General features: G+C 40.6%; 1 protein-coding gene across 1 annotated transcript; it reads left to right on the top strand.

Moving 5' to 3' along the window:
- Positions 1–11,422: 11,422 nt before the first annotated feature.
- Positions 11,423–96,635, top strand: LOC139380380 (nck-associated protein 5-like). Its single transcript, XM_071123010.1, has 11 exons — positions 11,423–11,508; positions 36,825–36,915; positions 38,575–38,736; positions 43,946–44,014; positions 57,928–57,966; positions 58,957–59,076; positions 80,915–81,088; positions 81,248–84,156; positions 91,016–91,133; positions 92,749–92,830; positions 96,157–96,635. The coding sequence occupies exons 1-11, from the start codon at positions 11,480–11,482 to the stop codon at positions 96,633–96,635; spliced, it is 4,272 nt and encodes a 1,423-aa protein (XP_070979111.1). The 5' UTR covers positions 11,423–11,479.
- The last annotated feature ends 24,183 nt before the right edge of the window (positions 96,636–120,818 follow it).

Here is a 120,818-nt window from a genome sequence, read left to right as displayed (position 1 = left end):
GGTTCTAACTGCTGCCAGAGACCCGGAATTTTACATGGGTTGTGTGTGCAGGGTACATTAGAGGGAAGACTGATTTTCAGGATGTCTCCTGGTCTGACAAACCTACCACAGCAGATGAGGAAGGCCGACATCAGTGTATGCGGCCGATATGAAAAATTAAATAAAATAAAAACCATCTCTAGCTTAATCAGTATTATGTTAATTAGACTGACACACTACTGTGTCAATTGACTCTATAGGTTTTTCTTATGCTACACAAAGATGAATAACATACATTTTTCTAAACTAATCCAATCATTTAGTTTTTTTTTCATCCGTTACTGAAATGTTTGCTCCAGTTTAAATGCCTTCGGTAGTCTCCTCACAATGTTCCTAACCCTGACACTAATTCTGAATGCACGTTGCAGGTGAATAAAAATTCCAGCTGTTGAATATCCTGACTCTGGATGGATTCCAATAGGAATTACACATCAGTTAGCAAAGTAAGCATTTCACTGTAAGGTCCACACCTGTTGAATTCGACGCATGTGACAAATAAAAGTTGGTTTGATTTCCCAAAATTCCCAGGTTTTCCACAAATCCTGCTTGGAATTTTCCTGGAAACTGAAGCAGGAAATCTGAAATCCTTCAACCAGCATTTTTAGAAAATCTGGGCATTTTGAGAAAGTCACTGGATTTTGCAACCCTACTTGCAGGCCTGATGTGGTTGAGATATGAACCGGGGTACAATTATGCACTAATAGCTAAAGGTAGCAAATAGCAAAATGCCCAGATTTTCTGTAAATGCTGGTTGAAGGAAGTGTTGTGATTGGTCAAAATACCAATTACTGAAAAAAATATCAGAATTGGGCTGCCTGTCTCAACATTGCAGTACTGTGTTAAATTCATTTTTTTTATGACTACATATTCAGTTAGCATCTCACTTGGTGAAGTCCATAGGACCCAAAAATGGATGAATGCAACAATGATGTCTCTGTTAATAACAGATACAGTCATGGGTGGTAAAGTCTACAATTTACTCGAAAGGCACTCTGGGAAATATTTGAATAAGGCTTTACACTAAGCAGTGTGTTAATTTAACACTGTTCCGGTGTGTATATGGGTCCACAGACTCCACACATTCAGTGTTGATTTAACACACAGTGTTAATTCTTATTTTTTATGTTGGATCATTTGGTGTGTATTAATCCACTATGACCATTGGCTACAATGTTATGCTCTACCCGGGTCACCATACAGTAGATGTTTTATTTATCTGAGCATATGAGGGCCTATCAAGGTTGTCCTCACAGTAAATCCCAACAGTGGGTGAATCATTTGACTTGGTAATGTAATTATGCAACAAACAAACCACAGTACAGCAGCACTCGTACAGCCCTTTTGTAACAATTCTCCCCCGTCTGAGGAAGAGTAGTCAAGATCGGACCAATACGCAGCGTGGTAAGTGTCCATGAGAATATTTTAATATAACAGAACACAAAACAAAAATAACACAGAGAATGTAAGAAACAAAACAGTCATGTCAGGTGAAACAACACAAAACAGAAAACAACTACCCACAAACACAGGTGGGAACCATACCATACCTAAGTATGGTTCTCAATCAGAGACAACGATTAACAGCTGCCCCTGATTGGGAACCATACCAGGCCAAACACATATAAGTACAAAACCTAGAACAAAACATAGAATGCCCACCCCAACTCACGCCCTGACCAAACAAAATAGAGACATAAAAAAGGAACTTAGGTCAGGACGTGTGACGACCCTCCCACTCTGTCTGCTGTATTCTCTCTTTGTTCTTGTTTCCTTATTAGGATGCCGGTGGGCGGAGTTGGAAGGGTCATCAGCTACATGGGAAACACCTGGGCCAGGTGTGTCCCAGGATAAATAGACCTCTTCCACATTCATGGAGGAGACTCTCTCCATGCAGACACTTTTCTAGATTTTGTTGTGTTTCTTGGTGGCGTTTTGGTTGTTTGCTTTGGCACCTTTCAACACCCTGCATTATCACATTCATACATGCAAAACACTCACTTACTCTACTGATTACACACACCATTGTATACTATACTTAGTTACTTTTTTAAATAAATATGTATTTTGTTACTCCTCATCTCCACGTTGTCTCCCTTTTTGTTACGGGCTTTGAGCCGGTTCGTGACAAGTGGGGGCTCATCCGGGATCTTTGAACTATTGGTTTGGGAGACCGTGGAGGTACGTGTTTAGTTTGCATATTTTGTTTGAGTTTGATAGGCCCAGTATTGGTTGCTTTTGTTTGGTTTGTGTGCTGCATTGGAGAGAGTATAATGGTTAGTTTCCAGGCCCTGCCTAGCCTTGGAACTCTTGTTCTACTTTCTGTTGGGACATCAGTCTGAGGTGAGTAATTGGCTGTGTACCTCGGTGGGAGATTTGGGTAGGGTAGTGGAACTTGATACACGGAGCTATAGCCTTTTTCCCCTGATAGGCTTAGTGATGTGTTTCATTTTTTGGAATATGTTGGGCATGGTTAATGTTTATTTTTTTGTGTGGTGTCTGTGGACTGAGCAGTTGTCTCGGGGGCACATCCGTGGCTTGGTGGAACTTGCCAGCATGCTGGGGAGTGTTTTCCTTGCCAGCGGGCTACAGTGCATAAATTCCCACCGCAAATCCGCACGAAGACTAGGGTTGAGTTACAGAGCTTCCCCAAAACCTACAGTATCTCATCTCTCCTGTGGTGCTCAGGGTGATTGTAAATTCTCGGGTTGTGGTCTGGTGTGCTCAGCAGAGGGGAAGAGTGAGATTTTTTTTTTTGTGACTATGTAGAGTTCATTCGGAATTGTTAGATTTAGGTACTAAAGAACAGCTGAAGGTCGCTGAACACTACAAGGTTGAAATTAGTGATAAATGTTTAAAGAATTATATTAGGTTGATATTGAAGGCCAATCTGATGGAGAGATTGGTGGTATTCTTGAAGTTACCACTGGGCCAGTCTCTGCTGAGGACTTGTCTTCTCCCCATAATGTTACAATGGCCATTCCATTGTTTAGTCCTTAGTAGCCTTTTTGAACAGCAGAAAGAACTGCTTCTGTTACAGCTAGAGCATGATCGGCAGCATGATCGTGAGAAGCTAGAGCATGATCGTGTAAAGTTCGAAAAGGAATTGGCATTTAAACAAGATATGGAGCGTGCTAAAATCAAGTTGCAACAAGAAAGTGTAGAGTTGGTTAGGGAAGGAAAGATCTCAGGGGAGCATTTGTTCTGGGAAGGTGACCCAGATTTACCTAGGGGTAGTTCCTCTTTTGGTCGTGCCCCAGAGATATTTGATATTGTTGGGAACTTTTTAATGAAAAAGACCCTGAGACATTATTTTTGTTGTTTGAGCGTGTTTCTGCCTCTGCAGTTGTGACTTTCCAAGGGCTGTGTGATCTGATTATGTTAGAGCAATTTAAGGACACAATTCCTGATCGTATTGCCACGTATATTAACGAACGGAAAGTAAAGAATGTCGCTGAAGCTGCGGTTTTGGCAGACGAGTATGTGTTGACTCACAAGTGTCTTTGCAGAGCCCCATATTCGGAAAGAGTGGGGGCGTTCGGATAGATTTGGGCTTTGCTCACCGAGATACTTTGGTTCACAGGCAGTTCTATTCAACTAGGGTTGAGCCTAACTCTCATGGAAAAGCTGACTTTGGGCAGGAGTGTCACTACTGTCAAGGTTCAGGTCATTGGAAAAACAAATGTCCACTTCTCAAGTCCGCAAAATCTAAGCCTACCGCGTTAGCTGCACCTGTTCCACATCAGTTCACTCATGACTCATTTCCTTAGGCCCAGGAGAATGTGAAAGTCCATATTGATCCAGACTATTTACCTTTCATTACGGAAGGTTTTGTGTCTGTTAGGAAGTAAAGACCTAGTGCCAGTGAAGATCCTGAGACACAGGTGCCTCTGAATCATTTGTGTTGGAGTCTGTGTTACCCTTTACTGCTGAGACTGATTCTGGGAATAGTGTTCTAATTAGGGGAATAGGTTTGAATACTCTGTCAATTCCATTGCATAAACTGATGTTGGATTGTGAGCTGGTGAAGTTGTTGTGGGGGTGCGCCCTTCCTTGCCTATTGAGGGTATCGACGTTATCCTTGGGAATAACTTGGCTGGTGAGCGTGTATGGCCTGTCGTATTTCCATCTCTAGTGGTTTCCACTAAGCCGTCATTTGTTGGGATTTCCGATGAGTGTACAGAGTTTCCCAGAGGTGTTCTCTGCGTGTGCAGTGACACGTTCTATGAGCCGTGGTGAACTGGTCACTGCGCCGACTAATGATGATAATACAAAGAAGTGTCACTTTTTTCCCTGTTATCCCGTTATCTGTAACCCGCTCAGATCTGATCAATGCGCAACGGGATAACCCCATGTTAGAAGAGTTGCGTGACCAAATTGTGCATGTAGAACAGTTGGGAGATGTCGCCCATGGCTATTTTCTTCAAGAGGATGTCCTGATGAGAAAGTGGGTGTCTCATGATAGTTGTTTTCTGGGGGTGGCAATTAGTCAGGTTGTTGTACCAGTTAAGCTTCGTGAGTTGGCGTTGGAAACTTCTCACAGTGACATTGCTGGTCATATGGGGGTGAGGAAAACCTACAATCGCACATTAAGACATTTCTTTTAGCCTAGATTAAAGAGGGATGTTTCTGATTTTATTAACTTGTCACACCTGTTAATTAACTGGTAAGCCTAATCAAGCTAAGCCGGTACCCTTGTTTCCTATTCCTGTACTCAGCCAACCTTTTGAGTATCTGATTATTGACTGTGTGGGTCCTCTGCCTCGTTCTAAAAAGGGTAACAGTTACCTGTTCACTGTGATGTGTCAGACCACTAGGTTTCCTGCTGCCTATCCTCTCCGATCTATCACGACTAAGTCTGTGGTAAAAGCTTTGACTCAGTTTCTCTCATTGTTTGGAATCCCTAAGGTCATTCAGTGATCAAGGATCTAATTTCACCTCTAATCGGTTTAGTCAGGTTCTTCAACAACTCCATGTTAAACACAATTTGTCTAGCGCCTATCATGCGCTAAGTCAAGAAGCACTGGAACGTTTCCATCAAACACAAGTCTTTGTTGAGAGCTTATTGTACTAGATGGATAAGGATTGGGAGGAGGGGTTGCCTGGGTTACTGTTAGCCGCTAGGGAAGTTTCACAGGAGAGCACGGGTTTCAGTCTAAATGACCTTGTATTTGGACATAGGGTGCGTGGACTTTTATCTGTTCTCCAAGATGACTGGAAGTCTCCCGAGCCTCCTCAGTCCCTGTTATCGTATGTGTGTGATTTCCAGCGACGCCTGTACGCCGCTGGTGAAATGGCTAAAGAGAAGTTATCATCTTCACAGGAGAGGATGAAGGGCATATTTGATCGCCGAACTGAGCCTCGTCACTTTAGTCCGGGTGACCAGGTTCTTGCGCTGCTGCCAATTGTTGGTTCTACTTTTCAAGCCAAGTTTCAAGGTCCATATACAGTGGTGCGCCAGTACACTGAGCAAAATTATCTAGTTGCCACTCCAGAACAGAGGAAAGCACACCAGCTGTGCCATGTAAATCTGTTAAAACCCTATTATGCACGTTCCTCAGACAGAACAGTGGGAGTCTAAAGAGGATGGTAAAACCTGTTCTTTTGGCTGATACCGTTGTTTCCTTGGGTTCTTGTCGTGCTAGATCTGTGCATGAGGAGGAAGATGTTCCTGGTCCTGACGATTGTATATTGCAGGGTAGACTGAAATTCAGAAACACAGGATATTTTAGACAGTCTTCTCCCTCACCTACCTGTTGATGGGCGGAAAGTGATGGTTGGTCTGATACAGATTTCCAGGTTTGTTTTCTGATACACCTACGCATACGAACTTAATAGAACATGATATTGACATTGGAGATGCTGACCCCATTCGTCAGCGGTTCTATAGAGTTTCTTCAGAGAAACTACGTTGTCTGGATGCTGAGGTCAAGTACATGCTGGCATGCTGGAGAGTAAGATAGCAGAGCCTTCTTTCTCCAGTTGGGCTTCTCCCTGTCAGTAAATCGGATGAAACAAACCGATTTTGTACGACTACCGTAAGGTAAACAGTGTCACAAAGCCAGATTCATTTCCTCTTTCTCGAATGGAGGACTGTTGATGAAGTCGGTGCAGCTAAGTTTGTGAGCAAATTTGACTGACGACTAGGGCACGTGGAATCACTGCCTTTATTGCACCCTTTGGTCTGTACTCGTATTCGGTTTCGGTCTGCGTAATGCACCTGCAACTTCAGCGACTTATGAACAAGGGTTGTCGCCGGTCTGACCGGGTGCGCTGTTTATTTGGACGATGTAGTTATATATGCAGATACTTGGGAAGAACATTTGTCCCGTATTCAATCCTTGTTCGAACGTCTGGCTGATTGTGAGGCGACCCGCAATCTGGCTAAATGTGAGTTTGCTCAGGCGACCGTTACATACCTTGGAAAAGTGGTTGGGCAGGGTGAAGTGTGTCCTGTTCGGGCTAAAGTGGTGGCTATTGATGCTTCTCCACCACCAACTACTAAAAAGGAACTGATGCGTTTCTTGTGCATGATTGGTTATTACCGTAGTTTTTGTAATAACTTCTCTACTGTGGTCGCTCCCTTGACAGATATGCTGAAAGCTAAGGCTGTTTACATTTGGTCTACTCGTTGTCAACACGCTTTTGAAAATGCAAAGAGGTAGCTTACCTCAACTCCGGTGCAGGCTGCTCCTTGTGTGGATTTGTAATTTACCTTGCAGGTGGATGCTTGTCATGTGGGGGCAGGTGCTGTTTCTTTTCTAAGAAGTTTAACGATTATCAGTTGAACTATTCGGTTATTGAAAAGGAAGCGCTAGCACTCATTTGGGCGCTACAACACTTCGAAGTGTATGTCGGGGGTAGGACCTATTGTTGTCTTCACCGACCATAACCCCCTCACTTTTTTGAGGTCCATGATGTGTCCAAACCAGAGGGTAATGCGATGGTGTTTATTTTTACAATCATTCCATCTCGATGTGCGGCACATCCGGGGGATTGAAAACGTGATTGCTGATGCGCCCTGTTCCTAAATGTTTACGTGACTGACAATTATTTCGTATTGTCATGTTCTCTCTGTCCTGTCTGCCCCCTCCTGGTCTTGTTTTCTACTTTCCTCTTAAATGTTGCTTCCTGTGCGAAGGTTGTTGAGGTCTGGGGAGGAGGTTGGCTGTGTCAATTTGGGACGCAGGGGCTGTGTCAATTTGGGACGCAGGGGCTGTGTCAATTTGGGACGCAGGGGCCCTTGTTGGTCCCCGGTTTTATGGGGGGGAATGTGACGAACCTCCCACTCTGTCTGCCATATTCTCTTTGTTCTTGTTTCCTTATTAGGATGCCGGTGGGCGGAGTTGGGAGGGTCGTCAGCTACATGGCAAACACCTGGGCCAGGTGTGTCCCAGGATAAATAGACCTCTTCCACATTCATGGAGACTCTCTCCATGCAGACACCTTTCTAGATAGTTGTTTCTTGGTGGCTTTCAACACCCTGCATTATCACATTCATGCATGCAAAACACTCACTTACACTACTGATTACTGATTACACACACCATTGTATATTATACTTAATTACTTTTTTAATAAATATATATTTTGTTACTCCTTATCTCCACGTTGTCTCCCTTTTGTTACGGGCTTTGAGCCGGTTTGTGACAGGACGTGACACCTTTAACATCCTAGCGTGACATTCCTAGGTCACTTGTCCTGAATTCCAGCAGATCCTAATTCAGTGAACTCTCACACAAATCAAGGATCTTAATTTATTTTGTGGAATAAGATTATCTTATTGTAGCCTCTGAGCTTTCACAATCTCTTTCATCGATATCGCCTACTGTATTTTAAATGCAGAGTCTGCATTAAAAAAAAGATAAATTAACTGATATCAAGCTAGGTATAATGCTTTCTTAGAACGGTCTTGGTGTTATGATTATGAACCATCTCCATGGATCCATAATCCACAAGCTATAAAATGATGGCATTGTAACCGTGTGCAGATACACATGGTGTGCTGCCATCCTGTTAGAAGGTAACAGATTGTAATAAAATAATGGTTCAATTGGATTTTCATTGTGTTCAATGGTGTTATTTGCCCCCTAGTGGATGTTTCTGGTACTTAGAAAGACTACGCAAACAGGAAGTAGAGAATTTGTTCTGCACGCATAGAAGCAGCTACAAACGCTACGATGCAGGTCTTTCAATGTAGTTATTTCTTGTCACGCTTCAGCCTTGGAAAATGTTTGTAAGTTCAATTCAAGCATTTAGCTAATGATCATTTTGTTATTGATAGCGTTGCTTACATATCAATGTTGGTTGCATTTACTCACAAATTGCAATGCTTTTCATGTATGTCGTTAGCTGTATTACTTTGCTCGTGCGTCATGCAAACGAATTGTAAAATATACAATACTGTAGTTGTTACTGTTCCTAGTGTAATATGCTTTGATATTCTACATAAATGGTTGTGCATTATTAGAGTAATGAAAGGAGCCAATTACCATATGAGTAACAATTAGCTATATGGTTTGGCATCATGCCAGATGCATGGTACCTTAGCGCGTGCTTTGTATTTATGCAACTTCAAATGTATAATGTACAGCTACAGTGTTTCGGTGTGAATTGAATACTAAAGTATATTCTTTTCTGTATTTTGCAGTTTCACAACATAAACGTTTTCAATATATTCATTCAAGAAAAGTCACGCCTTGGGAGTTTTATTGAAGACTTAGTTGTTAGCTATCTGTCTAGTTTTGCATGGGAACGCAACTCAAGGGCAGAATACATGGCACTTATCAACTAAGGCATTTAAAAAAAAAAAGAGAATCCCCATTAGTCGACATCAATGGCGACAGCTAGTCTTACTCGGATCCGACAGAACTAAAGACATACAGACAAAAGACTTTACAATTTGCATGCATTCAAAAACATTAACATCTAGTGTGTGTGTGCATCTATTAGTTACTCGTACATGTCAGTACATACACACAAGTAGGTCACATGGGGGAGAGGCATTGTGCCGTGAGGTGTTGCTTTATTCGTTTTTTGTAACCAGTTTTGCTATTCACTTGTATTATATAAGATGGGAGTTCCATGCACTCATGCCTCAGTAATACTTTATTTTTCCTTGAATTTGTTGTGGACATGGGACATAAAAAGGTAAATTCCAGGTCATTCATAATTGCATGTCAAAAGTTCATGCGCTTGGACTGAGCGCTCCCTCTGCAGGGGATAATAGAGCAAAAAGATAATTGATAATGTTATGAGGCAACCTGTTATATAATGCCTTTATATATATTTCCAATACACAGAACATCCATAACAGTGACAAACACAGACATAATGCTAATACAAGAAGAAACATGCTGGGATTAAATCAAACGTGTCACATGACATGGAGCCCTGAGGGTCTAGTAACTGATGGTGTTCACCACTAGATGGGAGTGGTGACCCAAGTTACAGTCAATATTGCCAGGCACCTGATCTTGGCAACGCAGAGACAGAAATTATACAAAATTGACATTCAAATGAATGTCTCGCACATTTGTAGTTAAACTGTAAAATGTTTTGGTAGATACTTCCAGAGATTAAATTGGTTCCTATCCAACAAAATTAAATCATTGCATAATTTTAAATTGCATACAGGTATAATGAAAATCTTTCACTCTGGGAACGATTGAGTCAATGAACCAACATTTTACTGCAGTTAGCTCATACATACTATCACAGAGCTGACATTGTCTGGAACACACTAGGTTGTTACATGTGACTCATTGGTTTTGGATCTTTACAATTACAATTCTGTGATTGTTACATCCATTTTTGGACTTTTCATTTAATGCTATATACCCATTTATTCTTGAAGAATATAACTTTTGAGGCCAGTTGAGAACAAGTCCTCATTTACATCTGCGACCTGGCCAAGATAAAGCAAAGCAAAGCAAAGCAGTGCAACACAAACAACAACACAGAGTTACACATGGAATAAACAAACGTACAGTCAACACAATAGCCACTTTAAACAATGCCAATTTATATAATGTTTACATACTCTACATTTATCATCTCATATGTATATATTGTACTCTATACCATCTACTGCATTCATATATTTTTTATGTACATATTCTTATTCATTCCTTTACATTTAAGGTAGTTGTTGTGAAATTGTTAGGTTAGATTACTTGTTAGATATTACTGCACAAGCATTTTGCTACACTCGTATTACATCTGCTAACCATATGTATGTGACAAATAAAATGTGATTTGATTTGACAATAGAAAAGTCTATATACAGTGTGTGCAACTGAGGTAAGATTAGGGAGATAAGGCAATAAATAGGCCATAGTTGCGAAATAATTACAATTTAGCAATTAAACACGAGTGATAGATGTGCAGAAGATGAACGTGCAAGTAGAGATACTGGGGTGCAAAGGAGCAAAAAAATAAAATAACGATATGGGGATGAGGTAGTTGGATTGGTTATTTACAGATGGGCTATGTACAGGTGTAAGCTGCTCTGACAGCTGAAGCTTAAAGTTAGTAAGGGAGATATGAGTGATTTTTGAAATTTGTTCCAGTCATTTGCAGCAGAGAACTGAAAGGAAAGGCGACCAATGGAGGAATTGGCTTTGGGGGTGACCAGTGAAATATAACTGCTGGAGCGAGTGCTACAGGTGGGTGCTGCTATGGCGACCAGTGAGCTGAGATAAGGTGGAGCTTTACCTAGCAAAGACTTACAGATGACCTGGAGCCAGTGGGTTTGACAATGAATATGAAGCGAGGGCCAGCCAACGAGAGCATGCAGGTCGCAGTGGTGGGTAGTATATGGGGCTTTGGTGACAAAACGGATGGCACTGTGATAGACTGCATCCAATTTGCTGAGTAGAGTGTTGGGGGCTATTTTGTAAATGACATCACCGAAGTCAAGGAACGGTATGATAGTCAGTTTTACGAGGGTTTGTTTGGCAGCATGAGTGAAGGATGCTTTGTTGCGAAACAGGAAGCCGATTCTAGATTTAATTTTGGATTGGAGATGCTTAATGTGAGTCTGGAAGGAGAGTTTACTGTCTAACCAGTCACCTAGGTATTTGTAGTTGTCCACATATTCTAAGTCAGAACCGTCCAGAGTAGTGATGCTAGACGGGCGGGCAGGTGCGGGCAGCGATCGGTTGAAGAGCATGCTTTTAGTTTTACTTGTCATACCTTCAACCTGTAAACTATGGGGCTTTTACACATTTTTGTGGAGTTCATCTACAGTATCAACAGTTATTTTCTCATGTTGATGAAAAAAGTCAACATATGTAGCCTACTATATTTTTTCATTGTATTAAATTATTATACTATTCATTCCTCTTACAGCCTGAGCGATCCGAAAGTCTAGCCGGAGAACAAACAACATCTGGGCGTGGGGAGAGAGGACAGGGACGAGGCTCAGCAAGGATATTAGCAGATGGTGTCACTACAACAACACTTTGTCAGGTACTGTAACGCAACTTCATATCCACCCACTCCACCTTAGGGAGCCATGCAGCATATATGTAAAGCAGTTAAATGATTTCCCTTCCCTTATGTGTGAGGGAATTACGCCTGTAACTTATAGATGGTAATATGGCAACTCAAACCACACCTCACCAACCCCCAAAACACCATGACAACCCACAACAAACTTACATCCATGACATTTACTGGTATGTTTGAGGAATTTCAGGCTGCCATATTACGGGCTCCTAACCAATTGTGTTATTTTGTGTTTTTTTTCCGCATTTATTTTGTACATTATGTTGATGCTACCGCCTCTTATGAATGTAAAGAGCTTCTGGATATCAGAACAGCGATTACTCACCTAACTGGCCGAATTGTTTTCTTTAATGAGTCTGACGCAAAGGATAAAGATTTCTTTTTTTTTAAGCTCGGCATTTAAGAAATAAATTGTGATGCATTTGTGACATGCAACAGGCTGGCAGGAGCACTCAGCATCTCAACAACACATCAACAACAGCATTTCAACAACATGTCTATACATTTCTTATTTAGGCTGTATAAAATTATCTGTAAAAAAATATGACTTACAATTAAGTAATTTTGAAACGAAAAATGCCTTATTAGGCTGTACAGTCATTCTACATTGCCTTTGGTTTAAGGATCATGCGGTGAGCTATGCATGCCTAGTTTGTTAATTTAGCCTAGAAGACGCCTTTACAGTATATTCCTATGCCCTAATCACAGTCAACACAAATCTATTTTGTATCAACAATAGCATGGAATCAATCAATCAATCAATCAATCAAATGTATTTATAATGCCCTTCTTACATCAGCTGATGTCATAAAGTGCTGTACAGAAACCCGGCCTAAATCCCAAAACAGCAAGCAATGCAGGTGTAGAAGCACTGTGGCTAGGAAAAACTCCCTAGAAAGGCCAGAGCCTAGGAAGAAACCTAGAGAGGAACCAGGCTATGAGGAGGTGGAGATTATAACAGAACATGGCCAAGATGTTCAAATGTTCATAGATAACCAGCAGGGTCAAATAATAATAATCACAGTGGTTGTCGAGGGTGCAATAGGTCAGCACCTCAGGAGTAAATGTCAGTTGACTTTTCATAGCCAATCATTCAGAGTATCTCTACCGCTCCTGCTGTCTCCAGAGAGTTGAAAACAGCAGGTCTGGGATAGGTAGCATGTCCGGTGAACAGGTCAGGGTTCCAGAGCCACAGGCAGAACAGTTGAAACTGGAGCAGCAGCACAGCCAGGTGGACTGGGGACAGCAAGGAGTCATCAGGCCAGGTAGTCCTGAGGCATGGTCCTTAGGGCTCAGGTCCTCTGAGAGAGAAAGAAAGAACGAAAGAGAGAATGAGAGAAAGAAAGAGAAAAGGAGAGAAAGAGAGAGAGATAATTAGAGAGAGCATACTTAAATTCACACAGGACACCGGATAAGACCGGAAAAATTCTCCAGATATAACAGAATGGCCCTAGCCCCTCGACACAAACTACTGCAGCATAAATACTGGAGGCTGAGACAGGAGGGGTCAGGAGACACTGTGGCCCCGTCCGACGATACCCCAGGACAGGCCCAAACAGGCAGGACATATCCCCACCCACTTTGCCAAAGCACAGCCCCCAATAAAATAGAATAAATTAGAAAATTATAGTTTTCCAAATGAAAAAAAGTTATAAATGCGTACAGGCCTCATGATGATATGCAACTGCAATGTTAAAAAACAAATGGCCTTTTCTCTAAATTCATGTGTGATACTTCAGTTGGTTCTGTTGCGCTCTATTTTTACAGTCAATACACAACTTTAGCACTGTTTCAAACTTAGACTATGTATAGAAATAAAAATATATACGGTGCTGCAGCATGCAACCATTCGTTGTCATGCTCTGTTGTGGTATTAAAAAAATATATTCTGCTTGTCTCCAGTCATGTAAAATGCATAAAATGTGTTTATAAAAAACATGTAGTTTCTCAGACCGCAAATAAGGTGATAGATTCATGAGGTGCTTTTATTATAATGGAGATCTTTTCATGTCTACCCTTGTCCGGGGTGGTCTGCGAATCCACAAACTTCTGACTACTTTGCCATGTAAATGCTTACGAAACAATGAACAGTTTCTGAAACTGCATAGGCCTATATAAGGCTCTGGTCTGTCCTAGGAGTGAGGGTAAATGGTAGGCATGTTCTCTGCTATCGACTTTGTGTTTTAATTATTACTTTGGGTCTAGAGAACGGTCGCTTGTTTTTTTCAAGGGTTCAGGGAGGGTCGGGTAAAATGATATTTTATTGAAGGGAGGGCCATCCATTTTGATTTCAGAGGTCCGATTTTCTCCTGGTATCAGTCAGTATAAATAACGTAAGCTACAACACATGCGAAAATGAAAAACAAAAATCTGAGTTTGCAAGTTTTTTGATAATTGACTTTAAAGGTAAAAAATAACCGAATTTGTATGATTATTTTTTGTTGTTGTTCACGTTTACATTTTAGCAGACCATCTTATCCAGAGGAGCAATTAGGGTTAAGTGTCTTGCTCAATGGCATATTGGCAGATTGTTAATTAGTCAGCTCAGGGAATCTAACCAGCAACATATTGGTTACCGGCGCAATGCTCTTAAACCTCTAGGCTACTTGCCATCCTAATACTAATACTCAAGAAATAATTCAGTATTTTGACAACCCTGCTTATAAATTATATCAAACTCAACCGTTTATCTTTTCCAGTGACGAAGACATGGATGTCTCACAGCAGGGTGTGGTATGTAGAATGGATCAACTGTGAACATACAAACATATAAATGTTTTGACATTCAGGTCCAAAAGGTAACTTTATGACCACTTCTATAAGAAAATATGTAGTTTAATTCAAATTAAAAAGGGGTGCGGACAATAAGTTATGGAAATCAAATGGAACAATCCCATGGCAACCTATACAGACTTCAGACAAGGTAACCCAACCCAAACACTGTCATAACCTATTCAACATATCACTTTTTTTTTTTACTTGGCAAGTCAGTTAAGAACAAGTTCTTATTTTCAATGACAGCCTAGGAACAGTGGGTTAACTGCCTTGTTCAGGTGCAGAACAACAGATTTTTACCTTGTCAGCTTGGGGATTCGATCTTGCAAACTTTCGGTTAAAAATCCAACGCTCTAACCACTAGGCTACCTGCCACCCCATCCTGCTGATAATCCACCTTAATATCAAACTGTCTATCACCACAATAAATCTCTATGAAGCCACCCGCTGGGCACACACTGGTTGAATCAACGATGTTTCCAAGTAATTTCAATGAAATTATGTTGAATCAACGTGGACTAGACATTTTTCAATGAACAACAAAGCCAGGTGTGAACACTTTTCTCCAAAACGTAATATGAAGTGTTAACCATTTGCAAAAAGCCGGCACTGCATTTATTTTATATCGTTCGCCTTCTCAGTGCATTAGAAAGGAAAATTTGACTGCTGTTGCTGCATTCTGTCCTACCAACTATTAGACCAGTGACAAGCATGCATGCTCCAAGGGTCCGATCCCATCTATGTGTGCGAGGTGTGAGATTAGGCTCAAATGATTTATGTCTATAAGTTAACTCACCCTGTTGAGCTCAAGATATTACACACATCACTCAGAAGCTTGCCACTGAGTAAAACCAAGCTAATTGGAAAAAATATTATTATTATCACATATTATTCTGTCATTGTAAGTAGTAGAGGAAAGTGGAACGATGTGTAGGCCTACAATGTAAACTGACATTAATTGTATGACCTATCAGTGACAAGCATATCATCAGGTGGATGTGGAGAATTAAAAAGTAGCCTTAGTATTTTAGATAGGCTAAATGGGTATTATACGCTCTATAGGGCCAAGTGACACATGATTTTAACTGGCTTTGAATGGACAACTTCAACATAAGGGGGTAACATAATTATATTGTAAATTGTATTTCTTCACACAATAGTGTTTATTGAGTAATTCTTCCCAAATTGCATAACATTTCTCAGATGGTGTATGATACTCCACAGTAGAGCTTGCCGGTTTGTGCAATGTTGGTGATTTCAAAGCATGGAAAATGTAATATTTTATAAAGCACATCCAATCAACACATTCACTATTTCACATTCACTATCTTCATGACACTTGCTCCTCTGAACATGAACATCATATGGTGTGTGTGAGAGAGATGTTTATGCTCCTTTTTAAATGATTTAATTTGGATTCATTGTTACGATTGTAGAGTACTAACGATTCAAGTATTTTAAATGGAGTGTGTAGAAATTCCAGGGAAATTAAAGTTCCATCCATAATTGTATTTCTCTAAAAAAAAAATACAGCAAATTTAAAAACTGATCCGGAAAAAAATTCAGAATAACATTTGGGATGTTGTAAAGCACTGTTACACTCCCACTGACATTAAACAATAAATATTATGACAGAACCAGAAAATCTATTACAGCAAATGCATTATGAGGTTGTGCTAATGAACATTGGGCCATATGTCATCAGTCAGATGGAAGTGAAACTCATTTAGCTATGAACAGTGGAGAAAATCTGTTGCGTTTGAGTTTTAGAACACCCACTCATTCAAGGGTTTTTCTTTATTTGTACTATTTTCTACATTGTGGAATAATAGTGAAGACATCAAAATTAAGAAATAACACATGGAATCATGTAGTAACCAAAAAAGTGTTAAACAAATCAAAATATATTTTATATTTGAGATTCTTCAAAAAGCCACCCTTTAACTTGATAACAGCTTTGCACAATCTTGGCATTCTCTCAACCAGCTTCATGAGGTAGTCACCTGGAATGCATTTCAATTAACAGGTGTGCCTTCTTAAAAGTTGATTTGTGGAATTTCTGTCCTTCTTAATAAGGCTAGGCGTCCCACTAAGCAGGACACCTGTCGACTACATCCGGTGAAATTCAAATTCAAATAAATAATCGTAATATTAAACATTTATGAACATACAAGTATCTTATATTGTTTACAAGCTTAAATTCTTGTTAATCTAACTGCATTGTCCGATTTACAATAGGCTTTACAGCAAAAGCATCCCATGTGATTGTTTGAGAACGGCGCCCCACATCAACACATTTTTCAACAAGCACAGGCTTCATAAAATCACAAATAGCGATTAAATAAATCGCTTAACTTTTGAAAATCTTCCTCTGTTTGCAATCACAAGGGTCCCAGCTACAACATGAATGGTCGTTTTATTATATAAAATCCTTCTTTAAAAAATCCACTCATTCAACGTGCAGACAAAGGAGCCCAAAAAGCTACCGCTAAAACTTCGTTCAAATTATGTTTCTACCCAATCCGCAGGTATCCTAAAATGTAAATGAACTACAATATTTCATACGGAAAGAAGTATGTTCAATAGAAAAGTAAAATTATTAAGCGCATCCTCTTCATCGCGCACCTACAGACTGATATTGTACCGGGATTCTTTGTACAAAAACTATAACTTCTTGCTCATTTTTGAAGAAACAAGCCTGAAACAATGAACAAAGGCTGTTGACATCTAGTGGAATTGCAACATGGGAGCTGGAATTACAAAGAACCCATAGCCCATTTCCATTATAAGAGCCTGGGAGCTAAAAACAAACAAATTCTGGACGGTTTTTCTTTAGATTTTCGCCTGCCATATCAATTGTTTCATAGTCTCATACATTATTTTAACATTTCTACAAACGTCAAAATGTTTTCTATCCAATGCTACCAATGATGTGCTTATCCTGGCTTCTGGGCCTGAGTAACAGGCAGTTTACTTTGGGTCAGTCAGGCGGAAATTCTGAAAAAAGGACTCTAGTCCTTTTTTAAGAAGTTCTTAATGCATTTGAGCCAATCAGTTGTGTTGTGACAAGGTAGGGTGGGGTATACAGAAGATAGCCCTATTTGGTAAAAGACGAAGTCCATATTATGGCAAGAACAGCTCAAATAAGCAAAGAGAAATGACAGTCCAACCTTACTTTAATTAAGACATGGTCAGTCAATATGGAACATTTCAAGAACTTTGAAAGTTTCTTCAAGTGCAGTCACAAAAACCATCAAGCTCTATGATGAAACTGGCTGTCATATGAGGACCACCAGAGGAATAGAAGACCCAGAGTTACTTTTGCTGCAGAGGATACGTTCATTAGAGTTACCAGCCTCAGAACTTGCAGCCCAAATAAATGCTTCACAGAGTTCAAGTAACGGACACGTCTCAATATCAACTGTTCATAGGAGACTGTGTGAATCAGGCCTTCGTGGTTGAATTGCTGCAAAGTAACCACTATTAAAGGACATCAATAATAAGAAGAGACTTGCTTGGGACAAGAAACACAAGCAATGGACAATAGACTGGTGGAAATTTGTCCTTTGGTTTGAGTCCAAATTTGCGATTTTTGGTTCCAACTGCCTTGTCTTTGTGTGGGTGAATGGATGATCACCGCATGTGTATTTCCCACTGTAAAGCATGGAGCAGGAGGTGTTATGGTGTGGGGGTGCTTTGCTGATGACACTGTCTGTGATTTATTTAGAAATCAAGGCACACTTAACCAGCATGGTTACCACAGCATTTTGCAGCGATACACCATCCCATCTGGTTTGCGCTTGGTGGGACTATCATTTGTTTTTCAACAGGTCAATGACCCAAAAAACACATCCAGGCTGTGTAAGGACTATTTGACAAAGAAGGAGAGTGATGGAGTGCTGCATCAGATGACCTGGCCTCCACAATCCCCAAACCTCAACCAAGTTGAGATGGTTTGGGATGAGTCGGACCGCAGAGTGAAGGAGAAGCAGCCAACAAGTGCTCAACATATGTGTGAACTCCTTCAAGACTGTTGGAAAAGCATACCAGGTGAAGCTGGTTGAGAGAATGCCCTTTTTTGGTTACTACGTAATTCCATATGTGTTAATTCATAGTTTGATGTCTTCACTATTATTCCACAATGTAGCAAATAGTAAAAATAAAGAAAAACCCTTGAATGAGCAGGTGTTCTAAAAGTAGTGTAGTGTACCTCTCCCTTAGGCTCAATGCCATTGGGCATTGAGCCTAAGCGAGAGGTGCGAGTAGTATGCACCAGATCTCCAGTGCTCTCACCCACAGCTCGGTTCAACCTGTGCCTGCACTCTGGATGGTTCAGGCTAAAGTGGTCAATTGTCTTCAATAACTTACTTTAACAACTGAAGAACAAGTTCACTTTTATCTCAAATGACACAATAATTCACAAGGTAGTGTGGGCATTGAGCCTAAGGTAGTAGATATAGAATTATGTTATTATAGCCTGAAAAAAAAGGTCTGCTTTTTGTTAGAGTTCCTTAATTGGGTCCCAACTCTGGTTTGAGGACAGACAGAGATAGCTGTAGCGGTAATGCTATTTTTTAGTCATTTAAAAATCGGACATTTTACAACTATGAACAGGAATAAACCCAGTTTAACAGGCACACAAAGGATTGCTCCCCCACAAAAGTAAATGAGGTGTTGGCCTACAGAAAGTTTGTTTGGCCTATCGAGGCGGATCCAAACAACTAAACTGCAAACAACTTTACAGACCTAAACTACAAACGCACTTTTGCAAAATTAACTAACACTATCACAATTTAAGTTACAGTACATGTTACAAAATCAGCTAACTTTGTCAAAATATAATATTTAATCATCAAATTAGAAGGCAATCTCACCACTCATTAGATAATGGCTAAAACAAATACTAACTATAACCATCAATAGGCCAACTTTTTCTGTGGAAAAGAGTAAATGGAATAAGATGGTAATGAAACATTTAATAGAAGTGAGACTATTCTTAATCCCTGAATAAAGATCCAATATTTCCCAAATAGTTTCCTTCACAGTGTTCAAGTAATCGAGAAAACTGTAAGTGCTTACATAACCATTAGACTTTTCCAATTTAATGAGGGGAATCCGTGTCTGTTGTGTGGGTGGCACAGCACCCACCATCGACCATGTACCATTTAAGGTGAAGATTTCACGTTCTGACCTTAGTTACTTTGTTATGTATTTGTGTTAGGTTGGTCAGGGCGTGAGTTGGGGTGGGCAGTCTATGTTCCTTTTTCTAGGTTGTTATATTTCTATGTGTTTGGCCTAGTATGGTTCTCAATCAGAGGCAGGTGTCATTCGTTGTCTCTGATTGAGAATCATACTTAGGTAGGCTGTTTTCCCCATTTTGGTTGTGGGTGTTTAATTTCTGTTTAGTGTCTGTTCACCTGGCAGAACTGTTTTGTTTTCTCTTCGTTATTATTTTGTGTAGTGTTCAGTTTGTTCAATTAAAACACGACGAACACTTACCATGCTGTACTTTTGTCCTCCTATCCTTCCACCAACGAGAAGTGTTACAGAAGAACTTATTAAACTTCTGTGATTTAATCTTATCCATGCATTTTGGATTTTCCTCATGAGCTACTGCCCATGTGTGTAAGTGATCTTATGACTTCACAATAGACTCATTATGTGAAAGCCAGGGTAGATAGAGCTCACCAAAAGGCCAACAATGAAAACACAGTTAAAGCACTGTGTGACCAGGCTGTGTTTTTGAATCTTGGTCAAGATAAGGCATGAGGTCGACCTGCGTGACCCCAATTCATGAAGAAACAAGCACCTGATTGTTTTCCTGTCTCTAAGGTGATTTGTAGCTGTCATGTTTTGATGCTGTCATGCATATAACAGTAATGGAGTAAAACCTTTTAATAATAATTGAACAGGGTGCTGTACTAGGACCATGCAAGCCAGGTATGTTACTACCTGCCTCCTATCCTATATGTGTGACAGTAGGCCAGCTATATGTCTGTGTGAATTTGTTTGTGCTTTTACACGTGTACATTGTCTCTCTGGCAGTCCCCCAATCCCTTTGCCTTCCATCTGCCTGCCTGACTGCCTGTCTGAACTGTCCATCTGCCTGGAAAGATGACATATCATATAGCCTAGTTTCATGTACTCAATGAAAACAAAGCAATTGTTGTAATGATAACTGTGATTAGGTGGTATCTTAGCAACATTTCTATAGTGTGTCATGCATGCTTGTTAAAAGCAGTGAGCAGTTCTGATATTTTTTAACTGTAAGAAATGTAAGTCCTGTATGAGGAAAATAATAACATAGTTAGGGTAAGAGGCCGACGACCCATTTTTTCGAAATGCCCACTCATACACACGAAATACAAACTGACTCCCAGATACAATATGGATCTGAGGAATCTGTGCACCATGTTTGTAGCGTTATTTAGAGGGAACAACAACGTCCCTGAAATTGGATTGGAAAAACAGCATGGGGTGAGTGGTTGAATGTGTGTGAGAAGAAGAGTCTAAAGCAAGGTTTTATTTATGTTAAAGATAAAGAATAGTTTGGTTTAAGAATATGCCATTTTATATGAATTGCAATGAATGAAGTGAGACAGAGCTGAAATGTAATGAGATGGCGATATAATGAATGAGACATTGCTTTGATGTTCTGAGGATCATACTATATGTGTTTGAATAACGGGGCTGAGATGTAGTGAGACAAAGCTGTGATAAATGCAGCATTAGAAGAAAGGACATCTTCAAATATAAGAAACTGGAACACAAAAGTAGTAAAAAGTCCAAAGTTGGGTTGGCACAGTAAGGATAAAAACACAGCAAACAGAGGACATAGAAGGCACGGTTTGTGGGGCAAGTATGGTTGTGGTGGAATTTTGTGCAGATATGGGATATACATTTTAAAATAAATTACAAATATAGTCTATTGTCCTATCACGATGGAACCGTCCCCAACCCAATACCCTAAACACCGAACCTTAGTGACCCACACACTAAGGAGAAGTCCTTCACTGTTTTATAGGCCTACTGAAAGTATCCTATAGACAACCAAGACAGAAAGATAAATTGCGTTCAGAGACCCACTAAAGCAGCACCGTCCCCGCAAGAGTTTGAGGTTGCCTCATCAAAGCCCCCGGGTGAATGAGCATAATTGTCAAGGAATTTCTCAAAGCTGCTTAATGAGAACCTTGACAACCTTTTACTTAAGTGGTGGGAATTCCAGTGGAGACCTCATCCCAGGTAATGGCAGTGCTGGCAACACTAGCTGCAGTAACACTTGGGGAGAGGGTCAAACTCGGACAATCAGAGAGGGAGCAAATTATTGTGGCCCGGTCGGCACAAAATAATCAAAAGGTTTGACTGCCCAGAGATGCTTGGGAAAATGGTCACAACGGGGGACCAGCGTGTGTGTGTTTCAGGGGAAAGGGGTGTTTCTGTGCTCCTTCAGCTAGGACTTGACATTGGTTAACTTGTAATGGCTGCAATCACCCTATCGGGATAAGTGTCATCAACAACCTCTGAATAGCATAGTGTAGCAATATATAGCAATAGCATAGCAATATTCAATAAATATTACTACAAATATTTATATTCATGAAATCACAAGTGCAATATAGGAAAACACAGCTTAGCCTTTTCTTAATCCACCTGTCGTGTCAGATTTTGAAATTATGCTTTACAGCGAAAGCAATCCAAGCGTTTGTGTAAGTTTATCGATTACACGACAAAACATTAAGTACACTTAGCATCAGGAAGCTTAGTCACGAAAATCAGAAAAGCAATCAAATTAATCCTTTACCTTTGATGATCTTCGGATGTTTTCACTCACGAGACTCCCAGTTACACAACAAAAGTTCCTTTTGTTCCATAAAGATTATTTTTATATCCAAAATACCTCCCGTTATGTTCAGAAATCTACAGGAAAGAGCGGTCACGACAACGCAGACGAAAATTCCAAATAGTTTCCATAATGTCCACAGAAACATGTCAAACGTTTTTTATAATCAATCCTCAGGTTGTTTTTAAAATATATAATCGATAATATATCAACCGCAAATGTCTTTCACAGTAGGAGAGGGAAAAGCAATGGCTGCCCAAACTCTGTTGCGTGAGCAAAACTAATGTGACCACTTGAAGCGATGTTATCGTTCTGGCTCATTTTTCAAAATAAAAGCCTGAAACTATGTCTGAAGACTGTTGACACCTTGAGGAAGCGATAGGAAAAGGAATCTGGTTCATATCCCTTTAAATCCAGCAAAGGGAGGCTATGGAACATGGAGTTTTCAAAATAGAAGCCACTTCCTGTTTTGATTTTCCTCAGGGTTTCGCATGCAATATCAGTTCTGTTATACTCACAGACAATATTTTGACATTTTTGGAAACATTAGTGTTTTCTTTCCTATAATAATATGCATATATTAGCAACTGAGACTGAGGAGCTGGCCGTTTACAATGGGCACCTTTTCATCCAAGCTACTCAATACTGCCCCTGCAGCCATATGAAGTTAAGCAAATCTCCCCATTCTTGCTAAATTTTGCATGCCTCCTCAAACAGCTACAACTGTATATGCATTTGCGCATCAAGTATTTTCTTGAGTTTGGCTCGGAGATGGAACAACTGTTGAACATCTGAGCTTGTGGTTGTTTGAGGGGGAACGGTGGGGAGAGTGTGTGTATGTATCCCACATCTGTTGCTAAGGGGTAATGATGTTAGGGAAAGTATAGGATGAATTACAATAACTGTTTCACAAAATATTAATTGCTTGCCAAACAGTTGTTTTTGTAATGCCGGTCCTAATTATAGGTAACAATCCTTTGTATGAAGTGCCTACATTATTACGCATATTATTAGTTAGTTGTGGATATGTTTTATTATTACTGTTATTCGTTTTTTTACCTTTATTTAACTAGGCAAGTCAGTTAGGAACAAATTCTTATTTTCAATGACGGCCTAGAAACAGTGGGTTAACTGCCTTGTTCAGGGGCAGAAAGACATATATTTTTTACCTTTTCAGCTCGAGGATTCAATCTTGTAACCTTTCAGTTACTAGTCCAATGCTCTAACCACTAGGCTACCTGCCGCCCCAACAATTGAATTAAGATGTGCAATATATACAGTGGGGCGAAAAAGTATTTAGTCAGCCACCAATTGTGCAAGTTCTCCCACTTAAAAAGATGAGAGATGCCTGTAATTTTCATCATATGTACACTTCAACGATGACAGACAAAATGAGAAAAAAAAATCCAGAAAATCACATTGTAGGATTTTTAATGAATTTATTTGCAAATTATGGTGGAAAATAAATATTTGGTCAATAACAAAAGTTTATCTCAATACTTTGTTATATACCCTTTGTTGGCAATGACAGAGGTCAAACATTTTCTGTAAGTCTTCACAAGTCTTCACACACTGTTGCTAGTATTTTGGCCCATTCCTCCATGCAGATCTCCTCTAGAGCAGTGATGTTTTGGGGCTGTTGCTGGGCAACATGGACTTTCAACTCCCTCCAAAGATTTTCTATGGGGTTGAGATCTGGAGACTGGCTAGGCCACTCCAGGACCTTGAAATGCTTCTTACGAAGCCACTCCGTTGCCCGGGCAGTGTGTTTGGGATCATTGTCATGCTGAAAGACCCAGCCACGTTTCATCTTCAATGCCCTTGCTGATGGAAGGAGGTTTTCACTCAAAATCTCACGATACACGGCCCCATTCATTCTTTCCTTTACACGGATCAGTCGTCCTGGTCCCTTTGCAGAAAAACAGCCCCAAAGCATGATGTTTCCACCCCCATGCTTCACAGTAGGTATGGTGTTCTTTGGATGCAACTCAGCATTCTTTGTCCTCCAAACACGACGAGTTGAGTTTTTACCAAAAAGTTATATTTTGGTTTCATCTGACCATATGACATTCTCCCAATCTTCTTCTGGATCATCCAAATGCTCTCTAGCACACTTCAGACGGGCCTGAACATGTACTGGCTTAAGCAGGGGGACACGTCGGGCACTGCAGGATTTGAGTCCTTGGCGGCGTAGTGTGTTACTGATGGTAGGCTTTGTTACTTTGGTCCCAGCTCTCTGCAGGTCATTCACTAGGTGTGGTTCTGGGATTTTTGCTCACTGTTCTTGTGATCATTTTGACCCCACAGGGTGAGATCTTGCGTGGAGCCCCAGATCGAGGGAGATTATCAGTGGTCTTGTATGTCTTCCATTTCCTAATTATTGCTCCCACAGTTGATTTCTTCAAACCAAGCTGCTTACCTATTGCAGATTCAGTCTTCCCAGCCTGGTGCAGGTCTACAATTTTGTTTCTGGTGTCCTTTGACAGCTCTTTGGTCTTGGCCATAGTGGAGTTTGGAGTGTGGCTGTTTGAGGTTGTGGACAGGTGTCTTTTATACTGATAACAAGTTCAAACAGGTGCCATTAATACAGGTAAGTGGGGTGGAGGACAGAGGAGCCTCTTAAAGAAGGTCTGTGAGAGCCAGAAATCTTGCTTGTTTGTAGGTGACCAAATACTTATTTTCCATCATAATTTGCAAATAAATTCATTAAAAGTCATACAATGTGATTTATTTATTTATTTTTCTCATTTTGTCTGTCATAGTTGAAGTGTACCTATGATGAAAATTACAGACCTCTCATCTTTTTAAGTGGGAGAACTTGCACAATTGGTGGCTGCCTAAATACTTTTTTGCCCCACTGTATATATAAATATGCTTTTTGGTGTTAATCTGCATTTGTTCTGTCGGTGGCACTGTGTGCTCTTTTTAAAGGATGGGTCTCAGTCTCTCAAAGGCCCAAGGATCCAGGTGGACAGGGGTGGACTGCCAGTCACTAGGATGACATCCCAACTTGGGATGGGGGAAGGTTTTAGTGGGTGGAATAGTGAGAACAGTTTACTCAGTAGCAGTGCAAATATCATGATACAGCTGTATGGACACTCAATCATCATGGTACTTAAAAAAAAAAAATAACAAACATATATTACGATAAATATATTTGAAACTTGTATCTCATTATGGTAAATGGAGAATAAGTGTAGCCAGTTATAATTGTAATGGCTTAGCAGACAATAAGAAAAGATGATCAGTATTTACCTCGCTAAAAGAGAAGGAATTAAATATCTATTGTTTACAGTAAACTCATTCAACAATTTTAGATGGAGTTGTATGGGAAAAGGACTTGGGGAGGGGGGGGGGGGGGGGTGATATATAATTCTCCCATGGGCAAAGAAACTCAAAAGGTGTGATGCTATTAATTAACAATAATTTATCCGAATGTGCAAATACTCCAAACAGATCGACAAGGTAGATTGGATCTTTTGAATATGTTATTAGACCATAAACAGATTTGGCTCATTAATCTGTACGGTCCAAATAATGATGATCCATGTTTCTTTGAAAACATATATAATAACTTATCAAGCCTACAATCAATACAAGACTCTACTATTATGGTGGGAGATTATAATACAGTTTTAAATACCTCAATGGGTGGTAACGGAAATCACATTACAAACTACAGTATCACCCTCATGCATTTAAGGAAATCATGAATATCATGGATATATTGGAACTAGTGGATATATGGAGGCTTAAATATCCTGACCTAGTGAGATATACATGAGGGAGGCTCAGTCAAGCTAGTCGTCTTAACTACTTTCTTATGTCATTCTCGCTGGCACCAAAAGTTTTAAAAAGTGTTGATACGGGACTAAATGCGCTAGGACCATCCAATAATTTATATATACATTACTCGGACAGAATTGCCACGTGGACGAGGATGTTGGAAATTGAATCAAAGCCTATTGGATGACAACTTGTTATTGACCAGGACAGACGCATTTATAACTGACCTTTTCCAACATGACATAGGTACAGCAGATCACCTTATTCTATGGGAGCTTTTATATGTGCCTTTAGAGGCCAATGCAATACTCATCTTTTAAACCAAAGCAATTTAGGTCAAAAGAGTTCATATTAACAAAGGAAATAGAGAGACTAACAGTACAGATAGCAATAAAAACTGTACCATAGAGGCAGTGAATAACTTATAGGAAAAACAAAAAGAATGGGAGGAACTTATTCAAGAAAGATCAAGTGTAATATATTATAAAAAAATAAAGTGAACTGGATGGAATTTTTGAAAAAATGCACCAAATTCTTTTTAATCTTCAACATAGAAATGCTATCAAAAATAATTTACTATAACCTGTTACAAATGATGGAGTCACCCATGATTCACCAACCATATTTTGAAAGAGGAAGCAAAGTACTTTAAATGTAGGTTCTCATTACAGTTTACTCCATCTCCACTAACCAAAGTTAATTGTAAAGATTTGTTTTCTATTCATAATGTAAAATGAACAGCTGTACAGAAAGACTCATGTGAACGCCAAATTACAGGTGAGGAACTTGATACAATTAAAACCTTTAAGGCTGGGGAAAACTCCAGGGCTGGATGGCATACCAGTGGAAGTATACCAAACTCCAGGGCTGGATGGCATACCAGTGGAAGTATACCAAACTCCAGGGCTGGATGGCATACCAGTGGAAGTATATCAAACCTTTTTTCATGTACTCAGAGGACCATTATTAAGTTTTAACCACTCCTATAAAAATGGTAGATTATCCAATACTCAACAAGAAGGTCTGATATTCCCACCCCCCCCAAAAAATTGGAGGCTCCTTACACTTAGTGCATAGAATTATAAAGCTACTGTACGATATTTTTCATCCTAATCAGAAAGCTTTTTTACATGGATGATACATTGGAGAGAATATAAAACAAGTAGTGGAAACACTAGAACACTATGAAAAATCTGGTAAACCAGGATTAGTAGACAAAGCTGTCGTTGAAAAGGCTTTTGATGAAGTATGCCTGGACTTTAAATATAAATGCCTGGAATATTTCCATTTTGGAGAATCTATTATACAATGGGTTAAAGTTATGTATAGAAACCCCCCGCTCCGGCAGGTATATTTCACTGGTCATCCCCAAAGCCATATTTATTATGGCCATCGAAACGTTAGCTATTAAAATCAGAACAATAATATCAAGGAGCTAGAAATCCAGGGTTTAAAAACAAAGGTGTCATTGTATGCTGATGTTTTCTTTTAAATCGACAATTTGGATCCCTCCAAAGCCTCGTAGAGGATCTAGATAATTGTTCTAAACTCTCTGAATTACAACCAAATGGTGTTTACTATACTGTACTGTATTACATGTTGGATCATTACCATGTAGTTTACCAATAAAATGGTCTGATGGTGAAGTGGACTTGGTATTCATATCCCAAAAGAAAAAAATGGTCTCACTACAATACATTTTAATAGAAAGTTAGCAGAAATAGATCTTGCTACCAAGGAAAGGAAAATACCTATTTGTGGAAAAATCACCCTAATTTAACGCTTTAGTCATATCCCAGTTTATCTATTTGCTTATGGCCCTGCCAACACCTAATTACTTGTTTTTAAAATTATACTGAACAAAAATATAAATTCAACATGCAACAATTTCAACGATTTTGCTGAGTTACTCTTCATATAAGGAAATAAGTCAATTGAAATAAATTCATTAGGCCCTAATCTATGGATTTCACATGACTGGGCAGGGGCACAGCCATTTTTTTCACCTTTATTTAACCAGGTAGGCTAGTTGAGAACAAGTTCTCATTTACAACTGCGACCTGGCCAAGATAATGCATAGCAGTGTGAACAGACAACAACACAGAGTTACACATGGAGTAAACAATAAACAAGTCAATAACACAGTAGAAAAAAAAGAAAGAGTCTATATACATTGTGTGCAAAAGGCAGGAGGAGGTAGGCGAATAATTACAGTTTAGCAGATTAAACACTGGAGTGATAAATGATCAGATGGTCATGTGCAGGTAGAGATACTGGTGTGCAAAAGAGCAGAAAAGTAAATAAATAAAAACAGTATGGGGATGAGGTAGGTAAATTGGGTGGGTTATTTACAGATGGAATATGTACAGCTGCAGCGATCGGTTAGCTGCTCAGATAGCAGATGTTTAAAGTTGGTGAGGGAGATAAAAGTCTCCAACTTCAGCGATTTTTGCAATTCGTTCCAGTCACAGGCAGCAGAGAACTGGAAGGAAAGGCGACCAAATTAGGTGTTGGCTTTGGGGATGATCAGTGAGATACACCTGCTGGAGCGCGTGCTACGGGTGGGTGTTGCCATCGTGACCAGTAAACTGAGATAAGGATGACTTGGAGCCAGTGGGTCTGGCGACTAATATGTAGCGAGGATAGGGTCGATGAAGAGCCATGAGTGGACCTGGGAGGGCATAGGCCCACCCACTGGGGAGCCAGGCCCAGCCAATCAGAATGAGTTGTTCCTCACAAAAGGGCTTTATTACAGACAGAAATACTAATCAGTTTAATCAGCTGTTCGGGCAACTGGTCTCAGATGATCCTGCAGCTGAATAAGCCAGATGTGGAGGTCCTGGGGTGGAGGGGTTACACGTGGTCTGCGGTTGTGAGGTTGGTTGGACACACTGCCAAATTCTGTAATATGACGTTGCAGGAGGTTTATGGTAGAGAAATTAACATTTGCGTTTTTGGTGTACATTCCTGCAGTCAGCATGCTAATTGCATCCTGCCTCAAAACTTGAGACATCTGTGGCATTTTTTTGTGAGACATGACATTTACATTGTAGTCATTTAGCAGACGCTCTTATCCAGAGCGGCTTACAGTAGCGAGTAGATACATCTTTGTACTTTTTCTGGTACTGGTCCCCTGTGGGAATCGAACCCACAACCCTGGCGTTGCAAGTGCTATGCTGTACCAACTGAGTCACTGAGCCAAAACTGCACATTTTAGAGTGGCCTTGTGTTGTCCCCAGCACAAGGTGCACCTGTGTAATTACCACACTGTTTAATGATATGCCACAACTGTCAGGTGGATGGATTATCTTGGAAAAGGAGAAATGCTCACTAACAGGGATGTAAACAAATTTGTGCACACATTTTGAGATAAATAAGCTTTTTGTGCATATGGAAAATATCTGTGATATTTTATTTCAGCTCATGAAACATTGGACCAATACTTTGTTTACATGTTGCGTTTATATTTTTGTTCAGTGTATATGAGCAAAACATATTCTATTTTATTTGGAATGGTAAGCCAGACAAAATTAAACTGGCCTATTTATATAATGAATATGAATTCGGAGGGCAGAAATGATTAAATATTAAAGCATTAGTGAAGACATCACAACTCACTAAAGGCTTCAGTCATACAAAAGCTATACTTAAATCCGAACTGGTTCTCTAGCAAATAAGTAAGAATGGCTCACCCCATGCTCAATAATGACCCTTTCCCTTATTCAGATTGCTGCAACCATTTATTTTGGTTATTTGAAAATGAAATAATCTCCAAAATATAGCCATTTTTAAAACAAGCCATAGAAAACTGGTTGCAATTTCAGTTTAATCCACCAATAAAGATAGAACAAATATTACAATAAATATTATGGTTAAACTCAAATATACTAATTGATCAAATAAACTATTTTTGGAAAAACTGTTTTAAAAACGGTATAATCTTTGTAAATGAAATCATAAACACGACGGGTGGAGTTATGTCACACATGCAGTGAACAAAAATATATGGACATGTCTACTCTATCCAAAATTACAACCAACTAATTACAGCATTACTGCAAAAATGGAAGAGGCAAGTGGAAGGGGGGGAAAGTAAGGAACTTGTCTGTCTTCCCTGTGTTAAAGACTGAAATGGTTAAAGAAAATTGTGACAGATAAAAAGGAAAGCAGTTTAATTTAAGGACAAAAAAATACAGATTTGCAATAGAGATTGCTAAATAGTTGGGAAGAGATTTTCAACGTACCGATTCCATGGCGCATGATTTATGAACTGATACACAAAACAACGCTGGATTCAAGTCTTAGTTTTTCAAATTAAATTATTATACAAAATTCTTGCAACAAATAGAATGTTTTATATATTGGGGATACAAGCATCCCAGCTCTGCAGAATTTGCTATGAAGAGACCCGAATCATTAGATAATTTATTTTGGTACTGTCCAAGCTTGTTTTTGGTCTCAGGTTCAGGAATGGCTGAAGAATTGCAACATTTACCTGGAGTTAACTCTACAAAGAACACTGCTGGGTGATCTGAAAAGTCATAGTCAATCGATAAACATTTTTTGCTAAGAGTATTATTATATTATTTATCTTTAATGTAAAAACCTACAGAAACTATGAGAATAGAAAGGTTCAGAACTTTTCTGAAACATCAAAGCTCAGTTGAAAAATATATGGCAAATTGAAATCAAAACTGGATGGTCTTCAGAGACAGATAGCTGAAGGACGGGACTAAAAACAAACAAAAGATAACTCATGTAAAATATACTGTGTCTGTAAAATGTATATAGTATGTACTGTATAAGCTGGAAGGAGACGCATATGTGTTGTCCAATAGTTTACCCCTTTAGGGGAGGGGTGATAGGGTTCAGGACAAATAAAGTAAAATATATTCTAAAAAAAGATATACAGTACCAGTCAAAAGTTTGGACACACCTACTCATTCAAGGGTTTTTCTTTCTTTTTACTTTTTTCTACATTGTATAATATTAGTGAAGACATCAAAACTATGAAATAACACATATGGAATCATGCAGTAAACAAAAAAGTTTTTGTATTTTATATTTGAGATTCTTCGAAGTAGCCACCCTTTAACTTGATGACAGCTTTGCACACTCTTGGCATTCGCTCAACCACCTTCACCTGGAATGCTTTTCCCACAGTCTTGAAGGAGTTTCCATGTATGCTGAGCACTTCTTTTCCTTCACTGCGGTCCAACTCATCCCAAACCATCTCAATTGGGTTGAGGTCAGGTGATTGTGGAGGCCAGGCCATCTGATGCAGCACTCCATCACTCTCCTTCTTGGTCAAATAGCCCTTACACAGCCTAGAGGTGTGTTGGGTCATTGTCTTGTTGAAAAATAAATGATAGTCCCACTAAGCGCAAACCAGATGGGATGTTGTATCGCAGCAAAATACTGTGGTTACCATGCTGGTTAAGTGTGCCTTGGATTCTAAAAAAATTGACAATGTCATCAGCAAAGCACCCCCACACCATAACACCTCCTCCTCCATACTTCATGGTGGGAACCACACATGCAGAGATCGTCCGTTCACCTTCTCTGCGTCTCACAAAGACACGGCGGTTGGAACCAAAAATCTCAAATTTGAACTCATCAGACGAAAGGTCAGATTTCCACTGGTCTAATGCCCATTGCTCGTATTTCTTGGTGCAAGCAAGTTTATTTTTCTTATTGGTGTCCTTCAGTAGTGGCTTCTTTGCAGCAATTCGACCATGAAGGTCTGATTCACGCCGTCTCTGAACAGTTGATGTTGAGATGTGTATGTTAATTGATCTCTGTGAAGCATTTATTTGGGCTGCAATTTCTGAGGCTGGTAACTCTAATGAACTTAAACTCTGGGTCTTCCTTTCCTGTGGCGGTCCTCATGAGAGCCAGTTTCATCATAGCGCTTGATGGTTTTTGCAACTACATTTGAAGAAACTTTCAAAGTTCTTGAAATGTTCCTGATTGACTGACCTTCATGTAATGATGGACTGTTGTTTCTCTTATTTGAGCTGTTCTTACCATAATATGGACTTGGACTTTCACCAAATAGGGCTATCTTCTGTATACCACCCCTACCTTGTCACAACACAACTGATTGGCTCAAACACATTAAGAAGGAAAGAAATTCTGCAAATTAACTTTTAAGAAGGCACACCTGTTAATTGAAATGCATTCCAGGTGACTACCTGTGCAAAGCTGTCATCAAGGCAAAGGGTGGCTACTTTGAAGCATCTCCAATATAAAATATATTTTGAATTGTTTAACACTTTTTTGGTAACTACATGATTCCATGTGTTATTTCATAGTTTTGCTGTTTCTTCACAATTATTCTACTATGTAGAAAATAGTAAAAATAAAGAAAAACCCTTGAAGGAGTGGGTGTGTCCAAACTTTTGACTGGTACAGTATATTTATAAAAAAATATATATGTGGGATTGGAAATAATGCAGACAATTACATTGATAGAAGCCACAATCTATTTGCACTATTAAAGCTGATCCACCCCAAAAAACTAAAACGCTGTGGAATAGCACTGAGATGGGGATATGAATGATATTCTGAATGAGACATAGCTGATGTAGTGAAACTGGTATGGAATACATTGATTGAAACAGTGATATCTGTGAATGAAACAGTGATGTGAAACTTTGTGACACAAAGCACCAGGCTGCCATAGGTTAGCCCGAGTGTCAAGGTCAGTCAGTGTGACAAGTGAATGGAGAGCAGGGAAAGGGGGGATGGAGTGTCCAGTATGATGGTTAGACAAGCTCTGAGAAGAGGGGCTCCCTCAGCAGGGTTGAGAAGAGGTTATGGCTAAACGTCATGGTAAGAAATCAATGAGGGAGAGCAGTGTGAAAATTATTTTAGTAAAGTACAGTATTATGTAAACCTTTGATACAGCTCAGCAATTTCTATGCTTATGTAACCACAAAATATCACACAGTGAATCTGTTGTTCTTAATACTTTTCTCTAATAAATACATAGAATTAAATGTATCTATTAGGATAAAGTACTATGAAACTACAACTGTGTAGCATTGTTGCATTAATGAATTTCGTTACTTTCCTTTTGTTTTATTTATTTCAATCCTTCATTTCTTTCTAGCTAAAATTCATGTAATTTGTTTGTAATTTCCTCCTAGTCAAGCATACTGTTAGTGGCCTCACTCCTCCTTTTCATTTGCTGGGTGGGTTTCAGGTCTTTGACAGTGTTAATTTCCAATATCCAAGACCCTCTCTGAAAGTGTTGCCTAGCAAGACTGTCAAAGGCCTGGTCACAGTTAGCTGGGTTGGACTAATATCCGTGCCACATGCATTAAGCAGAGAAGGGTTGCTATGGAAATGACTGGGCAAAATGTCACTGAGTACAGCGTTATGGGAAACGCGGTCAGTGTCTCTCAAACATCCATTGTTCTAAGGGAAAGCAATTATAAATCAGTAAACAAGGATCTGCCAGTTTAATGAGGAGTAAGAGTGCAAATGTCAGCTAGCATGATGGTTGTTTGCAAAGGTTACTAACTGATGGGCAAAGCATTCACCAGTAGAGAAATTTAAAGCATGGATACAATGGGCGACTGATGGCCCCTTTGTAGGCTACTTGTTGTTAGTTAGGAGGTTTTGATAATGTGGTTACACTATGCATTCATAATTCTTATATGATGGCTAAGTCAGCTGGGAAATAGTCATGCGTTATGTGTCCCTTAGAATAAAGTGTTACTTTGTTGTGTTGGTTGACACACTATCCTGGGTGTCGATCTGAAACGCAGCCAATATCAGCCTCATGACTTGTGCTATTATGCATTTCTCCCTCTATTGATAAACTACAGGGATGTTTCTGCCATTGCAATCATTGGTCAGGCTGCCTAAGCCTTTCTTTGGGTCACCTTAGTCCAAACAATGTTTAAAGAATATACACTACAATTCAAAAGTTTGGGGTCACTTAGAAATGTCTTTATTATCCAAGTAAACATACATGAAATAAGTTGCAAAATTAATAGGAAATATAGTCAAGACGTTGACAACGTTATAAATAATGATTTTTAATTGAAATAATAATTGTGTCCTTCAAACTTTGCTTTACTCAAATAATCCTCAATTTGCAGCAATTCCAGCCTTGCAGGCCTTTGGCATTCTAGTTGTCAATTTGTTGAGATAATCTGAAGAGGTTTCACCCCATGCTTCCTGAAGCACCTCCCACAAATTGGATTTGCTTGATGTGCACTTCTTATGTACCATACTGTCAAGCTGCTCCCACAACAGCTCAATAGGGTTGAGATCCGGTGACTGTGCTGGCCAGCTGACGGCTTCTTCCCTAAATAGTTCTTGCACTGTTTGGAGCTGTGCTTTGGGTCCTTGTGCTGTTGTAGGAGGAAATTGGCTTCAATTAAGCGCCATCCACAGTGTATGGCATGGCATTGCAAAATGGAATGATAGCCTCTCTTCTTCAAAATCCCTTTTACCCTGTTCAAATCTCCCACTTTACCACCACCAAAACCCCTCCAGACCATCACATTGGCTCCAACATGCTTGACAGATGGCGTCAAGCACTGCTCCAGCACGAATGTTCTTCTTTGTGATCCGAACACCTCAAACTTAGATTTTTCTGTCCATAACACTTTTTCCCGATCTTCCTCTGTCCAGTGTCTGTGTTCTTTTGCCCATCTTACTTTGTGAGGACTTGTGAGGTGTCTGTTTCTCAAACTAGACGCTCTAATGTACTCTTGCAACTGGCTCTAATGTCCTCTTGCTCAGTTGTGCACCAGGGCCTCCCACTCCTCTTTCTATTCTGGTTAGAGCCAGTTTGTGCTGTTCTGTGAAGGGAGTAGTATACAGTGTTGTACAAGATCTTCAGTTTCTTGGCAATTTCTCACATGGAATAGCCTTAATTTCTCAGAACATGAATAGACTGATGCGTTTCAGACGAAAGTTCTTTGTTTCTGGACATTTTGAGCCTGTAATGAACCCACACATGCTGATGCTCCAGATACTCAACTAGTCTAAAGAAGGACAGTTTTATTGCTTCTTTAGTCAGGACTACAGTTTTCAGTTGTGCTAACATAATTGCAAAAGAGTTTTCTAAATTATCGATTAGCTTTTTAAAATGATAAACTTGGATTTGCTAAAACAACGTCCCATTGAACACAAGAGTGATTGTTGCTGATAATGGGCCTCTGTACGCCTACGTAGATATTCCATAAAAAATGTGCCGTTTCCAGCTGCAATAGTAATTTACAACACTGTATTTATGATCAATTTTATTTTAATGGACAAAAAATGTGCTTTTCTTTAAAAAACAAGGACATTTCTAAGCGACCTACTTTTGATTGGTAGTGTAAATACAAATAAATTATATATATACAGTACCAGTCAAAAGTTTGGACACACCTACTCATCAATAGTCTTCCTTTATTTTATTTATATTTTCTACATTGTAGAATAATAGTGAAGACATCAAGCTATGAAATAACACATATGGAATCATGTAGTAACCAAAAAAGGGTTAAACAAATCAAAATACATTTGAGATTTTAGATTTTTCAAAGTAGTCATTCTCCCAACCAGCTTCATGAGGTAGTCACCTGGAATGCATTTCAATTAACAAGTGTGCCTTCTTAAAAGTTAATTTGTGTAATTTCTTTCCTTCTGAATGCGTTTCAGCCAATCAGTTGTGTTGTGACAATGTAGGGCTGGTATACAGAAGATAGCCCTATTTGGTAAAAATCCAAGTCCAAATTATGGCAAGAACAGCTCAAATAAGCAAAGAGAAACACAATTATTACCGTAAGACAGGTCAGTCAATGCGGAACATTTCAAGAACATTGAACGTTTCTTCAAGTGCAGTCGCAAAAATCATCAAGCGCTATTATAAAACTGGCTCTCATGAGGACCGCCACAGGGAAGGAAGATCCAGAGCTACCTCTGCTGCAGAGAATACGTTCATTAGAGTTAACTGCACCTCAGATTACAGCCCAAATAAATACTTCACCGAGTTCAAGTAACAGACACATCAACTGTTCAGAGGAGACTGCTTAAGATCAGGCCTTCATGGTCAAATTGCTGCAAAGAAACCACTACTAAAGGACACCAATATGAATAGATGACTTGCTTGTGCCAAGAAACACAAGCAATGGACATTAGACTGGTGGAAATCTGACCTTTCGTCTCATGAGTCCAAATTTGAGATTTTTTGTTCCAACTGCCTTGTCTTTGTGAGATGCAGAGTAGGTGAACTGATTATCTCTGCATGTGTGGTTCCCACCGTGAAGCATGGAGGTGTGATGTGTGGGCGTGCTTTGCTGGTGACACCGTCTGTGATTTATTTAGAATTCAAGGCACACTTAACCAGAATGGCTACCACAGCATTCTGCAGCGATACACCATCCCACCTGGTTTGCGCTTAGTGGGACTATCATTTGTTTTTCAACAGGACAATGACCCAAAAAACACCTCCAGGCTGTGTAAGGGCTATTTGACCAAGAAGGAGAGTGATGGAGTGCTGCATCAGATGACCTGGCATCCACATTCACCCGACCTCAACCCAAGATGGTTTGGGTTAGACCGCAGAGTGAAGGAAAAGAAACCAACAAGTGCTCAGCAATTCAGAGAAATTCAGTCTCGTTGACGGGTCGATCGCTCCCATTGCCACACCCCCTGCCATGCCCACCACCTAATCCCCTTTTTGATCCAGAAAAATACCTGAACTAGCCTATTGCTCCTATATTGGAACCTGGATTGTGTTCATTAGGCACCAAACAGAATGAAAACTGACTGAAACGGATGAACTAACCATTTTCTGTTGCATGCCTTCCAGGCTTGTTTATTGCATGGTCTATGTTCTGATTGGTCCCAATGCTCTGTGTTGCTGCAGTATGGAGGAGACTGTGAGGAGCCTGCTACAGAACCAGGACACACTGGAGGGCCCCAGCGTGGATCCACTGGACCTTATGAAAGCCTACAAGGTAGAACATTGACCATATTTGTTCTTACTTGATTTCTGTTTATTTGATTAAATAAACAAAATATTTTATTATGCAAGTATGCAACCCTTGATAAATCATCCTACAGGTTCCTTTATAAACAGTGTTAGATTAAAGGCTGTGAACAATCCATAAAAAATATATGTCCAATCATTGGCAATCCCCTGAAATGTTGTACTGTACACAGTAGCATGGTGATAGGGCATTCAGAAGAGATAGAGGGAAGAGTGGCAACCCTTAGGTTAGATGCTATCAAATCTCCTGACGACTGTCATACAGCATCTTAGGCCTGTCATACATTCTGACACGAATGCAGCTACCACCAGGAGTAAGTACCACCACTGGTGGTATTTGAACCTTGGTCACCTGGCCCCAAGGTGAGTATGCTAACCACAGTCCCAAATAAGTTAAATAGCTGGGGAGTGCTGGTTCAAAAGGCCAGGTTCATTAAAATACAATGCGGTGACATCTTACACATTTGTGTAAGATTAACCCAATGTGAGGTCTCCAGCAAATATTCAGGTTTTAAGTACCTGTAACATATTCTTAATCAGGATTAATGAGAAAATGGTTCCATTATAGTGCACGATTATGTAAAACATTGACATTATACATTTTAGCAGACACTCTTATGCAGAGCAACTTACAGTACTGAATGCAAGCATTGTTATACTTTTTCATACGGTTCCCCTGTGGGAAACGAACCCACCACCCTGCCGGTGCAAGCACCATGCCCTACCAACTGAACCACACAGGACTACACTGCATTTCATTACTACACTGCAAGTCATTATGAGCCAACTATGCTTGCCTGGAGGCCTTACTAATTGTCTACTGGATGGTTGCTTGGTTCTGAGAAAGTTGCAATGTGATGAACTCTAAATCGATTTGAGGCCATGACGTTTTGAAGACTAGACGGCACACTATGCACCCACACGCCTCTATCTTTTCGATTAGTCCTCACCTTTAGCACTTGTGAGATGCAATTGATTGGTGTAGGTAGCGAGGGTCAAGGTGCTTGACATAAAAACCAACGAAGCGTATTACAAATGCAAATAAGTCTCATAATTCACAATGCATTTTTAAACAGCAGTTCACAAGACTTCATGGATTGATGCAAGGAAGGAGATCTTCGTAAATGTTGATGTTTTTGTAACATCTGGGGTCCCATTTTTCATAATGTTAGAAAAATTGGGATGAATTATCTCTATGGTTCAATCAATAAATATTGGGAGGTCAACCAAAGACACCCATATGAGTTCAGGTGGAAAACCAGTCAAATGAGCAGCCAGAAAAATAAGAAGTAACCTACAGTATTAGTGGTGGCTATCAAACTAACTATAATTGTGAAGAGGCAGCTACAGAATATAAATATAACATCAAACATATCCTGTGATTGATTTTCTTGGAAGGAGTCAAAATACAATGAATTGGAAGTCTAATACAGAATAGCTGTTCACCTACTGTACATGATTAAATAAAATCCACAAATGATGGCCAAATTCAAGATCTTTCCATTAATACTGTGTATCTTGTAGGTTGGAGAAAATTGACGAGGCACATACCCCGTTAGTTCCAATAGGCAATGCAACTGTTTCAACAGTTCTGTGTTTCTCTCCAACCTCTCTTTCAATGGTTTAGAACAAACTCCTGGAGGAGATGTGGAAACAGCAGAACAGTCTGGAAGGCCCAACACCCCCTTTGATAGATAGGAGGCCCAACTCTCCAGGATGCAGCAGTAGGGGACATGAGGAGGACTCCCACGAGGCCAAGCCCCTTCTAGAGCGACTACGGGCCCTGGAGGTAAGCTCAGGCACGGTAGGGTCTCTTCTCCACTTAGTACCTCTCTCCATCCTCAATTATGGATAATTATTACTTCAGAGGGTGATTTACCATGGTTTATTTTTTTGCTGTAATACCATATACAGTGCCTTGCGAAAGTATTCGGCCCCCTTGAACTTTGCGACCTTTTGCCACATTTCAGGCTTCAAACATAAAGATATAAAACTGTATTTTTTTGTGAAGAATCAACAACAAGTGGGACACAATCATGAAGTGGAACGACATTTATTGGATATTTCAAACTTTTTTAACAAATCAAAAACTGAAAAATTGGGCGTGCAAAATTATTCAGCCCCTTTACTTTCAGTGCAGCAAACTCTCTCCAGAAGTTCAGTGAGGATCTCTGAATGATCCAATGTTGACCTAAATGACTAATGATGATAAATACAATCCACCTGTGTGTAATCAAGTCTCCGTATAAATGCACCTGCACTGTGATAGTCTCAGAGGTCCGTTAAAAGCGCAGAGAGCATCATGAAGAACAAGGAACACACCAGGCAGGTCCGAGATACTGTTGTGAAGAAGTTTAAAGCCGGATTTGGATACAAAAAGATTTCCCAAGCTTTAAACATCCCAAGGAGCACTGTGCAAGCGATAATATTGAAATGGAAGGAGTATCAGACCACTGCAAATCTACCAAGACCTGGCCGTCCCTCTAAACTTTCAGCTCATACAAGGAGAAGACTGATCAGAGATGCAGCCAAGAGGCCCATGATCACTCTGGATGAACTGCAGAGATCTACAGCTGAGGTGGGAGACTCTGTCCATAGGACAACAATCAGTCGTATATTGCACAAATCTGGCCTTTATGGAAGAGTGGCAAGAAGAAAGCCATTTCTTAAAGATATCCATAAAAAGTGTTGTTTAAAGTTTGCCACAAGCCACCTGGGAGACACACCAAACATGTGGAAGAAGGTGCTCTGGTCAGATGAAACCAAAATTGAACTTTTTGGCAACAATGCAAAACGTTATGTTTGGCGTAAAAGCAACACAGCTCATCACCCTGAACACACCATGCCCACTGTCAAACATGGTGGTGGCAGCATCATGGTTTGGGCCTGCTTTTCTTCAGCAGGGACAGGGAAGATGGTTAAAATTGATGGGAAGATGGATGGAGCCAAATACAGGACCATTCTGGATGAAAACCTGATGGAGTCTGCAAAAGACCTGAGACTGGGACGGAGATTTGTCTTCCAACAAGACAATGATCCAAAACATAAAGCAAAATCTACAATGGAATGGTTCAAAAATAAACATATCCAGGTGTTAGAATGGCCAAGTCAAAGTCCAGACCTGAATCCAATCGAGAATCTGTGGAAAGAACTGAAAACTGCTGTTCACAAATGCTCTCCATCCAACCTCACTGAGCTCGAGCTGTTTTGCAAGGAGGAATGGGAAAAAATTTCAGTCTCTCGATGTGCAAAACTGATAGAGACATACCCCAAGCGACTTACAGCTGTAATCGCAGCAAAAGGTGGCGCTACAAAGTATTAACTTAAGGGGGCTGAATAATTTTGAACACCCAATTTTTCAGTTTTTGATTTGTTAAAAAAGTTTGAAATATCCAATAAATGTCGTTCCACTTCATGATTGTGTCCCACTTGTTGTTGATTCTTCACAAAAAAATACAGTTTTATATCTTTATGTTTGAAGCCTGAAATTTGTCAAAAGGTCGCAAAGTTCAAGGGGGCCGAATACTTTCGCAAGGCACTGTACTTGGTTATAATCGAAGTTGGTCAAGAATTTGAAGCTCACTCACATTGGCACATGCTTCATTTGTATTATATCATTAAGATCATGATTAAGCATAAATGAAAAGTAAATACAGTGCCAGTCACAATGATGTTACTTGTATGTAGGTCAGGGACGGACAATCTTGGAGGCTTTCTCTCCCACCAAGCAGAAACACTTGATTCTGTAAATCAAGGCCAATTGGTCCTGCTATGGTTAGTTGAATTAGGTGTGTTACTGCTTGGCTGGAGCAAACGCCTGCCCCTGCTTGTATCTTTAGTCTGAATATGGCCCACAAAGATAACTTTTTAAATTCTTCAGAATTGTATCAGGATACGATATTGCATCGGGCATTGTACTAAAGCGGATAGAAACACTGAAAACTATACACATTAATTCTGTCTGTTTTAGCTGCCAGGTATCATTCCTTAGACCGTCAATCATGGCTGATTCCATTGTTCCAGGTTAAAGCAGACAGAAGCTTGGTGAAAAAATACGATGACTATTATTATTTTCTACTTTATTCTGTCCATTTTTAAGTAATTTATATGTAAAAAGTCCTGAGAAAAAGGTACATTTGGGGACCTGGAACCCAGACTACCGGGGTCCCTGCGCACCTGTTCGGTAATCCGGCCCTGATTCACGCAGAGAAGACTGGGTCTGACTTGACAGTACTTAGTCATATCCTGTGTGTGATAATTCAATCACTGACAAGGTAGTTGAAGGCCCAGTACAGTCAAAAACACTAAAGTTGGAATAATTCTTTGAAATTAAAAAAATCATGATAATGCCCTCTTAGTGTAAGAGCTGTTTGAAAAGAGTGCATGAAATTTAAGCCTGTTGTGGTGTGATGGAGTTTTGGCCTGCCTGGTGTCATCACCAGGCAGTAAATTGGCTAATAGACCAATAAGAAAGTGAGTTCCAAACCTGAAAACACTCCCAGACAGTCTTAGCAAAATTGCTTGAGAAATTGCTCTTTGATAAGATGTTTTTTAAATTATTTATGACAATTTTAATTGAGAACAATCACAGTATGGCACTTAATTGTTACCCAGAAATGATTCCATGCACATGATCCTGTGATAGTATTCCTCAATCACACCTGCTCTACAGAAAGCTAATAGAACTTACCATCTGTCTGCAGACCCCAGATCAGCAATAGTGATCTGTTTTTTTCCTGAAATACATTCATGTGGAATAGTGATGCTCTGACTAATGCAAACTTACCAGTCTTTTTTTGAACCAGGAAAAGATAGAGATTCATGCACTACATAAAACACGTACTTTTAGGATAAATAGTACGATAAAAAAAATAAAAAAATGTGTCTACCTTTGCTTTACCAGTTCATACAGAAAGGATTTCATAAATGTGCCTCACCCCGTGTGACTGTGATTTAGGTCTATACCCCAATCAGATATATTGATGATCAAGGGATCAGCAGGAGTAATGAACTATTATATCCATCAATGAATTAGACTGGATTAATGCAAACATTGTCATCTAACTCAGCAATAGCATTCATAGTTTTAATTTTATTATAATGAAATTCATCTGGAATTGAGGACATCTCAGGAGGACGATATCCAAATTCCATTTAGCATGCAATCATGACCTTGACTTTTTTAGTAATGCCATTAGATAAACTGGCTTCTTGAATTACATTGATTAACTTGTCTGCCTCTGTAGACCCTATTGGATATTTTCAGACTTTAAGACTCATATTTTCATGGTGGATGCTATCCCTTTAAATTCTACATGTAATTACACTTTTAGACTGAAACTCATTGACCTGACATGTTTTTCCATTTAATTTCAAACTACTTTCCTAGTTTTCCAGCCGTGAAGGCACACTTGAGAGCATGTGTAATATGCAATGAACAATTTGCTGCATATGAAAGTGAGTCAATAAACAAATGAACACAGATCCAGCCCACTGTGCTCACTGTCTGGAGAAGCCTCTCATATGATTCTCTTCACAACCTCAACCAAAAAGTAATTTGTTTCACATTTGCTTGCTGAGGAGTGAGACAGATATCTGGGTTGAAACTGTGTTAACTGCATGTCAATCAAAATGGAAGGCCTGGATAACGCCAGAAAGTAGTGGAATGATCGGCAAATGAGTACAGCTTGTAAATCAATAAGACTCATTTGGAAAGGTGAAGTGATATTACATCAATAGCAGATTGAGGCCCCATCCAGCCCATATCTTATAAGGCACCTCGTAAAGTTCAAGCTCATAACTTGGATTTCCGTGACCTTTAAATGGGATAGTCTTATAGGCTCTATGACTTCGTTGGCCTTTTTTACTCAAAGTGAAGGGAAAGGGGTACCTAGTCAGTTGCACAACTGATTGCATTCAAATGAAATGTGTCATCCGCATTTAACCTAACACCTCTGAATCAGTGTCCTATGATCTATCAGTGTCCTACGATCTCTTTCTCCTCAGAAGCACTTTGCCTTCTGCACTGTTGTGATTTATATTGCCACTCTTTTTAAATGAGTGTTGCTCAGACGTTCACCATTCCAGAACCAGTGCTAGGCAATAACTCCACACAGTAGGTCATATGAACACACCTGGAGAACTAAACAACCTGGATCACCAGCCAAAAGCCAGCAATGAGCCGTTTGAACTTACAGCATTCTGTCAACGGTTATTTAAAAATCGCTCTCTTCTTTTCTTTGTCTTTCCTATTATTTAAATTTTTTTACCACAATTTCTTGGTATCCAATTGGTAGTTGCAATCTTGTTCCATCGCTGCAACTCCCGTACGGACTCGGGAGAGGTGAAGGTCGAGAGCCGTGCGTCCTCCGAAACAGAACCCAGCCGAGCAGCACTGTTTTTTTGACTCCATGCCCGCTTAACCTGGAAGCCCAGCCGCACCAATGTGTCAGAGGAAACACCGTACACCTGGAGACCGTGTCAGCGTGCATTGCGCACGGGCCCGCCACAGGAGTCACTAGAGCGAGATGGGACAAGAACAAACCCTCCCCTAACCCAGACGACGCTGGCATGTTTTAATAGAGATGAGCTGGAGGAATTACACATCTGAGTAGTCAGATTCAATAGCAGGAACACTGAGATAAGGGTGCTTTACAATAACCTTTAACCTCAACACAGATTCACATGAATGTCTAAGTTACGGGCATGTAACTCTGGTCAGTATATGTTATGGACAGTTAATGTGATGGACAGTTAATGAGATGAAAGGCTTGCTCTAATTCATTTGGTTAGAAGTAAAATCTCATGGCATGACCATGTTAAGAAGCACCGGGGTTACCTTCAGCTCAGTCAAGAGACAATGTGTATACGTTGTATACACGTGGTATCTTTATCTGGAAGACTGGAATTGTTCACAGATTTATATTTAGAATATGGACACATGTGAAGGTGTTTTTTGTGTACATATTCAGTTTATCTGGAGGTGTTTGCTATTACAGGTGGAGAACTCTGCCTTGACGATGGAGAACGATAACCAGAGGAAGCAGTATGAACGTTGTCTGGATGAGGTGAGTGTGTATTTCTCTCTCTCTATCTCTCACAGACACACAGTTCACTTGGTTTACTCTAAGCTGAAATCCTTGATACGGTCTGGAAAGGACTAGGAATTCCTGTAGTTTCCTTACAGAAACATCCACAAAGTATAGAGTGTAGTTATACAGTTCTAAGGAATGAGACCTCTCCTCCTGCTCAGAGACTGGCCAGGAGCGAGCTAGTGTGGGTTGAGTGTGCTCCTTTCCTCCTTTCCTCCATTACAACGGGCTGATTGTCTCTCCATCTCCCTCTCCATTTTTGAAGAGGCTTCCTTAATGAGGCAGTTACCATGGCAATTGCTGCCCTCTTGAATTTTAAGTATTCAGGTAGAAGACAAAATGTTTCAACACAACTGTAGTGAGAGTAATTCACTCTGCCAAAAAATCCCATCAAAAACTAATGTTCCAAACTCATGCAATCTCTCAGGGTGCTTTGTGTCATGATGACATCAGATTTGTCATGATAGTTATATTTATTTGTTTATTTAACTAGGCATGTCAGTTAAGAACAAATTCCTATTTACAATGACGGCCTACCCCGGCCAAATCCCTATGGGACTCCCAATCGCATCCGGTTGTGATACAGCCTGGAGTTGAACCAGGGTCTGTAGTGACACCTCTAGCACTGAGATGCAGTGCCGTAGACCGCTGCGCCACTTGGGAGACCCATATTAAAGGGCTATATTTTCTATTGAATAGAAATGGAACAACCGACTCAACTATATTGGTTCATTCATAACCGAGTCATGTCAAGCCAAGCTGTACTGCAGGGTTCCTCAACTGTCTGCGGGCCGAATTTGGGTGGTTTAATTTGGCCCCCCAAGTCTTCTGAGCAAAAAAATATATACAGTGGGGAAAACAAGTATTTGATACACTGCCGATTTTGCAGGTTTTCCTACTTACAAAGCATGTAGAAGTCTATTATTTTTTATCATAGGTACACTTCAACTGTGAGAGACGGAATCTAAAACAAATCACATTGTATGACTTTTTAAGTAATTAATTTGCATTTTATTGCATGACATAAGTATTTGATCACCTACCAACCAGTAAGAATTACGGCTCTCACAGACCTGTTAGTTTTTCTTTAAGAATCCCTCCTGTTCTCCACTCATTACCTGTATTAACTGCACCTGTTTGAACTCGTTACCTGTATAAAAGACAACTGTCCACACACTCAATCAAACAGACTCCAACCTCTCCACAATGGCCAAGACCAGAGAGCTGTGTAAGGACATCAGGGATAAAATTGTAGACCTGCACAAGGCTGGGATGGGCTACAGGACAATAGGCAAGCAGCTTGGTGAGAAGGCAACAAATGTTGAAGCAATTATTAGAAAATGGAAGAAGTTCAAGATGACGGTCAATCACCCTCGGTCTGGGGCTCCATGCAAGATCTCACCTCGTGGGGCATCAATGATCATGAGGAAGGTGAGGGATCAGCCCAGAACTACACAGCAGGACCTGGTCAATGACCTGAAGAGAGCTGGGACCACAGTCTCAAAGTAAACCATTAGTAACACACTACGCCGTCATGGATTAAAATCCTGCAGCGTACGCAAGGTCCCCATGCTCAAGCCAGCGCATGTCCAGGCCCGTCTGAAGTTTGCTAATGACCATCGGGATGATCCAGAGGAGGAATGGGAGAAGGTCATGTGGTCTGATGAGACAAAAATAGAGCTTTTTGGTCTAAACTCCACTCGCCGTGTTTGGAGGAAGAAGGATGAGTACAACCCTAAGACACCATCCCAACCGTGAAGCATGGAGGTGGATCATCATTCTTTGGGGATGCTTTTCTGCAAAGGGGACAGGATGACTGCACCGTATTGAGGGGAGGATGGATGGGGCCATGTATCGCAACATCTTGGCCAACAACCTCCTTCCCTCAGTAAGAGCATTGAAGATGGGTCGTGGCTGGGTTTTCTAGCATGACAACGACCCAAAACACACAGCCAGGGCAACTAAGGAGTGGCTCCGTAAGAAGCATCTCCAGGTCCTGGAGTGGCCTAGCCAGTCTCCAGGCCTGAACCCAATAGGACATCTTTGGAGGGAGCTGAAAGTCCGTATTGCCCAGCGACAGCCCCGAAACCTGAAGGATCTGGAGAAGGTCTGTATGGAGGAGTGGGCCAAAATCCCTGCTGCAGTGTGTGCAAACCTGGTGAAGAACTACAGGAAACGTATGATCTCTGTAATTGCAAACAAAGGTTTCTGTACAAAATATTAAGTTCTGCTTTTCTGATGTATCAAATACTTGTGTCATGCAATAAAATGCAAATTAATTACTTAAAAATCATACGATGTGATTTTCTGGATTTTTGTTTTAGATTCCGTCTCTCACAGTTGAAGTGTACCTATGATAAAACTTAGACCTCTACATGCTTTGTAAGTAGGAAAACCTGCCAAATCAGCAGTGTATCAAATACTTGTTCTCCCCACTGTATATATATAAAGTGCATTAGGAAAGTATTCAGACCTTTTACTTTTTCTACATTTTGTTACGTTACAACCTTGTTCTAAAATTGATTAAATAAAAAAACTCCTCAGAGATTTTTTATTTATTTATTTTACCTTTATTTAACTAGGCAAGTCAGTTAAGAACAAATTCTTATTTTCAATGACGGCCTAGGAACAGTGGGTTAACTGCCTGTTCAGGGGCAGAACGACAGATTTGTACCTTGTCAGCTCGGGGATTTGAACTTGCAACCTTCCGGTTACTAGTCCAACGCTCTAACCACTAGGCTACCCTGCCCCCCTTAGATCTACACACAAGACTTCTGAGTGAATCAGTCATCTAAGGCATCACAGTGCTAGCTGTGCCACTAGAGATCCTGGTTTGAGTCCAGGCTCTGTCTCAGCCAGCCCCGACCAGGAGACCCATGGAGTGGCGCACAATTGGCCCAGCGTTAGGGGAGGGTTTGGGCGGCAGGGATGTTCTTGTTCCATTGCGCACTAGTAACTCCTGTGGCAGGCCGGGCGCAGTGCCCGCTGACACGGTTGCCAGGTGTACGGTGTTTCCTCCGACACATTGGTGCGGCTGGCTTCCGGGTTAAGCGTGCATTGTGTCAAGAAGCATTGCGGCTTGGCTGGGTTGTGTTTCAGAGGACGCATGACTCTCGACCTTCGCCTCTCCCGAGTTTGTATGAGAACTATAGTGATGGGATAAGACTGTAACACACAAAACCCCATATTGACAAAGCGAAAATAAAAAACAGATACCTTATTTACATGAGGAGTCAGATCGTTTGATATGAGACTCGAAATTGAGCTCAGGTGCATCCTGTTTCCCATTGATCATCCTTGATGTTTCTACCACTTGTTTGGAGTCTACCTGTGGTAAATGAATTGATTGGACATGATTTGAAAAGGCAGACACCTGTTTATATAAAAGTCCCTAAATTGGTAGTGCATATCAGAGCAAAAACAAAGCCATGAGGTCGAAGGAATTGTCTGGAGAGCTCAGGGGGTTGTGTTGAGGCACAGATCTGGGGAAGGGTACCAAAACATTTCTGCAACATTGAAGGTCCCCAAAATGGAAGAAGTTTGGAACCACCAAAGACTCTTCCTAGAGCTGGTCAAACTGAGCAATCGAGGGAGAAGGCCCTTGGTCAGGTAGGTGACCAAGAAACCGATGGCCACTCTGACAGAGCTCCAGTGTTCCTCTGTGGAGATGGGAGAAACTTCCAGAAGGACAACCATCTCTGCAGCAGTCCATCAATCAGGCCTTTACTGACGGAAGCCACTCCTCAGTAAAAGGTACATGACAGCCTGCTTGGAGGTTGCCAAAAGCACCTAAAGACTCTCAGACCATGAGAAACAAGATTCTCTGGTCTGATAAAAGCAAGATTGAACTCAGAACATGCTGTAGGAACGTCTGGAGGAAACCTGGCACCATCCCTACGGTGAAGCACGGTGTTGATCACGATGTGGGGACGTTTTTAAGTGGCAGGGACTGGGAAACTTGTCAGGATCGAGGCAAAGGTGAACAGAGTAAAGCAAAGTACAGAGAGATCCTTGAACAAAACGTGTTCCTCAGACTGGGGTGAAGGTTCACCTTCCAACAGGACAACAACCCTAAGCACACAGCCAAGACAACTCAGGAGTGGCTTCAGGACAAGTCTCTAAATGTCCTTGAGTGGCCCAGCCAAAGCTCAAATTTGAATCTGATCGAACATCTCTGTAGAGACCTTAAAATAGCTGTGCAGCAACGCTCCCCCTCCAACCTGACAGCATGTGAGAGGATCTGCAGAGAAGAATGGGAGAAACTCCCCAAATACAGGTGTGTCAAGCTTATTTTTCATACCCAAGAAGACTCAAGGCTGTAATTGCTGCCAAAGGTGCTTCAACAAAGTACTGCGTAAAGGGTCTGAATACCTATGTAAATGGGATTTTTTCAGTTTAATTTTAATACATTTGCAAACATTTCTAAAAACCTAGTTTTTGCTTTGTCATCATGGGGTATTGTGTCTAGATTGATGAGGGGAGAAAAACTATTTTATCAATTTTAGAATAAGGCCACAATCTAACAAAATGTCGAAAAAGTCAAGTGGTCGGAATACTTTGCGAATGTGCATATTTTCTATTTTTGTTGGACACAAGGGAATGAGCTCCAAGTGATTTTAATTTAAGAAATCTGTTCCCTACTATTCCCACGTATAATAAAGAGACACGTGATTGTATAAAAATATAAGCAATGTTTGAAAGTATTATGTTTTAGTCAAACATATCTGTTTGCTTCTTGCAGTCAATTTGCAGTCGACAAATGATTTGATATTATAAACTGGGTGGGTCGAACCCTGAATGTTGATTGGCTGACAGCCGTGGTATACCACAGGTATGACAAAACATTATAATAGCAAAAAGGCACTTCAGGGGTTTGTGGTATATGGGCAATATACCATGGCTAAGGGCTGTATCCAGGCTCTATGCGTTGCTTCGTGAATAAGAACAGCCCTTAGCCGTGGTATATTATCCATATACCACACCCCCTCGGGCCTTTTTGCTTAATTATGTTCCAGCCCCCAGACCACCCGCTAAAGAAAAAAATAGACCTGCGACTGAATCTAGTTGTATTGTGTCTGAGCTAGCCTGGGTACTCATCTACCATAGTTTCAGGATCTGCTGAAATGGACAATGTGAAAGAAATGATCTGAGCCAGCATGGTATGTTAGGGGGAGGCGCAATTGTCTTTCAGACAAAGAATAATCTGTTTGTGTTCAAATTTCTGTTTACAGATTACTGCTGTACATCAATTTCCAACCTTCCTCCCATCCTTCAGCTCTTATTGATATTACATAAGGTTAGCGTAACTCATTAGATAAAATTATGCCATGTTATAGCTGTGAATTCGTGGTCACTGTGACGCAACTCTTGACCAGTCATCACCTTTCAAAGTGCCCTCCAAAAGCACCACTATCTTCTGCCCCCTACCAGCTCACACAGTTGGCAATATGTAATGCATTCAACATCACACTAGAAAATGCAAAAATGTTGAATGATCTCTGAAACTAAACAACATAATTGCACAATTATATAAATTCAAGCCTTTCAGGATATTCTGCTACCTTAATTCATATTCAATGCTACCATAAAATAAATGTATCCCCAGAAAAATAATAATCCAGCTTTGAGGAAGAGGACGGAGGGCCTCTCATATTAAAACGTTATTGAAAAGATTTGAGATTGTCACGTAAAAGTTTGTTTTAATTATAAGAAGTACAGCAGTTTAAACAGACAGATTTTAAACAGTGTAAAAGAGGATATAATATCAAATATCAAACCAGGAGTAACAAATGTGCAAGCTACTCTCCTAGTTAGGTAGCTGCACTAGGGTCGGACAGCATGACAGTGTAGATCAATACACAGTGGCCAGCGTGAGATTAAAAAAAAATGTATCCCCCTTTCTCCCCAATTTCGTGGTATCCATTTGTTAGTAGTTACTTGGGAGCTCGGGAGAGACAAAGGTCAAAAGCCATGCGTCCTCTGAAACACAACCCAACCAAGCCGCACTGCTTCTTAACACAGCGCGCATCCAACCCGGAAGCCAGCCGCACCAATGTGTCGGAGGAAACACCGTGCACCTGGCGACCTTGGTTAGCGTGCATTACGCCCGGCCCGCCACAGGAGTCACTAGTGCACGATGAGACAAGGTTATCCCTACCGGCCAAGCCCTCCCTAACCCGGACGCAAGTGTTTCTATGTGTGAGTGTGTGTAGTGCTGTAAAGTACTTAAGTAAAAATAATTTAAAGTACCACATAAGTAGTTTTGGGGGGTATCTGTACTTTACTATTTATATATTTGACAACTTTTACTTTTACTTCACTACATTTTTCAAGAACAATGTACTTTTTACTCCATACATTTTAGAAGCATTTTAGAAATTATTCATACTTTGATACATAAGTATATTTTTGCAGTTATGCTTACTTTTGATACTTAAGTATATTTAAAACCAAATACTTTTATATTAAGGTATCTTTACTTTTATCCACATATGACAATTGGGTACTTTTTGTACCACTGAGTGTGTGAGTGTGTGGCATCAATTTGCTTGTGTGTTTTGTGTGTGTGAGCGTATGTAGGTGTATGTGTGTGTTGGAGTGTCAGTGTAGTATGTGTGAGGGTAGAGTCCAGTGAGTGTGCATAGAGCCAGTGCAAGAGAGTCAGTGCAAATAAAAATGGGGTCAATGCAAATAGTCAGGGTAGCCATTTGATGAACTGTTAAGCAGTCTTATGGCTTGGGGATATAAGCGGTTTAGAATCCTTTTGGTTCCGGTACTGTTAGCCGTGCAATAGCAGATAGAAGTGGAGTCTTTGACAACTTTTAGGTCCTTCCTCTGACAACGCCTGGTATAGAGGTCCTGGATGCAGAGAGCTCGGCCCCAATGATGTACTGGGCCTTACGCATTACCCTCTGTAGCGTCCTATGGTCGGTAAGACAGTCAAGATGTTGTCATTGGTGCAGTTGTGGAACTTTTTGAGGATCTGAAGGCCCATGCCAAATCGTTTCAACCTCCTGAGGAGGAGAGGCATTGTTGTTCCCTCTTCATGACTGTATTCATACCATGAAAGGTCCTTAGTAATGTGGACACAGAGGAACTTGAAGCTCTCGACCTGCTCCACTACAGCGCCGTCGATGTGATTAGCAATTATTGTACTGGAAGAGCATCCGTAGTTTTGGGAGAGTTTGACATATACTAAGCCAAAAACCACGCTGTACTTTTATTTTGACATTTCCATAGCGTGACGACGAAGTCTGCACGGAGCCTGATTGGCTGAATATCCTTTGTTGTTCAACACACGTTCTAGTGCCATTACAAAATGGCTGACATCGTTTCTGCTCATAGAGATATATAGAGGACTCATCTTTGTATCTGTGCCATTATAGCATCTGTGACACTATGGGCAGCGTTATTGAGGCTATCTCCATTTTGAAGTAGTCAATTTTCTTCTTCACGATTGGCTGATCCCTCCTGATGATCCTGTTGGACATGATTCCAACAGGGTCACCAGGGGGGGGATCAGTCAATGTAGTTGGAAGTCTCACCCAGTTGACTACAATAAAATGGCAGAAGCCCTCTGGTGCTGCCCATGTTAATATGGCCTTTTGACGACTAGATGCTTCTATCATTCTCTATGCTTCTGCTACCTGAGGACAAAAAGGGCAGCTTTTTGAAAAAACTAGCAGTTGTGTAATCGATGTAACAGTGGGGATAATGTGACAATTGTGAGTACATCGCATTTCTCATCCCTGGATTGAGATACATCAGAGAGAAAGGGGTGAAGCAAACTCGGCCCAAAATCTGTCTTCTCCAGCAGGTGTTTTTTTGCGCTCACCAAGCGAGAAGTTTTTGCAAGGACGTCAATGAGAGTGTTGAAATTGGTCAACAAAAAATGTAATTGGTTACTTGCTACTTGACGCTTATTTGATCGAATACACATTTTGTAAATCTTAGGTTATTAGGTTGTTACGAGTGTACTGATATAAGTAGGACACGTGACATCACGGCAACTTTGAGAAAGAAATACTCTATATTGGAGTTGTGCCTCTTTGTGCTATCCAGGGTCTTTGGGATGTCGCTTCCCTAAACCCTACCCTAACCATTTTAAATTTCAACTTCAGTGGGGTAGGGACAACCTAAGGATCCAGGATAGCAAGGACCGTTGTGGTTGTTCACACACGTATCTGCCCTCTCATTTGGCTAGAATGGTACCACCTGATCTTGCCTCATCACAACTGCCTTCCATTTTTAAAGACATCTATTTCAATTGTTAGTGTGGCAAAAATAGGATCTGGCCATATCTCCCCCTGGCTCTAAAGTGTCTCCATCTACACAGTCATGCTGTCCGACCCCAGCGCAGCTCAGTGTAAACAAGCATAATGGTAGAGTTGGCTGAACGACGACATGAATAACATACATACATTTTAAGCTTTTTCGTCAGGATAGAACAGCGGCCTCTGGTAAGACAAGGGGTGGCGTTCTATGTATATTTATAAACAACAGCTTGTCGCGATACGAAACCTTCAGCCCCGCCCCTTGGCCGGCAGTGGGGTGCTAGAGGTGGTTAGCGTCCTGTTCCCTGGATTGGACAGGGCACTATAGATACTTCAGGTTATCTCGGTATAACCAGGACCGCTCGCGTAGCCCTGCCTCCCTTTCTATATCGATACGTTGTCCGCGTAGAGAGGTCTTTTGCCTTGTCACTCTCAACGGTCTAGCTCTAGCTGGGATGTGTGAACCCCACCTTTATCCTCTAGACTCTTTGTTTCACCACTAATTGGTCCTTGAGTTGTTATTAAGCACTAGTCCTACCAGTCTCTATATGATTTCCCTGTGGTTGAGTGTTTCCCCTCTGTGATGTATCTAGTTTAAAGTGTGAAGACCTTTAGTCAACTTAGTCTCACTACTCTGCCCGTCGGCTATGTATCGCTTGGAAAATAAAACTTAGATAGATCGATAAGACAATTAAATGAATCACTACTGGACACACCTTCCTCCTTGTCTTTTAATGGTAACTCGTTCTGTCCTAGAGCATTGATCCCCGTTTCCAGTGTCCCGGTAGCGGGGAGTGTCAGAGTTGTTATCTCCCGTGCCGTTAACTGTCTTTGAGAGAACCTTTTACTCGAGACAAATTAAGACTACCGTTTATTTTTGAAAACACTCTGTTTTTTTGTCTTTTACAATCAAACACACTTCAAAATACACAATTTGTTACTCGGTCACACACAGCGTTAATCAAACACATGCAAATGACTTAATGCTCTTATAAAATGCCTGGTACAATGATAACACTTATCTCTATATTAAATACTTATAATAGTTATTTAATTACCTTTGAGAGATGACGAGGAGACCCACAAGATCAGGAGCAGAGTTTCAATCGGTCAGAGTTATTTAAAAAAAAATGTAGTTAGTAGCAACTCCCCTCTACTGGCTGAGAGGTTGACTTGAAGTCGGTACTTTACTAAATTGAGAGATTCAAGTTTGGCTCGGATGGGAGAACCCGCTGGTGATTCCCTGCCCCAAATGGAATACCAAAAAGTCTGTGTCCGCAACGAGGTCGCGATACTGAGCTCAATCGAGAGGCTACAGAGAACTCCCTGGATATATTTGCATCAGCACCCACGTACCTGGCGCAAAACCACATGGTCAATTCAGACATCCATAAGAGAAAGCAAGGGATAACCTTAAGGACTAGAGTGCCTCTCAACCCCGTTGAACTACCGCAGTGTCAGTGGCTCGCAACGAGGTCGAGATACTGAGCTCAATCGAGAGGCTACAGAGAACTCTCTGGATATATTTGCATCAGCACCCACGTACCTGGCGCAAAGCGACAAAACAGCTGTTCGATAGTTAAACGGTATATCGGAGAGTTACTTCTCAGATCCAACAAGTTAGAATCTTTTAAGTAATTTGAGTCAGGTGTCAATTTACCCGAAGTCAAATGGTTGTCTAAATGAATTCAGAATTCAAGAAGTCAGCGCCAAAGTAATGGCAAATGTCTCTTTATATACCTTTTGATTCTCTGCACCCGATCCGCTGCTCCTCCCATTCCCTCAGAGCAGAGAGGGTGATGACATATCTTACAACAGGAAATACTTTTCTTACAGTGCATATATGGGCCTCTGGTTATGACAGAGCCTATTACTTTAGCAACAATGAGGAAATACTTTTCTTACAGTGCGCATATGGGCCTCTGTTTATGACAGAGCCTATTACTTTAGCAACAATGAGGAAATACTTTTCTTACAGTGCGCATATGGGCCTCTGTTTATGACAGTGCCCTTACTCTATCAGCAATGAGTCTATCAGCTGTTCCCATTCAGAGGTGTCACTTGAGGCAGAGGGTGATTCTTCCTGGCACCAGTCAGGTTCAGTAGTGGGTTGGCTTGAGTCGTCTTCTGGTGGCTTTGCCCAATCCGGTATTTCAGTAGGCGAGGTCATCTCTGTCTCTACCCTTGGTGGGTGAGACAGGGGAAGAGGACCGGGAGGTAGATCCATTTGGCGTTTTACTACAAGCTGGTGCATGAAATCTCAAGTCTCAAGGTTTTGCTCGCCTGAGGTAGAGTATCTCATGATAAGCTGTTGACCACACTATTTACCAAGACAGTGAATTTTTCATAGCTCTCTATATACCACCACAAACAGATGCTTGCACTAAGACCACACTCAATGAGCTGTAAACGGCCAATAGCAAACAGGAAAAAAGCTCATCCAGAGGCGGAGCTCCTAGTGGTTGGGAACTTTAATGCAGGGAAACTCAAATCCATTTTACCTTATTTCTACCAGCATGGTAAATGTGCAACCAGAGGGAAAAAAAACTCTAGACCACCTTTATGCCACAAACAGAGACGTGTACAAAGCTCTCCCTCGCCCTCCATTTGGCCAATCTGACCATAATTCTATCGTCTATCGTCACTTACAAGCAAAAACTAAAGCAGGAAGCACCAGTAACTCAGTCAATAAGAAAGTTGTCAAATGAAGCAGATGCTAAGCTACAGGACTGTTTTGCTAGCACAGACTGGAATGTGTTCCTGGATTCTTCCAATGGCATTGAGGAGTACACTACATCAGTCACTGGCTTCATCAATAAGTGCATTGATGATGTCGTCCCCACAGTGACTGTACGTACATACCCCAATCAGAAGCCGTGGATTACAGGCAACGTCTGCTCGGAGCGAAAGGACACATTCAAGGAGCAAGACTCTAACCCGGAAGCTTATAAGAAATCCCGCTAGGCCCTCCGACGAACCATCAAACAGGCAAAGTGTCAATACAAGACTAAGATTGAATCGTACTACGCCAGGTCCGACGCTCGTCGGTCCGACGCTCGTGGCAGGGCTTGCAAACTGTTACAGACTACAAAGGGAAGCACAGCAACGAGCTGCCCAGCAACACGAGCCTACCAGACGAGCTAAAAAACTTCTATGCTTGCTTCGTGGCAAGTAACACTGAAGCATACTACATGAGAGCTTCAGCTGTTCCGCACGACTGTGTGATCACGGTCTCCGTAGCCAATGTGAGTAAGACCTTTCAACAGGTCAACATTCACAAGGCTGTACTCCGAGCATGTGCTGACCAATTAGCAAGTGTCTTCACTGACATTTTCAAACTGTCAGTTACTGAGTTATTACTGAGTGTAATACCAACAGGTTTCAAGCAGACCACCATAGTCCCTGTGTCCAAGAACACATAGGTAACCTGCCTAAATGACTACTGACCTATAGCACTCACGTCTGTAGCCATATAGTGCTTTGAAAGGCTGGTCATGACTCACATCAACACCATTATCCCAGAAACCATAGACCCACTCCAATTTGCACACCCCCCCCCAACAGATGCACAGATGATGCAATCTCTGTTGCACTCCACACTGCCCTTTCCCACATGGACAAAAGGAACACCTATATGAGAATGCTATTCATTGATTGCAAATCAGCGTTCAACACCGTGTGCCCTCAAAGCTCATCACAAAGCTAAGGACCCTGGGACTAAACACCTCCCTCTGCAACTGGATCCTGGACTTCCTGACGGGCCGTCCCCAGGTGGTAAGGGTAGGTAACAACACATCCGACATGCTGATTCTCAACACGGGGGCCCCTCAGGGGTGCACGCACAGTCCCCTCCTGTACTCCCTATTCACTCATGACTGTGTGGCCAAGCACGACTCCAACACCCTCATCAGGTTTGCCGATGACACAACAGTGGTAGGCCTGATCACCAACAACGATGAGACAGCCTATTGGGAGGAAGTTAGAGATCAGGCCGTGTGGTGCCAGAACAACAACCTCTCCCTCAACGTGATCAAGACAAAGGAGATGATTGTGGACTACAGGAAAAGGAGTCCCGAGCACGCCCCCATTCTCATCGACAGGGCGCAGTGGAGCAGTTTGACAGTTTCAAGTTCCTTGGTGTCCACCTCACCAACAAACTATCATGGTCCAAACACACTACAGTAGTGAAGAGGGCACGACAAAGCCTATTCACCCTCAGGAGACTGAAAAGATTTGGCATAGGTCCTCGGATCCTCAAAAGGTTATACTGCTGCACCATCGAGAACATCCTGACTGGTTGCATCACTGACTGGTATGGCAACTGCTCGACCTCCGACCGCAAGGCACTACAGAGGGTAGTGCGTACAGCCCAGTACATCAAGCTTCCTGCCATCCGTGACCTCTATACCAGGCGGTGCCAGAGGAAGGCCCTAAAAAGTCTCCAGCCACCCAAGTTCTCTCTGCTACCACACAGAAAGCGGTAGCGGAGCGCCAGTCTAGGTCCAAAAGGCTTCTTAACAGCTTCTACCCCCAAGCCCATAAGACTCCTGAACAGCTAAGCAAAGGGCTACCCAGACCCCTCTCTACGCTGCTGCTAATCTCTATTTATTATCTATGCATAGTCACTTTAACTCTACCTACATGTATACATTACCTCAATTACCTCGACTAACCGGTGCCCCGCACATTGACTCTGTACCGGTAGCCCCTGTATATTGCCTCGCTATTGTTATTTTACTACTGCTGTTTAATTATTAGTTACTTATATTTTCTATTTTCTACTTATCTATTTTTTGTTTAACACTTTTTTTTTCTTAATCTACAGTGCTTTAATTGGTTTTAAGGGCTTGTAAGTAAGTATTTTACTGTAAGATCTACCTACACCTGTTGTATTCAGCGCATGTGACAAATAAAATTTGATTTGAATCTTCCAACATCTATTTTATCGCTCTTTTCCCGATCAACAAACACTAGATTTTAGCCATGGCTTAATACGCAACTGTACTGTATCAGAACTTAATGAGGGGCGTGTGGGGATTTACCATCACACACAATCAACTGTAGAGATGTATATTATAGTATAAGCTTTAAATATATGTAATGAAAGTAACAACTAGGGCCCTTGAAACAAACAAACAACAACAAGGCAACAGTAAACTTGTTGTCCCCCATGAATGATGCAGCACCCCCTTGGGCCAATTGAGATATTGAGTGTGACTAACTAATTTCAGTTAATTACTATCGCTCCCGCCTTTGGCCAATCCGTGTACTTTTGTATATGCCAGATCTCTATAGCAGGACGCATCATTCACCCAAGTCTAGTCAAAATCATCCCAATGCTGTCTGAGATATCGCGTGTGACTAAAGTACAAACAAACGGAGGGAGACAGATCTACAGTCCCCTCCCGATTTCATCATGGGGGAAAATTAAAACATCGGGGAGGTAAATGTCTCTGCATCTTCACACAAACGTTGTACAACAAGCCTGAAAGACAAAGATTTCTTTATCATGACATGCTGACTGAACATTGTCTTAACTTTTCTTTGAGTGTTGTGTTTATGCAAGGTCTCTCTTTTGTTTGTCTCCTCTCTCTCTCTGCTCTCTTTTGCTTGAAGGTGGCTAATCAGGTTGTTCAAGCACTCCTCACTCAAAAGGTTTGTCTTTGTTTTGTTTGATTAAAGCATCATTAGTCAATCAAGTCTAAGGGAGGCTATAAAATAAATAATGATGGAATGCTAATAATGATAAATAGAATTAGTTGTGTTCTAGTTAGCACGTCATGTCTATTTTAACTGAAAAACCACATGCTCACTACTAGTTATTACATTGACTAGTCAGGCCATTACTACTGTTCCAGCTAGCTGATTGCCGTTGTTGCTTATAATGTAAAGCATAGCACAGAGAATTTTTAACCAACCAATTTTTAACCAATCAATTTCCGACTTGGAAGGCAATGCATGTCTTCTAAACTTCCATTGCTAGTTGCAGGTGGTTTGTTTGAATTAAGAAAAAGTTATTAAATAAAATCAAGGTTTGGTCCATGAAGTCTATTCTATTTCCCATCTATCTCAAATCATGCTTTGCGTTCAATGACACTCACCTGTCTTGATCAATGAGAAGATTTGAAATAGGTAATATAGCGGCATACACTTCATGGAGCAAAATTATTTCATTTAATAAGGTAACATTTTGTCAATTTAAAATGAACCACCTGCAAGTAGCCATGGAAGTTTAGAAGAAATGTGTTGTCTTCCAATTCAGGAATTGAGGAAGTAACATATCGCCAAGTAAGGTTGGCTGAAAATTCTCTGTGCTACGCTTAGAATTGCTATCAGCCAGCTGGAACAGTAGTATGGTATATGCTTATCAACTTTCTGCTGACGTGCCATGCTTGGGAATTAATATTATAGGGACACTTTCTATGAGTCGTGTGTATGTAAAATATTATGAATGCATACTACCATTTTAATGTATGAAGATTGTCTTATAGGGCCCTAAGTGTTTCCGGGTTAGGTCACATGGTCAGGAAAAACTCCTAGCGCTACATAAATCATAATGGAAGGCACACTGGACATGTATAATTATAAGCCGGTTTATACAACGTTTAACCCACCTTCTTTGTGCTTGTGTGGGTGAATGTTCAGGACCTAAAAGAGGAGTGTGTGAAGCTGAGGACACGCGTGTTTGACTTGGAGCAGCAGAACCGCATACTGAACGTTCTGTTCCAGCAGAGGGTCAAAATATCCAGCAACCCTGTCTCCCAGGTAGGCTTGGCTTAGTATAGACTGGATAAAGACCAACAATAAATCTAGTTAAAGGTAAGCTATATTAGCTCTTGAGCAGGTTCATGGGATTGGTCAAAAAAAATGTTACTTCGTTGGGGCTTGGACTCTACAAGATGTCAAAAGCTTTCCACAGGGATGCTGGCCCGTGTTGAAAGCATTCCACAGAGATGCTGGCCAATGTTGACTCCAATGCTTCCCACATTTGTGTCAAGTTGGCTGATGTTTTTTGGATGGTGGACCATTCTTGATACACACTGGAACTGCTGAGCATGAAAAACCCAGCAGCGTTGCCTTTCTTGACGCCCTCAAACCGGTGCACTTGGCACCTACTACCATACTGTTCAAAAAGCACTTTACTCTTTTGTCTTGCCCATTCACCCCCTGAATGCCACACATACACAACCCATGTCTTAAGGCTTAAAATTTCCTATTTAACTTGTCTCTTCCCCTTCATCTACACAGATTGAAGGGGATTTTTAACAAGTGACATCAGTAAGGGATCACAGCTTTCACCTGGAAGTGGATTTCTATGAGTACTGTAAGTCTGTCATGAAAAGAGCAGGTATTTTGTATGTTCAGTGTATAGACATTGCTTATCCTGTTGAGTGTAGGGGGCAGTATTTTGATGTTTGGATGAGAAACGTACCCAAATAAAACGGCCTATTTCTCAGGCCCGGAATCGATAATATGCATATAATTGTCATATTAGGATAGAAAACACTCTAAAGTTTCCAAAACTGTCCAAATATTGTCTGTGAGTATAACATAACTGATATTACAAGCGAAAACCTGAGGAAAATCCAACCCTGAGGTGCTGTTTTTCCTGAAATGTCTCTGTTCCATTGCCTGCCTTCGCTCCATTTAAAGGGATATCAACCAGATTCCTTTTCCTATGGCTTCCCCATGGTGTGAACAGTCTTTAGACCTAGTTTCAGGCTTTTATTTTGAAAAATGAGTGAGAAAAATCACATCGCCTCATTGGATGGCTGGGTGCCAGCAGCGTTTTGCATGCGCAACAGTTTGGAGCAGACATTTTCTCTCTCTCTCCTATTGAAGAAGCTACAGTCCCGGTTGAAATATTATCGATTATATATTGTAAAAACAACCCGAGGAGTGGTTATAAAAAACGTTTTACATGTTTCTACGAACTTTACGGATACTATTTGGAATTTTCGTTCTTTCCTGTAGATTTCTGAACATAACGGGAGGTATTTTGGATATAAAATAATCTTTATGGAACAAAAGGAACATTTATTGTGTAACTGGGAGTCTCGTGAGTGCAAACATCCGAAGATCATCAAAGGTAAGCGATTAATTTTGTTGCTTTTCTGACTTTAGTGACCAATCTACATGTCTGCTAGCTGTTTGTAATGTTTTGTCTACTGAGAGAGATGTCCTTACATAAATGCTTGATATGCTTTCGCCGAAAAGCTTTTTTGAAATCTGACACGCCAGGTGGATTAACAACAAGCTAAGCTGTGTTTTGCTATATTGCACTTGTGATTTCATGAAAATTAAATATTTTTAGTAATTTAATTTGAATTTGGCGCTCTGCAATTCAACGGATGTTGACGAAAATGATCCCGGTAATGGGATGGGTGCATCAAGAAGTTATTGAAGACAATGACTTACATACAGTACCTGTCAAGAGTTTGGACACACCTGTTCATTGTGGTTTTGATTTATATTCTACTATTTTCAACATTGTAGAATAATAGTGAAGACATCAAAACTATGAAATAACACATATGAAATCATATAACCAAAAAAAAAGTTAAACAAATCAAAATATATTCATATTTGAGATTCTTCAAAGTTGTCACCCTTTGCCTTAATGACAGCTTTGCACACTCTTTGAATTCTCTCAACCAGCTTCACCTGGAATGCTTTTCCCACATATGCTTAGCACTTGTTGACTGCTTTTCTTTCACTCTGCGGTCCAACTCATCCCAAACCATCTCAATTGGGTTGAGGTCGGGTGATTGTGGAAGCCAGGTCATCTGATGCAGCACTCCATCATTCTCCTTCTTGGTCAAATAGCCCTTACACAGCCAGGAGTTGTGTTGGGTCATTGTCCTGTTGAAAGATAAATGAAAGTCCCACTAAGCGCAACCAGATGGGATTGTGTATGGCTGCAGATTGCTATGGTAGCCATGCCGGTTAACTGTGCCTTGAATTCTAAATAAATCACAGACAGTATCACCAGCAAAGCATTCCCACACCATCACACACCACAGATTTCCACCTATCTAATGTCCATTGCTCGTGTTTCTTGGTCCAAGCAAGTCTCTTCTTATTATTGGTGTCTTTTAGTAGTGGTTTCTGTGCAGCAATTTGACCATGAAGGCCTGATTGACGCAGTCTCCTCTGAACAGTTGATGTTGAGATGTCTGTTACTTGAACTCTGCAAAGCAGTTATTTGGGCTGCAATCTGAGGTGGACTTAACCCTAATGAACTTGTCCTCTGTGGCAGAGGTAACTCTGGGTCTTCCTTTCCTGTGGCGGTCCTCATCAGAGACAGTTTCATCATAGCACTTGATGGTTTTTGCGGCTGCACTTGAAGAAACTTCTTCTTTTTCCACATTGACTGACCTTCATGTCTTAAAGTAATGATGGACTGTCGTTTCTCTTTGCTTATTTGAGCTGTTCTTGCCTTAACATGGACTTGATTTACCAAATAGGGCTATCTTCTGTATACCAACCCTACCTTGTCACATCAGAACTGATTGGCTCAAACACATTAAGAAGGAAATAAATTCCACAAATTAACTTTTAACAAGGCACACCTGTTAATTGAAATGCATTCCAGGTGACTATCTCATAAAGCTGGTTGAGAGAATGACAAGAGTGTGCAAAGCTGTCATCAAGGCCAAGGATGGCTACTTTGAAGTATCTCAAATATAAAATATATTTTGATTTGTTTAACACTTCTTTTGGTAACTACATTATTCCATATGTGTTATTTCATAGTTTCGATATCTTCACTATTATTCTACAATGTAGAAAAGGGTAAAAATAAAGAAAAACCCTTGAATGAGGGGGTGTGTCCAAACTTGTGACTGTTACTATGTGTGTGTGTGTGTGTGTGTGTGTGTGTGTGTGTGCGTGTGTGTGCGTGTGTGTGTGTATATATATATACACACAGACTAATCATGTAATTTAAATGATATTTCCGAATAATAATTTAGTGTTATGACATCCAATTACAGTATCTTGTTAATTGTCTCATTTAGATATTCAAAAACAGTTGTTAATGATATTGATTTCACGATAGCTAACGGCAGATCCAAGACAGAGGAGACCAACCTTAATTTCCTTGAACAGCTAACTTTGTCATCTCAGGGTGTGGCTGCTTTCAAGACTCCTAGGAGCTACTTTGTTAATACCCCAAAGTTCGAGGTAGATCAGCCGAACTTATAGTGTTTTCACATAGGATTTATGGTATTTTGCCTATTAAAAAAATAGGCAATGTTTATATGACCCCCTTACAAACAGGCCCATTTTAACCACATTCTTGTCTGGATACACCTTTTATACCTCGCATGTGCATGCCAGTGACAAGTGGTAGTAGTGGTGTGAAGATGTGGTTGGGCGTCTATTGTTTAGGCAGGTCCTAAAAAACACAAGACTAATATAATTTATTTTCAGAACAATAGAATAGCATATTTTGAGTTTGTTACATCCAAATGAATGAAGTCAATAGTTCATTATTTTGTTCATTAAACAGACAAACACCTACCCTGACCACAGTCAACACACATATTTTTTTGTAAGAATATAATTAAATATAACAGAATAAAATGCAAATAATATATTTTTCCCACACATCTTGTGTCACGGAAAGGTGTGGAACTGCTGTCATAAAAAAAAAGTGAAACAGAGCCCAAGGCAAGTCCATGCATTTAAAAAAAAAATCCTTTCATCTCTTTCCTACCCTCACTCCTCTTTGTTAGGGAACAGGCGTAGGGTCTTACATTGAGAGTAGGCTATCTTCATCATGATACCGAATGAAAATAATAGCAATATATATTTTCAAAAGCATGTGTCTCATTCATATTTCACAACCTCTGTTGGCTTTTGGAGTCACCTTTACACAATCGATCAAAATAATAGACCTATACTTTATTTAGTCTACATTATGCAAGGGATAATCAACACGGGATATGCTTTCTATGGAAAATAGTGAACGACGTGGAAGCGGACCTACCACAGAGTTGCATTATTTTCCAGAGAACACATAGAGCCCCGAGTTGATTATCCCTTTTATACCATGGCTATAATTTAACACATTTGCCACTAGAAATGTGTTAATTTGTTGGTAGAAATGTGTTCAACATCCACTGAAGTAACTAGCAAGTTTACTAGATAGCTACAGTAGTTGCTGTGGTAACAAAACAAACAGACTTGATAGTTTAGCTAACCATGAAAATCTATTTCAACAATACCAATACTGTTTTCAATTCGACTTTTGCTTTCATAAGCATATCAAACAAAACGTGTAAAACTGAACTATAGCAATTGAATTATACCGTGCAAATATAAGCCAATCAGAAAGGAGTATTCAATGCCATTATATAATGCATGCTAAATGTTTCTAATCAGTGATAATTGAGCAAATGAATAGATGAGCTATACCACCACTTATTTGATCAGCCAGATAATTAACCAAATTTACAGAAGGAGATTCAGTGAAACAAAATCACGTTAAGATAAGTCAGAGGCTTTTAGTTGGGAGTAGGCCTAAGCTACAAAGTGACTTCGAGTGAAGAGCAAAATAATCCACTTGTTAAGCTACATAACATGCTGGCAAAATGTTCTGATTAGTGCTAATAAATTAACCAACTGGGAAAGATGATAATGATCAGCACTCAACCCAATTTAGCTAATATTTCTACGGCCAAATTGTAGCCTAACCAATATCCAGAAAAGAAAAATCTGACGATTGATTTATTACACACTTGTCTCAAAGCAACTCGAAACCGTGGAACACATGCAGGTAGGCTTATTGCTTAAAATGAATTATAACAATTGGATGACTTTTGGAGTTTCAGTAAGCAACAATTTGACCAATTTGACCTACTTTCGTCCAATATTTTTGTCATTCAGTTATATTTATTCCCACAGTAATTCTTTATGGATCTATCCAGTTGTGGTTAAGAAAACAGTGCAAATGGTGGGCTATGCGAAGAGATGGGTGAAGTGACACGCTTCGCAAAGTTTAGTATTACCAGGAGGATAGTAGTAACAGGCCTTGCCTAGCAACCATCAAGAGCTTAAGAGCGTAGTGAGTGCCAATTCCGCCTCAGCATTAAGGTTACATTTCACACTAAGCCGTAGGCAGAACTTTACTGCAATCATGACTAGGTTGGTTGGCGGAAATAAAAGTGGTGGCTTTCTTATTCCACATTTTGTTGTGTTACAGCCTGAATTCAAAATGTATTATATTTATATTTCCTTACCCATCTAAACACAATAACCCATAATGAAAAAGTGAAAACGTGTTTTTAGAAAATGTTGATAATTTATTGAAAATGAAATACAGAAATATCTGATTTACAACAAGTATTCACACCACTGAGTCAATACTTTGTAGAAGCACCTTTGGTAGTGATTAAGGCTGTGGGTCTTTCTGGGTAAGTCTCTAAGAGCTTTCCACACCTGGATTCCCATGATTATTTTCAAAATTCTTCAAGCTCTGTGAAATTGGTTCTTGATCATTGCTAGACAACCATTTCCAGGTCTTTCCATAGATTTTCAAGTAGATTTAAGTCAAAACTGCAACTCGGCCACTCAGGAACATTCACTGTCTTCTTGGTAAGCAACTCCAGTGTAGATTTGGCCTTGTGGCAGCCACCACTATGGTTGAAAATGTGGAGAGTAGTACTCAGTAATGTGTTCTATTGGATTTGCCACAAAATTAGCACTTTGTATTCAGGACAAAAGTTAATTGCGTTGCAGTATTACTTTAGTGTGTTGTTACAGACAGAATGCATGTATTGGAACATTTGTACTCTGTATAGGCTTCATTATTTTCACTTTGTCAGTTAGGTTAGTACTGTGGAGCAAAAAGTTTGTGAGATGCTAAAGTTGGCGGAAAAACATCTTGGTTTGAAAGGTGTATGAGACACTTTTAATATTTCTGTCTTGTGGGGGATTCAGCACATCTACTCCCTGTGCAGTCTTGTAGATGTTTTCACATCTACTGTACGGTGGATCATTTTATCTTTTTGCAAAGCCTTGGCCAGTTAGGAGGCTACACAGGTCCACAAGGGGGTAAAAAATCTTTGACGATTTAAATGTTGGTATTTCATTTTAAGAAAAAGGAAATGCAATAGAAGGAGAGAATTACAGATTACAATTATTATGGTCTCTGTCTTGTTCTTTTCCTTTTTTGACCTCACTGGAAATGGTCATGGTTTGAACATGAAATGTTTGATTCCCCTGTCAGTTCATTAAGTTTACTATGAGCTTAAAAGGGCAGTAAACCGTTGTCCCACATCCCTGGCCTTTTCTGTAAAGGTCAAATTCACCAACTCACTAAGGGAGCAACTGACTGCACTTCTTCCTGCCGGAGATCAGTGGTACTGAAGCAGGGAGTTGTATTGGTACAGATCCGACAGGGTAGAACCAATAGTGTACATCAGAGATGGGCAACTGGCGGTCCGTGGCTCCCCTTTTGAAGGCCCTCAGGTCAATTTACCCAAAAAACAAAACAAAAACAATTTAAAAAACAAAATAATAACAATTTTGGAACTCAGTCAGGCTTTCAACTTACTGTTGAAGGTTAGATGGTAAAATACACTTTCAATATTTGATTTTCCATCAGCAGTTGTTCTCTTGTTATGTCAGTCAATTGGGCCGGCAGGGTAGCCTAGTGGTTAGAGAGTTGGATTAGTAACCGGAAGGTTGCAAGTTCAAATCCCCGAGCTGACAAGGTCGTTCTGTCGTTCTGCCCCTGAACAGGCAGTTAACCCACTGTTCCTAGGCCGTCATTGAAAATAAGAATTTGTTCTTAACTGACTTGCCTAGTTAAATAAAGGTTAAAAAAAATTGGCCATGTCAGTGAAGTCTTTTTAGACTAAGTTAGTTTAGCAGTCAGCTTTCTAAACTTGTTATCATGGTCAAATTAACAGCTGCAAACATTTCTCACCACCCTATGGCAAAATGTGTAGAATTGCAGGAAACAGCTCATTTTCCTCTCCGCCCCATGACAAAATTTGTAGAATTGCATGAAATTAGTTATAAAATGAGTTCAGATTTTGTGTGGCCCCCACCCCCATCAAAGTTGCCCATCCCTGATGTATTTCAACCATGGATCTCTGATGCTATGTACTGGCCAATGATAGGCGTTTGAAGCCACCGGTCAGCTTTTTCATTTTTTTTTACTCATCTACCAATAGGTGCTCTTAATTGCGAGGCGTTGGAAAACCTCCCTGGTCTTTTGAATCTGTGTTTGAAATTCACTGCTCGACTGAGGGACCTTACAATTATTTGCATGTGTGGGGTACAGAGATGAGGCAGTCATTGAAAAATCATGTTAAACACTATTATTGTGACTTAATGCAACTTATTTTGTGACTTAAGCAAATATTTACTCCTGAACTTATTTAGGCTTGCAAAGGGGTTGAATACTATACTATATACTATTAGTTAATTTTAGTATACTGTAAATGAATGGTATCCTTTCAGTTGATTGTACTAGCACTTCACCTGTATACTGGAAGTGTATCCTGTTGCTATGCAACTTCTTGCTAGCTTGTTAGCATAACAAATTACTAGCTAGACATCTTACAACTTCATTAAGAATGTCCATTTGAGAACGCACAATGACTATACCACTTAGCTAAACTAGCATTTCATGAATAATCAAGTCAATACACATTGGGTAGTTAGTTAGATTGCATATGGTTAATATACTGGCAAGTTCGATGTATTAGTAGCCAACTAATGTTAGGTAGCTAGCTAACAAACTGGTACATACAAGCAACTGTTATGATATGCTATGTGGTTTGTAAGGCTAGCGTAGCTAACACATTGTCAACTTACGTATTTGAAAAGTAATTACTTTATTACATTGCTAAAAAATGTCTTAACATTTGTCATAATTTGTTGAAGCAATTAATGTATATCTGTTTTCGGCAGAGTTCGGCTGCACATATTCCACCATTTCTTAAAATCTGAAAACGTTGTAAAGCTACGCCCATTTTCTGAAGAATTGCATTATTGCCCTAAAAGCACGGAAATTGTGTCCACTGCTTGTGGTGACGCAGGGTACCATACTAAACTACAAATGACCTCTAAGTATCACAGCATAATTACAAAACTTTTACTGGAGTAAACCACTGTACTTTGTTTTTTGGCGAATGTAGTAGGACATCCGGGAGCTTTTGGCATACTAACTATATCCATACTATGACCAATAATCATACTACATACTGAATTTACTTCACAAATAGTACAGTTAGAATGAGTATTCAAATGAAGCTAATATGATATCTTTAGCATTGGAATAAAGTGGTAATGGCCCACAGGAACATGTAATGTGGAGATTGCTCCCAGTTCTGATTTATTGGTTCAGCACACACCATTATCCAATATGCTGTGGGTGTACTAGACAGCCTTACTATGCCATCGAGATGATTAGGCAATGACCTTATGCTTTTAGGCAGAATCATAACTTGAAATCTGGGCATGTAACTCACATAATGCTATTCTTCTATAGACATTAATACATGATTTTCACATACAGTATCTTGTGTCAGGGTTCGGTCCACTTGCTACCGGTGTTCATTCATTGAGGGAATTTACGGTACTTATTTGATCATGTTTAGATTCCAATAACAATCCACCTTTACTCTATCCACATGACACTGGACTGAATAAATGTCCTGTTTATTTGATTCCTGTATCATGAAAGTGTCACTGGAGGTTTTCTCCGTTCAGAGTGTCAGTGATGTGATTTGATGTGTTCTGAAATCACTTAACTGGAAGAGCTCGGTGTCACCCGTCCCTCTAGAGGTTGGCTGACAGTGTTGAGTGAGTCACTCTACCCATCGGTGACATCTGCCTCACTTGAGCCTCAAGCTCATTCAGTACATACACTGAGTGTAAAAACATGAAGAAAACCTCCCTAATATTGAGTTGCACCCCACCCTTTTGCCCAACTTATTTAACCTGTGTCCTCCTCTTCATCTACACTGATTTTAAGTGGACATTAATAAGGGACCATAGCTTTCACCTGGATTCAGCTGGTCAGTCTGTCATAGAAAGAGCAGGTGTCCATAACGTTTTGTATACTCAGACAGAGATGGACGAAGAGTGAAAGAAGGGGTTGATGAAGACAGTAGAGAAAGGAAAGAGTTGGAGTTGGAATTATGTACCTTGTGATTTACATTTTAAAAGTATTCACTGTTTTCAGTTAAATGTTAGACATTAAGTTTGCATAGAACTGTATTATATCCGAGACATATTAGATGTAGAAGCCTTTTCTCATGCATTACTACAACAGTCTCAAGGCCCTGTCTCTCTAATGTGCAACAATGAAGCCTGTGATTATCAAGACAAGGGTCCATGGCCTTAGGACTGCAATAGTGCTGGAGCAAAGTGCCCAGGTTCCATTAGAGGTTGTGATTTCTCTATACGGCTGCAGAGAGCTGAAACATAGGTCATCTTATTATACCTATCACTGGCAATTTCCCAAATAGCCAAAGCAGACATACACATACTAGAGATGGTGGCTATAACCATTGCCTGTTCAAACACACAAACATGAAATCAAACAAGGCCCAGAAACAAGATTAATAACACGATGGAGAGTAGAAGTATTTTGGGTGTTTCCCAAAACCTTTGTAGCTAAAGTGGTATTTCGTACATATCAACGAGCCAGATGCTCACCACACATAAAACAGCAGTGCTTAATTTAACGACTTGCGTTCCTTCAGGCACAGAAGGCTGATTGTCAAACATCTATTTTTACTATCGTTACTGTCTCATGAAGTGTGGCTGGGTTGTGGAGAGCAATGAAGATTCAATTTTTTTTTTAATTGTTTATTTAACCCTCCTGTTGTGTTCCGGGTCAAAAATGACCAGTCATTAGAAATTAATGGGTGAGACTACAATTAGTGTATAAAATTGAGTTCAGGCACATGCCCATTTATCAGATGGACACACTTCCTCTCTCAAACCCCCACATGCATGTTTGTTTGAACATGCACGCACGCACGCACGCACGCACACACGCGCACACGCACGAAGCTCTGGTATATAAAGCTTCTTTGAGGCCTTGCTCACAATTCTTTCTGTGGCAGCACAATGACCAAATGATATACTGTATGTGAGGCTCTTGATCATATCTTTGAGGAGGAGAGAGGCCAAGGAGGAGGAGGAGAGGCCAGGAAACTGACAGTGAAGTAGTCTGATAAATAGCACAATATGTTTCCACTGAATATTTGTTATAGTCAAAATAATCCATGCATTATGCTTTTTTTTTTCTATCTCAAAAACGAGTTTATGGCTTTCAGGCCATAAATAGCAAATAGAAACTTGTAATGTTCACAAAAAGATCTAACACAACATTAGGTAATAATATGTATTTATAATCAGATATATTGGGGCAGTCAATTTGGACCGGGTACACAGAATGAATTAACATGAAACGAACACAACAGGAGGGTTGAACTTTATTTAACTAGGCAAGTCAGTTAAGAACAAATTCTTATTTACAATGAAGGCCTACACCGGGCAAACAAGGATGACACTGGGCCAATTGTGCACCGACCTGGTTGTGATACAGCCTGGATTTGAACCAAGGTGTCTGTAGTGACATCTCTAGCACTGAGATGCAGTGCCTTAGACCACTGCGCCACTTGGAAGCCACTTAACATACCAAGGTTTTGGGAAACTCACCCCAAGACAATAAGTCACTTTAGAAAGGTAGTCATATTGAGGCTCTGTAGAAAGGTCACATAGAGGCACACAGGAGATTCTTTCCCTCAGGGTTACGTTACGCTACATAGGCCAAAACCTAGCTTTATCTGTTGGCTTTCCAGGCCACCAGTGCTGGTTTCACCATCTCTCTGTCTAGTGTGAAAATGAAAGTGAACAGCAGTACAGCCTAATTATTGTGTGGGCTGCAAGGCATGGTGCTCAGCAACCAAGAGGAAATAGGAGAGATGAGGAAGAAGAAGATGTAGAAGAGGGGGAGAGGGTGACTAGCTGAAGGTGGGGCAGTGGGGGTCAGGGAATGGAGAGGGAAAGAAGGTGGGCAGGGGAAACAAGAGGGACAAGAGCACTGAGGAGAATGATTACCAGAGAGCCAAGTCTACGTCCAAGAGGCTCCCAAATACTGTAGCGTCTACCCCCAAGCCATAAGACACAGGTGAGGGTAGCGTGTCACCTTAGCTAGGGTAGTGTGTGGAGGGGATATAGAGATATAGTGGAGGGGATATAGAGATATATTTGGAAATGTTTTTACAAACGATTAATTGCAAAGAGAACCATGTCAATAAATCATGTTTACTTTGCTCCCATTTCAGAGTTCGTGGTCAGAATAATAGATGTTTGAGGCAAAGTGGCATCAGTAGAGAAGCATCAACAATTTCTCCAAGACTTCCAAGGTCTATACTGTACATGTGTGACACAAGCACAGATATTGTTTAACTTTCTTGTGGCATTTTTTACGCAATCTTCAATGTTCTGAGGGCTTTGAAGCGTAATTATTCTCCAAACAAGTTTCCAGAAAGTCTTCAATATGCCATTTTTTTGTAGTGTTGTGGAGTCTTTCAAAAAATCACTGAGCAATGTCCTCCACATGCAAAGAGTGTACGTTTTACCAATGAGAACTCCTGACATACGTTGCTTGATTGTAAATGCACATATACAGTGGAGTCCAAATGATTGAGACCCTTGAAAAAGATTAGCAAATATGACTGTATAAAATAAATAATTAAAATACTAAGCTATATTGTATGAAAAAAAATATATCATTTTATACCAATACAATTGCTCGGAGAAGCTAAAAGGTAGGGGTTTCAATACCTTTCAACATCTCACCTTGTGATGATAATGGCACTGAGCCTTTTTCTAAAATGTTTTATGAGTTGGAGAACACACAACATTCTGTATAGACCATTCTTCCATAGAGAATCCTTCCAGATCCTTGATATCCTTAGTCTACTCTTATGGACTGCCCTCTTCAATTCAAACTACAGGTTTTTAATGGGTTTCAAGTCTGCAGACTGAGATGGCCATTGCAAAATGTACATTTTGGAGCCAATTATACATTTTGTTAGGATGGGGGAGGGTGATGTGTGCTTGGGGGAGGGTGATGTGTGCTTATTGTCCTGCTGGTAGATCCACTTGTGGCCAAGTTTCGTAACTACTAGGTTTTTGGCTAAAATGTCCTGGTACTGGGTAAAAATAATGATGCCGTTGACCTTAACAAGGGCCCCAGGACAAGTGGAAGCAAAATAGCCCCATGACATCAAAGATCCACCGGCCCAGACGGAATCTCTAGCCTCATCCTCAGAGCATGCGTAGGCCAGCTGGCTGGTGTGTTTACATATTCAATCTTTCCCTATCCCAGTCTGTTGTCGCCACATTTCAAGATGGCCACCATTGTTAATGTACCCAAGAATGCAAAGGTAACTGAACTAAATGACTCACTTCTGTCATCATGAAGTGCCTTGAGAGTCTGGTCAAGGATCATATCACCTCCACCTTACCTGCCACCCTAAACCCACTTCAATTTGCTTACTGCCCCAATAGGTCCTCAGACGATGCAATCGCCATCACACTGCACACTGCCCTGTCCCATCTGGACAAGAGGAACACCTATGTAAGAATGCTGTTCATCGACTACAGCTCAGCATTCCACACCAAAGTACCCTCCAAGCTCATCATTAAGCTTGAGGCCCTGGGTATCAACCCTTGCCCTGTGCAATTGGGTTCTGGACTTCCTGACGGGCTGCCCCCAGGTGGTGAAGGTAGGAAACAACATCTCCACTTCGCTGATCCTCAACACTGGGGCCCCACAAGGTTGCATGCTCACCCATGACTAAGTGGCCATGCACGCCTCCAATTCCATCATGAAGTTTGCAGACGACACAACAGTAATAGGCTTGATTACCAACAACGACGAGACAGCCTACAGGGAGGAGGTGAGGGCTCTCAGAGTGTGGTGTCAGGAAAATAACCTCTCACTCAACGTCAACAAAACAAAGGAGATGATCGTTTACTTCAGAAAACAGCAGATGGAGCACCCTCCTATCCACATCGACTGGAGAGCAGTGGAGAAGGTGGAAGTTCCTCAGCGTACACATCACGCACAAACTGAAATGGTCCACCCATGCAGACAGTGTGGTGAAGGTGGCGCACCAGCACCTCTTCAACCTCAGGAGGCTGAAGAAATGTGGCTTGTCACCTAAAACCCTCAAACTTTTACAGATGTATAATTGAGAGTATCCTGTTGGGCTGTATCACCGCCTGGTACGGTAACTGCACCACCCACAACTGCAGGGCTCTCCAGAGGGTGGTGCGATCTGTACAACGCATCACCTGGGACAAACTACTTGCCCTCCAGGACACCTACAGCACCCGATGTCACAGGAAGGCCAAAAAGGTCATCAAGGACAACAACCACCCGAGGCCCTACCTGTTTACCCCACTACCATCCAGACGGCGAGGTCAGTCCAGGTGCATCCAAGCTGGGACCAAGAGACAGAAGTTGTTTTTCAATCTCAAGGCTACTGTTAAACAGTCATCACTAGCACAGAGAGGCTGCTGCCTTACATACAGACTTGAAGAATCATTGGCCACTTTAATAAATGGAACACTAGTCACTTTAATAATGCCACTTTATTAATTTTTACATATCTTGCATTACTCATCTCATATGTATATACTGTATTCTATATTATCTATTGCATCTTAGCCTATGCCGCTCTGTCATTGTTCATTCATATATTTTTATGTGTCTATTGGGAATCGAACCCACCACCCTGGCGTTGCAAGTGCTCTATGCTTTACAAACTGAGACACACGATACCACAGTATTAAGACATTTTAGCTAAAAACCTAGTGGCCTCTGCTAGTAGGCTGAAACTTGTCCACAAGTGAATCTTCCAGCAAGACAATATCTCCAAGCACACATCAACATCCACCAAGAAATGGTTAATTGGCCACAGAATCTACATTTTACAATGGACAGCTCAGTCTCCAGACTTGAAACCCAATGAAGAGCTGTGGTTTGGGAATTGAAGAGGGCAATTCATAAGCACAGAAAAAGGATATCAAGGATCTGGAAGGATTACTCCCAATGTGTTCTCCAACTCATAAAACATTTTAGAAAATGGCTGTGCTGTTATCCTCGCATGGCGAGGTATTGAAAACTATTGAAAACAAACATTTTGACCCCTACCTTTTTGAGAAAAAAGTATTACATCTTAAACAAAATCTCTTTCTCTGAGCAATATAATTTCCCTATTTTTTGGCAAATAGAATATAGCTCAGTATTTAAATTATTTAATTCATACAGATATATTTGATAATCTTTATCAATGGTGTCCATAATTCTGGGCCCCACTGTTTGTGTCAATGCAGGAAGTAAACTGAAATTCTCAAACTGATAAGTAGAAGATTAATGTTTTAATTTTGAATTCGCATCACTTCCTGAATTGACTGCTTTCATTTCGAATGGAATGAAGGTTTAAATGAGTCAGCCTTATAGGGTTTCACTATACGATTAAACTGACCTTTTGCAATTACATTAATCACAGCACAAATTACAGCACACATTCAAATATGTGTAATCCTCCGATGTCCTTCAACATTGGAATCCGACTTCTGTCAATTCTTTACAAGAATGAGGTAATGTCAACCAATGTTAACTCAGCTCTTAGAGGGGCATAGAGTAAGCAGGCTAATGACCTGCTCAGATTGACATTTGATTGTTACTGAGTAGGGTTGCAAAATTCCAGGAACTTTCAATAAATTCCCTTGTTTTCCCAAAATCCCGGTTGGAGGACTCCCAATATCATGATCGAATAAACAGGAAATCTGGAATCTTTCCACTCTCAATGTATGTTCACTAAAATACCTGCTTCATCCGTCAAGACAATGTTCTAAGTCCCTAATTATATAAAAGCCCAGGGCATGCTTGAATATTCCATCTCCCTCCATATAAAGTCATTTAATAAGCAATGTTGCACAGAAATCAGTCTGATCGAAATCTGTAGTAATTACTGTCCGCGCTGCGGAGTTTGTCCAGTTTTCTTCAAAAGGCTATATCAATAACACATGACATTGCTTATACAGAGGATGGACCACTATTTGAGGAATGTGCAAAAGGAAAGACATTTAAATTGTCCAGGTCAGTGGTTCCCAACCTTTTTCAGTTACTGGACCACAAACTGACTTTTGCTCTGACTGGAATACCCCTAAAGTACCCCTCGTGCATTTTACCAGTAGGCCTATGGTCTCATGAGTCTTTTCAAGTACCCCCTGGGGATAAGCCAAGTACCCCCAGGGGTCCTAGTAAGCCCTGGTTGGGAATCAATGGTCTAGGTTAAGGTCCAGGGCACTAATGTTTTTGTGCCAACTCCAAAGTGTTGTAGCCTTTAGGTTAAAAAAAAGTATTGTGCAATGAAGGCCAATCTTTCATGGCTAAAGCAATTGTTGTGTTACATTCAATTGCTCTGTAGTTCCTCCAAATTGTAATTGTGTCACTTTCAAAAGTAATCTCAGTAGCAAAAAAAAACACAAACATTTGAGTTATTGTACAGTAAACTTCCCTTAAAGTCCTTGAGATAATGAAAGGAGGAACAATTCTCCCAGCACTGGCACTGAAGTCACCCTTGAATCGTAGTTGCTGCTGTAAATTCAATGTTTTTATCTGACTTTATCAGTGATGTAAAATCTCTGAGAAACTCTTGGAGTTGCCAACGGCAATTAGCTCCCAGATTAGTCCGCTGGAACGTGCTTTGGTTTGGCATTCTGCCGCAGCGCATGGGAAATAAAGAATAGAGCGGATCATCAAATACTAGGTGAATATCAATGAATGGACCAAATTGACCTCGTCCCCAGCTCCCTGATGCAATTATTTACTATTCACATCAATTATTGCTAACAGACGACACTAATGATTTTGAGCGAAAGTTGGCGATGGCTGCCCTTCTAGAGATCAATGCTACTTAAAGAGGAGTCACAGCGCACACAACACTTGCCATCTTTCAGGGTGTTTCTATCTGGATTTGACCCAGAACCACATTGAGCAATTTTGACGCAGCATCTTTAAGTAATTTATGTGTGTGTGTGTGTGTGTGTGTGTGTGTGTGCGCGCGCGCGCGCGTGTGTGCGTGTTTCCGTGCGTGCGTGCGTGTTTCCGTGCGTGCGTGTGTGTTTGCGTGTTTCCGTGCGTGCATGCGTGTATGTATGTATGTATGTATGTATGTATGCCCAACTTTGGGACTAGTTGTGAATGGATAAACATAGGTTTATCCCACATACAATTTGATACTTGCTAAATAATAGTGGAAAGACTACTGAAATTAGAGGGCTACATACTTGTTTTGCTACTGATGTAACTTCTCACCCATCAAGTATGGCTGAAAACACTTTCTCTTTGCTCACAGACTATGTGATTGACATTTTGATAAAGAATTTTCCTTTTGGGAAAGAAGATTCCATGGTTCCAGCCAGTGAGGCAGAGGCTAAGAGAGGAGGAATGAAGCTGAGTAATAGATCACTGCGTGATTATTGATCATTGCCCATACTGTATTATGCATTACCTTTTGAGATATGATAGAACTCCAAAACCCAGGGGGCTACAGGTACAGTGAATTGTACAGTCGTGGCCAAAGGTTTTGAGAATGACACAAATATTAATGTTCACAAAGTCTGCTGCCTCAGTTCGTATGATGGCAATTTGAATATACTCCAGAATATTATGAAGAGTGATCAGATGAATTGCAATTAATTGCAAAGTCCCTCTTTGCCATGCAAATGATCTGAATCACCCCAAAAAACATTTCCACTGCATTTCAGCCCTGCCACAAAAGGACCAGCTGACATCATGTCAGTGATTCTCTCGTTAACACAGGTGTTGACGAGGACAAGGCTGGAGATCACGCTGTCATGCTGATTGAGTTCGAGTAACAGACTGGAAGCTTCAAAAGGAGGATGGTTCTTGTAATCATTGTCTTCCTCTGTCAACCATGGTTACCTGCAAGGAAACATGTGCCGTCATCATTGCTTTGCACAAAAAGGGCTTCACAGGCAAGGATATTGCTGCCAGTAAGATTGCACCTAAATCAACCATTTATCAGATCATCAAGAACTTCAAGGAGCGTGGTTCAATTGTTGTGAAAAAGGCTTCAGGGTGCCCAAGAAAGTCCAGCAAGCGCCAGAACCGTCTCCTATAGTTGATTCAGCTGCGGAATCGGGGCACCACCAGTACAGAGCTTGCTCAGGAATGGCAGCAGGCTGGTGTGAGTTCATCTGCATGCACAATAAGGCAAAGACTTTTGGAGGATGGCCTGGTGTCAAGAAGGGCAGCAAAGAAGCCACTTCTCTCCAGGAGAAACATCCAGGACAGACTGATATTCTGCAAAAGGTACAGGGATTGGACTGCTGAGGACTGGGGTAATCCCCTTTCCGATTGTTTGAGGCATCCAGGAAAAAGCTTGTCCGGAGAAGACAAGGTGAGCGCCTCAATCAGTCCTGTGTCATGCCAACAGTAAAGCATCCTGAGACCATTCATGTGTGGGGTTGCTTCTCAGCCAAGGGAGTGGGCTCACTCACAATTTTGCCTAAGAACACAGCCATGAATAAAGAATGGTACCAACACATCCTCCAAGAGACACTTCTCTCAACCATCCAGGAACAGTTTGGTGACGAACAATGCATTTTCCAGCATGATGGAGCACGTTGCCATAAGGCAAAAGTGATAACTACGTAGCTCGGGGAACAAAACATTGATATTTTGGGTCCATGGCCAGGGTTAAATAAGTGTTTTTTTGTCTGAAATACAGCTGTAATGACCCTTTGGGAATACTATAACTTGGTTAAGCTTCTCAAGTATCCGTGAGTTATTTACTCTGAAAAAAAAGAACCTAACAAAGGTAAGACCCAGATGCAGACCATGTCGAATAAACACAATTTTAATATTCCAACAGGGACAGGCAATAGACAAGGCAAGGCAGGCAGAGGTCAGCAAACCAGAGGTGGGGCAATGGTACCAGGCGGCAGGCAGGCTCAGGGTAAGGTAGAGGTTGTTAATCCAGAGTGGGGCATAGGTACCGGTCGGCAGGCAGAGTGGTCAGGCAGGAGTGCTCGGAGTCAGGACACGCAAGGGACAAAACCAGGAGGGCGAGAAAAGAGAGACTCGAAAAAGCAGGAGCTGAGACACAGGTTGACTGGAACAAACAAGCCGAACTAGCAACAGACAAACAGAGAACACAGGTTTAAATACACAAGGGATAATGGAGAAGATGGGCGACACCTGGAGGGGGTTGGAGACAATCACAAAGATCAGGATGTGACAAAAGAATGCAATCTTTCAGTTAACATGCTAATAGAGGTAAAGTGCCTTGCAAAAGTATTCATCCCCCTCAGCGCTTTTCCTATTTTGTTGCATTACAACCTGTAATTTAAATGGATTTTTGGGGGATTTCATGCAAACATTAAATAGTCCAGATTGGTGTGAAATGAAAAAATAACAGGTTTAAAAACATTTTAAACTGAAAAGTGTGCATGCATATGTATTCACCCCCTTTGCTATGAAGCCCCTAAATAAGATCTGGTGCAACCAATTACCTTCAGAAGTCACATAATTAGTTAAATAAAGTCCACCTGTGTGCAATCTAAGTGTCACATGATCTCAGTGTATATATACACCTGTTTTGAAAGGCCCAGAGTCTGCAACACAACTAAGCAAGGGGCACCACCAAGCAAGCGGCACCATGAAGATCAAGAAGCTCTCCAAACAGGTCAGGGACAACGTTGTGGAGAAGAACAGATCAGGGTTGGCTTATAAAAAAATATCTGAGACTTTGAACAACCCACAGAGCACCATCAAATCCATTATAAAAAATGGAAAGAATATGGCACCACAACAAACCTGCCAAGATAGGTCCGCCCACCAAAACATCATGGAACAGGCAAGGAGCGCCTTAATCAAAGAGACCAAAGATAACCCTTAAGGAGCTGCAAAGCTCCACAGCGGAGATTGGAATATCTGTCCATAGGACCACTTTAAGCCATACACTCCACAGAGCAGGGCTTTATGTAAAGAGTGGCCAGAAAAAATCCATTGCTTAAAGAAAAAAATAAGCAAACATGTGTGGGAGACTCCCCAAACATATGGAAGAAGGAACTCTGGTCAGATAAGACTAAAATTGAGCATTTTGGCCATCAAGAAAAACGCAATGTCTGGCGCAAACCCAACACCTCTCATCACCCCGAGAATATCATCCCCCTCAGTGAAGCGTGGTAGCAGCATCATGCTGTGGGGATGTTTTTCATTGGCAGGGACTGGAAAACTGGCCAGAATTGAAAGAATGATGGATGGAGCTAATTACAGGGAAATTCTTGAGGGAAACCTGTCTTCCAGAGATTTGAGTCTGGGGCGGACAATGACCCTAAGCATACTGCTAAAGCAACACTCGAGTGGTTTTTGGGGAAACATTTTTAAATGTCTTGGAATGGCCTAGTCAAAGCCCAGACCTCATCCAATTGAGAATCTGTGGTATGACTTAAAGATTGCTGTACACCAGTGGAACCCATCCAACTTGAAGGAGCGGGAGCAGTTTTGCCTCCCAGTGGCTAAATGTGCCAAACTTATAGAGACACCCCAAGAAACCTGCAGCTGTAATTTCTGCAAAAGTTCGCTCTACAAAGTATTGACTTTGGGGGGGGGGGGGAGTTATGCACGCTCAAGTTTTCTTTTCTTTTTTTGTCTTTTTTGTCTTTGTTTCACCCCCAAAAATATTTTGCATCTTAATTAAACGTGGTAGGCATGTTGTGTGAATCAAATGATGCAACCCCCCCAAAAAATTAATTTTAATTCCAGGTTGTAAGGCAACAAAGTAGGAAATGGCCAAGGGGGTGAATACTTTCGCAAGCCACTGTATTTTCAGTTGAAGTCGGAAATTTACATGCACCTAAGTCAAATACATTTATATTCAGATTTTCACAATTCCTGACTTTTAATCCAAGTAAAAATGTACTGTCTTGGGTCTGTTAGGATCACCACTTTATTTTAAGAATGTGAAATGTCAGAATAATAGTAGAGAGACTGATTTATTTCAGCTTTCATTTCTTTCATCACATTCCCAGTGGGTCAGAAGTTTACATACACTCAAATAGTATTTGGTAGCATTGCCTTAAAATTGTTTAACTTGGGTCAAACATTTTGGGTAGCTTTCCACAAGCTTCCTACAATAAATTGGGTGAATTTCGGCCCATTCCTCCTGACAGAGCTGGTGTAACTGAGTCAGGTTTGTAGGCCTCCTTGCCCACAAATGTTCTATAGGATTGAGGTCAGGGCTTTGTGTTGGCCACTCCAATACCTTGACTTTGTTGTCCTTAAGCCATTTTGCCACAACATTGGAGGTATGCTTGGGGTCATTGTCCATTTGGAAGACACATTTGCAACCAAGATTTAACTTCCTGACTGATGTCTTGAGATGTTGCTTCAATATATTCACATAATTTCTCAACCTCATGATGCCATCTATTTTGTGAAATTCACCAGTCGCTACTGCAGCAAAGCACCTCCAGAACATGATGCTGCCACACCCGTGCTTCACGGTTGGGATGGTGTTCATCGTCTTGCAAGCGGTAGTCATTATGGCCAAACAGTTCTATTTTTCTTTCATCAGACCAGAGGACATTTTTCCAAAAAGTACGATCTTTGTCGCCATGTGCAGTTGCAAACCGTAGTCTGGCTTTTTTTATGGCGGTTTTGGAGCAGTGACTTCTTCCTTGCTGAGCGGCCTTCCAGGTTATGTCGATATAGGACTCGTTTCATTGTTGATATAGATACTTTTGTACCTGTTTCCTCCAGCATCTTCACAAGGTCCTTTGCTGTTGTTGTGGGATTGATATGCACTTTTTGCACCAAAGTACATTTACCTCTAGGAGACAGAACGCGTCTCCCTCCTGAGCGGTATGATGGCTGAGTGGTCCCATGGTGTTTATACTTGCGTACTATTGTTTGTACAGATGGACGTGGTACCTTCAGGCATTTGGAAATTGCTCCCAATGATGAACCAGACTTGTGGTCTACCATTTTTTTTCTGAGGTCTTGGCTGATTTCTTTTGATTTTGCCATGATGTCAAGCAAAGAGGCACTGAGTTTGAAGGTAGGCCTTGAAATACATCCACAGGTACACCTCCAATTGACTCAAATGATGTCAATTAGCCTATCGGAAGCTTCTAAAGCCTTGACATAATTTTCTGGAATTTTCCAAACTATTTAAAGGCACAGTCAACTTCTGACCCAGTTAAATAATCTGTTTTTAAACAATTGTTGGAAAAATTACTTTTGTCATGCACAAAGTAGATTTCCTAACCGATTTGCCAAAACTATAGTTTGTTAATAACGAGACATTTGTGGAGTGCTTGAAAAATGAGTTTTAATGACTCCAACCTAAGTGTATATAAACTTCCGACTTCAACTGTAGATAGTACTTTGGCCTCTTCTGCTGCACATTAGTTTTTACTTTGTATCGTACTGAGCAGTAGGTGCCTGGATCACTATCTACTCTCCAGAGGCAGTAAAGATTGAATTGAATTTCTGAACACACTCCTTATTTTTCAGGAGGTCCAACGGAATGGGAAGGCCGGTGTTCCTGCAGTGAGGTGGCCCAGCCTGCTGAGTCTGACCTGTCCACACAGTAGCTGCAGTGGCAGTGAGGCCTCCTTATCCAGTGCCTGTAGTGAGTACACCAGTGGCTCACATACTTGGGCAGAAGGACGCGGCTCCACCAAGCAGGTGAGTCTCCCAGTCTGATCTTAAACAAATTGCTGTTTCATTCAGTGAAGTAAACTTGTAATAAGTTACTATGCAGGAAGGTTCCTCAACATTCATCAATAAATTCCATGTCTTCTTTTTTCTTGTTGATGACTAAATTGTCTCTCTCTTTTGTAACAGTCTGCAATAAATCGAGAGAAGAGGATGAGTGCAACTTATTGCTCTGTCTCAGCAGAGCAGCCGGACCTAAGCTGGAAAGAGGGCCACATTCTGAAGGGCCTAAAGAGGCTCCAAATGCGCAGCCCAGCTCCCCAGGAGCCATCTTCACTTGCCTCCACGTCACATTTCAAGAACTGCATGACCTCCAACGAGGGCATATACTCTCTAGGGGTCAAGTGTCATCCAATAGGGGTACTGCCCGCATTGGCAAAGGGAAAGCCTTTCAAGCCAGGAGCAGGAGTCAGTACCTTAATCTCTGACTCGGACGATGCAGATGATGAATCGCCTCAATCCCCAGTCAGGGAGTCTTGCTGCCCACCCATCAAAGACACTCATCATCTGGAAGGACAGCCTGCGTCTGAATTGGAAATGGCACAAGGGGAAAAGAGATTTATGGACTACAACTCCCAAGAGGAGCCTGTAAGACTCGTAAGAAGTCCCAGCAACCCCCCCTCACCTATCAAAGACGTCTTCTTGCTCAAGGGTCCTACACTGAAGCCTGGACTTAGCCCAACAGCGACCCCTACCACTGTGAGTGGACTTGAGAATACAAACTGGATAGAAAAAGACAAGCAGTCTGCCTTTACAAACTGGAATGTTATGGACAGTTGCAATTTGAGGCCAGAGAGTGTTAAACAGCCACAAGAAAAAGTTACAGACAAACAACTAGAGACAGGGGCTAGGGAAGTGAGACAACCCATTCATCATTCAGCATCCAGAGCTCTGAGTTGGGTTAGTGAGGTCAGACAGCGCAGTGCTTCCATGGATACGAAGCATTACAGAGAGCCGAACAGCCAGGGTGAAATTGATACCAAGGACTACACCATTTTGGAGTCCCGACAGAGGAAAGCAAAGCCTAAGGCCTGCAACTCAGCAAGGAAGGCCTTTTTCCTCCGAAGCAAGAGTGCGGACGGAGGCCCAGACCAGGCCAAGCTGCACCAGCCTCTACATCAGAAGCTGATAAAGGTCAATCAAAGGTCCAAGAACCACATGAACACTCCTGAGTCCAGTGGCCCTGGCACAAAGACTTACCTCAACAAGGCACCAGGTCCAGCAAAGGCATCAGTACAAATGTTTGAGAAAGGTAAGAATGCTACTGGTGCAAGAACTTCAGGGCCACTTGAGAATAGGGTACAGAGGTCCCCTTCTTCTTCACCTCAGAAACTGGTCAAGGTATTTAAGCCCCCTGGGCTGAATGATTACCCCAAGAGACCATCTAAAGTATCCCAACCAGTCTCCAAACTCCCATCAAGTGGAGCAAAAGCCCCCAACTCCAACAATTCAGCTTGCTTTCCACTCAAACAGAGACAGCAAGACCAGCACTCCGATCCACCTCGCAATGATATCAGGTCCCTTTCTCCTCCACCCCCACCAGGTCGGACCACCTCCCTACTAATACGACCTGATCATGACTCATTACCTCAGGCGCATAAGCCTGTGGTTCAGCCCCAAACCTCTAGCACTGTGAAGGCAACCACCAATAGCACCAAATCTCAGTCAAGTCATCATTCATCTATTTTACAAAAGCAAGCTCAAGCCCCCATCAAAATGCAAGACACTCATCATATGGATCACAAAATGGGCTCTCAGATGAAAAAGTATCCGAAACTGGTCCCTACCAAAGTTCACCATACCTTACCAACTTCTACCCCTATTCAAGAATCTAAGGAAACAGCCTATTCCCAATCCTCACTGAGCTGGACTGTGGCACAAGCTTCCCATCAGGAAAATAGTGCCCCCTTTGTGGTGCCAAACCAGGGCTGTTTACCTGTGTCCCAGCAAAGCAATGATGAGCTACAAAGTACAGAGCTCTTACCTCAAGCCTCAGCATCTCTTCTCTGCCATGGCATAGTTAGTAACTCTCAACATTCTATGACCAGGGTAGTGAAGTCATCCATTATTTTTGGCTCCAAAACCAATGAGTCAACCTCAAAGCCGGGCAACAACTCTACAGTTAACACTGCTACAAGGGGAGTGCAGACTTTTGAAAACCTTTACCAGGACACCTACACACGTCCAATGATGCACTGTGTCAATGCAGCTGTAGCCAAGGTCAATGCTAGGAGAAATCTCAAGACCCGCTGTAGCTCACTAGAGGAGCCTACACTCCCACATACAGCAGCAGAGAATGGTGTAACTTTGGACTGGGGATTTGATGAAGAGGGCTGGCTATTCAAGCGCTCAGTCTCAGTCTCTACCCAGCCTCCTATCCACCCAGTTATGGGCATGAACGGAGCAAAGGCTCGCAGTCAAAGCTTCGGAGCACGTTACATGGACAGACCAAACGTCAGCAGATCAGGAAAAGTCCGTTCTCACATCAAAACTAACTCAGGAAGCTCTTTGAACTCTCTTGGTGATGTATTTTGGGGCAGTATGAGTTGCTCCAACAGCTACCATTGTCCCATGAACAGATCCCACGTTAACAATTTCATGATTGAGGAAGGCTTACCACTACCTCCACATCTGGGGGCTTCCAGTGATCGATTTGATCTGAAACACAAGAGGTTAAACTCAACATCACATCTCCAGACTGAGATACAGCTCTCTAGCACCTTCTGTGAACCCATCCATGGGGAACCAGAAAGGCAGTCCACCATCGAGGAGAAGGTCATGATGGGAATCAAGGAGAATTTGCAGAAATCTCAGGAGCAGGAGAAGACAACTGAAACTAAGCAGAAATCCGTCTCATCCCTGGCAAACTGGTTCGGATTCCGTAAGAACAAGCTCCCAGCTCCGAGTGGCAAAAACGTAGATACTCAAAAGGGAAAGGAGGAGAAGAAGGAGCCTAAGCTTGGATCTCTCTTGGGTGGGAAGCAGGCAAAGTCCGACAAAAAGGAGAGGAGGAAAAGTGAAGGTCATCGAATGGACAGGTAAGGCTTTTATATTGTTTAGGTTGGGTAGCTGAGAAGTAATGTTGACTGTTTTACTGCTGGGAAAATAATGTTTTTGAGAGGCATCAAGATAATGTAACATCTCATTAATTACAAAATAATGCTTTGCTTTATTGAAATGCATTTGTCATACTTACCACAAAGGCCGAAATATACTGTACTATATATTCGTAACCAGAGATGCAGTAAAGATTAAAATCAATGAAATCCAACATCAGTATCTCTGCTTAAACCCCCTAGAGTCGACTGACGCACCTGTGCATCAATCTAAGTTGCATTACAAAAAAATCCCCATCAAAATCCGTCAGTTTTATCTGTTTGTTTTGCATTGGATGCGTCTCAATCCATCAAAACCACTAGTGTCGCAATTCCTCATCTGCGGTCTAAGATAGCAGAGCTAGAGCTGTGTTATTCAGACCATGAGACATTCTAAAAATGTGTCTTCTCACGTAAATGTCTGTTGCATCCGAACGGTTTGGCCGACAAACTCAGTTTTACTCCAAGGCCCCCACAAGTGTCAGGAGACTCGTCTGAAGTCGATACGGTCCATGTGCCAATTCTGTTTGGTAGAGTCCGAACCGTTTGAGCTACAAACTAATGGGACTCCACTGTGGAAAGAGGAAATTCTCTCCGTTTTTCTCTACGACCCCCACAAGTGGCTCAGGACTCGTCTGGATGTAACCGGTACCGGTTAAGAAAAACAAATGAAAGAATGAAGGTACAGTAGTCTGTGCTTGACCAAAAAAGAGGTTCAATATGTGTAAAAATGTATATATAAACATATATACAGTTGAAGTCGGAAGTTTACATACACCTTAGCCAAAAACTCAGTTTTTCACAATTCCTGATATTGAATCCTAGTAATAAATCCCTGTCTTAGGTCAGTTAGGATCACCACGTTATTTTAAGAATGTGAAATGTCAGAATAATAGTAGAGAGAATTATTTATTTCATTTCTTTCATCCCAGCGGGTCAGAAGTTTACATACACTAAAATATTATTTGGTAGCATTGCCTTAAAATTGTTTAACTTGGGTCAAATGTTTCGGGGAGCCTTCCACAACCTTCCCAGAATAAGTTGGGTTAATTTTGGCCCATTCCTCCTGAGAGACCTGGTATAAATGAGTCAGGTTTGTAGGCCTCCTTGCTCGCACACGCTTTTTCAGTTCTGCCCACAAATTTTCAATAGGATCGAAGTCAGGGCTTTGTGATGGCCACTCCAATACCTTAACTTTGTTGTCCTTAAGCCATTTTGCCACAGCATTGGAGGTATGCTTGGGGTCATTGTCCATTTGGAAGACCCATTTGCAACCAAGCTTTAACTTCCTGACTGATGTCTTGAGATGTTGCTTCAATATATCCACATAATTTCCCACCCTCATGATGCCATCTATTTTGTGAAATGCCCCAGTCCCTCTGCAGCAAAGCACCCCCAGAACATGATGCTGCCACCCCCGTGCTTCACGGTTGGGATGGTGTTCTTCGGCTTGCAAGCCTCCCCCTTTTTCCTCCAAACATAACGATTGTCATTATGGCCAAACAGTTCTATTTTTGTTTCATCAGACCAAAGAATATTTCTCCAAAAAGTAGGATTTTTGTCCCCATGTGCAGTTGCAAACCGTAGTGTGGCTTTTTTATGGCGGTTTTGGAGCAGTGGCTTCTTCCTTGCTGAGCGGCCTTTCAGGTTATGTCGATATAGGACTAATTTTACTGTGGATATAGCTACTTTTTTACCTGTTTCCTCCAGCATCTTCACAAGGTCCTTTGCTGTTGTTGTGGTATTGATTTGCACTTTTCGCACCAAAGTACGTTCATCTCAAGGAGACAGAACGCGTCTCCTTCCTGAGCGGTATGACGGCTGTGTGGTCCCATGGTGTTTATACTTGTGTACTATTGTTTGTACAGTTGAAAGTGGTACCTTCAGGTGTTTGGAAATTGCTGCCTAGGATGAACCAGATTGTGGAGGTCTACAATTTTTATTTCTGCAATCTTGGCTGATTTCTTTAGATTTTCCCATGATGTCAAGCAAAGAGGCACTGAGTTTGAAGGTAGACCTTGAAATACATCCACAGGTACACCTCCAATCGACTCAAATTATGTCAATTAGCCTAACGGAAGCTTATAAAGCCATGATATCATTTTCTCGAATTTTGCAAACTGTTTAGAAGCATATTCAACTTAGTGTATGTAAACTTCTGACCCACTGAAATTGTGATACAGTGAAATATAAGTGAAATAATCTGTCCGTAAACAATTGATGGAAAAATGGCATGTGTCATGCACAAAACTATAGTTTGTTAAAACCTCTCTGGGATATGTGGGATGCTAGCGTCCTACCTGGCCAAAAGACAAAAGCCAAATTCAAATAAATTACTATAAAAATCTAACTTTCATGAAATCACACATGCAAGATATCAAATTAAAGCTAAACTTGTGAATCCAGCCAACATGTCAGATTTCAAAAAGGCTTTTCGGCGAAAGCAAACGATGCAATTATCTCTGAGGATAGCACCATAGTAAACAAACACTGACAAGCACATTTCAACCCTCCAGGCACGACACAAAACACAGAAATAAAGGTATAATTCCTTATATAATTCCTTTCCTTTGGCGAGTTTATTTTTTTGGCACTCCAATATGTCCCATAAGCATCACAAATGGTCCTTTTGTTCGATTAATTCCGTCTATATATATCCAAAATGTCCATTTATTTGGCGTGTTTGATCCAGAAAAACACTGGTTCCAACTTGCTCAATGTGACTACAAAATATGTCAAAATTTACATGTAAACTTTGCCAAAACATTTCAAACTACTTTTGTAATACAACTTTAGGTATTTTTAAATGTAAATAATCGATACAATTGAAGACGGGATGATCTGTGTTCAATACAGGAGGAAAACAAACGGTAGCTAGCTAGCAGGTCACGCGTCTCTAACAAAGAGTCCTCTTCACTCTAGTCTCGTTCTGAACTGTGTAACTTCTTCATTACACAAAATAAAAAACCTCAACCAATTTCAAAAGACTGTTGACATCCAGTGGAAGCGGTAGGAACTGCAAGAAGGTCCCTTAGCAATCTGGATTCCCAATGAAAACCCATTGAAAAGAGTGACTTAAAAAAAAAATATCTGAATGGTTTGTCCTCGGAGGTTCGCCTGCAAAATAAGTTCTGTTATACTCACAGACATGATTCAAACAGTTTTAGAAGCTTCAGAGTGTTTCTATCCAAATCTACTAATAATATGCATATCTTATCATCTGGGGATGAGTAGCAGGCAGTTGAATTTGGGCATGCTTTTCATCCAAAATTCCGAATGCTGCCCACTATGCTAGAGCACTTTTAAACAAGAAATTTGTGGAGTGGTTGAAAAACGAGTTTTAATGACTCCAACCTAAGAGTATGTAACTGTCAACTGTCGTGGCCAAAAGTTTTGAGAATGACACAATTATTCATTTCCACAAAGTTTTCTGCTTCAGTGTCTTTAGATATTTTTGTCAGATGGTACAATGGAATACTGAAGTGTAATTACAAGCATTTCATGTGTCAAAGGCTTTTATTGACAATTACATGAAGTTGATGCAAAGAGTCAATATTTGCAGTGTTGACTCTTTTTTTTCAAGACCTCTGCAATCTGCCCTGGCATACTGTCAATTAACTTCTGGGCCACATCCTGACTGATGGCAGCCCTTTCTTGCATAATCAATGCTTGGAGCTTGTCAGAATTTGTGGGTTTTTGTTTGTCCACCCTTCTCTTGAGGATTGACCACAAGTTCTCAATGGGATTAAGGTCTGGGGAGTTTCCTGGCCATGGACCCAAAATGTCAATGTTTTGTTCTCCGAGCCACTTTGACTTATGGCAAGGTGCTCCATCATGCTGGAAAAGGCATTGTTGTTCCTGGATGGTTGGGAGAAGTTGCTCTCGGAGGATGTGTTGGTACCATTCTTTATTCATGGCTGTGTTCTTAGGCAAAATTGTGAGTGAGCCCACTCCCTTGGCTGATACGCAACCCCACACATGAATGGTCTCAAGATGCTTTACTGTTGGCATGACACAGGACTGATGGTAGCGCTCACCTTGTCTTCTCTGGACAAGCTTTTTTCTGGATGCCCCAAACAATCGGAAAGGGGATTCATCAGAGAAAATGACTTTACCCCAGTCCTCAGCAGTCCAATCCCTGTACCTTTTGCAGAATATCTGTCTGTCACGGATGTTTTTCTTGGAGAGAAGTGGCTTCTTTGCTGCCCTTCTTGACACCAGGCCATCCTCCAAAAGTCTTTGCCTCACTGTGCGTGCAGATGCACTCACACCAGCCTGCTGCCATTCCTGAGCAAGCTCTGTACTGGTGGTGCCCCAATCCTGCAGCTGAATCAACTTTAGGAGATGGTCCTGGCGCTTGCTGGACTTTCTTGGGCGCCCTGAAGCTTTCTTCACAACAATTGAACCGCTCTCCTTGAAGTTCTTGATGATCCGATAAATGGTTGATTTAGGTGCAATCTTACTGGCAGCAATATCCTTGCCTGTGAAGCCATTTTTGTGCAAAGCAATGATGATGGTACATGTTTCCTTGCAGGTAACCATGGTTGACAGAGGAAGAACAATGATTCCAAGAACCATCCTCCTTTTGAAGCTTCCAGTCTGTTATTCGAACTCAATCAGCATGACAGAGTGATCTCCAGCCTTGTCCTCATCAACACTCACACCTGTGTTAACTAGAGAATCACTGACATGATTTCAGCTGGTCCTTTTGTGGCAGGGCTGAAATGCAGTGGAAATGTTTTGGGGGATTCAGTTCATTTGCATGGCAAAGAGGGACTTTGCAATTAATTGCAATTCATCTGATCACTCTTCATAACATTCTGGAGTATATGCAAATTGCCATCATACAAACTGAGGCAGCAGAATTTGTGAAAATTAATATTTGTGTCATTCTCAAAACTTTTGGCCACGACTGTACACTACCGGTCAAAAAGTTTTAGAACACCTACTCCTTCAAGGATTTTTTAAAATTATTTTTACATTTTCTACATTGTAGAATAATAGTGAAGACATCAAAACTTTTAAATACACGTATGGAATCATATAGTAGCCAAAAAGGTTTAAACAAATCAAAATATATTTGATATTCACCAAATAGTCAGTTTTTGCCTTGACAGTTTTGCACACTCTTGGCATTCTCTCAACCAGCTTTACCTTGAATGCTTTTCCAACAGCCTTGACAAATTTGTCACATATGCTGAGCACTTAGTGGCTGCTTTTCCTTCACTCTGCAGCCTACTCATCCCAATCCATCTCAATATGTTTAAGGTTGGGGGATTGTTGAGGCCAGGTCATCTGATGCATCACTCCATCCCTCTCCTTCTTGATAAAATAGCCCTTACACAGCCCGGAGGTGTGTTGGGTCATTGTCCTGTTGAAAAATAAATTATAGTCCCACTAAAACCAAACCTGATGGGATGGCGCAACACTGCAGAATTCTGGGGTAGCCATGCTGGTTAAGTGTGTCTGTGATTTATTTAGAATTCAAGGCAGTGTCACCAGCAAAGCACCCCCACACCATAACACCTCCTCATCCATGCTTTACGTTGGGAAATACACATGCGGAAATCATCCGGTCACCCACACCGCGTCTCACAAAGACACGAAGGTTGGAACCAAAAATCTCCAATTTGGACACCAGACCAAAATACACAATTCCACTGGTCTAATGTCCATTTTCTTGGCCCAAGCAAGTCTCTTCTTCTTATTGGTGTCCTTTAGTAGTGGGTTCTTTGCAGCAATTCGACCATGAAGGCCTGATGTGTCTGTTACTTGAACTCGGTGAAGCATTTATTTGGGCTTCAATTTCTGAGGCTGGTAAATCTAATGAACGTATCCTCTGTAGCAGGGGTAACTCTGGGTTTTCAATTCCTGTGGCTGTCCTCAGGAGGGCCAGTTTCATCATAGCGCTTGATGGTTTTTGCGACTGCACTTGAAGAAACTTTCAAAGTTCTTGAAATGTCCTGTGCTGACTGACCTTCATGTCTTAAAGTAATGATGGACTATCGTTTCTCTTTGCTTATTTGAGGTGTTCTTGCCATAATATGAACTTGGTCTTTTGCCAAATAGGGCTATCTTCTGTATACCACCCCTACCTTGTCACAACACAACTGATTGGCTGAAACACATTAAGAAGGAAAGAAATTCCACAAATTAACTTTTAAGAAGGCATACCTGTTAATTGAAATGCCTTCCAGGTGACCACTTCATGAAGCTGGTTGACAGAATGCCAAGAGTGTGCAAAGCTGTCTAGGCAAATGGTGTCTGTTTGAAGAATTTCAAATATATTTTGATTTGTTTTACACTTTTTTGATTACTACATGATTCCATATGTGTTATTTCATAGTTTTGATGTCTTCACTATTATTCTAGAATGTATAAAATGGTAAAAATAAAGCAAAACCCTTGAATGAGTAGGTGTTCTAAAACTTTTGGACCATCCCAACATCTTAGTCTGAAGAATTAAAGATACTGAGTTCTCCATTTTAAGTCATTCATCATGTACACTTAACCATCACCACTTGACTGAACTATCAAACAGATCTCTTCATATCTTTCCTTGAGGTGATTTATTGCCCCAGATATCTTAAGCAATTTTTTATTAAGCGCTGTTAGAAACATTTATAATACTTCTAAATCCTGAGACCAGTTCTGACACATTTCAGACACTTAGCACAGTGAGAATTCAAGAGGTAGGCAGCGGCTGCACATTATACTTTATTATCTGGAACACCCTGGGCATGTTGCGTAAATATGAAAGATACGTAGATTATAGTGGTCGAGTGAACCTGTTTTCTTTCAGCTCGGTGGGGAAAAGAGACTCCCAAGATGCATTTCTCCTCTGCCTCTCGATGGCCTCCCAGGGAGCCTCAGTTAACAGCAACATGCAAGGACAAACTGGCATCTGCGGGGACACAAAGGTACATTCCATTTGATCCAGAATGCAGAGAAGGACTGTGTTGTCGGTTAGGGCCAATTTCATGTAGATTTGATTCAGTGCAGGGATTAAATTGTAACTGGAACTACAATTGAGAACTGCTCAATTAATGTTATGGGCATTTTCCCATACACATTCTATGTCCAATGACTTTCCTGAATTGACTGGAAAATTAAATGACCATAACTCTACGACGTGTCAATATAATGTCTAAGGATTTTTATTGAATATACATGTCTGCATGGCCAGTGAGAGAACTGTATTTCTGTGTATGACAATTTGTGCCAACACCACTTTGCATGGACCATAAGTAAGATAAGGAAATGATATTAACATTTAACTGTGCTAGTTCATTTCAACCTGTCAGTAGCCTAGATCCTCTGAAAGACTTGCAATCTCTTCCCTAACACTAGAAAACACAATTTCTGAATGGTAGTATTTCTGTATAATACCACAATCTATACATAAAGGAAGTGAAGCGAAATAAATACTGTATTATCAAAACTGACCTCGCAAGGTCCCATCTAATTCAAAAGTAGAAATGTGAGATTAATTCAAGAAAAAAGGGATGGGTGACCGAAAGAAAGGAAAATATGAGAAGAATATAAAGGACCCAGGAAGATATGTGGCAGATCAGATGGATATGGAATTAGGGTGAGAGATTAAAAAACTATAAACTACTAGACACCAATGAAACAGATAACCAGAACAAAACTTTGTGTTTCACAGATTGTGTGAATCACTCCAACACACGTTCACGCATGTCACATGCTTTCACACATACATGCACACAAACATGCAGGGAATACTGGAGATACTTCATGTAGATACTGAGGGAAATCTATGGACTATTTAGATACAGTATCTACAAACATTCACAGGCAGTCTTGATAATGGAGTGATCATTAGAATGAACACTGCTTAAAAGCATTTTCAATGACAGTCCTTCATTGTCCTGATGTGATTCAGATAAATATTGTTAGCCTGTTGCACAAATAGATAATCTAGACAACTAAAATGGCAATTGAATTAGTTTATAGAATTAGTTTTTCCCACCAAACTTAACAAAAAGTCTGACCGCCGCTGTTCAATTAGATTACCAAGGGGTAAAAATAAGTCAACAATGCCAATTTCTGTGAGATTGTGCTTTACAAAGAACTCAAAACATGTCTTAACATAGAGGATTGCATGAAAGACGAAATTTGAGTCAGCCAATCAGTCTGCGTTTGTAAGGAATACAGTCATACCACTTTATAATCATAGATTCATGCAAACCACAAATTAAATATAAAAGATGTAATCACAAGTATAGAGAACTCATTTTATTGATTTATTTAACTAGGCAAGCCAGATAAGAACAAATTCTTATTTACAATGACGGCCTAGGAACAGTGGGTTAATTGCCTTGTTCAGGGGCAGAATTACTTTTTACCTTGTCAGCTCAGGGATTTGAACTAGCAACCTTTCGGTTATTGGCCCAACGCTCTAACCAGTAGGCTACCTGCCGCCTCATCTATTTCTTTACAATTCACAGAGCCAAATTTAGTCCTCTGTTCCATACAGGTATAATTATTCTCTCTTCTTGCTCCCACAAACAGACAAAAACACAGAGGATGAACCTCAGGACTGATAACGACAATGGAGCTGCATTAAAGAGCCCCAGTCAAGATCACGTGACCGGTAAGGGATTTAAGAAAACAATTTGTATTGAACTTGGTAGATTGGACCTGTCGAGAAGCAACCTTTTGCTCCTGCCCATGGGAACTTCATGTAGATTTAAGAATTAGATAGGTGTTTCATGGTCATAAGCCCAACTTGCACCTATCCAATCCTATTAGATCTACACAAGTGTACTCTTTCCATTAGTCAAGGCCAATTTTACCCTCTGTTTAAACCCCAATATAGTATTTTTCAAACCTGGTTCCGAAAACCTTTTACATTTTTCAGCCATCAAATTACTGAGGCATTGCTAATACTGGCAGATTTACTTCCTAGCTCTCTGACCTCTTTTCTGACATGTCAGTTTAACCTGTGAACCACAGTTGAAAGAGCAAGGTTGTGGGCAAACACTGTGTTTTGACTGTACGTGACACCCCCTCACTCAGATTTATTGATTTCCTTCTGTGCATTTAACTTCACAGAGAAATACTGAAGTACAGTGCTCTTTCGCTCTGTCTCTATAATTAAGGACGATTTAGATAGTATCAAAGCCCCTGCCAAGCATGCTAAAATGAAATGTTTCAACTCTGCACGAGTCTAAGAAGTAATATAAGTATCCAATTTAAAGGCAACTAGAATCAACTTCCAAGTGAGTGAAGGTCTAAATGTCACTCAGTATATTTGAGCAATTTTCTTTGTGCCATTTGAGGAGAATATGCTGATGTGTTTTTAAATATTTGGCTTTTTGAATTAATTTACTTAAAATCGGTCTGCCAAGACATCTGTAAAGTGTGCATGTAACAAATGCATTTACGTCTCCTCTGAATTAATTCATAGACTCATAAAGATCTTTGGTCTGTACTGAAGTGATTTTCTAACTTTTTAGGCTAAGAACCCCTACCCCTATCAACCCATACCAAACCCATGACAGTCATTTTTTTTAATCAACATTACGTCATTTGCGTCATTTACGTCATTACGTCATTTGTCATTGGCTTTCCATTAAAATGGTCAGAAATAGATTTTTAGCAAAAAAACTATTTCTCAAGCAAGAATGTTGTTAGGACTGTCTGGGAGTGGTCTAAGTGAGGAAGCAAAAACTGTTATTGGCAGAGAGGTTTGGAACTCTTTCTTATTGGTCAATTAACCAATTTACCGCATGGTGATGTCACCTTGGAAAGCCGAAACTCCCACCCATGCAAACCTGCTGGTCCTGTGTAGATTGTATTTTCAACCAGAAACTATCAGGAAATAACACAGATCACATTTTTTTCACACTTTTAAAGAGTTTCATTAGCTGAATGTGACAAAGACTGTATTGACTAGGTTGACTTTTTGCAAATTCAACCACCTAGCCACATTGACGCAAAGTTGATAAGTCAGTTGAAATAATGAAGAAACTATGTTGATTCATCCATTTTGGCTTATTGGGGTATAGTTGACTGAAATGACATGACAGGCTTTAGTATGAACATGTGACTATGTTAGACTAGTACTTTGAACTATGCTGCTGTGCATTGAACTTCAAACATTATCTTGAACGCTTGAATATGGATGAACTGTAAACATCATGCCATGTATAATACTAGGCTCCTTCTCATGAATATTAACAACAGTTGGGGACTATAGTCATCCTTTTATGAATTTCAATTTTCATACTGTTCCATTTGTGCATCTTCGGCTGTTTGTAGCCCCTGAACTTTTTAGGTGTTAGCTTGTTAGTCATCATTCAGTCTTTTCATTCCTTCAGGCCAATTGAAAGGAGATCAGACAAGGACATGATCCTTAGCTAGTGCCAAAGGGTTTGTGGAGGGCAATCAATGGTCAACCACTCTGATGCTGCCTGCCCATATGCAAGGAAGTGTCACTAAGGTGCTTGTTAATTTTTGCCTTCAAGAACACAAATCAATCAATGTCTGCGATCTGTATCGCGCTCTTACCTTTATTAGTTACTCCTGTTTGTGTGACAGGCAAGTAAGAGCTACTTTCATCGTTATTTATTTCTAGAGCTGTTTATCACAATTTGAAACTGACCACCTGAATCATTTAAGTTTAATCATCTTGATGCATGAATAAAATGCATACTAAATGAAGACACCCAATTATCAAAGAAGTTGTCAAGCTTTCCTCTGGATCACTGGAGAGGAGACAATATTTTCCGTTGATAAAGAAATCTACTGGATATTATGTCAAAAATCATGTTAGCATGACAAAGACTTTGATGTTTGAATTCAGGATATCTTGTTCTGAGCTGTGTTTGTCTGTGCCAGTTCATTGGAGGGATAGTTGAAACATTTCAGAATAAAGCATCAGCGGCTTGGTCAGGTTTTCGATTTCATGACAGCAGGAATAAAACTTTTTTTTAATTTTTTATTCTTTCAAAAAGTTCACATAAGATCTGAAACTGCTGTTTTTTTCATTGTATCAAAGCGAGAAGTATGAGAATGGAAAAATAAGTAATTACTGTACTTGAACTATTATGTAGGCCAGAATACTATATGATGTGCACAGTTAATTGTATTAAATTTTTAAATGTATACGTTACAGCTTGAACAGTAATTCATTAGCAATAGGTTTGCCACCAACAAGTACAATATCAAATCAAATGTATTTATATAGCCCTTCGAACATCAGCTGATATCTCAAAGTGCTGTACAATAGCATATATTCACCTCATTTGACACTGACACCAAATCAATGGTTAATGTGCCTGATTTTCTCTGGTGGAAACAATAGCGAGGAATCATAAGCCAGCGTCACAGTTACATGTAATTGTACTGAACTGCCATCCATTTGGTTCTTAGAGGACATTTGTCGAGTGTGGTAGAATGAAATAACCAGACCATCTGTTGCATTTATGCACTGAAATTATACAAGGCTGCCTGGGTGTCAGGAGCCAGTCACAACTGGTTAAGACGCACTCATGCACAACATCATGTAGGTGAGGTAGGACAGGGGCAAGGAGGAAACATACAATCAAATCAGGTTGGAGAGAAAAAAATGCATGAAATTTAATGGATAATGTTGTGGATAGTGTTGCACTTTGAGATTGCAGTTCATGTTGTTGAGACATATTCCCAATGTTATTAGAAACAGATTCATTCCTAGATTATTAAACTGGTCATGAGGAAGTTTAGATTATTCTTAGGGTATAAATAATTGTTGCAGTATTATTGTATCTCATTTTTATTTGATGCACTACAATAGGCATGTGCTTGTCTTTTGTTGATTCCTCTTCAACCAATTATTTAAAAATGTGTCATTCCGTTATCTCTTTCCTTTTGTTGTGTGTAACTCTTGTCATTGCCTGCATCCCCAAGCCCCATCGTGTTCTCCTTGTGTCTCAGGCTCCGGCTGCAAGATGCGAACATTGGACAGCGGCATTGGAACGTTCACCCTCCTTGATTCCTCCTCCTTCCTCCACTTCCTTCCCAAGTCCCCATCGGCCCGGGGTCACTCCCTCAGCCCACCCACTGTGCCCAGTTCCTCTAGTGCAGAGGTGTCGCTCTCCCCATTACCCAGGTGGAGAGTGCCTGCCGGCTCAAAGGACCATCCCTGCAGCCAACCAGAGCTTGTCAACTCCTCGTTATCCGACACCACTGTGACCCGTGTCCAATCAGTGCCTTATCCGACTGTGGCCTTCCTTCAGCCCATCCAATCCCTGTCTGAGCCCCTTGTGACCTGTGCCAGTGTATGTGATACTCAGAGCAGGCTGCCCAGACTAGCCTCAGGTAAAGCCCAGAGATATCTTGTTCAGAGATACAGTGCCTTCAGAAAGTATTCGTACACCTTGATTTATTCCACATTTTGTAGTGTTACAGCCTGAATTCAAAATTGATTAAACATATTTTCTCTCACCCATCTACACACATTACCCCATAATGACAAAGTATAACGTGTTTTTAGAAATTGTAGCAAGTTTATTGAAAATGAAATGCAGAAATATCTCATTTACATAAGTATTCACACCCCTGAGTCAACTTTGCAGAAGAACCTTTGGCAGCGATTACAGCTGTGAGTCTTTCTGGGTAAGTCTAAGAGCTTTCCACACCTGGATTGTGCAACATTTGCCCATTATTATTTTAAAAATTATTCAAGCTCTGTCAAATTGGTTGTTGATCATTACTAGACAACCATTTTCAGAACTTGCCATAGATTTTCAAGCAGATTTAAGGCAAAACTGTAACTCAGGAACATTCACTTTCTTCAGGTAAGCAACTCCAGTGTAGATTTGACCATGTGTTTTAAGTTATTGTCCTGTTGCAAGGTGAATTAATCTCCCAGTGTCTGGTGGAAAGCAGACTGAACCAGGTTTTCATCTAGGATTTTGCCTGTACTTAGCGCCATTTTTTAATCCTGAAAAACTCCCCAGTCCTTAACGATTATAAGCATACCCGTAACGTGATGCAGCCACCACTATGTTTGAACATTTGTTTATTTATTTTTACCCGGCAAGTCAGTTAAGAACTAATTATTATTTACAATGACGGCCTAGACAGAACACTTTGTATTCAGGACAAAAGTTAATTGCTTTGCCACATTGTTTGCAGTATTACTTTAATGTCTTGTTGCAAACAGGATGCATGTTTTAGAAGATTTTTATTCTGTGCAAGCTTCCTTTTCACTCTGTCAATGAGTTTAGTACTATGGAGTAACTATAATGTTATCCTATCACAGACTGTTTGAAAGTTACCATTGGCCTCATGGTGAAATCTCTGACCAGTTTCCCTCCTCGCCGGCAACTGAGTTAGGATGGACGCCTGCATATTTGTAGTGACTGGGTGTATTAATACACCATCCAAAGTGTAATTAATAACATAACCATGTACAAAGGGATATTCAATGTGTTTTGTTTAGTTTTTTTCCCTCCCGTCCACTAAAAGTGCCCTTCTTTGCGAGGAAAACATCCCTGGTCTTTGTGTTTGAAATTCAGCGCTTGACTGAGGGATCTTAAAAGATAATTGTATGCGTGGGGTACAGAGATGAGGTATTCATTCAAAAATAATGTTAAACACTTCTTGTACACAGAGTCCAGTCCATGCAATTGAGCACATTTTTACTTCTGAACTTATTTAGGCTTGCCCCAACAAAGGGTTTGAATACTTACTCAGCTTTTAATTTGTAAAATTTTAGAAAAGCATAATTCCACTTTGACATTATGGGTATTGTGTGTACGGCAGTGACAAATAACAAATTGAAACTTTTAATTATGTCAGTCACATAAAATGTGGGAAAAAAAATCAAGGGGTGTGAATTCTTTCTGTCTGGTCATGAGCATTAACAGAGGATTCGATTTGGGGCTAATCAAATCTCAGGGCTAATCAAATCTCACTTAGGGGACTCAAAATGCTAGTTTCAATGGAAGGCAGTATCAAGGGATAATATCATGCCACATACAATCACAATAGGTTAATCATTATCTCAATATTGACTGAAGTATTATTGAAGTGTGGCTGGGGACTTCAATGTCCCATCATGCCCGTATTATGACTGTTATGGCACTAGGGTGCCAGTAAAATAGAAATAGGGTCCTATAAATGCAATAACTCGATGTAAATATAGTCCTGGAGGCGACAGGGATCAGGCCCTGTTATTACTACAACTAGAGCCAGCATCAAGGCAGACGATCACCTTTTCAATGAGCAGAGGAGAGGCTTGCCCAGATTAGTATGCAAATGATAGCCCCAGTTTAGACTCTGCCAAATAGACACAAAATGATCCTGTCATGAGGGGAGATGTATTTCACAGAAATAAATAATATCGGTGGTAATTTAAATTCATACCTCATTGCAGAGAGGGTGATCAGGTGGCCCAGACTGCTGTATTTTTTGGTTGGCACAATTTCTGAGGTGGGGTGTACTGTCAACTGGAAAAACAAAACAAAATCACCAATGTTAAGTGATGACCATGCCTTAAGACGGGACACTAGCAAACCTTTTTGATTACCGAACACCAGATTCAGTGAAAGAGGCTCTAGATGTTTTATTCTACAACTGTCTTGCTCTCCTGTTACTGTGTGCAATTCAACAGGACATATTCCTTCAACTTATTTTCTGTATGAGGTTCATTTTGTGTGTAATGACACTCGACAGTGCCATGGCAATAATAATTTTTCGCAACAACAAGGATTGTTTGTCATATTTAGTTTGAAACAAAAAGGTTTGTGCTCAAACAAATAGAGGTGCTGCAGAAAAATGTCTAACTACTGGGAATGGATGTAAGGAAGGCACAACACTCTTCATATATCAAGTGATTTAATTTAACGTAATAAACTAACTTAATGTAAAAATTACTAACTTAATTAAAATTACTTTTTATACATGGAGTGTCACAATTTACCAAATTCGTATGCACTGCAGATACTGTTAACCTGAGGTTGTAAGAGCAAGGTAACTTGACACTGCTGTTATAATGCGGTCTTAGAATTTCTTAGAACTTAAAACAGTGCTCTCAGCTACTGCTCTTTTTCCCCTTTTCTCGGCAGTTAGAATAACATGATCGTGAAAGAATGACCAGGACGACTGCTAAGAAGCCATCAGCAGTGAGTTTTTTTTTTTAATGATTGTTGCTTTTATTGGTAGGTGGAATGTAACCAACAAGATTTAACCATTTCAAATCAAAGACCACCCCTGCTATGAGCCAACAGAGAGAGCAGTTGATACTCCAGTTTAAGCACTGTTAGAACCGGTTTTATATCCAATTAATTGATTATAGCAATCAAGTAATGCAAAGGAGTTTTCTGAATAAAATAAAAGTCTCTTAAATCCGCTGTAGTTGAGCAACCATAGGCATGCACTTACAGGAGTGGATATGTAAAAGGTTCGGTTCTGTGGAGCCAGTTTAAATACAAAATTACACACAACAAATCAAATGTGGGATAATGAGCTCCGAATCCATTGGCAAACCATGCATAAGGCCTGATGAAGTGCGTGAGTCATGGTTGATAATGTGTCTGCCTATTGCAAACATCACATTTGTTAATGAAAGCAGATGTTAAGTTCCAATGAATAAGCACTATGCTCAAGAGGCCTCATTCGGTATTTTATTAGGAACCTGAAATCTCTCTTCACGTACATTTGTAATATTTTTTAAATTGCTTAATGCTTAAAATGATTACTATTTCTTTTCATGGTTTCCACAAATGGCCCATCCTGTCATGTTCTATAATGAATCAAGGATTTCCGATGTGATGGTCACTACAAGTTTTTTCGTAATCTAGAGATTAATAAGAATTGTCTTGTGAAAAGTATTCACAATGGTTGACATGTCAATCAATCATACAATGTATGTTAATTGTATAAAATGCTCAAGGCATATTTTGTAATCATTCACAGCATAAGAGAATATCTTGTATATCCTTTTTTGTTTTGGTGGATATCAAATACAGATGGAATTGATTATTTTTTTTCAAGAAAGTTCAAGGAGTCTTATCTATTTTGAAATAGGTGGTGTTGTTAGGTTTGAGAACGCAATCTCTTTAACAAATGAGTGGGTCAATTAATATCAATTAATATCAATTAATTTAGTCTGAAAAGTATTATATTGTTTCCTGGTTGCATTCGACCACCACCATAACAGCTCTCTTGGTTATTTCTCTTCAAATCCCTTGCCAAATTGGAGCATGGTGAGTCATTTAACAATGTCCTGTGCACTTATAGACTGGGGCCAGCCTGATGTCTCTGTTAGGATTGAGAATATTGACCATCACAATACAACCCCACAGGTCTAAGCTATTTGTCAAGCCTCTAACTATCCTATTTCACTGAATGTCTCCTGGAAGATTGATAACAGACAGCAGGAAAGAATGACCATAAATCTACTCTGTGTATTCCAGTGGGTCACTTTAAGTCACATGTATTGATTGGAATATCAGCAACAATTAGTATTTTGTTTCATTTTTATTTTACTTTTATTTATTTAGGAGAACCCATTGAGACCAGAGACAACACATAATGGCGCTGGAGGGGATAGCTGCCGTTTTACGGGCTCCTAACCAAAATGTGTTATTTAGTTTTTTTTCTAAATTGTTTAACTCATTTTGTACATAATGTTGCTGCTACCGTCTCTTATGACTGAAAATAGTTTCTGGACATCAGAACAGCGATTACTCACCTCAAACTGGACAAAGATGTTTTATTTAAATAGTCCGACGCAAAGGATATACTGCTTTGTCGAGACAAGGCCCAAATCCCAGTCATCAGCGTAAAGAAAAGAAGAGGGGGAGGAGGGCGGGGTGCCTTTAAGAATTCGCAGACAAGTAGGTAAACCACCACTAACCTCTGTATTATTGGCCAACATGCAATCATTGGAAAACAACCTGGATGATCTACGATTAAGACTATCCTAACAACGGGACATACAAAACTGTTGTTTCACAGAGACTTGGCTGAACGATGACACAGATAATATAGAGTTGGCTGGCTTTCTGTGTTTCAGCAGGACAGAGCAGTTACTTATGTTAAGACGAAGGGTGGAGGTGTGTATTTGTCAATAACTGCTGGTGTGCAATATCTAATATTAAAGAAGTCTCGAGGTATTGCTCACCTGAGGTAGAATACCTCATGATAAGCTGTAGACCACACTATCTACCAAGAGTTTTCATCTATATTACTCGTAACAGTCTATTTACCACCACAAACCGATGCTGGCAATAAGACTGCACTCAACGAGCTGTATAAAGCCATACGCAAACAAAAAATGCTCATCCAGAAGCGGCACTCCTAGTGACCGGGAACTTTAATGCAGGCAAACTTAAATCCGTTTTACCTCATTTCTACCATCATATGTGTAACCAGAGGAGAAAAAAAAACTCCTAGACTACCTTTACTCCACACACACAGACGCATACAATGCGCTCCCTCGCCCTCCATTTGGCAAATCTGACAATAACTCTATCCTCCTGATTCCTGCCTACAAGCAAAAACTAAAGCAGGAAGTACCAGTGACTAGGTCAATAGGGAATATGATGCGGATGCTATGCTACAGGACTTTTGCTAGCAGACTGGAATATGTTCTGGGATTCATCCAATGGCATTGAGGAGTATACCACCTCAGTCACTGGCTTCATCAATAAGAGCATTGACGACGTCGTCCCTACAGTGGCCGTACGTATATATCCCAACCAGAAGCCATGGATTACAGGAAATATCCGAGCTAAAGGGTAATCCGGACACTTATAAGAAATCCCACTATGCCCTCAGACGAACCATCAAAAAGTCAAAGGGTCGGTACAGGTCTAAGATTGAATCCTACTGCACCGGCGCTGACACTCGTCGGCTGTGGCAGGGCATAAACTGTAACGAACTACAAAGGGAAACCCAGCCGCGAGCTGCCCAGTGATGCAAGCTTACCAGATGAGCTAAATGCCTTTAACGCTCGCTTCATGGCAAGCAACACTGAAGCATGCATGAGAGCGCCTGCTGTTCCAGATGACTGTGTGATCACGTTCTCTGTAGCCGATGTGAGCAAGACCTTTTAACAGGTCGACATTCCCAAAGCCGCGGGGCCAGACAGTCCACGTCCTGGTAATCCAACTGGCAAATGTCTTCACTGACATTTTCAACCGCTCCCTGTCCGAGTCTCTAATGCATACATGTTTCAAATAGACCACGCATAGCGCCTGTGCCCAAAAAAATGATGGCTAACAACGTGAGTGCTACCGGCCCGTGGCACTCACGTTGGTAGCCATGACTTGCTTTGAAAGGCTGGTCATGGGTCACATCAACACCATCATGTCAGAAACCCTAGACCCACTCCAAATCGTATACCGCCCCAACAGATCCACAGATGACAATCTCAATCGCACTCCACACTGCCCTTTCCCACCTTGACAAAAGGAACACCTATGTGAGAATGCTGCTCATTGACAACAGCTCAGCATTCAACACCATACTGCCCACAAAGCTTATCACTAAGCTAAGGACCCTGGGACTAAATACCTCCCTCTACAACTGGATCCTGGACTTCCTGATGGGCTGACCCCAGGTGTTAAGGATAGGCAACAACACATCTGCCACAGAGATCACTCAACACTGGGGACACTCAGGGGTGCGTGCTTAGTCCCCTCCTGTACTCCCTGTTCACCCCCAACTGTGTGGCCAAGCACGACTCCAACACCATCATTGAGTTTTCTGATGACAACAGTGGTACGCCTGATCACCAACAACGATGAGACAGCCTATATGGAGGAGGTCAGAGACCTGACAACAACATATCTCTCAATGTGAGCAAGACAAAGGACTGGACTATAGGAAAAGGAGGGCCGAACAGGTCCCATTAATATTGACAGGACTGAAGTGGAGCTGGTCAAATGTTCCTTGGTGTCCACATTACCAACAAACTATCATGGTCCAAACACACCAAGACAGTTGTGAATAGGGCACGAAAACACCTTGCATTGGTCCCCAGATCTTCAAAATGTTCTACAGCTGCACCATCGAGAGCATCCTGACCGGTTGCATCACTGCCTGGTATGGCAACTGCTCAGCATCTGACTGTAAGGCGCTACAGAGGGTAGTGCATTCGGCCCAGTACATCACTGGGGCCAAGCTTCCTGACATCCAGGACCTATATAGGTGGTGTCAGAGGAAGTCCCAAAACATTTTCAAAGACTCCAGTCACCAAAGTCATAGACCGTTCTCTCTGCTACCGCACAGCAAGCGGTACCGGAGTGCCAAGTCTAGGACCAAAAGGCTCCTTAACAGCTTCTACCCTCAAGCCATAAGACTGCTGAACAACTAATCAAATGGCCACAAGACTATTTACTTTGAACACCCCTTTTATTATTCTATAGTAAAATTGTTAAATTACAAGCCTAGTTGGTTTAGCCACAGAAAACGAGAGCAATTTTCCCGCTAGCCGGGATTGGCTGAGATAATGAGTGGCCTGGACATGCCGAACGATGAGTTTGGATTGGTCAGCTTTTTTTAAATTTTTTTAAATGTATCTTAAATGGAAACTTTTGACTGGTACTATATACAGTGCTGTGAAAAAGTATTTGCCCCCGTTCCTGATTTCTTATTTTTTTGCACATTTGTCACACTTAAATGTTTCAGATCAAACTAATTTAAATAGTACACAAAGATAACAAGTAAACTCAGCAACCATCACTCCTGTGTTCCAATGGCACGTTGTGTTATTATTATTGTTTTTTTAAATCAGCCATTTCCAGCCACAAAAGTTGTTTACAACACAATGTCTACACTTTATTTCGGATTAATTGGATGTTATTTTAAATGGACAAAAAAATGTGCTTTTCTGATTGAGCAATATAAGCCCCACTTTTTTCCATAGGAAACGTCCTTTCTGAATGTAAAAGTAATCCTCAAAGTAATCCGTTTTCAAAAGTATCTAATCTGATTACAATATTTTAGCTGTTTTAACGTAGAGGATTACATATAAATTTGTTACTCCTCAACCCTGATGGTAGACGGCATTCAAAGGTTCAAGAGTAGTGTCTGCTGCATTCTTATAAATGGTGTCACCATAGTCAAGAAATGTCAGGAAAGTTGACTGTACAATCTTCCTCCTGCTGTTTAGGGAGAGGCATTATTTTTCTATAAAAGAAGCCTACCTTCAATCTCAGCTTCTTAATTAGCTCATCCATATGTTTTATAAACACCTTGTCCCCCTCCCGGTCTTGACTCAGAGGGAGAAAAGAAAATCTCCACTTCGGAGAAATTAGTAGACGTGCCACCACTGCAACGACCAGATGCTCTTGGACTATGAGAGAAAGAGCAGCTGGAGTAGCAGTGTTCTCTGGGGTGATCCATGTCTTCCTCAGGGCCAAAAAGTCTAGGGACAGAAGGGTAGCATAGGCTGAGATGAACTCACTGTTCTTGAAAGCAGTGTTGTGTCTTTGCTATGCCAGATTAAATGATATAACATGCTATTCTACAAAATAATTTATCCGTAATTAATATCACCTGATTGAGCTAATCATGTAAATGTAATTAACTAGAGAGTCGGGCACCACAAAATAATATTTATAGAGCTGTTATCTTCCGAATAAACTCTTAAAGACCTAGTAATATTTTACATCAACAGTCAGTCAATATCAATTGTCGTCTCATCTGAAAGTTGTAAATCCTTTTAATGCACGAACCCTGTGTAACGGTTTTCTTTAGGTGAAGGAGAAGCGGACCAAAATGGTTGTTATTCATGTTTTTTAATGAAGAAAACTATACATGAATAAACTAACAAAACAATAAATGTGAGAAAACCTAAACAGCCTATCTGGTGACAACAAACACAAAGACAGGAACAATCACCCACGAAACACTCAAAGAATATGGCTGCCTAAATATGGTTCCCAATCAGAGACAACGATAAACACCTGCCTCTGATTGAGAACCACTCCAGACAGCCATAGACTATGCTAGATACCCCTACTATAATACAAACCCAACACCTAACAAAAACCCTAAGACAAAACACACCACATACAAAACTCATGTCACACCCTGGCCTGACCAAATTAATAAAGAAAACACAAAATACTAAGACCAGGGCGTGACACCCTGGCTAACAAGTTGAATCAGCAATACAAAATTGGGTTTAATTATTTATTTACTAAATACCTAACTAATTACACATACACACAATTAATCATAACTTTATTACAAATTATGTCATAAAGGAAAACGTCCCTAGCGGGCAGAACAGATATGACAGCTTGTTACACAAATGAAAAGTGTCTGGGTTGAGTGAAAGAGCGGGAGATTGAGGATCAAAGGGAAAAAGCTGTGCTATCGTAAATACAGTATCTACAGTAACCGCAGCTGCGGTTGCTAACTCAACGGCTAGGAGGTATCACTTCTGTAGTGAATAAGAGTTCAAAGTTCATACCATTCGCAACCAAAGCTCACGCTGATGTTGGCTTCATTCTGTAGTTATTATCTGAACCATTCTGACATAGGACCGTCATCCTCATATCATCGGAACAGGAAGTTATGTTGTCATCAAGAGCTTATATAGGAAGGGAGAGGAGGGTGTGTTTGAAAAGTTTTATAGCCCTTGTCCATTCACAGGGGAGGGCCACTGATTGAGCAGCCCTATCTTATGAAAACCCAAATGTCACATTTTAGAAGCTAAAATCACATTTCATCCCATCACAAATAATTTCATATTCAAACATTTAAATTGAACAACAATTCCATGTGAATCCGATAACTCTGATGTGTAGACTTTCCATTGTAGAGTTTATGTCATCTTATCATTGATGAAAATGTCTCAGATGACAACGGAACTGACATCATATTCATTAAGTACCACCACATATGTTCAATTGTTCGGATTACCAGAATATAGTTCATTTCTTGCCACATTCTGACGTTTCCAGAATCTCTATGTTAACCAAGGGTTTTGCAAATGTAACCTCAGAAGGGTAGAGGGGAGACTGAAGAACTAACAATAATTGCTAATTGCCTAGCAGAGGTGGAGAGCCACTCACCCCCCAATACAGACACTGGTTACCAAACAAAGTCACAAAATGCCCTGCCCCTTGATCCTGGTTGATGTGTCAACAACTATCTGCAAATTATGAGCAGTCAGCCGTTTACACACCAAGTAGACCACTGGGAAAATAGGCAGCACTTAAAGTACATGGCACTAGCTAGCAAAAAGATGGAACTCTACCACAACAGATAAAGACAAAAAAATATTATACTTCTCACTAGTTCCTACACCTCCTCCCTCCTTAATCCTCCACCCCTCCCTCTCTGCAGACAACTTTGTCAACCACTTTGAAAAAAAGGTTAACCACATCTGCTGCTCATTCATTCAGCCTATTGAGTGCACAAGTCTCACTCACACAGAACTACCCTACACCTTGACCTCTTTCTCCCCTCTCTCTCCAGATGACATCCTGCAACTAGTGAGGCCTGGCCGCCCGACAACCTGCCCGCTCGACCCCATCCCCTCCTCTCTTCTCCAGACCATCTCTGGAGACCTTCTCCCATTCCTCACTTTCCTCATCAACTCATTCCTGACCACTGGCCACGTCACCTCTGACTTCAAAATGTCCCGAGTTGCTCCCCTCCTCAAGAAACCAACACTAGACATATCTGACGTCTGATCAACTTTTTCGTTATCACTCTCAGAACGATCCTCTTGACCCTAACCAGACAGGCTTCAGGATGGGTCACTCAACCGAGACCGCTCTTCTCTGTGTCACGGAGGCTCTCCGCACTATCAAAGCTGACTCTCTCCCCTCTGTTTTCATCCTCCTAGATCTATCCACTGCCTTTGACATCGTGAACCATCAGATCCTCCTCTCTACCCTCTAAGGGCTGGGCGTCTCAGGCTATACACACTCTTGGATTGCATCCTACCTGGCAAGCTGCTCCTACCAGGTGACGTGGAGAGGATAGTTCTCTGCAAACATCAAAGCAGTGACTCAGTCCTGTAGGTTCATGCTCTACAACATCTGTAGAGTACGACCATACCTCACACAGGAAGCGGCAGAGGTCCTAATTCAGGCACTTATCCTCACCCTTCTGGACTACTGTTGGCTAGGCTCCCCGCTTGTGCCATAAAACCCTTGCAACTTATCCAGAACGCAGCAGCTCGCCTGGTTTTCAGCCTTCCCCATGTTCTCTAATGTCACCCTGCTCCTTGACACTCCACTGGCTTCCAGTTGAAGCTTGCATCCACTTGAAGACCATGGTGCTTACCTACGGAACAGCCTACATTCAGGCTATGCTCAAACCCTACACCCCAACCCGAGCACTCTGTTCTGCCACCCCTACGGGAGGTCCGCTCCCACTCAGCCCAGTCCAAGCTCTTTTCTGTCCTGGCACCCCAATGGTAGAACCAGCTTCCCCCTGAAGCTAGGACATCAGACTCCCTGCCCATCTGGAACCCCACCTCTTCAAACAGTATCTTAAATAATCCTCCTCCTTACCTCGAAAAAAACACCAACACTTGCACTAGACCCCACCACCACCACCCTCTTCTAGCTCTGACTACTGACAGCTAAGGTATTGAGGAAAAATGTACTTTCTATGCCTGTGATATGTGGTTGTCCCACCTAGCTATCTTAAAATGAATGCACTAACTGTAAGTTGCTCTGGATAAGAGTGTCTGCTAAATGACTCAAATGTAAAATGATTGAAAGAGAAGTTGGGGAAACACGTGTACAACATTTGACACCAATACTCCAAACTGAGAGAATTAAAAGATAATCTGCGGAAAGAGGAGATCATCATGCATATTGACTTTGCAGAGACTACCTGTGTAAACACACCAGTGAAATCCAGGCAACTCACTTAGGTGATTCTCACAAGTAGGTGACCCTCCACACCTGTGTTGGATATGCCACAAATGTGACCCAATGCAGAAATGCCTTCTCGAACATGTGAACCTTAATATCAAACTCTGTAAAGACTGATAAAATTGCTAAATTACAAGCCTAGTTGGTTTAGCCACAGAAAACGAGAGTAACCTTCCCGCTAGCCATGATTGGCTGAGATAATGAGTGGTCTGGACATGCCGAGAGATGGGTTTTGATTGGTCTGCCTTATAGCACGCTTGTCAAACACAGCTTCCTTTTTTAAATGTATCACGTAGTAAAACTGCATAAACCTAATGTCAAGTTAAAGTGTACTGTTAACGTTAGCTGGCTGGCTCACTATCTAACGTTATGTGCATGCTCTCCATTTTCTGGAGGACTGAGTTTTGAAATCAGTGGAATTTGAGTATGATAACAAAGGAGATGGAGAAAACACCAGTCTGGATTACATCTTCAAACTATGGGCAACCATGCATGGCATCAGACAGGAGACACGTCCAACCATGATGTAAGATAGTCTAGCTAGCAACATTTTCAGATATTACACATTTCTAATTTTGACAGAAAGTGGTAGCTAGCTAGCTACATTTCTTAACAAAAGACTCCACTATGCAAGTATCCATTCCAATAGAATGTCATTGCAACTGTTGATAAGGCGTACTAGCTGGTAAATTCGCTCTGGCTATCTACTCTGATTTCAGACCATGGTCTAGCTAGCTACATGTTCAGATATTACGCGTTTCTAAATTTGACAAAGTATTTTCATGCCAAGTTAGTGTACTGTTAGCTAGCTAATGTTAGCTGGCTAGCTCGCTAACTAACGTTACGTCATGCGTTGGGATTAATTGTTTACCTAGCTAGTTATCTAGCTACATTGTTTAACAAAATACTCTCATTTTAGTGTGCCAGAGCGCAGAATAACAGATTAATTTTTGAACACTCAACACCCGTATAATAAGTCTGGTGTCAGTAAATGTCAACAAAGCGTAATTCAATTGTTGCCAGCAGCACAGTTACAGTCACCAACGCTCTGGATAACATGGAAACAGCCTAACCAGGTCTGCTAGGGTGGTCAGAGTGGGGTGGTCAGAGTGGGGTGTTCTCTCATTATGTGTCTGGAAGTAGCTAGCCAATGTTAGCCAGGTAGCTTGGGTGCTTGACTGTCATTGTGAGGTCCAGTGTGTGCTCTTACCACGGAACACTCTGCATTTACGAACGGACAATCTGACAGCACAGTTACAGTCACCAATGCTCTGGATAACATACAGTAACAGCCTAACCAGCTCTGCAAGGGCGAGTAATGTTCACTCTCTCTCTCTTAACCCTTGTGTAGTCTTAACAGTCTGCATACTCTCCTTGTCCTAAGGGTCAAAAATGACCTGCCTTCACTATCTAAAATAAAGAAGCTTAATTGAATTTTAAACCCCAAATCTATTTTGCATGAAGAAATAACCAGCCATTCATCACAAACTTTGTGAATATCTGGGTTTTCCCTCTTCACAATACAGAAAGAATGCATTTAATCAGTGGACACCACTCATTTCTATTACAACACACCTGTCATAATTGTTTTCTTTACTAAAATAGAGGTTTATTATTGTTATTTATTTTATTATTGCTAAAGATACTGCATAGGTGTAAACATAATATTTTTTGCAAGATATAGCACTTGTATGGCTTAAGAAAGTAGCAGAAATGTGCAGAAAGTAGTTTTGAATGCATTTCATTGAAGGGAAAAAATAACAGTCTTAGTGAAATACTCTTATATACTGTTATATTCTTGTGAGTATGTTATACTCTTATATACTTATGTACAATGAGGAATTCAACTACAAATGACTAGTCTTCCCCCATTTTTTAACCATTGCCCCCACCCACATGGTGTATAAACAACAACAACAAATAAGAATAAAATAAGATAATAGATACAAAACAAAAATATGAAGAACGTAAATCATTCAACTCTAATTAGCACATGTAGGACAGTATGCAAGTGTGTGTGCACGGACTTTGCAGATGTATTTCCCAAATGTGCAGCACAGAGTATTTGTTTTACAGTCCTTCTTTGGGGGGCAGAATAGGCATCTCCTCCTCTTGCCTGCCCTAGCTGCAGCCTCGGGTGGATCAGGACAAGATTTAGCTCCCTGAACAGGTTTCACAAGTGCTGCAGAGGCTGCTGTGCGGGGGATGCACTCCCTTCTTTGAATGTGTGGGGTTGCAAGTGCCTTTCCCAGCTGCTCCAGGATCACCCTCCTCTTGTTCCGCTTATCAGGCATCCAGGTAGGGTTGATCTTGTTCCATATCACGAAGGCTATGTATGAGGACCAGTAGCACACAATCTCAATTTCTAATTGTGTGTGTGTCTTTGTGGTTTTTGTGGTGTGTAAATGATTTTATAACTGCCGGGTCAAACATGACCCTAAGACAATCTTTGCACCCTGGTGATGTACAGCTTTCATGGAAAAATGAATAATGGCGACTTTTTCTAATGTTGAGGTCACTCTAGGAAAAGTCATCAAATTTCAAGTTGAAAAAGTGTAATTTAGGGGGTTTTCTCTACTGTTAAACATAGTGGCGGGTCATTTTTGACCCTTAAGACAACACAAGGGTTAAATGTCTGGAAGTAGCTGGGAAGTTAGTACCGAACTCACGGATCAACCCTTAAAGAGATGGGTGGGGCTAAAGCTTAAGAGGGTGTGAACAATGCTGAATGGGTGTAGACAAAGAAGGGCTCTCCAATAGTTGTACCAAAACATTGAAAGACGGTTTTCTCAAAAGTGAGTGTACAAGTTGATCAACTTTCAAAGCAGAATTACTTTCCCATTGTTTCCTCAAATTCAGTGTATGATATACCATTTTGTAGCTCTGAGTCTCTACTTTTAACATAGTGGCGGGTCATTTTTGACCCTTAAGACAATACAAGGGTTAAATGTCTGGAAGTAGCTGGGAAGTCAGTACAGAACTCACGGATCAACCATTAAAGAGATGGGTGGGGCTAAAGCTTAATGTACCTAAAAAGTTTGATGGACCCAGATAGCAAAGGGCTCATCTGCATAGAAGAGCTCAGTGAGCAAAGTGAAACTGTATAATTTGTGACTCACCACCTGGATTCGTAGGTGTAGACAAAGAAGGGCTCTCCAGTAGTTGTACCAAAACATTGAAAGATGGTTTTCTCAAAAGTGAGTTTACAAGTTGATCAACTTTCAAAGCAGAATTACTTTCCCATTGTTTCCTCAAAGACAAATATACAATTTTGTAGCTCTGAGTCTCTACTTTTATCCAATGTAAAAAAACAGAAGTTGAAATGTTGCTACATAAGAACGAATCCAGGTGGTGAGTCACAAATTATACAGTTTCACTTTGCTCACTGAGCTCTTCTATGCAGATGAGCCCTTTGCTATCTGGGTCCATCTCTCAAAAACACTGTCCTACGTCCTTGAGCTCTGCCCATTGGCTACTTTTGGAATCGAACTTTGTTAAACATTTAATTAATATAAGACAATGGTTGTTGTTCAAAATGTACTGTAAAATCATACTTTTTTTTTTTACATGTAATTTCCACCACACCCATATTTTTAGGTACAATTGTATATGATGTATAATTTACATTTGATTTGTTTTAGATATGGAAATCATATGGTTGGCTGGAAATATCTTATTTTTCACGATAAATACATGTTTTCAGCTGTCACAAAGGCAAGTTTATACATTCATGGGTCATACTGAATTATTAATATTAGGAAAACCTTAAACATCCCTAAAAATAATATTCAATACAAGTTCATGTACAAATGTATAAGACATTTTATAAATTAATTGTATGATATTTTTAATTTTCAACAATAATGGATGTTTAATGACGTGATGGAAATAAAATTTGTCTATGGCTGTCCTCAGACAAAAATGACAAAAATATATACATTCCTGAATAGTACGATCACAGTCATTATCAGACAAATCTAAAGCAATTATAATACTAGTAAAATGGTTTCAATAAGTTTTAATTTCTGAGAGGTTGCAGGGCCAAAGTAGCCAAAGTTGCAGAATCACCCACACACTGTTTTAGACTATTACAGAACTGCTCATATGAACAGTTTCTGCCTTATGTCTTGTTGTTTTAATAGCAGCAGAATACTTTTAAATAATTCTTTATACACCCTTCACTGTACCGTAGTTTGCTGAAAGGTGAGATATTCAATGGCCCGACGACTGATATGTGTTATGTTCTTGGCACCTTTATCTGTCAGAAAACTTTTGTGTGCATGAAATTGAAGTTGACATGAAGTGTGGCTTCTGTATCGTATTTCTGTATAGGTAGCTTTTTTTCTAAGACGAATTCAGGAAGTGTGTGTGTGTGACATGTTTTTTTCTCCTCACTCCAGGCAAATTTCAAACCTCTGTTCCGGTAGCCCTGAAAGTATCTTTGCAATGTCCTGGTCCCAAGGTCAAAATAGAATATTATCAAGTTTTTATTTTTTACAATGCCATAGTTATTGTCTTCCTATTCAAATACGGCTTTTATTGAAGCATATTGTTATTAACAAAGTCATAGTGGTTTGCTACCTGTATTTAGCAGGGGTTGGAACCAAAATTATTTTCCAATCTTTTCGTTATGAACAGAACCATTATTTTTTTTCATTCCGTTCCACTATTCCGAGGTGTAAAATAAAGTTCTAAAGTGGTCTGAACCCAAAGAAAGTACCGTTTTTTATCGTTCCTTTTTAAACCTCTAATTTATTTTATTAGCTCTACATTAAATTACTTCACCGGTCAGTACAGGTAGAGCAGCTTGCTATGCAGGGGGCAACTTATAGTTTTTTTTAGCCTAGGCAGTCAACTGAATTTTTGTTTTGTAACAGTATAGGTCACTTTCGTTCCCAGTTTTCGTTGCTGTATATCAACAAATTATGTTATTTTACAGTTTTTGGTTCTGTTCCCTGAACCGGTTCCAACCCCTGGTATTGAGGCAGGAAGTCCTTTGTGGAGCCTTAACAATAAGTTTAGTACTTTGGTGTGTAGATTATCTAAGTGTATAATGGTTTTCTCATTAGGGTGTACCATTAGTTGGCTCTTCACAGTATTAATAGTAATGTAGGATTGGTGATGATTAGGAACCAGGGATTTTGCTGGTCACGACACATGCAAGGGAAAACTTTGGGCCCTATATACAGCTGTATTTAAAAAAAAAAAGAACTATCTTTATTTCAGTCCTCTAGGTCCCCACTTTCACCCAATGATTGGCATGATGATTAGCATTATTGGTATGTATTTAACAGCCAAAGGCAAGACCTTATCCATCTGTGCCCCTACACAATTTCCCATTGAAACCAACTAAATAGTCCAGCAAAGAGACATAGTTCCTCAAATGTTATTAATAAACACATCAGCATGTTTCACCTTTCCTCAAATCCCCCCCCGAAAGGCTGCCCTGTAGATTTTGTTTAATGCAGTAATATGCAATTAATTAAGGTTTAAAACTCCTTTGCCATTTGAATAACTACCGTCGGACTTAATTTTATGGCTTTGACCCGATGTTACATTCCAGCACGTTGGCAGCTGCAGAGCGACAGGTCTCAAACATTTTGCTGAGCTTATAATCGTTCAATTGCAAGTCATTCATGCCATTTGCAATGAAAATCCACTATTGTCCATATGGCTGAAACACTAAGATTTGATGTACTAGGAAAGTTGACCCAGTTTTACTTTCTGCCCAACAGCAGTGGGTGAGCAAAATTTGCGGTTTTTCATAATGAAACAATGGCATTTGCATTTGTTGTGTAACACAGATGTTGATTTTCCCCACTGTATCATCTAATCCTCTTTTCCTCTTCCATTTCAGACTAAATGATCAAACAAAATGTGCAGCATCGTGGGGAGAGGGCAATCAGCAGCCATGTAACCTGAAGGAGAGAGTCATGATTATAATGGCTCATGAGTCAGGCAAAAGCTACCATTCCTACCTATACCATCCTGGCTCCACCGAAGCTCAAATCATGGCTCATCGAAAAGCAACACGGTGTCAGTGAACAATGGGTGCTCGCTGAAAACCTGTGATAATGGATCAACCTCTGAATCATGTCTTTATTCTGTGTGTTTTGAATTTCAGAATAAAATTGCCAAATACAATGTTTTAGGGTAACATATGAAGGCTACTAGAAGCCTGAAAGCTGCCCATTTCTGTCTGATGGGTTTCTATCCACAGTACGTACCTGAAGTGTTAAGATCAGCATGCCATTGATTTAAAGTCAAGGGAAATAGTCATGGTCTGCTGTAGTTGACTCACATTAGCCTCATCAGTAGCTTTACCAGTTAGCTCACACTTAGCTATGGTACTGTAGCTGACTAATTGTTCCTTATTTTGTCAACTTACATGTAGATGGATGGCTTGGGAAGAAGGTCCCCATGATCTTCTCTCTTTCACGGTTTTTATTAAAGGGATAGTTCACCCAAATTACAAACTCACATACCTTGTAAGCAGTCATTGACCAAGGTAAGGCAGCAATCCATGCTTTGGTTTTACTTACAGTGTAAGGAAAGCAACATGTAATTTGTGTGAACTATCCCTTTAACAGTTTGCAACACAATACAGACTGACTAGCTCCAGTACAAATAATTAGCTAGGTTCTGTGCTGGGCAATATGTACTGTCAACTGACGCTTCAGTTCACAACAAACAACTTCAAGGCTCTCTGATTTGGATAATAAGCCACCAATCATAGAAGTACAGTGTAGGCGGGATCTCTACTTATAACTGTACATCAGTAGATGTAGTACATTCAGCCTCAAACCGTATGAACAAGTAAATATAAAAGCAGGTTAACTTTGTATTTATCAAGCACTTTTTATTACGTGTTACACATTCCTAAACTTGTGTATAGTCATATAGGCCTCAGATCTCAGTTATACATAAGCTCAACATGAATATTGCTATGCAGCTTGCTCAGGGAAATGCAATTACTCATTTAGGAAATATTTATTAATATATGGCTATATTGAAGTTATAAGTTATAAGCAGGTGTTCAATTCAACCCCAACACGTACACTAAAAGAAAATCTAGTTTCACCTAATTATTATCAAGTATCTGGTTCCTCAGCTTTTTTTGGTTTACTTCACTTTTCAGTCAGTGTTACCTGAACGTAACATTTTTAGTTTGCCCAAACTTGAGAAAACATATGCAAATTTTTTTGTCAATTTTTGTCAATCAAAATTTTTTCTCAATTTGTCTCATATGTTCATTCAATTAGCAATTATTATTTTGGCATCTTACCGGAAAAAAAAGGCTGTGGAAGTACACACACACACACATACAATGTTTTCAACTTACTGTACTTACTGTACTTAGTGTAATTATTAGGACAGTGAAGTATTGTTTCTTCTGGCTCTATACTTCAGAAGTTTGCATTTAAAATCAAACACTGACTAGGGTTAAAGTTCAGACAGTCAGCTTTAATTTGACAGTATTTTTTATCCATATCAGATAAACCATTTTGAAATTACAGCACTTTTTGTACATAGTCCCCCCATTTTAGGAGAGCAAAAGTATTGCGACAAATTCACTTATGTGTATTAAAGTAGTGAAAAAGTTAAGTATTTGGTTCCATATCCATAGCATGCAATGACTATATCAAGCTTCAAACCCCTCAAATTTGTTGGATGCACTTGCTGTTTCTTTTGGTTGTGTTTCAGATTATTATGTGTCACTTGTAAATAATAATAGAAAATGTTTCTAAACACTTCTACATGAATGTAGATGCTACCATGATTACGGATAATCCTGAATGTATCGTGAATAATGATGATTGACAAAGTTACATATGCACAAATATCATACCCCCACAAAAATTATAACCTCTCCTTATTGTAATGTTCTGTTAATAGTACACAAGAAAAACTATTTTATTAATAATACTGATTAAGGAATAACATCAAAACAGAGTAATATGCCCTACCAACATTTGACAACTATACAGAAAACCTAAAATTGCTTAAATAAGTAAATCAAATTAATGATGAGAGAATAGTCAGATTAAATGATAACTGACACAAACATGGTGGCGTAGCAGGAATATCGGAATGCCATGTTGAATAATAGTTCATGTATAAATGAACTATGTAAGCATGTGCAGTGCATTCAGAAAGTATTCAGACCCCTTAACTTTTTCCACATTTTGTTACAGCCTTATTCTAAAATGCATAAAAATAAATCCCCTCATCAATCTACACACAATACCCCATAATGAAAAAGCAAAAACATGTTTTAGGAATGTTTGTAAAATTATTACAAACAAAAACTTGAACTTGAAGCGCCGTTGGCAGCGATTACAGCCTTGAGTCTTCTTGGGAATGACGCTGCAAGCTTGGCACACCTGTATTTGGGGTAAGTTCATGTTCATTCTTCTCTGCAGATCCTCTCAAGCTCTGTCAGTTTGGATGGGCAGTGTCGCTGCACAGACATTTTCAGGTCTCTCCAGAAATGTTTGATCGGATTTAAGTCCGGGCTCTGGCTGTACCACTCAAGGACATTCCCATCTCTACAGAGGAACTCTGGAGCTCTGTCAGAGTAACCATCGGGTTCTTGGTCACCTCCCCGACCAAGGCCCTTCTCCCGATTGCTCAGTTTGGCCGGGCGGCCAGCTCTAGGAAGAGTCTTGGTGGTTCCAAACTTCTTCCATTTAAGAATGATGGAGGCCACTGTGTTCTTTGGGGACCTTCAATGCTGCAGAAGTATTTTGGTACCATTCCCCAGATCTGTGCCTCGACACAATCCTGTCTCAGAGCTCTACTGGAACATTCCTTTGACCTCATGACTTGGTTTTGTTCTGACATGCAATGTCAATTGTGGGACCGTATGTAGACAGGTGTGGCCTTCCCAAATTATGTCCAAGCAATTGGACTCCAAGTTGTAGAAACATCTCAAGGCTGCATCTGAGGTCAATTTCGAGTCTCATAGCAAAGTGTCTGAATACTTATGTAAATAAGGTATTTGCAAACATTCTAAAAACCTGTTTTCGCTTTGTCATTATGGGGTATTGTGTGTAGATTTCCGAATGCATTGTACGTCAATGTGTCAAATATGTTGAAAATATGTTAAAGGTACTGTGTGTGTGTGTGTGTGTGTGCGTGCGTGCGTAACTAGTTCCACCACCTTTTTTTAGGTAAGATGCCAAAATAATAATTTCTAGTTGAATGAACACATGAGACAAATTGAGCGTAGTGCACATTTAACAGTTGACAAATAACAATATAAAAATACAACAGAAATACTATTAGTCTTTTATGGACTACATCTGATACTTTTTTAGGGCCCAGTGCAGTCAAAATGATATAGTGTTTTATATATATTAATAACACACTCTAAGGTTGGAATAATACTGTGAAATTGTGAAAATGATGATAATGCTCATTTAGCGTAAGAGCTGTTTGAAAAGACTCCTTGAAATTTCAGCCTGTTTTGGTAGGATGGAGTTTTGGCCTGCCTGGTGACGTCACCAGGTCGTAATTTGGTAATAGACAAATAAGAAATAGTTCCAAACCTTTCTGCCAATAACAGCTAGTTTTCCCTTCCCAACTCAGACCACCCCCAGACAGTCCTAGCTACATTTTTGCTTGAGAAATTGCTATTTTCTAAGAAACTTTTTTTTTTTTTTACCATTTTAATTTATGGTAATGTACTTAATTGTTAACCAACATGTGTTTTCCATTCATCCAACTTGATCTAAAATGGCTGTGTGAGGTATTGCGTGTAGGCAACTCCATTTTAAGCTCCAAATATAATGTATATTGTCTGACCTTTTACTTGTTATGAACGCATCCTGACATGTTTGGCAACTTAAGCTGCTATATGAAATGTTTTACTTCCCTAACGCTTTTGGAAAATGTTTCCCTGCCTTGCCTTGTGATGACCATTTACCTCAGGGCGGTCTCTCTCCTCTTGTGTATATAGTTCATCTTCAGTCCTGTTAACCTGGGGTATATAAAAAAAAATGTACTTAGAAGAAATTGGCCCACAACTCCACCTATACAACAACATAGGCCTATGCATCCTAAGCAGGGTTCATACAGACATTGGCAAGTCAAATTCAAGGATTTTCATGGACTTTTTCATGCACTTCATTGTTATTTTCAAGGACCTCAATGTTATATAATTGTACATATAGGGCCTAATATAGAACTCCCCCTCCCCACAAAAAGCATGCAAAAAATGTCCAAAAAGTAGGCTTTTTTCTGTAGCCTACAGTATGTGGCACACATAATTAGACATGCACAGCGGTAGCATTAATCTCACCATTGGAATCTCACCATCGCTGTTTTTATAATGAGAAAGTGACCAAAAATGAAGTTATTTTTTTAATGGAAGGATTTGTATGGAAAGCCAAGTCGAAGCCAACATTAGATGCTGTCGTCCTCATAATAACCGCAAATGGTTTTACCGCAACATAGTAGTGCAACACCTTTCAATTGAAGAGGCAGGAAACAAATGAAAGTGGCCACATCTCTCACAAAAATGGTTCAAAAAAGAAATAACAGATAATTATAAGGGGGAGGGATAACTTATACAGTGCCTTGCGAAAGTATTCGGCCCCCTTGAACTTTGCGACCTTTTGCCACATTTCAGGGTTCAAACATAAAGATATAAAACTGTATTTTTTTGTGAAGATTGGGACACAATCATGAAGTGGAACGACATTTATTGGATATTTCAAACTTTTTTAACAAATCAAAAACTGAAAAATTGGGCGTGCAAAATTATTCAGCCCCCTTAAGTTAATACTTTGTAGCGCCACCTTTTGCTGCGATTACAGCTGTAAGTCACTTGGGGTATGTCTCTATCAGTTTTGCACATCGAGAGACTGACATTATTTCCCATTCCTCCTCGCAAAACAGCTCGAGCTCAGTGAGGTTGGATGGAGAGCATTTGTGAACAGCAGTTTTCAGTTCTTTCCACAGATTCTCGATTGGATTCAGGTCTGGACTTTGACTTGGCCATTCTAACACCTGGATATGTTTATTTTTGAACCATTCCATTGTAGATTTTGCTTTATGTTTTGGATCATTGTCTTGTTGGAAGACAAATCTCCGTCCCAGTCTCAGGTCTTTTGCAGACTCCATCAGGTTTTCTTCCAGAATGGTCCTGTATTTGGCTCCATCCATCTTCCCATCAATTTTAACCATCTTCCCTGTCCCTGCTGAAGAAAAGCAGGCCCAAACCATGATGCTGCCACCACCATGTTTGACAGTGGGGATGGTGTGTTCAGCTGTGTTGCTTTTACGCCAAACATAACGTTTTGAATTGTTGCCAAAAAGTTCAATTTTGGTTTCATCTGACCAGAGCACCTTCTTCCACATGTTTGGTGTGTCTCCCAGGTGGCTTGTGGCAAACTTTAACACTTTTTATGGATATCTTTAAGAAATGGCTTTCTTCTTGCCACTCTTCCATAAAGGCCAGATTTGTGCAATATACGACTGATTGTTGTCCTATGGACAGAGTCTCCCACCTCAGCTGTAGATCTATGCAGTTCATCCAGAGTGATCATGGGCCTCTTGGCTGCGTCTGAAAGTTTAGAGGGACGGTCAGGCCTTGGTAGATTTGCAGTGGTCTGATACTCCTTCCATTTCAATATTATCGCTTGCACAGTGCTCCTTGGGATGTTTAAAGCTTGGGAAATCTTTTTGTATCCAAATCCGGCTTTAAACTTCTTCACACTAGTATCTCGGACCTGCCTGGTGTGTTCCTTGTTCTTCATGATGCGCTTTTAACGGACCTCTGAGACTATCACAGTGCAGGTGCATTTATACTGAGACTTGATTACACACAGGTGGATTGTATTTATCATCATTAGTCATTTAGGTCAACATTGGATCATTCAGAGATCCTCACTGAACTTCTGGAGAGAGTTTGCTGCACTGAAAGTAAAGGGGCTGAATAATTTTGCACGCCCAATTTTTCAGTTTTTGATTTGTTAAAGTTTGAAATATCCAATAAATGTCGTTCCACTTCATGATTGTGTCCCACTTGTTGTTGATTCTTCACAAAAAAATACAGTTTTATATCTTTATGTTTGAAGCCTGAAATGTGGCAAAAGGTCGCAAAGTTCAAGGGGGCCGAATACTTTCGCAAGGCACTGTACATAGGCTACAATAAACATTAGAACTTTTCAAGCATCAGATTGAGGATTGTCTGAAGGTAGTAAATTAATTTCGGAGCTTCAAATTCAAGAAGGCTACTTCAAGCCCCTTGTATATTGTTTAAAATTGCAGGTCTAACATGGAAAACAAAATGTATTTGTCATGTTATTTCATTACCAAATCATATTGTGAATAAACCCACTAGGCTATGTCATTTTGTCATTATATCCAGAATAATTAATAATGTTGCGTGTTGCTCAATAGTCTATCCTACACAATTGCTCACAGTAGACTCAGTGTCCAATCTATGGCACAAAAACATATAAAAACATGAAACTTGACTATTTCTCTGTTAAATCTAACGAGACCCTGCTGTAAATCAAGCAGACAACAACAGATGATGGACATCAATTAACTAGGGATATTAGATCCAATGTGGATCCAGGCACAATCACTGGTGTAACAAATGAGACAAAAAAATATTCTGGACATTCCTCGCAAACACCTTTTTTTCCAGCACTTGGGCTGTTGTTGCACCACATGCCCTATCACAACATCAGTTTTCACTTGACTGTCATTCTGAAAATGTCTTCC

The sequence above is a fragment of the Oncorhynchus clarkii genome, chromosome 22 (genome assembly GCF_045791955.1).
Source record: "Oncorhynchus clarkii lewisi isolate Uvic-CL-2024 chromosome 22, UVic_Ocla_1.0, whole genome shotgun sequence".
Classification (NCBI taxonomy): domain Eukaryota; kingdom Metazoa; phylum Chordata; class Actinopteri; order Salmoniformes; family Salmonidae; genus Oncorhynchus; species Oncorhynchus clarkii.
Note: the sequence above shows the minus strand (reverse complement) of the source record. Positions and strands in the feature narration are given on the sequence as shown.

Coding starts and splice junctions, on each gene's coding strand:
- LOC139380380 (XM_071123010.1), top strand. CDS start 11,480: ATGGTGTCACTACAACAACACTTTGTCAG. Junction 11,509..36,824: donor CTACAACAACACTTTGTCAG/GTACTGTAACGC, acceptor GTGTTGCTGCAG/TATGGAGGAGACTGTGAGGA. Junction 38,737..43,945: donor AGCGACTACGGGCCCTGGAG/GTAAGCTCAGGC, acceptor TTGCTATTACAG/GTGGAGAACTCTGCCTTGAC.